Here is a 144,179-nt window from a genome sequence, read left to right as displayed (position 1 = left end):
GTCACGTGGCGCAAATTTGGCAAATCAAAAAGGAGGAAAAATGATTGAATTCAATGTTGCTGTCTGTAACGTATTTCGGTGATTAAAGGGCACATACGCCTGCAATTGTCTTTATGGATTTGTGGAAGTCTAAAGGGAAATACAAAAAAAGAGATTTTGTGATTTCTTTCTCATTATTGCTAATTTGAGAGAAGCCGATTTAAAAATCAATGACTAATTTTCCCAGATAGATTCATTTTACAGAACAATTGTAAGCTTGTTAAATCCTTTTGAGATGAATTTGATTTTCGTTGATGTTTTTATGAATGATTGATCTTGGTTTTTTATGGAATTACGACTGAGATTGGTTGTGATGACATGAATTTAAAGTTTTTGATTAATTAGTTAACTAGGATAGATTTTGAGTATTGTTATGGATGTGATTGAATAGATTGAAGTTCAGGAAAATTCAAAGTGGATAGCACAAGACTAGATTTGCCAACCATGCGGAAGTAATTTAGTTCGGATTTCATATGGATTTTGTCAAAATTTTGTTATAACGTTCATTTGAGATTTGAATAATATTTATTGAACATAGTTTGATACCCCTTTTCATACAAAAGATCAGACTGTATTTGTAGTTCTAATTTTGAACTCCGAAGAATAAACAATTCATTGTGAATTTATAAATAAGAAAATAAGACGTTTTAATTAAATTACATTTATATAAGACTTCCTAAGGCTTCATTCCGCTGTTTTTGTCTATTTAAAACTTCAAATTCACTATCAACACTTATTATTGTTCACTAAATGACCTTATTAAAGCATATGTTGCATTTTTATCGCCATTATTCAATCTCAAACAAGTCCATAACTCATTATACATAATTTCCTCATAATATTCAGCTATTAAATTAAATCTGTGATATTAAATTGTGAATGAAGTCAAATCAAGTTGAACAATTCGTGATGAATCCCGAAAATAAAAACTTCAAAGGTGACAGAAAAATTAATATCCAGCAATTTATTTATTCTAAGGCATGCATATAAAAGAGCAAAAGTATTTCTGTTGTCATAATAATTCATGACTATTGTTCAACAAAATAGAAATCATACCACCTACTGAGATTAAACCCTCGAAATAATTTTTATGGCATTAGCACTTATAAGTCATATAATGTATTTGAGGCTGAGGGTAGTTTTTATATTCAAGCAATTTTTGAAATTATCTCTTACTTATGATTATTATGAGTGCGACGCACCCCTATTTTTATTAACTTTCCTATCGTGTCTGGCATGAAATGAGCAATTTAGAACTTTAAATCTGCTCTTCTTCAAAAAAAGAAGTTTTTAATGTTTAATTTGGAAATTGAAATATTCTGTTTAATTTGTGAGGAGATATGGCCTAGTTTTTTAAGTGTGAAACATATTTTGAGTGAGGAGGATGACTGTGGAAGTTATTTGAAATTGTGGCTTGATTTGTAACTTTTGGTAAAATTGTCTGTCCTACTTTATGTAAGCAATTCCGTCAGTGCGAGAGCAAGGCCACGTTATAACGAAAAATGCTGTACTTCTGTAAATTGCTATTTTGTGTAGGAAGTGGGTTCAATTTCCAGTTTCCACTTCACATATTGCCAAGAGCCTATGGCTTATGAACTCATAGAGTCTGCCCATAAATATAATATGGCATTGTACCACCATTAGAGCCAGCACATAAGCCAGTTTAGATCGACATATACTGAAACGCTGGAACCACAGTAACTAGAAGGCAGTTTATTTAGAGTCAAATAGCAGTCAGTTGGCGTTAACAACCAATTAATTCTAAGTATACTGCCTTTTTGCCAACGTAAGTGCCAATCTTGGCAATATTTGTGTATTTGTCAATCGGTCTAGATTCTGGCAATATCTTTTGAATGTCATGGATCACAATTGATCTGTACGACATCTGAACTATCAAAATAAGCATGCAATTCAATCCAAAAAATTAAAATAAACATCCAGCAGAAACGAAAATTGATAAAATATGGCGTAAAAAATTAAACAAAAATTAAATATTTATTTAATAGTAATTTCACAGTGCAGCATAGAAATGAGCAATAATTATAACATGCGAATTAAATTAAATAAAATATAAAATCACCCTTTTTCACAAAAAACTCTTAGCACATGCACCATGAATATGAAAATAAAAGCCAGCAATCACACATATTGCGTTGAAATTAAGATTTTGAGGGCACTGAATGATGACGATGATGATGATGAGTGTGAATTGTAACAACCCCTATCATTTCACGCTTGCGTTCACTTTACATTCATTTTTCACTCAATTCCTTTATGTTTTTGCAATGTTATGTGACGAATTTGAACAAAATTAACAAATCTGAAGGATGTGTAGGAACAAATGATTTTTCGTATTATAACTTAATTATTTATTTATATTCAATTTCATAGCAGATGATTCTTTTTCCAAACCCAAAAAAACTAATTTTATCGAATGATCAAAACAGGTGCGGGGAACTTGACGCACTTTTTTAATGACAGATTTTTGTGTTTTTCTTTTCAGGAACTGAACAAACTCTTTGCAAGTTCTTAAAATAACAACAAAACGACAAAATGTTTTGTTTATTTTATCCGCTCTGCACCATTTACTTCACTTGTGCAATAATAACAATTAAAGTGAACGGAGGGGAAGGATCTTATTCTTGTTATGGATAATAATTTACTTACACATATAAATACAGGCTTACACTTTGCACTGGGAATTAAAAATCAATTGAAATTCAATTGAACTTTACTTTTTTTTCCTCTCCGATTACAGGCAGTCGTAGGGAATTTAGGGATGATGTTGAGGAAGATAGAATGGCAATGGCAAGAAGATAAATTTTATTCACTTGAGAATGAGGATTTTTTTAGGTTAGGGATTCTCAGGTTTCGGTTTTTTTTTGGATTGTTGTGGAGAATTGATGCTGTTCACGTCCACCAAAGTGAAATTCTAATCAAGGACGTAGTTTCTGGGATGTTTGAGGCTGTTATCCGAAACTTCAGAAAATTTAACCTCAAAATTCTCAATTGACTTCAATTTTATTCCAGAGCGACACTAAATTGAGTGGAACAGACTACGATAAGTCACAAGGTCCACAGATTTCATGTTTACAACTAAAAATTAGGTTGACTAATCAAATCCTGTTCCACTCGGGTAAAGTTGACTTGTCAGCCATTTGACGCGATAGTTACAGTCAATATGTTTGTGTTTCAATAGATCTAATGTTGATAACTTTGAGACAAATGCAATAAAATCAACCAATCCTCAAGAATATCATCTCCAGAACCCCTAATCCAAAAGCAATTCTCCGAGAATTCTCCCCAGATTCGCAAAATAAGAATCTTTCTAATAACTCCTCAGTCAACTAAAGACTGTGATGAAAAATTCATCGTACTTAATTAAATAATGACTAAGTCGGTATCAGTATTGAATATTTCAACACATATTTAGCAGTAGGAACAATTTAAGTTGATTTATTTTGACCAATTTACGTCCTCATGACTGTATTCACATTACCGATAATACACATATGTCGTTTGAAATAGCGTGCATGTATCCATTAAATGAAATAAAACATAATACAATGTATATGGAGATATAAAAAAAAGGAGAAAATTAAACCGAAAACTTTCTAAATTAACAACTAATTTTAATGCATTAATTTCCACTACAAATTCATTTTCGAGTCATTCATGTTGATAACTGCTCCGCTTGTTTTTTATATCCATACAGAAATAATTCTCGTTAAAATTGAAGCACAGTGATATTAAGTGTGAGGTTGACTGACACATGAGGCACATTATTTAAATGCAGTAATATTTTCGTGGAGTGAATTGCTAATGACTTTAGCGTCACATTTAATAAGGTTCATTTTCCATATAAATATCTCTCATGATTCCCTCAATTATAAATAAAATCTGGGTGTGCCCGTTAAAAAAGTGTATACTTTAATTGCTGTGGATATATAGACCTCGCTCTTTAATCTTTACTATATGCGCCTTCACTTCCATTTAGATAAGTAGGAAGTATTAATGTTTTGTTTTCTGTGTTTCTTTTTTTTTCGGAAATTTATGGTAATCGTGAAAGGAAGAAATCATAAAAACAAATAACAAGCACTCAAATTGTTAAGTAAATAAAAATAAAAAATCATACAGTACCTGTAGAGTTTTATACTAAAAGTTTCAGTCTTAAACGGGGAAAGTATTATGCAATCGACTTTATTGTGGTCGTTAAGGGTAAGGTTATTAGCTATTTAATTCGAGTTGTAAATAGGTTTGTTGTGCTACAAGTAGAAATTGTCTTCGAAGGAGTGGTTCGAATCTCACTGGAAGTTATAGGATTCAGATGTTGAGACTGAGATGTTTTTCGCATACCTTGTCTTGTATCCCTAGGATTAAAATGAGCTGAATCCAGAGAATATCCTAAACCTTGAGATAATGTGTTTGATCAGCTCTGAATTCTTGAACCATCCAACTTCTAGGATACTCCTTTTCAACCTGTAAGCGAACTCTAATCCAACATGTAGGGGACATCTATCCAACCTGTAGATCATTCTCATCCAACCTGAAGGATTCTCTCATCCAATTTAGATTGTCCTCTTATTCAACTTGTAGAGTACTCTCATCCAACTTGGAGGCGTACTTCCATCCATCTTAGAGGCTATTCTCATTGAACTTGGAAGGTATTCGCAGTCATCTTGGAGAATACTCCCATCCAACTTAAGGAAGACTCTGATCCAACTTGTAAGGGTACTCTCATCCAGCATAAAGTGTTCTCTCATCCAGCATAGAGGATACTCCCGTCCAACTAAAAGGATACTTCTATCCAGCTTGGTGGATACTCTCGTCCATATAGGGTACTCCAATTCAACTTGAAAGAGACTCTGATCCTATTTAGGTGAACTCCCAACCAACTTGAATGGTACTCCAATCTAGCTTGTTGGTTACTCCAATCTGGCTTGTATGGAGCTCCCGTCCAGAATGTAGGACACAGTCATTCATCTTGTAGGATACTCTAATCCTTTTAAGGTTCACTAATTTTAGAGGGTATAATTATATTCCATGAGTACAAGAAGTAACATGAGTTGATCCAATTACAAACAAGCATATCACTTATAAAGCATGTAAAAAAGCAGCAAAGATTGCAAACTAAAAGCCCTGAATCCCCCACGCCATCGAAAAAAGCTTATAAAACTAATTAACTCAAAACTACACATCGAATGTGCTTAAAACATAAAATTAGACACCTAACGATAATTGCTGTAAAAAAAAAAAAATAATACAAACTATATAAATAATCAACGACGAGATAAAGGTTTGCCTGTATCAAACCTAATTTTCAGATGATTTTAATTAATTTTAATATCATTAACCTTTATGTTGACTCGCTGTTCATCGCGTTGAGAATAAACAATTCCATTTTCAACAAATCCCCAACAAAATCTCCATAAAATACCGTATCATCATAGGTAAAATTACTCTCAAAATAATTTAATTTCAGCTATTTTGCCATTGAAGCTCTACGGACGTTGCAGAATAACAGTTTTATATTTTTATATAGAGCACATCACACAAAAAAAAAAGATATACACAGCTATATAAAATAAAATTTATAATTAATTTAACAATCCATTGAGAATTTTATCTGAATATATATATATAAATTTTATGTGTGAGTGTGTATGAGTCTGGATATATATCAACTCTAAACATAGTGCGCAAAGTAAAGCCAAAATTATATATTTTTTTATATGTTTTATGGAAAATGATTCCTCTGATACTGAAGTACTATTATTCTGATCACGAATGTGCATTTTTTTTGTGTGTGTATTTTTGGTTATTCTGAAAAAATTTAAATATTTAATTATCTTTACAATGGTTTTTTTTGTTTTTTCAACGTGGATAGAAGGTGAAAATTGAAATTTCATTTTATGTTGTTTTGTAATAATGATTCTATTTGTTAATTTTCTTTCTCTTATTCTGGTTGTTTTTTGTTTTTTTTTTTGTTCAAATTGTAATACATATACATACAAGATATGTTATCTATTTAATATTAATTAATTATTCAATTATTTTCTAGAATATATTTATATTTATATTAGATATAGATGTAGGTTCATATTGTAATTTAGTATTTAGTTTAATTGTAAATAATTTTCTAGCATTTATGTACACCAAATATGCAATTTTTTCTTACTTTCTTCCTTACTTTAGTTATTTATGCATGAAAGTTAAAAACATCTCTTTTATTTATTTTTAATGTGCATTTTTTTTTTGTTTTCAATTGGATGTATGGATCACATGAAATTTTGAACTGAGTGGTGATTTGAACATAATTTGGAAGATCTGTAGCAGTCTAAAATTTACCTAATTTTCTAGCAAGAGTTAGAAATATCGCAAATATTGCGATTTCTACGATTTATTTCAAATCAAAAATCATAAAATTCACAATTTTAACTGAAAAGTCTTCGAAATGTTTGATTTTTGATTTGAAAAATATTGCAAAAAATCTCAATCTAGTGAAAATCTGAATTTTGTGTTTGATAGCTTTAGTTTAACCGCAGAGTTCAAAATAGACTCAGATTTTGCATGGAAAGGTCGACTTAAGTTGACTCGACTTCTTGTGTAATTCGAGTCGAGTTAAGGGATTTGATTTACCAAAACCCAGTTTTTCGTTACATTTTCACTATTTTCAGTAGGAATTGAACCCATGCTTACTCAAGAATTGAGAATTAAATCTGATTGAACTCATTTTGTCAACTTATTAATTGTTCGGTCTATCTACGAATATTGACAAACTCATTTTTATTTGAATCAATACCCTAGAGTTCTTATTTGTCCAAATCTAAACTAAATTCTTAGCAATACATCAGCAATGTATCCAGTCAAAAACCCACCCCTCAGTCCATCACTTCAAGCAAACCCACCCATATGAAAACCATCGAAGCAATCGAAACATTTTTATTTATACTTTTTTTTTGCTTCAGTAGCATGCAATGAGTCCAATTCTAATTATATTGTATGAAAATTTATGTGTCTGATGATTTTCAATTGAACAAAGTTAACAATTAATCAAAAAAAGTTCTTTTTTTGCATGTTATAGTTTTAAACATTAATGATTTTCTATAGTTATGTACACAATTTATGGGCAATAAAATCTTCATTTATATGATTAAAATCTTTTTCAATTTAATAATTTGAGAATAGATCTTGATCATTACATGTCACTGAATATTTTATTGACAATTTTTATTGAAAACATTTATAATTTTTCAAAATGAAATCTTTAAGATTTCTTGAAATGAATTTTTTAAATTTCTATGATTGATTTTGCACTCAGCCGACATTTAAGCGAAATTAAGATTTTTTTGAAGGAAGATATGAAATATTTTGAGAGGGTTTGGGTGTGGAAAATTTGGAATTTTCTGATTTGTTCTTGAATTTGAGGTCAATTTAAAGATTTAGATGAGCTACTTAATACGGATTATCTAGTCCAGTGTAGGGCAACATTTTATCTTTCACGGCACAAGTTGCCTCTTGGTGAAGTTAAAAGACTCAACCGGAACTGTACACGGTATTTGCACGGTATTTACACGGTATACAGTCATTTGAATGGTTTTAACATTAAAACGTGAGGTTGCCCTAATAGCGCCGTGACTGTTGATTTTGACCCATTTCACGGTGGTTCTCACTTTGCCGCTCGATTTGCTTGACTTTTAGCAAGAACAAGTCACCAATTCCTAAATTTTTCACACCCATCCCCTCCCGTACAACAAAAATAATAATATTTATATCTATAAAAATAATAAATGGAATTGCACAATTTTATTTTTAACAAAAAATATCAAATTAAAAATTGATTCATAAATTTTTCCTATCTACATCAACGTGTCATTATTAAAACTTTTTCTCAAAAAAAAATGTTATTCCTAATTTTTCATGCATATTTTTCTGAGTATCATATTTACTATAGTTCATAGTGTAAAAGGAATTCCATTAAATTTTGGTTTACGAAACTAAAATTAAATCGTCATCATATTGTTCTGATTGTTCATTGGAATGACATAAAGCAGCAGCATCGAATATATTTATATGCAGAGAGATAGTGAGTGTGGAATTAGAATTGTATATAAATTGAAAAATTTCACATTCAATTAACAAGTGGCCTAAGTTCTGTGTGTTGTGTTTCCTTGTGTCGACGTAAATCAACTTTTCGTTGGAAGGACTTATGACATAAATCGCAGCTGAATGGCTTAAATCCTGAGGATGAAACAATTATGATACTATAATTAATATGTTGTTAGATCTTTGTAATCTTTCTTTAGAGTTTAATTAGTTTTAAATTTGAAAAAATGGCGTTTTGTGTTGTTTTAACTATATAAAGCTAGTATACAGGGTAGGAGAGGCTGAAGGACATTGAACAACACTATTGTGCTTCATTAATCATTGTAATCTCAACATAAGATCAATCAATGAAGATGATTCTAATTTAAAATGAGAATTTTATTGAGAATATGTCAACGGTTGCTTTTTATTCAAACTACAATTGGTTGGTTTCCCCTTATTTGGTTGTTAGTCCCCTTCCCAGTTTGTTTTCAAACAATAAAAATCATAATAAATTTGCATTTATTCGTCCAGCTATTATTTCCCGTTAAGAACATACAAGTTCCTGCATTTACAAGTTATAGAAGTGTTCCCAAATCAAGGATGTAAGTCACAAAATTAATCTTAAATCCAATTTATCCAGAAAATTAACAATTCGCTCATTCTTCAATTTAAAATTGCATAATGCATTTGAATATTCTATTTACCTGTATGTTTACGGCTGTGTGTAATCAAATTACTTGATTGGCTAAATGACTTTCCACAGACCTGGCATTTATGGGGCTTTTCACCTGTAAATAAAAGTAAGAAGCATGTTAGTTTAGGATGAATAAATTTACACATTTTCTATGTGATTTTCTATGTTTACATTAGTTGCGGTATTGATTGTTCAAGAACAGCAACACGAAAATCTCCACTTTCAACCCCAAAAATCAATTTTGAGGAAGTTTTGGATTTAAAAAAATAAATATAAATATATTTTGTGCAAACTCAGTGCGAGTAGGTTGGAATGCGAAATACGTAAGGAAATGCCGCTTTCATAATTACATACGGCGTCTAAATAGCGTGCAATATTGCTTTGAGCATTTCATTTAATCATGCAACTCTCATGGGGAAGTTATTATATCCCATAATATGCATAAACATTATTCAGAAAAAAAAAGTTTTTACACCCAGATTGTCGAGAAGATAAACATTTGTCAAAGTTCAATTATTATAAATTAAATTTTTTTTTCTTTCCCTTTTCAATGGAAAGTATTTAGCACAAATTATACAATTTACGTGTTGGATATGTGAGCTGAGTTATAGAAAATAATAATTATAGATGAAATTGTGTACGTAATAATTATTAGGAAGAGAGAGGAAAAATAAAGGCGACTCCGAATAAAAATCCGATCGCAACTATGTGTTGTTGGATATAAAATAAAATAAAAAAAACGTGATTGTGAATGAGACAAAATCATAATGTCATTTGAGTTAATATTATATGATGAACAAACATTTAAGAAGCAGTTACTGGAACATATGGTTTGATTTTCTCACTTTATTCGTTATTCATGGCGTCTGCTTGCTTTATTATCTATGACTTGCTCATGTTTTATACTTTTTCTAGAGAAATCTGATGAAATTTGCTTTAGTTTTGCAACTGTTTGCTTTAAGCATTGAAATTTTGCAGATTTCTTTTTGAAATTTGAAAACTTAACGGACAGTTGAGATTTAAATGGAATACTGAGTCAAAAATTTGTAAATTCATGCTAAATTATTAAATTTTTATTGAAAATTTTTGAAAAAGCATCGTTTTTTCTTGAGAGGGGCGTATAACCTAATTTAGAATATTTAACAAACTCTTTTGAATCTTTGAAAGGGGAGAGTAGCTACATTTTGAATTCTGAGAGGGTCATGTAACTAATTTTTGAATTTCTGAGAGGGGTGTGTTACTTAGTTTTATATATTTTATAGGGATATGTGATATAACTATGAATTTCTGAGAGGGGCTTGTAACTAAGTATTTAATTTTTGAGATGAGTGTGTAACTAGGTTTATATTTTTTTGAGAGGGGTGAGCAATTAATTTTTGAACATTTTTACAAATTTCCTAATTTTTGACTGAATAATTCGAACAAATTCCAAAAGTCCAAATGACTCAATAGCCTAAAATAATACCAAACATATTTCAAAATCCCTCTTCTAACCCAAAATGCTCACAAAACCTTTTTGCCTTAAAAACTTTCCCAACTCATAAAGAATATTTCATAAAAATATTTTATAGGTATGTCAACTCATATGTATAGCAACAACCAAGAGTGGATTTATAAACACATTTTTTAGCTTCTTTTTCAAGTTTGAATAATTAAATCAAACAAGCACATATGTTTTTCGAAAATTTAATGCTCCATTCAACTTTGTTATTTGCATTTCAAGTCAAAATAGCCTCGACATATTTCGTAAAGTCAAAAAAATAAAGAATTTTATTTTATTTATTATGTTTATCATCATACAATAATCAAGATATATTAATACACAATATTCTGGTAGCATTAATGTGTATGTGAGTCACATAAGTTGACATGTGTATGCTTCGCAATCTCAGGCAAGTCAGAGATATGTGTACTTATGTGTACACCCAGGCTTTTAATACCAAATCAAAGTACCTCCTTCTGTTTTATAGCAAATGCCATATTCTGAAGGCTAAGTAACGAAATAAGTGGATTAATTTTAACATCAAACGACTCTAAATCCACTTTAGAGAGCTCAAAATTAAATTAAAAATGCTGGCAAAAAGAATGATTTTCACGATTTTCATGAAAAAGTTTCTAATTGCTTAAAAGATCTTAAAAACTTAAAATATGCAGTTTTCCATGACGTAGACGAAAATTGCAACTAAATTGCTGTATTTTAAATAATTCAGCACATCCCGTTCAATCCATAACAAAACCCACATTCCCTTGTATCAAAAAACTATAGCACGGAACATCCAGCAAAATGAAATCTAATCTCCTAAAGAAGCAAGAAAATTTTCAAATTCAACAAAAATAATGGAAAGATATTTTCTCAATTAATAGTCATAAATCAAGTGAATCAGTTTTTATTCTCGACACATCTCACAAAAAAAGAGAGTCAGCTGTAGCTGTAGCGATAGTGAAAAGGAAGCAAGAATTCATTTTATTCGCATTTAATTTTCCGAAGAGAATTTCAAAAAATTTCAATATAGAAGGAGAAATTTTAAAGGGGTTGCTGGATGTTGGATGATGATGATGATGATAACAAGCAGCACAAGAAGGAGCAAAAATTTTCAAATTAGTGTTAAAAAAATTTTAAATCATGTAATTTATTTCTTCTCATTATAAATTAGAAAATTTTCCTCGACTCAACCCTTCTTCTTGACTCGACTGACTCTATATCATCATTTCATGCTTATAAAAGTCGAATAAATTTCCTTTAAAAAAAATCCTGGCAAAGTGAAGAATTTTTAACAAAACGATGATGTTTAGGAAGGGAAGTAAGAAAATGTTTAAATGAAAATAGGGGCGTAATAAATATTTACACGTCGACAAGATTGATTTTAATTGGTTTCTTGATTATTGCGAACAAAGGCGCTCATTGTGCTCTTATATGGAAGTATTTTGTAGATGAAATTTATATCGTATATAAGTTAGATTAAATAGCAATTTATTAAAATTGTAAATAAAATTTAATTACTACGAAACATACCCGTATGGATGTATGTGTGCTTCTTCATGTCTGATTTTTGATGAAAGCGTTTACCTGTAAAAGGGGTTAGAGGATGAGAAATATTTTAATTGATTTTCTTCATGCAATGTTTTTAAGGCAGTGTTGGGCAACCTGTGTGCCGCGGCACACTATTTTACTGGATCTTGAGTACCTAATTACTGTCTAATATTTAAGGTCCTCACTTTTTAATCAGTGTTTGTCTAACTTTTCATACTTTTGTGACACATCAGTGCAGTGCTTCTCAACCAATGCTACGCGACACACTAGTAAGTCGCTAAAATCTTCAGTTGTGTCGCGCACTAAAAACTTATGAATCACTGCACTAGTGTACCGCGGACCAAAGTTTCAGAAGCACTGGTCTAGAGTGCCGCGGATCAAAGCCTGAGAAGCACTGTTTTAGACTCAAACTCGAATTATTCCACCTTAATTCCCCATCATTTCATAACTCCCTCCAACCACCATCCCAAAGTTCAATACTTACCGCAAAATTGGCAGGGATATGGTCGTGTGTCACTATGTATTAGCAGATGCGTCGATAATGTACTTGATCTCTTGAATGCCTTTCCACACTGCTTACATTCGAAAACCTTCTCGACATTATGTACAGCTCTGTGAGATAGATAATTAAAAGATAGTCAGTATAATGGTTATTACATGCAGAAACATCCATTGAGGATTTAGCTGCAAAATAGCAATTGCTATACACACCTGTGCTGACTTAAGCTGATTTCATGACCAAAGGTTTTGTTGCAAAGCTCACAAGCGTAACTGAGGAATAAATAATGGAATAATTAAATTTCACATGCATCTAAAGACATGAATCCCGAGCAGCATAAGAAAGTAGCAAGGGCATCGATAAGTCGTCAAGTTAAGGACAAGACTAGAAAGTACCCAGTTGACTGACTTTGGATCGGCAAAATCATGCTGCTTGAGAACTGGCCAGAAAAAAACCAGTTCCTGATTTTCCCTGGCCAGTGCTTTACATTTTAAATTATTTCAATTTATTACTTACGGTCTGCTATCATGAAATGAAGTAAAGATCCACATGAAATGAGTGAGCATGAAAGAAATGAGAAGAAATAAAGTCAAAATAAGTAAAACATTGAATGAAGAAAGCTTGATTTATGCTGCAAATAAAAAATGTTCTCATCATCCCCATTTACCGTTTTCCATTGTGTGATCTCCTTGCATGCACCTCAAGTCCATGTGGTGTACTAAACATCTTTTCACATTTTATACACGAATAGACATCTCCTATTGATCCCATGATACCCGATCTCATAAATAAATGATGATGTGGATAGTGTGGATGTGAAAAACCCAAATGTGCATTCGTTGATTGTTGATTAGAATTGTTATTCTGTTGCATTAAGTGACGAAATCTTAAAATGTCTTCCGGCGATGGTGTATGATAACTAATGAGTCATTTGTTAAAGGATACAGATAGTTAGTGACTGACTTTTATGACATGAAAATTAAAATTCATCATTTATTTACCTTGGTAATGATGAATTTTGTTGTTGTTGCTGTCCTTGCTGTTGCAACATAGCAAATAATGGAAATGGATGAAACAAAGGCCTCGATAGTACGTTCTGTTCATAAATATGTGGATATGATGGTCTACATATGTGGAGATGGAAAATATTATGATTGATAATAAAGTCACTGTGCTGTATATACGTATATAAGAATTGTTTGATTGACAACAACTAACCTTATGTTTTCGAATGAATTGTTACTAGATGCTGGTGATTTTGATATTTTCGGTTGATCATCACGTAGTAATGCTGACATAGAAAATGATTCTGATTTTTTCGTCTGTTGCGTCAAGAGAAAGATTCGAAATTATTGATGGTAATCATTTGTTATTGGATTTTTATGACATTTATTGATAAGATTTAGGGAATAAGAAGGTGTGAGGAATCAAAAATCAATAAAAAAGGGGAATTTTGGAAGTCTTGTCGATTCTTGCGTTCTGTTTGTTTTATTAAAACATGGATTTCAAATGAGGTGTGAGTAATGCTCAAGATTCCACTCAAGAAACTCAAATTCAACCAAAGTCAAACTTTACAGATTAAAATTTGCTTCCTCTCCGTCTCCCAATCCAAAAAATATCAAAACACTTGTAATCCTCTTGTTAAAAAAGTATCAAAACCTCTTACATGCGGAATGTCGGTAAGCGGTGAATGTGTAATTCTAGGTGGAGGCGGTGAATCAACTTCTAATTCCGATGATGATGAATTTGATCTGCTACGTGAATGTGATTGACTTCTCGATCGACTTCTTGATCTTGATTTTGTTCTTGTAACACTTAAATTTGAAGGTGAATCACATGAAATGAGAGATTTTGCTCGATAAATTCCACCCATATCCTCATCCTCTGATTCTGGCTTCTCCATTAAACGATTTACACCGAATTTTATTTCATCTGTCGAAGGTAGGAATAAAAGAAAAAAAGTTTAAATATAGGATATACTTCTCATTTTGGTATTTTAGCATGTAGAATGGCAAACAAAGAAGGAAAGATGAAGGAGATGGAAGGAAAAACAAATTAAGGGTGAACCAAGTAATGTAGCATTTTTAAAACCAAAAGAATATAAATACAGCAAAAACTTTTTTACACTTGTCAAGCCTCGGGTGGATTAAGTCTCTGCTTTTTTCACACAATCCATAATATTCACGGAGATTTCATTCCAACCCCTATGTTATTATTATTATTGCAACAATTATTATTTTTTATTATCAAGGCACTTACACATGCATTTACTCCTTGTTCATTTTTCAGGGATAATATTCATTTTACAAAGTGGTACAAGGGAATGAAAAATAAATATTGAATGTTGTTTTTGATTGCAGTTGGGATAATCCAGGAGTTGAAACATTGTTCATTCTGATTATTTACGGTGTCTTATGGTTCATTATGTTTCACTTCTCTTGTACTGTACATTTTTATATTCAATCAACTGGGTGAAAATAATGATGAATAATTTTTGTGCCCTACAATTGCTGACTGCCGTGAAATTTTGGAAAAGTTGTTGCAGTTTGTTTTGATTATTTTTTTGTGAACATGTGCAGCACCTGTGTGCAATTTGGATTGTTTTATTTGAAAAGTGATTTCTAAAAGGTGTGATTTTTTGGGAAAATTGGTTAAAAGGCTCAAATTTCAAAGCTGGATGTCATTTTGGGAAGTTTTGTATTGATTTTATTATGAATATTGTTTAAAAATGCCTACTTTGATGATTAAATTCAAATATTTCTCATTTTACACTTTCAAGATCAAGAAAATGTATTTTCGCTACAAATTTACATTCTGGATCTACTAAATTAGTTCCAATTTGCAAATTTACTATAATAATCATCCAAAAATCCCAATTAAAACCTCAAATCACATTCAAAAAAGTCTAAAATCAATAAAAGATTTGACAAATTTCATCATTGTTTACTTTGTGTAAAATCGCGAATCTAAAATTCTCAGTACTTATTTGAAGCCAAAAATCAACGAAAATAAACTCAAAACCAACAAAACTAAGCACCAAAAATTCAACTAATCGCAATAAACCCGAAAATAAGTTGTTAAAAAATGAAAAAACATTTGTTGAACTATTAAAGCCGTTATGTAAGTCATACAATATTTTTTTGTGGATAATTTATGACATCTTAGATATGATTTCTGTATGCAAACAGTTTTTTTATGAAATAAAAAATTCGAATTAATACTGGAATATCTATCAGTAAGCTCATTATCGTAGTGGTAAAAAATATTTGGATAAGATATACAGCGCATATTATTTATATAATTTTATGGCTTCCATATGCTCTGATTTCTTTCCAATTCCAATATATCATAAAAAATCTACATCATGCTGATAAAATGTTTGAGTATTTTAGAGAGACAAACTTTACAGAGTGCCAAAAACCTCCAATCGCTCATGAAAATATTAAATATTAATTACTGAATGAGATCGGAAATCATCAATATATTGATTCAATTGATTACTTCCTCACTGAGCTCTTTAACCAACGATCTTATGAATGAAATGAAATACATTCTCCTTCACTAGATTTTTCTTTTACTATAATAAAAATTGAAATACGGAATTACATATGGTTCAATATAACAAGCAATAACGCACATTACAAATCACTAGTTATAATAATTTTTTACACTTCATAATGTGACGAAATGAACGGGAAAATGTTTACATTTATAATTAAATATAATTGCAATCAGATGCTCGAGTGTTATGCTGACTAGAAAATGTTATTTTATGGAAATGTACATATGATGATCAAATCAGTTAAAAAAATTGTTCGCGCGAGATGTTGTAGAGTTTCTTAAAGAATCGTGATTCTTCTTGGAGTCGAAAAATTGAGGGATTAGGGTGCTATTTTTAGTAGCGTAAGGAATTGACTTTATTGACTAAAGATGGACAACATTAGTTTAATTTTATGTGTTTTTCTAAACAATTTTTACCATAATTGTCAGCAAAGACTCAATAAATATATCAAAATCTTCCTAAAAGGTCTAATTCATCTGTCTAACTTTAAATCTCTTAAACTAGATTTGTAACACAAATGTTCACTTCTATTTTGCTTACATTTTCATGAAGTTCAAAATTTGAACCTTAGAATTTTGATCAGATAATTTCCAAATTTAGCTTTCTCTGTATTATTATTAAGAAATAACCAGAGAATATACGTAAATAAATCTTACTGTTTTGCAATTGAATAATTGTCATTTAATAAGAACAACGGATTTAATCTAAACGGATTTAATTATGCAGAATTATGTTTATTCTTCAGAGCTCAAAATCAAACTGGAATTTTATAAGAAAAGGGTTTTCAACTATGCAATATTTATATAATTTGAATTATAAACGACCGTTGTAACGAATTTAATCCAAATTCAATTCAAAATTGTTAACCTCAATCGGGATTGCTCCAACAAAGACCTCAAAAATCAGGAATTTAAGAAAAATAAATAAGCGTATGTGGTATGATTAATATGTCAATAATAACGACGAATAAAAAGAAGACGAAAAAAATTCAATCTTTACAATCAGAAATGATCGAATACACAATTTAATGTGTGAAATCGAAAAAAAAAAAAGTTTTAAATATATTGATAAGCAATGATTTTTATTGCACTTTAAGCTTGATTGATTTTATGGGTCATTGGGCTTGACTTTTAAAATATTAAATAATCAATAGAATTACTTGGAGCAGTACTTATAGAGGAAATGATTTTCTTTATTTACATTTTTTGTTATTTTTTCTCTCACCTTTACAAAATGATTTATTGAGTTCTGTGGATGTGCCATTTGTTACGAGCATTCGAGGATCTACGGGATTAAGATAACGACGATAATGACTAACTAAGCCAGCATTAAAAAGTAGCGGTGAAATCCCATTCACTGTGCCTGTAATTTTTGGACGAGAAAAGAAAAATTTAATGTTAAATGAGTGCAATTTATTATTCTAATTTACTCGAGTGATTCATGCTATGGATCTTGACAAAATTTCCTCTTATTATGCCTTCTCTTTTTTACTTTTGATGATAGATGTAGCAAGAAATTTTCGCTTTCATCCGATGTCGTTTTTCTCACGCATAAAATTAGAGAGAGAACGGAATGACGAAAGTTTACAGCTCAGATTTAAAAGGTTCAATAGTTCAATAGCAATTGCCAGAATCAAATTGATTAATCATACATTTGCTAACTAAAAATACATCAGAGATGTAGAATGAATCATCATACTCAATAAAAATGATAATTTTGTTTGATATTTTTAAAGATAAAAAAAAATTGAACTTTTGTTCTTCTCAATTAATTAACAAGTTCATTGCTAGTTGCGAACATCCGGTTGAAATATGATGTTGATCAATATAGATGTAAGTAGATGTGTATATAAACATATATATTATGGTGTCATAGCATCATTAAATGTTCCACGAGATCTGTGAACAAGTGTTAAATATGTTTCGGAAATAATTTCTTCGCTGCTCTCTTTCAATCTTCTCACTCACAAGCTTCATATTTTGCTAATTTTTATGATTCATGAAAATTTTTTTGGATTTTTTTCTTCATTTTCTTTAATTTTGCAAGGGATGGTGTCGTGGCGCTTGTGGGGAATACCTTAAATGTGACTTAATACTATAACGAAGCCTAAAAGCCTGTCTATGAGAAGTTAAGATGCCTTTCTCATTTACCAAAAACCACACGACGTAGAAATGGCTAAAACTCACCCCCTCTTGTCAACTTGGCTCTAAGCTGAAGCCAAAAATCCATCCCCAAGACAAATGGACTCTAATTTGAGGCCGGAAAACCTATCCTTAAGCGAACATAACTCTACTCAGAGGCCGAATACCCATCTCCAGACCAACTTGATTCAAATGTGACTCCAGAGTCATCCTGACCTACGAATGGTTTTTTGGTAATTTCTACTAAATGTGCCTGTCAGGTTTAGGTCACTCCTGCGTATTCCAATGCTTCCATATTATTAAGATTGATAACAAATTGTGTATGAAATATTCGACTCAGTTCCATATAAAAGTCAAATACACTAAATTAGAAATAATTCAGCAATAAGTCACTAATTTCCTCTAATCAAACCCCAAAAAACCGCAAAATCTCATTTCCCCAGGCGCCATACTATTTATCATTATCGCAGATAATTATTTGAAGTCAATCAATTTATTTTTTTTTATTGTCTGTGACTTGTCATAACTGTCGCTATGAAATGCCAAGCAATTGAGAGTAGCAAAAATAAACAAACTGATTTTTTGATGAAGAAATTTTATTTAATTTTATCTGATCTCAAGTAAGGAAGATAAAAAGTGATTATAAAGATGATGAAAATAACAAAATTTAGGCTGATGAATCAGAGAGTTGATATTCTTCATTCCGGAAACTGATTCAAGTATTTTGAATAAACTTTTTGTCAAGGATATTCTTGGAAAATTGAAAAAGGATTTTGGAATTGTTTGATCAATTTCTCATTTTTGAGCCTTTAAATGGGTAAAAAATCGCGCTGGAATTTAAAAATCCATGCTTTAGGCAACAAAGAGTAAATTAAGTAACTAAGCAAGGATGTGCAAATTGTGTGGATATGGAAATATTATCCTCAATCTTGAGGGTGCTGGATTTCAGGGTTTCAAATTTCTAATACAATTTTAGTTTCTTTTTCAATACTTAGCCATATAGAGACTTGAATCTAGAGTTCGAGATCGACTGGTATCTGACTAGAGTATAATCAAGGGTATCGAGCCATATAAGGGTGAATCGGCCAGTTCGAGGATTAAGGCCTTTAGGGCCGAGTGGTTAGACAACTGACTGGAAATTTGTATCATTCTTTTGTGAGTGTTCGTGGGTTTGATTCCCATTAGAAATCTAATTTTCAATCAATGTATTTGAATACTGTCGATATGACAAGGATTCGAACATCGCCCACGACATTAAATGGAGTCAATTCGACTTCAGTCGACTCGGATTCGGCATCAAACTCTACTTGATTCTATAATTAAGACAATCTTAAAACTCTTCTAAAACGTTAAAATCCCCAAGTACCCATCCCTTGAACAAATTCTTCATTAAACTTTTTGAATCCTTTTAAGATATTTATTTATTTATTTTTATACAAAAAACATTTTTCATTCACAAAAAAGAGAAAAAAAAAAATCATGATGATGATATTTATAAATTTTGTAAGCAAGCATGGTTTGCTTCACATATTGTATTTTAATTTGTTCATATTATCATCATAAAAAAGAAAAGTTTGAAGGAACGACAAACAGTGAATTGAGGAGGAGAAAAAAAAAATTTGTTCTATACCGATATAAAGCATAATTGAGAAAGACATCTGCGATGCTGTTGGCAGTGTATATTAATCTAAATTAAGTAAACATCGAATATGGCAATGTTGAAGTTATCAGTTTTTATTAGCAACATGATGACTCTCTCTTTCTTACACAAAAAAATGACATCATCGGGCTGTATAATGAAAACGACAAAAAATATTCAAACGGATTTAAATCAATTGAGAAACATCTACATATGCTTCATGCGTCTTTCCATTGCCATGTGAACATAACAACTTGAGTCGCAGATTTCTTGCGACGTCTTCAAAAGCACATTGCGCTTTTTTATTGTCTTTGCTTTATAAAATCTTCTAAAATCTTATCGTGACTCGACGCGTAACCTTATAAAAAACGATTTATTCATTAAATTTGCTTCTGAGAATCACTGAACTGGATATATACAGCTTTAAATTAAAACTCTCTTTTCATTCATTAAGCGAATCAAGAACTTGTCTTGTCTCTTTTCAGAAATTCATCTTTGATTAACTTAATTTGGGTAAGAAAATTTCCGTCAATTAGATATCATCAAAATAGGCTATGCTGATCACTATCACGAGGTGTTTCTTGGAAATTCTTTTGTAACAAACAATTCCGATCTAGTTTTCAACGAATTCATTAATCCAATCAATTAAAATTTTGTTGTAATCGCTCATATCCATAATTGATGCACATATCAAGTTTCTCTATTGGCTATGAAACTCTATATCCATAATATTTCTAATATGATCACTCGACGATAAATGGAAATGTTTTTTTTTTTCTGTGTTCACTTACCGTCGGATTTCCTCGGTGTAACAACTTTAAACGCACTTGAGGATTGATGACTATTTTGTTGAAAAATCATATTGACACTTGGATTATTATTGTTTAATTCGTTTTTTGTTAATTCACTCTTAATTTTAATATTATTCATCATTGTAACACTAAAATCTAATGGAAGTTGTGTCAAGGTTTCTGATGCTTCCATTACTTAATCCTTTAAATTCTTATTTATTTTATTTCTTTGCACTTATCACAAAATTTTCAATTTTAATTCCTTTTTATTTCATTTTTTCACTAGCAGTTCCACACACAACAAAAAATAAGAGAGTAGCACGGAAATGCGTCTTTACGATTTGAGATTCCGATTGATTCTGATGATTAAATCACAATACTACGCTAATATAATGTCACATGAAAAATGCTAATCCTCATGTTTCTCTGCCACTTGTTTTTTACACTGGAAGCCTATTTATTTTTTAAAAAAAGGATACCGAAAAACAGGGAATTTTTTTGGTGCCGAGAGTACAAAAACCCGTAACTATACGAAATGACAGTATATTGTGTTCTAAAAGCACAAACAAAAAATATTGAGAAAGTACTCCGAACGTCAAGTCAACGAGAAAATCGCCAGAAAATCTATAGAAAATCCAGCAAAACAGATTGCTTCTCGATTTGATGTGTATGTGAATGAGACTGAGTCGTGTATGGATTGCTTTGTGTACAGTTGTTAGATTTATTCATTCACTTCTGTCTACTGCTTATTTTTTTGGATTATTGTTGTATTGGTGAATCACTCTCAGCAATAGATTTTTACCCAATCTTTTTTTTCTGTTATTGTATTGGTGACGCAGATTCAAGGCGTGGTTTTGTTTCCAGATTTTTTTCCTACTTCCTTCTTTTTTTTCATTTTTTCATTTTGTGGATATGAAAATTGAGTGAGATTTTCCATAAGGATTTTTTTTTCTTCCATAATTTCCCTTCTGCGTTTGGCGCTTCGCTCTTGTCTGTATACATGACATTTTCAAAACATATCTTTTACACATTGCATGGATTCATACATTGCGGGATGGAAGGTAATGCAAAAAAATTCTCTTGTCGTGTCTACTTTTTAAATCTGATTCGACTATTTTCATCGATATTCATCAAAAGAATTAATTCTAGGCAATTTCTAGTGAGGTATGGATGACCATATTGATTGGAAAACATTGGGAATTTTCGAGGATAATATTCAATTTTGCTTATATTTCTTAGTAATTTTATGGAAATTTGGATCAAACATTCAATATTATTTCAGGTAGAATTAACTTAAAAATTAAAATTTAAAGTTAGAACTTTTCAATTTCTAGGTTAGAATTAAATAATTTTAGGGTTATAAATTATCAAATTTTTCATTGAATTTGATCAATTTTGAGGTTAAAATAAAGCAAATTTTAAATTTAAATCTATCAAATTTGAGGTTAATTCATTAAGTTTGAGGTTAGAATTCATCAATTTTGAGGTTAAAAATAAGAAAATTTGTATTTTCAATTTATCAATTTTCAAGTTATAATGCAATAATTTTGAAATTAGAACTTATTATTTTTGAGGTTAATTCTTCAATTTTAAGGTTAGAATTCAGAAATTTTGAGGTTAAAAATAGTAAAATTTGTCTTTGTATTCGTGAACTTTGAGAGTAAAATGCAAAAATTTTAGAATTCGAGTTTTTCAATTTTGAGGTTAGTTCCTCAACTTTGAGATTAGAATTCATCAATTTTGAAATTATAAATTTTCCAATTTGTCGTTGGATTTCATCAACTTCGAGTTTAGAATTCATTGAATTTATGCAAATTTGAGGTTAAGTCATCAATTTCGAGGTTAAAATCAACTAAATTTGAGGTTAAATATTCAAAACAAACTCGCGATTACAACAAAAATCATAAAATTATTGTAATACAAATTTTTATAAACACATGAGTCAACTCCAAAGTAAAGTACTCAAAAAGTCCCCCAAAATCCCGCTCAAAAAATACGAAAATATACAACATCCAATACAATAAAGCTCATATTAGTCTGTTATCAATAAAGACCCAATATATATTGTCTATATCACACAAAAATTCAATTAAATCTTTATTATTATTGCCATTAAGCCATTGCAAAGCTTTATTTTGGCAAATTAAGTTAATTGTTGGAACCTATAATAAATATTTGACTGAAAAAAAAAAATAAGGAGATAAGTGCGAGTCTTTACGAGCCACATTATTTGATTTCTAATTATAACTTCTTTTTCTAGCCTCGCGTATCTTATCGCACTTGAGCTATTTTATTTCATTACCAAAAAAAAAACTTAATTCCTTTTCGTTAAAGCGTTATTTTTTAAATCATAGCTGTTAATTGCTTTGATAGCAATTTGATTTGTTACGAATGCTTATCTTCTTCTTAGTTCCAAAAAGTTGTTCACTCGTTCCTTTGCGCAATAAAAAAAGTCATATCGCGTTCAATTTAAAAGAATTAAGAAATCCATAAAAAAATATTTTTGTGTTCATTAATTGAATAATCTTGAATCTTAATAGTGAAATTTATGGCTGCTCATTTATTATTTCTGCTTTTTTTTACTCATCTCTCAATATTTATTCAATTCCTCGTGAATTTATTTTTCCCTTGAGAAAAGCCAATTCCTCCTCATGTATTTATTTGAAAATATAGAAAAATGTAAATAATAATCATATTTATACCCTCCCCGCAGGTTCCGAACACCAGAAATGAAGATTGCTCACATGCTGCTTTGTGATCCGACCCTTATGCTGTGCACTTTTGAATGCGTGATGCACTACAATAAACACTGTAGAATGTCAACAAATATCCTTGATTGTAACAATATACTCACGAGAAAGTTGTGTTCCCATTTCTAGTGTCGGTTCAATGTCATAACATGTATTGGCGCCGTATTCTGATTGACTTTTTAGCTGAATTTGAGGGATTTGTTGTGGGACATTTTGGTACTTTTTAATTTGGATAGGCAAAAATTTTGGTTCCTTTAGATATAGGTATTTTAGGGAAAAAAAATAAATGGAGCTCGGAAAATTGATTTTTATTACTTTAGGAATCGAACCTTGGAATGTGTATTTCTAACTTTTTTTAGACAAGCGTTCTTACTATTGAACTACTAAACATTTTGGTTTGAATTGGAAAAATTACTAATATATAGGAACTAACTTTTAATTTTTGATTATCCTTTAACTATCTTGAACAGCTCAAATGCAGCAAATTTCATTTTTTGCTTCAGAAAATTCACTATAATTTCAAAAATATTCAATAATCAAATTGCGCTCGAAGGGGCTCGGTCGCTCAATAACTTCGTTCAGAACTAAATTCTGGTCAAACAATCATGGAATGGAGATTCGACATGAAAAATATTCTTCAATCTAATGATATGTCCTGAAAACGCAACTCACAGCAATCCCTTTAAAGGTCATGAGCTTTAGATTCATCCAAAATCTGCGGGTTTACAGACATTAAACGCATGACTGCAGCTTTGGATAAACAACGAGGAACATTCGAAAACTACAGGCCTCCCTAACAGGCAAAGAGACAGTTTTTAGGTATCCTAGTGGTTTTTCTGTCTCATATGACCATGATCTTTGCCTTTTAGAGCCTGTGCATCGAAAATGCAGAAAATTCAGGCCAGCTGTTCTTGTTCATAGCCTCCTTACCTTAAACACTCATACTGTGAATGTACTATTAACTCTTAAATCAACGCCTGAACCGAAAGAAATGACAATTTAACAGGAAAATCAAAAAATGCGCTCAATCCACCACATCTCAATCGCCCATCATTCAACTAACATTTTATTGCGAAAAAATCACATTTGTGAAACGTTCATAATCTTAATGATATATATGTCACATAAGCTAATTGACTCAATATCATCATTATTATTATTTTTAGTATTAATTCCTCTTGGTTCGTTAAAAAATTGTATTTTTGGGAAAATAAAAAAAAAAGAACTAGAGATAAGATACGGATTTATCCTATCGACATTCAATAAAAAAAATATAAATTTTCCAGTTGGCACTGATAACGGGGTAATGGGAATTGATGTCTAATTATAGTGGAATTACGTGTCATAAATGATAGCTTGATCCATAAAAGAAGCCTTTATCCAGCCACAATATCTAGGCAATTAACTTTAAGCTTTATTATGATTTAAGATTAAAAGCAATTGAAAGATTAATATTTTGCTTTAAAGACACGCCTAATGCGTGATCAGGTATTTTAAAAATAAAATTTACTTTTTGTGGTGAGTCCCATGACTATTTCGGAATTAGTAGGAATGATTTTGGGTTAATTGGCAATTCAATTGTTATCAGTTGCATCCAAAATTCCCCTCAAATGCTTACTAATATTCAATAATTAAAATAGGCAATATTGAAGGTTATTCTAGTGCAGTGTACCATACCCGAGTGGGATCAATGAATATGGCTTATTCATGGAACTTCAAAAGGTCCCCTCTTTATTTACACCAAATGGAAGCAGTCTAAATTTGGCAGCGATAGAGATGCCAAAAAATCAAGCAGCAAAAAAGTGGCAATGGTCTAGTTGATTAGGAAGTTGGGCAATCGACTCAAAGGTCATGGGTTCGATCCCAGGAAAAGTCAAGTTGAATCTCGGTTGCTTTTTCGCAGTTCTAGTCATACCAAGTCGGCTAGTGATACACAAATTGAAGCTAGGTATGTTGTATTAATATACCCTGGGTCATGCAGCATGCAGAGTTTGGGAAAAAGAAAAAGTTCCATTTGGACAGAAACCATTGGATTAAAAATAATGAATGGAATCGGAGTTATATTAAAAAATATTAAAAAAAAGGCATTCCATTGGTGAAATTCATTTATAAATTTAAGGATTCGAACCTTTGTTTTCTTTGAGAATTTAATTTTTTTCAATTATTCAATGAATGATTTGCTAACAAATTTTGACATTTCCCAAATATAAATCCTCACATTCATGATTATACAACGAATCAACTTCAACAAACAAAAAATGTCACTGCCATCAACAATCGGTGCCGAAATAAAATTTTATAGATTCATCTATCAGTCAATTTAAACTTTTAATTATACTTCAAACAAATAATAAAATTTTGCCTTAAATGACTTCAAAAAATCTCCAATTTAATTCCAATTCGTCCCCTACCCGATATTTGATTCTCTGTTGCAGCTCAATCTACGTTACTACATTGTTTAAGATTCTCATTTGTGGATAAAATTTCAATTTTTTTTAGTCGTTAATTCCGCTTTTTATATTTGCTTTAATTAATCAATTGGTCTTAATTAAGAAGCAAAAAAACAATCTTAGGAGAAGGCAACAAGCTGGCGGTGACAAAGCATAAAAAAATCATTCATTTATTCTATTAACAATCGCAGGCTATCACTCTCCAAAAAAACAACACAACACAATCTCACTGTGTGATTTCAATTAATTAAATAATTTCATTCCAAGTTTCTGTGTTGTTTCCATGAAAAATTCTCGATCATGTTGACTCATCTTTTGTTTTATTCCTCCTCTTCATTATTGCTCATGTTGCTATTTAATGTTTAAAAAAATAGTCAGTTGGATGGATGCGGGTCAAATGTTTATTATTGATGGATAAAAATGGGAAATATAATCATTGGAATTAACTAAAATTGTTCGTTATTCTTCCTATTTTTGGAGGAATTAACAGCTTTATGACCATCAGTTTTATCAGAATTCTATTTGACAGTTGTTCGGATGTTACGTGATGTTGGAGATTGCTGACTTTTCTTTCTCATACTTTTGATGATGAAACTTACCCAAGTAGACAAAAATAAGTTGAATCTAGTCCTCAGCTGAACATAAACTTGTCCTCAACTTACTTACTTACTTACTGGAACTATGCTCCGTTGTAGAGCCTAGTTTTCAAAAAAAGGACTTCCATCTGACTCTGTTGCTGGCCTTATCACAAAGTTTCTGCAAATTGTCCTCAACTAGTTATGATGTATTTCTGTCCGTTCGGAATAATTTTGGCACTTAATAACTATTCGTCTTGACTATACCAGAAACATGAACACTTTCCCAACAACTTGTTCTGAATGGGAATCGAACCCTCTTCTTTAGATTTCCGATCGTATGCTCTTACCATTAAGCTATCGCGGATGTTTCAAATGCTTTGCAGAATAACAATTCAAACTGTTTCCAGTGTGCAAGGTACCGCCGCATCGTCGTGACGAGAAGGCTTGATATCTATGCCCTGACGACACCCACTTCCACCTCCTTCCTGAATACACTTCAGATTCGTCGTAATATGTCACTAGATTTCCCAAAAAGAAGGTATTTTAGAGTTCAATAATCATCTGACATGATCTACTTGACTTGTCCTCCTATCTATATGGTACCTTAATTCTTAATAGACATCATTCATGTACAATTGAGCATGAATGCAAGTTATTTTAAAAAGGTTATTGATAAGCGATATCGCGATTGAAAATAGTAAGTTTTACTTATTTATATAAAAATTGTACAATTTGTTAATATACTCAATGGCTGATTAAATATCATAAATATATCATCGACTCCAATCACTGCTATTTGAGATATCTGGAAATTGTTGTTTCTCAACAACTAATGTGGAAGAAATTTTTATTTTTATCATCGACGTAAAATACGTCTTGAGATTGTTTTATTTTGATTTAAGTACAGGAGATATTTGCCTGTTAAAGCCGGTGTGGAGAGTCACAGCTATCTTATCTAATCCCTTATTTATTTATACTCCTCTAATTTTATATAATTTCAAGTGGAAAATCATTACAAAATTAATTATTTTAAAGATAACATGTGCTTTGTTTAAAATTGTGTATATGGGCAATCATTCTCAAGCACGTTGGATACGAAAATAATTGCTGATATTACGTGTTTGATTTTTTTTTTTCATAATTGAGCCATAAAGTTGAGGAATTTTTTAAGATTTGGGGATATTTATGGATTATTCACTAATTGGCTCACGAGGTGTCTAATTTTAATTATGATTGGTTCGGCATTTGAAGTTGATTTTGAGTTGTTTTCAATTTTGAAGGAAAATTCAATTAAATTTGTAACGTTTTTCAAAAATTTAAAGTCAATTTTTCAAGAATTTTTAAATTTTTGACATAATTTCAACGGTTTCTTAGATTGGTCGGTTTAGAAAAATCCAAAAAAATTAATTTTGATGATGATTTTTGTTTTTTTTACATAAATTCAACGGTTTAGATTTGTCGTTTTGCAAATGTCAAAATTTTAAATTTTTAACGGTTTTCATTTTGGTATTTTTTGACAAAAACTCAACGGTTTCTTAGATTTCGCGTTTTTCAAAAACTCAAAAATGCCATTAAAATTTAACGTTTTTTTAAAATTTAAATCATTTTTTCAAAATTTGGAAATTTTAAATTGTTCAATTTTCTTTAAAAATAGATATTCTTTAAATAATTACACTCTGGATTCTCATTTAGCAACTTGAGTCAGCAGCTATTGAGGATTTCTAACAAATGCTCATAAAATTCAATTCAAATCTTCAATAAAAGCATCAAATTTATCAAAAAACTTTCATCTCAAATAAATTGAAAGCAAAAAATCCTCAAATAATCAGTTCCAAAGTCAATCCCTTCCACAAATTCGCCCTAAAAACAAAATTTTAAACCATCATCCTCTCTCTTTCATCAACAATCAAATAATTTAACATACAAAAACATAAATTGGGCATCTCATTACAAATCACCAATAATCCAATTTACCCTCTCCTCTTATTTCCCATCTCGGAACTTCGATTTGTTACTAAATAGCAAGTGCCTGTGAGCATGATTCGGAACAAGACTAAAACACAATTGCGGTTGTAATACAACACCTTTATGTCACATTAGTGCAGTAGCAAAAAAAAAAGGAATTTACATCTGTACAGAAACAAGAAGAAACAAGATTAGATTAATTTTTAAGTAGATGAGCAAATGTAGGGAATGTCAATCAAAATGAAGCATTGAATTACGCAAATTATAAAGGAACAAAAATATCGAAAAAAATCTGTATCATCATGTAAGTACATAAAAGACGAACGAGAAGAAGCTATAAGAAAAGTATGTAGTTGTAGCTATTATTAATGATCACGACTCAAAATGAAATTCATTATATTCTAATCAAACACCGATTTCTGTGGTGAATGAAGAAAAGACAGAAGATTAAATTCACTTCTTTTTTTTTTATTCATTCTACATGCTTCATTCCAGTTTCTACAGAGAGGAAATCGTTCATGTATTTGTTATTACGGATTTGTAATGGACATGCTTGAAGCCACGCCTCTCTCTAAGCATGTATTAGTCTACTCCGATTTTCTTGCTGTATCTGTGTATATTTTTTTTACTGAGTAAATTCTCACTGCTTGCAGTCACAAGTATACACTCCAATCAATATGTCCTCATGTATTTGATTTGAGGAGGAATGAAATGCGAATATAAGAACGTAAAGATTTTTTTTAATTAGTTGCTTAGGGTCTGTATGGCAATGAAGTCCATTGAAAATTGAATTTTTAGGGCTTTTGGTTGGTTCCTTTATTTTTGTAACTTTTGTGCTTCTTAGATTTTAGTTAATGTCTAATTCTAACGTATTTTAGTTTATTCAAGATTATCTAAGTCTCTGACACAGTGCTTGGCAACCTGTGTGTCGCGCCACAGTAGTCTATGGACGTATTTTGGTATATTCAAAACTAAGATTTAAGGTTGCACTGCCTTACAGTGGTGGACAACCATGACATGCTAAACTGTCTATTTAGGAGTAGCTTATCTCCTCCCCAATAAGAACTCCGACGTCACTTACCAACATCCCCTAATTAATCTTCTAAATACAAAAAGTTTAAAGCACATCCAAGTTTTATTTTCCAATTTTTTGATTGCCTTAATGACAAAAAATCACGGAGAGTAAACATGTACGAGGATTGCTAATAAATCTGACGTAGCATGCGACAATTTTTTTTTATATCAAGCATGAAAATCTAATGTAAATATTTTATAACTCACCGTCTCGCATTTAATTTTTATTACCAAATTCTTTGCATTATTTTGAGAATCTCTCATTTAATAATGGAACAGAACCAAATCAGAATTTATACAATGGAAATGAAATTATGTCAAAAAATCCAACAATCTCTCGCAGGGAGCAGCAGCAAGCAGAAATAACAAAAAAGAAAATATCGTAAAACCTAAATTAAATTAATTAAGCTTATTCGTGGCTATTTAAAAGTGATACATATGTTCATATGGCACTGTGCATGGACTCCATATTCACTGTAAGATCGAGTAACAGTCCATTATTCAATTAAGATTGACTTCCCACTCACCCAAAAAAATGAATATTTTTTTTACGTAACTTCATCGCACAAAATCACTTTGTGTTGGATGGAAATTTAAAAATTTTGTATTCTCTCTCCTCGGTTGGTGCTTGCTGCTGCTTGTTAATTTATTTCGTCATTTTATTGCTATTTGCCTATTAAATTTTATGTCATGGATTAAGGTTATTGAACTTGTTTGTTGATGTTATCTAGTTATGATTTCTTTTTTGATGTGCTTTGATCGTGGACTTTGTGGAAGACCGAAAATGTTCTGGATTGGATGTGTTGCACTAGAGTTCTCAATATCCCGAATTGACAGAAGTTATCGAAAGATAGAGCTGTCTACAGACGTTCTAAAAACGCGGCAACGGGCCTCAGTGCACCCCAACCAAGGAAGTAAGAAGTGCTTTGATCGTGGTACTTAAAATGAGCAGCACAATGTGACGAACTGCATCTTTCTCCCTTAATATGGATCTAAATCAGCCTTAATGGTGACGTTAAGGCCTAATACTTGGTTTTTGTCATTAAACTGCTACACTTAAGAAGCAGATCACTTGGCTGATGGTGGGATTCGAACCTAAGAGTTCAAATTCGACACCGACTTTCGTGACCTGCACTTTGCTAATTGAGCTATCAAGGAACGTTTGCTTCTTTTACATTAACTTGCCATTATCTAGTTATTACCTTATTTGTGTCCAATCGGGAAACTACATAACCTCAAAATTATTTCCTCACACCTATTTCACAACCATCCAAGTCACTTCCATCGACATTCTCATTTATGACAGACCACTTAACCCAAAAAGTTCATTATACGCAATAAAAAAAATGAGTAAAATCTCGTTAATTATTTCCAAGCATTAATTATGACTAGAAAGATTATTGAGAGCTTTACTATCTTCTTATTTCCTCTCATTCTCTTTCTCTCATGCCACTGATTTCTCATCCTAGATCCAAACAGAAGAAGAAATGGGGAAAAAAATCAATCAAACAAAATACAAAAAGCAGAAATTATGCTGTGCTTTGATGAATAAAAAGAGGAAATGGACGGATAAAGAACTAATGGAATTTCAGCCATGATTTTTTTTTTTCTTCGGACGAGAACCATTGCTCTTCTTTCAATCCACATGGAGCATCAATAAATTTATATTTTTTTTAATTTCATTTTCCTCACTTAATGAAGAATTCTCATATCGGAACTGGATGATGCGATGCTCTACATTACGAATTAAATAAAGAACTGAGAATGAAGCAGAAAAATTTTTGTGAATGCCAGTTGAATTACAATAAAGGTAGCGGCAAGAAATCTCTTTCTGTCTGCTATTCTCATTGCATACAGCATTAATTAACAACCAACCCGAGATTTTTTTCACTTTCCTATTGCTGTATGTAGTGAAATCGGGTCTTTATATATCCGTAATTTATTCTATTTGAGTTTCTTTCCACTTGAAAATAGGATTTGCTTTTTATATGATACGTACTTGTTATAGCTATCCGTTGACCTTTCCTTTTTTTATTTTTGTTGCTTCTATTATCTTTTATTTCTTTTGATACCGTTGATTTGGAAGTGAGGAAATTCTGTGGATTTGAGATGTTGTGGGGGATGTACAGTATTGGTTTGTAGAGCAATTTAGAACAGATCTCACAGTCGACTTGAATTTTGTATGGAGTCGAGTCGACTTGAGTTTTTTTTTCATATAAAAGCTGAATCATATCGACTTGAGATGACTTCTTCATAAAAAGTCAGAATTGAATCCACTTTAGTTGATTTTTCCATACAAAATTCAAGTCGACTTCGAGCTTGAGTTGACTTTTTCATACAAAGTCTCTTTCGACTATGATCTCTGCTGTAGAGTTTGGCTGATTTTCAAGAGAATATGAATCTTTCAATCTCAAAATGTAATTTTCAAATTAGTTATAAATCCGTTATTTTCAAAGGATTTGAAATTCATTCAAAAAAAGATTTCCCGCCATTTTTATTTCTCCACCTCAAGTTTTTATTTGCAAATTTTAAGCTCAATTCAAATTGAAATCGAGTCTTAAAAATACAAATGGATAGTAAAACATGGCAAGAACTAAATAATCAACTTGAAAAGTCATAATTTTAAGGCTTAAAATTAGAAATTTTGAGCAAATAACTTTGTTTACTTTTATTGTTTACATTTTTTTTTTTTTTGATTTAAAATTTAAAAACTACGACTCAAATCGTAGTAAACTTGTAAAAATTACAGCATGATTCTGAAGAATGAGACAGCATTTGCTAAGGAGCAACAAAAAAAGACAAATTCCATTCCAAACCCCTATCCATTAAAAATAACAAATTTTTTAAGATAACTTGCCCTCGTAATACAACACTTAATTTTAAAATCAGCCATATGATATTTTCATTGAGTCTTTTTAGAAAATTCCTTTAAAAAATTCACCCCACATACAGTCGAGTATGTCTATACATAAATTAAAATACTTCAACACTATTATTGCGAAATAAATCAAATTCATTTATAATATTGTCTTGACAAGATTGCAATAAATTTTAATATGGTACATACATTTACGGTCAATCTTCTTATATTGCTTCCTCCTTCTATAACTTGAATGTAATGTTAATTGAAATTCTTGAAGCATATGAAGCAATTTGTCACTTCCATGTTCCAACTACATGTGTACATACATCCATATAATGATTTTTCAATGATGGTACCATAAAACGATAAACTTAAATCAGTCAATGAAGGGAGTTTAAAGCTTGCTCAATTAAATTTATTAAGAAGCAAGAATGAAAAAAGCAATTAAAGATACGCGTTTTTGGGATTTAGAGGAAGTAGAGCAAAAATTCACATAAATCTTCGAATGGAATTTCCTCTGCTTTTTTTCACATTAAATTTCTTTTTTCGCACTCAAAGAGTCAAAAAATTTATTTCCCATCTGCTGTCCAAAATGATTAATTTTTATTAATTTTCAAATATTAAATTTAATTTCATTCATAATCCCGCAACTGATTAAAATCCGATATTTAATAAACGTTTGATTTATGCTTTTTGGGATTTATTTTTATTGCATTTTATAATCACTACACTTATGCATTATGGAAAGTTATACATAGGACAACGACAAAATGTGAGTTGGAATTGAGTTTCGGATTGAGGGGACATGAAACGCATGTTAGAGGGAATTTTTGAAAATAACCTCAAAATTAGCTCTAGATTACTCTTAATACTAATTTCTAGCATCTGGATTAGTATAATGATGATAATGAAGGAGAACACCAGCAAACGAGACTCTATCGATAGTATATCGCTGTTGTGTTTATAACATAATTGAATCTGAGGTAACAACCCTTCTATAGGTGAATTTGCCAATGGTAGAGCTTGACTTCTGTAACCGAATTATAATACAACGGACCAGCATTCTGTTACTTTCCCTTTCACGAGAACGTGGGTTCGATTCTCATCACAAGCAGATAATTCAATCATTACTTTTAAGGCGTTGTCAAAATAACAAGGATTTTGTATCACGGTCGCGACATTCTAATGACATATCAAGATTGGTGATAAGTCTCGACCGGAACATCATACGTTATACGATTCACAGTACACAGTTTGTACATGATTGCTGGAAATCTTCAAAAATGTTGAAAATAATGAAAACTGATCAATATGTCAGTGATCAATATGGCATTCTAGTACCTTCTTTTGATCCACAAGTGTTTGATGATTCCTACTTACTAAAACATATTAAAACCTTTAAGTCACAGCACATAAAGTCTTAATGACAAACTGCAAGTCTCAACCAAACTTTTTCAACAATTTTCAGTTTGAATAAATTTAAAATTAATTTTTTTTGCACAAAAATGTGAAAAATCGGAAAATGAGGAGCCAGCCAAAAAAAAAAAAAGAAGTTTCAACCGCAAATCGATAAAAATTTCATTAACATTAATAGCATAATATGGTTCATTTTTCCGAACTCAAATTAAATAAAATGATATCGATTTCAAATTACGGTATCATCTTTCATTAAATGGATTTTGTTTTGTGTCATTTGGAATGAGCCTGAAAATTATTTTATAAAATGCTAAAATAATTTGTAAAATTTTCATTGGATATACATTTTTACGTCTCACATGAGATATGCATACTGTACGTGTTTGATTTAAGCACAACAATAACAATATTAAAATTGGCACTGATGATGAATTTTTTACTTTATTTTGACACCCGTGTCGATAATTCATCATCAATAATTTGAATTGCTATTCAATTTATCCATCATGATGACAATGAATATGAGCCGTTGAAAGCAATAAACTAAATTAAATTTTCATTTTTTTTTTTCATGTTATGGAAGAGATGAAATTTATGTTTAATGTCATTTTGTGTGATACACAGCTCTACTTTTGGTTGTGTACATGATGATTAACTTTGACAGTTTGACGAAAATTAAGGAATAACTTTTTAAAACAATACATGCGCAACCCTCCTTTTTTATCAACGACACATCATTATCGCTTAATCTTCTCATCCCTTTTTCATTGTGATTGGCATTAATTGATTTTTGATACCAACAATTAATCAACATACATACCCTATCACATTATATGACAATTAATATAAATCACTATGCGTTGTGGATATATATAAATTCTAATATAGTTCAAAATATAGGAGAATGAGTTGACAAGATATTTTATATGGGGGTCATGCATACAGTCATTGGTATTTGAAGAATTGCATTGCACTTTTCTGGTTGAGATATTAGCATTCATATAGAAATTGAAGTCCTTTTAATAATTTTGATCGTTATTTTTTGAAAATATTTGAATTTTCCCGCACTTTTTATTTTTTTTTTTTTTACTTACTTGTTAATTCCTTTGCTGGAACTTACGTGTGTAGTTGATTCTATACTTTGAATCATCTTGCTTCTTTACAAATCCGCAAAATATTTGTTTAAAAATATTTCAAATTTTTTGAAAAAATTCCGAAACCAAAGTTTGTCATTTTTGAACTATTTATGACATTTAAATGAATAAACATGACGAAGAAGGCTTTGCTCACTATTTTTAAATGCTTTAAAACTATTTAAGTGCTTCTTGAGCATCTATTTTAGCTTAAATTGATGAATAAAATCTTCAGGTGTAATTGTAAACAAAGGATTTTCAAACTCAAAACTAATTTTATTTATAAATCCTTACGAAGTCTTTATCGAGCAGCATATCATAGCTGTTAGCAAGTCATACAGCATTGCTATGATGTGCTGCTCATTTTTAAACTCCAAAAAAATTCATTTTTAAATTGCATCAAAGTAAACATTTTTTTTTGTCAAAATAGGTTAAAATTAAATTTATTGCTGCTGGTTTTATTTTGTTCCATCCACAAAACTGCACATAATAATAAATTAAAGATTTGAGAAAAAAAAAGAAATAAAAATCAAAATTAAATTTTGACTAGCTGTTAATCTTCATCTCCCAATTCCACAGCAAACATTCGGTCCGTCGAAAATTAATCATGTGTTTCAATTATAACAACAAAAAAATAAGTCCATAACATTTGATTGCATGGCTATTATCGTACAAAACATAATACAATATTTATACACTGAAATAAAAACACATGTTCATAAAAGTGTTCAAAGTCAGTGGATATTTACTTTTAAAATCAAGGGTACGAAGGGTGAATAAGTTGTGTATCGGTAGCACATCCAGCCCCTATCATTTCATGCTATTTGCTCATTGACAAAAAGTAGGAATTTGTCATGGAACATTATTAACAAAAATTATATTACAATACAATGACTCTTACATCTTACTTACATATCTACTGCTGTTGATGTTGTTTCCTTTTAATAAAAATATAATCTTAAGTTTTTATGGCTGAAATAAAGCGAAAAAAAATTATAAAATAACATCTTTTAATTCCGTTGAACAAAAGTACAATGAGTTTCCCCAAATCAGCAATTATATTCCATAACACAAAACAACTCAGTGTCGGCAACATTTAAACATTTAGCATCCTATCATCAGCCGATAAATGAAAAACTTTTTCCATAAACTTGTACGCAACAAGAACATGAAACGTTTTACTTCCCATACCCCAAATCCCCCTCCAGCATCATCTCATAAGACATGCAAACAGGCTAAGGTTGCTGTGCATTGTCATAATTTGAATATAAAAATTCAAAAAACCCAGATATCTCATAATTTTTAATACTCAACAAGCAGCGAGAGCAATAAGAAGGAAAAACTTTAAAAGAAATGAAGATTTTTTTGCTGTTGCTGCTTCTTCTGTGCTTTGCTATAAGAGTTTATTAACGAAATAGCAACAAGAACAAAAAAAAATACGAGAAAAGTTGTATACGAGTAGGAAAAATTTCCATCCTATTAAAAGATAAAGTTGTTTCCACTTCCTTTTCTCCTCAAATTGTACCTCAGAATTGAGAAATAAAAAAATTTTCTTTTCCGTATAATGGAGGCGAAAGTGAAAAATGAATTACAGGATAATTTAACGGTTCTGTTTTATTAATTCCACTTTTTTTTCTCTTCAACCCTTTTTTGCTTAACTCCCGCGCAATATAAGAAAAGTTTTTTTTAACAACATGATATAAAGAAGAATTAAGGTTGGTAATTTTTTGAGGTTATGTTGTTGAAGGAGGCGCTTTTAAGCCTTTGTCTTAAAGGTGATTGAACTTGTCGTTTTAATTTACAATTAGGCTGGTTATGGCATTGTTCTAGGGACATAGATATGTGGACTTAGGGATTATCAGGTCAACAGCATCCTTCCTCCACAACCCAGAGGGGCTATTATGGCTTGATCTCGTATTAGAATTGAATAGAATATATCCTCAACAACAGCAAAGTCGATTATCTGTTGTACCATCCCAAATTCTCTACAAAATCCTATGTCCTTGAGCCAACAATGTCCAAATATCTAAACTACCGAAAATGACAAATTTTGAATATGATTGGATTTGAACCCACGAGTTTTAGGTTATTATACCACTTTTTAGCCAAGCACCTCTTCTATTCGACTAGAAAGGCACTTAACTGCTTGAATGAGCTCTGATGAAATCGTGACAGTAAGAATCGAAACCTATTGCAACTTGCCATCCAAGATTAAGCATGTAATGCTGATCAAGTTCAAAGAACTTCAAACCAAACTGCCTAATCCATACCATCCTTATATCCACAATAAGTAAGTTCAAAAAAAAAATTCTGTTATAGACTTCAAGGTAGAAGAAAGGATGAAGAAACGGAAGAGAGTAAAAAAAATAATTTCAGTCAAATTTTAAACTATAAATTGTTGGAAGATGATGTTCCTTTTAAGATTCTTATTATTATATATACACGATGGCTGTGTATATATATTCGTGCTTTGTAACATTTATTTAAATATGAAGAGATGAAGTTAAATGAGTTTAGAAAATTTGTTACCCTTTTTTCCTCTCTAGCGAATAAAGAATATTATGATTATTATTACTATAATCGTTAATAGTTAACTTCTAACTTTATGTGCTTGATGCTGCTGCTGCTTCTTGTTTCAGAATTTCATTGTATGCAGTAGAAAGTATTTAAATTTAAATCAAAAATTCACTAGATTGATGTATAAAGCAGTATCTGTATCAGTAGCATATGAATAAGAGAGGACAATAATCCTGAATGTATGATACGTATGGCATATTCCCATCCCATTGTTTGTGGTGATTATCACATAAAATCATAATTTATCATCACACTCAATAAAATTTAATGTTGGATTTTATTAAATGAAATAAATAATCTTCGCAAAATGCACATTAATGTCGTCAGAGATGAACACAGAAATAAGTGAGTAGGAGAGACTTTTTTGGGAAGAAGGGAGTTTTGTGACAATGACGAAGGTTTGCTCTCGTACATACAAGTGTCTGTATAAATGGCAGAGGCATTTTTATAAAATGGGAAAATAATAGATGAAATATGTGGCACAGTATGAATTTTCTAAAAACCATACTCAAAATTTCCCACAATTTTCCTTTTCTGTACTATTTGTTCTATAATTAATTTTTGGTTTTTACGGCCTTAGTTAAGGAATACGGAGATGAGAGATGTTGAATAGAATAATAGTGGGATTTATGGTAACAATAGCTTTTTGATAGTAATGATGACATATTTTTCTACACTTTTGTGGGGATTTTCATTCATTCAAACTAAGTTCCTTTCACTTCTTCCTTGTTTTATTATTTTTTTTGTGTATGTACACAAAATTGTTCTATTTGTCGAGTCACTCTATATTATGTTTTATCAATTTCTCTTTTTATTCATACTGTGATAAATCCATACACAACTTATAGTCCGTAATGAATGATATATCATTGCTGTAGGACACACATATTGAATTCTCATGTGAAAATAAATATAATACAGGAAATTAAAATTTCAACAGGTTAAATTTTGGGTAAATAGAGCTTGGATCTTGATATTCGATATGTTTTTAATCAATTCCAGTCTTTTTGACTTTTTCCTGACTTATACTTGATCTATTATTGATGTTTGCTGCAAATGAAATTTGATGAATTTGGCGCCATTTTTGTCAAATAAGCACTGGATCTTTAATTCATCTTCAATCCATCCTTTTTCCATTTGAATCCTCAAGAAAATACTCATCACATACATTGCTTGAGTCCGTGTCACATAATGCTTTAGTGTGATTGAATGGGATGTTCAAGTTAATATTTTTAAAAGGTTTCATATCACCATAAACCACCAACCGTATGCAATATAAGTCAAATTTGTTTTATTTCAAAAAAAGTGAAGCATGTATGTCGCACATCAAAAGTCCATAAAGCATTCATAAATTATTTCTTATTTATGATTGTGCTACCCCTTTGAAATTGATGAAGTAAAGCGTTTTGACAAAATATTTTTTTTATTTTTCATATCTCTATGTCTATTTAACATCGGGTTGAGTTTCTTCATCATGTTTACCGTTTTCAAATCATCTTACCCAATGGTGGAAAAATTATGCATTGCCACTTTGGTACCTTCTAGTTTTTAGCATGATTTTATCGAAGTTGCCAATTTTTTAGATTAAGAGAAATGTCCGATGATCCATTGATAATTTAAGGTTCGTAACTAGTGTTAAAAATTTTAACGATTTTCAAAAATTTAAAAATAAACGGTTTTCTAAATTTTAAAATGTCTTTCTTTACCGAAATTTCGTCAAATTTAAAATTTTGAAAAACGTTATTTATTATCGAACAAAAACGCTTTATATCCATAATTCAGTCCAGTATGTGTGATTTTGTAACTAGCTTAAAAAAGGAGGAAAAAAAGAATATTTTCTCAGAATATTTCAACGGATTAACATCCATGTGAGACGAAGTAAACTTTTTTCCATTTTTATGACTCCCTCTTGACCTTTTTTACACCGAGCATCATCCGTACACATTCGAAGAAATTGTCTAAAATTGAAAATTGGTTTTATTATTATTATAATTTGAAGGCTGTCATAAAAGTAGCAAACATTCTCATGATATAGACATATGCCAGTGAATAAGAAAGAAATATTCAATATATTTGCAATATCATTTCAATATTCAGCACCAATGAAATTTCTCGAATTTTCATATTTTTTTATAATGTTCCACAAGAAGACGTGACGTTTTATGTCATTTATTTTCATGATTGCTATCAAATATTGATTGTTTTCGATACTTTTATTTTAGTATGGATGATCAATATTAAAGGAAAGGTTTCTTTTCTACCATAAAATTTAAATTTTTTATTTTATGAATGGGAAGTTGAAATGTCATCGAATTATATTCGATTATTATTTTTGTTCTGTGTATTCTTGCTATATTTTTCACTTAAACTAAGTTTTTTTCAATTTTTGATTCCCATTTTACAATTTTTAATATTTTACCAGATTTCAGTAGATAAATCACTCAAATTCAGTTCAGTGATGATTATTGTCTTTTAATCACTATTAAATCACACAATAAATAGACTTTAAACTTAGTTTTCCTTAATTAGTTTTAAATATTTTAAGAAGCTAATTTTTTTGCTAAGAAAACGTGAAAATTAAAATGATCGCAAAGCGACGCTTTAATTTTAACGAAAGTTTTTACCTAATTCAAAAAATTGTCGTTATAAATTTATTTACCTTTGATTCACCAACTCCCTTTGAATTTCCATTGCATTTTTAAAATGTTCCCTTTCATGTAGTGCCTACAATTACTGTATTTACATAAAAAAATGTATAAAGGACATGAAAAATCATCAAACATCCAGTTCCAATATACAAATAATATTGAGCATGAGACGAACAAAAAAAAATATTTGCAGGAATAAAATTTATCATCGAAAACGTTCGAATTCTATCCATCTCTTAAATTATGCAAAGCAGGTTTTGGTTTCGTTGACAAATTGAATTTTTTCTGCGTCAATACGATATATTAAATTTACACTCTTTTTTTTTCCACGTCATATCCATTGAAGCTGGATGAACAAAGACGAAAGGATTTCGCAATTTGAATACGTAATAATAGAAAGCAGTCACATCAGGAAAGTTAAAAGAATGAAAAATTAGTTTGGGTACTGAAAAAAAGAAGGAAAAGTGAGAATATTCGATGATGGACATAAAGCGCATTATTGATTCTAAGGATGTTTAACTTCCAGTAGCTGAGTCATAAAGGAACTGAAGCATTCCGAAACTTTACTGCCATATTGATCCTAGACACAGAACTTATTAATGTATCAACAACGGAACCAATGCATCCAATAGTAAAACAGACAGACAATACAGCCACTAGCAGCACTCTAGTCAAAGAACATGCTGCAAAATTCAATAAAAAGTGTAAAATTTTGTTTAAATCATATTTATTTCGTGTTCCTTGCCTTTACATAACTCAATTCTCAAATTAATTTAAAAATATTTCTGTAAAGATTCTCCAACAATAGTTTCCAATTCACGTACGGAATTCTCGCATGCCTGAACAACATTATAATCTTCATCTGCCAATAATTCCGATAAGAATGGAATTGTTTCAGGAATAAGTGTCTCATAATCCTCAGTTAATTTTCTTGCAATATCAACGCATGTCTTTACGCCCAAAATTCTTATTTCTGGATTTTCTGAGCGTGTCTTGAGCAGCACTTGATGATTCAATTGCTTCCATAAGATGTCATCTGAAGCAGCAACTGCCAATTGTCCAATAGTCATTCTCAATAATTGTAACAAGTTTTCGTTCTTCAATGCATCACCATTTTCCATATGATCTACAATTGGCTGCATAATGACCTCAAAACGTTGTGAATTGATGAAATTTTGATGATCATTGAGGAACATGTTGTGTAATGTCCTCAATATAAATTCAATAAGATACAATGTTTTGTCTGAGTCACCGTCAAAGAATAATTCATCAGTTTTGGATGTATTGCACTTGTCGAGAATGGAACCAGCACAGTCGACAAGATCTGACGCAAAAAGCAGGAACAATGACTTTAATGCGATCGAAATTTCAGTTGTCAATCTAAAGAATGTAATTAAACGATTATTGTCATTCTCTTCTGTATCTTTAATTGCCCAATTAGAAATATTCTCAAAAAGTGGTCGAAAACTGCCTTCCGATTGTTTTAAAATTAATGCAATTAATGCTCGAATGATGAACAGCTCAATGTCATTAATTTCATTGAAACTAATTTCATCATCTTTCTTAACATTGCATCGGAACTGTAAAGCCTTCATAAAGAAATCTGTTAGCTCTCCTTGATAATTTTTGATATCCTTAATGTCGGTCCGTTGGAAGATTTCATTCATTAGTTCCATTAATGGTTCAATTGATGTAAATTGACATTTTTGATTGATTTTTTCATAAATGTCGTGAATTGTTGGAATTAAAATTCTTGATGGAACTAATTCTGCAAATGTTTCCCAAATCTTACGAATCTTTCCAATAGTCAAAGTAATCTTTGAGTCATTAATAAGTTTAAGCACTGGATATACTCGAATAAGTTGTAAAATAATTTGTACGAGATATGGACTCAAGAACAAAGGCACAGTCTCGATGATTTTCAATAAAGACGATGTTGCTGAATGTAGCAGCAATAACGTTGATGGATTATCATCTTGAACTGTCAATAGCTTGACCAAATTAGGCATTATTTTTCCGAGCAATGAAATCGAATGAACTTTTAATTCTCCAACAAGTTCAGCGACACAATCGACTAAATTAATCATGACTGGAACCCTAACATTTTTATCGTCCATAACGTTTGTTAAATGATTCAAACAATCAATAAATGGCTCAGGCGTTTCCTCACACAATTTTCTTGCCAATAGCTTGATTGTTATTAACGTCATTTGTTGAACGACTTCTTCGGCTAGCTTCACATTCTGTTCACCAATCATCTCGTAGACATTTTTCAATGGAATCATTAATTTCAATAATTTTTGATTCTCGCAGTTCTTAAAGTAATCATCTTCAAGTTTTCTATTCAGCAGTTCAAGCACTTTCTTGCGTACGACCAAAAAGTCATGACAAATTAATTTCTCGACTACAACGAGCAGCATATCTGGTGCCAAAAGTGCAATTGATGCTTCCAAAATATCAAATGATGTTTGTAGAATAATTTGCCAAGACTTTTCATGCTGTTTAAGCTCAATAAACTTTGTTATGTCCGGAATCAATATGAGTGTATTCAAAATCAAGTCTTGGAACTGTGTTCTCATTTCTATGACCTTATCCTGACTCATTTGATGTGCCATGTTTGAAACTTCTGGTGATTCAAGGATGTACTTCAAGAATAATGACATGAGGTACTTGAAATGCCTAATTTGTCCACTTGTGTGAGTCTTCAAGCAAAATATTTCATTTTCGTTGCCTAATGAAAAATTAAATAGAAAATAACGGTTAAAAAATATTTGAAAAAAATTTAAGGGATTAGAATTAATCTTGAGATTAAAAATAAATCCTTGGATTAAATATTTACCTGAATCGAATTTCGACTTTGTGTGATCAATAGTCATTGGCAGTTCCTTCAAATAAACGATCAACGATGTAGCAGTGACAATGATAGTTTTTATATCGAATTCCTTAGCAATCGACAATGCAATTTGTAGACGAACTGGAAGTTCTTCTTGACTGCCTCCTTTTTGATGTTGTGAGACTTGAATCTCCAAAAGAGCACCAACAAACATCCACAAAAAGTTCTCAGCACCAAATGTATTCATCAGTTTTACATAAAGCATCATACGACGATGAACAGGAACATCCATAGCAATTGCTGCAAATGTCTTTAAAATTGGAATTACTTCCTGCTTTTGTGCTCCTTTCAAGAAATTTGGAATTATATTTTCAATAATTTTTGTAATGATTTGAAAACTGTATGAATCATCATGACGAACTAAGGTAGTTCCAACAAACGTGAATATTGTCATTATATCACGTAAAACTTGATCAGGAATCATTAGAGCGAGTTGTGCCAATAATAATAATGAATGATGATGAGTTTGCGGATTTTGAGTCTCTTTTATACATCTTATAATCAATTCTGTCTTAAAGACTGAATCATTGATACCCAAGGCACGATGATTTTTGCCATTTAATGAAATTTGCTTACAAATTGTCAACAGAAGTGATAAAATAATTTGCTTAATGTACTCAATATCAGAGTCTGATGAGCGTAAACAATTTTGAAGGATGTCAAAGAGAATTGCCAGTAATTCATGCTCGCCTACAATATCCTTTGTCTTATTTTGAAGTAGTTCCAACAATGCAATACCAAATTTCCAATCTTTAGACTGAAATAGTTCACTGGATTTAGCATTTTTAGCTTGAGTTGACTGTGTCAGCTTCAGAAGACAATTTTTGATAATCTTGCAGTCAGGATCGATGCCGTAAAAGACTTTCTGTGCATTTTGAATAATCCTTGGCTGTTCATTCATTGAGCATTCAATAATTGCATTAAATATATCCATTTTATGGTCTGGATGTAATTTAGCATAAAGTTCATTATCAATAGCTTGCAGTAGCAGTATCGATGGTGTTAAAATCTTTCCTTCCTCATCGTTCATAATGAAATGACATTTTAGTGACTTTAATGCCAGATTCCATAATCCACTAACTGTAATATGATTAAACTTCATAAGGACAAGCTTGATAATTGCTGCATGATTTTCATTGAAAAAGTAATTTTCCTTGTCATTAAATTCATCGATTATCTTTGTGGCAATTTGTGCTGATACATCCAAAACTTTTCTGTCTGTAAAATGCTTCAACAGCATAAGAAGTTCCGATTTAATGTAATCGAATGTAGCTTCATTGTTAATAGTTTTCAGCATGTTGTCTTTGATGTCCTGGATATACTTTGATGACTTCTTATTAGCCAGCAAGTAAATTATCATTTTGATCTGTTCATTATCCATCAATATTTCACTCTTCCTTGCTAGTATTTTACCATAAAAGAACTTCCAGCTGTCAGCAATGTTTTGATTCTCTAAGTCAGTAATAATGTCAACTCCAAGTTCACGAATCTTATTAGATTTTGAGCACAGCGACAATACAATATTTTGATGCATAACATTAGAGTAATGCTGAACATTGACAAGATTACTCTTAAGGACATGATGGAACAAGTTCATAACTCTAATCTGGAACTCGAGAATGTCTACACATGATTCATATTGAGCAGCATGAAGGACACAAAATTGCGATAAAAATTCAAGCTTCTTTAATTCATTGGAGTCGCAGGTTTTGTCCAAAAATTCAATCATGACTTCATTGACATCTCGGCGATAGACTTGCTGTACTTTGAAGTAAAAATCGACGATAAAATGGAAAATTTCAAGGATTAGTCTCATTTCCAAATTTGGACTTGCAAAGTTGATTTCATAGCTGGTAAACTTAATGCAGTTGATGAGCTGGATGAGAACTGTAGACACTAAGTTTGTGGACAATTCGTGGTTCTTGAGCTGTACATCAGTGATCTTCAAATTATTAAAAGTCGTATTCGGGAAATTATAGACTTTCTTGATATTCTGAAGAACTTTCAATGCCTGTTCATGTTCGATTGATGATTTTAAGGAACAAGCAAGTAAATAAAATGCAAAATTCTCCTTAATGCTGCCAAGTTGATGATTTTCGATGACAATGTTAATTATAGTCTGTAAAATTGATATATTTGATGGTAAATTTTTGTGACCAGTAAAATATCCGTTCATGACTTCACAGCACTTGGCATGATCTTTCGGGATAGCAGGTAGATTCTTAAGAACATCTTGCGTTGCTGCATAATTTGAGCTTTTAATAATTTGTGCAAATTCCAAAGCTTTTGAATCTTTCGGGAACAAGAATGGCACCACAGCAAACAGAACAATATTTGGTTCTGAACATCCTTTATAAACCTCTGAAGTCATGATTTTCAGTGCCAATTTTGCGATTTCATTCCATTTTTCAGGCTTTGTCCAATATTTCATCAAAATTTTTGATAATCTTGCAACTAGTTCATCACTTCCGACAGTTTCCTTAAGAAAGGCAAAATCCATTTTCAGCATTTCAAGCACAACAAGCTGATTATCATCATTAAGTCTCTCAGTTAATGTCATTTTTAATATATCGATATTTTCTGGAGTTCTTTCGATTGATTTTAGATTTTTGACGAGATATGAGACTGCTTCTGATCGAATGTGTGGATTATGATGATACAAGTTCTCAAAGATGTTTGTGTCATTGGTTGAGCATGAAACATTCAACAAAAATCCTAATACATTCTTCAACCCATTGCGTTTGCGGCCAGGAATTCTAGTCATTACATTCTTAACAACAAGATCAAATGACATCGGATATTGTCGTTCAAGTGTTTTCAACAAGTTTGAGAACCAAATTGTCACATCTTGAGACTTTAGTGGTATATTCTCATCATCAGAGTCCAATAGAACTATTTCATCATCAGATTGAGTTTCTGGTTTTTTAGTATCTTCTTGAACATAACTATCTAGAATTGTTCTGTAAAGAAAGAAGGAAATTATAAAGGTTAATGAGAATTTATAAAATAACGGTTTTAAAAATTTTGAATTCAGAAAGTTTCGTTAAAAATTCAAAATTTTAACGATAATTAGATTTAAATTATAAAAGTTCGTTAATTTACCTAATGATAATGCAGGCAAGATCATCTTCCATTTCCACTTCATTCAATAGATTCTCACAAAATTCCTTGTATTGTTGGAAATTTCCATCCTTTTCTTGGATTTTAATTAATAACTTGTAGATAAGTGCTTTGTAAAAATCAGACATTATCTTTCCTTCTCTCATGGCTTGCTTTAAAATCATCATGAATCCTTTCATTTGCATTAAATTATGAAGAGTGACATCGCTGACTTTAAGTTCATCAGTTTGAGTTTGGAACATAAGAGCAAGTAGTAAAATGGAATCTCTTGCTAATTTAAGGTTTACAGACTTAGAAATCCTATCCATAAATTCATAAAGAAGCTTTTCCTTCAAACTAGTTTTAGCTAACAATTGTGCTGTAATCATAAATCCGGCAGCATTATAATCCGTAATATTAGACTTGTATGTTTTTAATAGAAATCTAGACACAGTCACAATGTGATTATCATTGATTTTTGATGCATGCTCCAAAGATCCAACCATCGATGTAAAATAGAACGAAATCATAGTCTGCAATTTTCCTGCATTTCTATCAAGTTCCTTAACTGCATCATAAGTAAATTTTCCAACAAAATCAAGGAAATCAGGTTGAGAAGCTCCATGATTCCAAAGAGTAAGCTTAGACAATGGAGTTGATGTCTTTTTAACTTCACTTAGGAAGTTCCACTTGTCTGATGCATTGTCAAACTTCATGATTTGAATACATCGAACAAACATGTTGGTGTGATGATAAGGAAGAAGCAGCATAAGCATTTCTTCCTTATTATATAGATTTATGTTGAAACGACGAATAAGCCATTCGAGACATTTATGCGATGAAGGAATAAGGAAATAAGGTGATAAATGGAACATAAATCGTTTAATGTTCTTATTAAGCAGCTTATTGACATCGTCAGTTTCAACAGCTCTTTGGACATCCTTAACTGTGAAATCAAATAATGTGCTCTCAAATTCAGCAAAGGAATCATCAATTTCGATCAGTTCTCTTAATCCACTCAATCCAATTTCATAGATCGTCTCACGGCTCTTAGTTGCAGCATCCTTTTGTGTAAATAGAATCGAGTCACGACGTCTTGTGTCCACAAATTGCGAAGATTGCGGTGTTTGAAGTTTCAGCAATTGCTCGCGAAGTGATGTTGACATTTTTTGTACAATTCTGAAGATAAATAAAGATTGTTTAACTGTTATTTTACTAAATTAGGTCACAGACACTTACGATTGATTCCAATTAATGAATAACTATCTAATTACTCCAGATATAATTAATTATTTGAATATATTTTAAATTTCAACAGTACGCACGTGTTGTGTTTACTTTTTTGGAGTACGTTCTGTGCAAACATCAGACTTCGTTCAGTGAAAAAACTATTTGAATTTGGTGAATCCGTTAAATAATTTGTATAATTTTAAGGACTTCGTTTATTTAATAATACAAAACATGGTGTAAAACAATCAATAATTAATCAATTTTCACATTTGAATAGATTTTTCTTACAAAATAAGTAGTACCAATATATCCTACAGTTCCACATATCATGCCTAGAGCTCCACTAAACATTGCCATATATCCGAAATAAAAGACAGTTTGAAACAGCCCGTACATTCTGTGAATTAGACATAATTAGTGACATTCTCAGTATGAAGGTAGACACAATGACTTACTTGGTTTTGAAGAAGAAATAATAGAAGGCATAAATATATACATAAATGGACGTAGAAGCTCCAGACAAAAATGCAGTCCATTGCCACCTATAATCTTCGGCATTAAGAAGGAAGTATGTACACACGATTGTTACACAAACAGTAACGATGATTAGAATGAGGAACACGAGAAGCATGAAACCATACACGTAGTAAATTTTATAAGCCCAAAATGATGTGAAAATGAAGTACCTGAAATGATGGATTAGATTAAAAATTAAATCCTAGGATTAAAATTTAAATCCAACAGATTAACTTACATTTCAATGAAAATTGAGCCAAAGGGGAGAATTCCACCTAATAAAGTGATGACAACTGGTTCCATATACCATTTCTTCTCAGGAATTGGTCGTGGAACAGCATTAACTCGACATGGATGATCAGGTTGGCCACTTAAGTTTCTTCCAACAATCGTACCGACCATAGTCAATGGTAAAATCACAAAAAGACAAATGCATGTTACAGCAAGCATCGTTCCAAAAGGAATTGCACGTGTTGCATGATAATAGATTGCAATAAAATTGATAAGGAATGCAGTACCACAGATACACATTGGTATAAGGAATGCTGATAAGAGCATTTGACGAATCCAAACTTTTCCGCTCATTCTTGAATAAAGAGATCCGCCAAAATAGCCATTAATTGGTGATGTTGCTGCATAAACAAATATCGCTGTTGATAACAACGATCCACGTCTATAAATAGATAAATTATTTAATAACAATATTGATAACAAGAAAAGTCAACTTGACTTACTCAGTATATAATTCGCCCATAATAGCAAAGCAAATAACACAAAGAACGACACTGGTCAGTTGATATCCACAACCAATTAATGATGTGAATAGAATTGGATACGATGATGATCTAAAGACATCACCATGAATATTTTTCCATCCATATTCATCACCTAAGTCTCTTTCCATATCATCCATTTCTTCATCCTTACTGTATCGAGCATAATCTTTACGTAGTGTCCTAACTAAAATCATTGAGACAAGTCCAACAAGGAAAATGACCATCATAAAGCTATTAAATATGCTAAACCAATGGATGCGATGTTGAAAGAAATTTGGATCAAGATATTTATCAAATCGATCCTTAAACTCTACAGTTGATGGTCTCCAATTGACTTCATATGTAAATGAGATTTTAGCTCCAACATGCAGAAGCTGTTCATGCTCATTAGTTAAATTAACATCAATAATTTGTTTGCCATTATATCCAATATCAAATCGTTTATGTGTATGGATATAATATTTCTTCTCATGCTCCTTTCCAACTGCACCCCATATTGGCAAATCATCAATATACATCTGGAACCAATAATGATTCTTTACAGCATATACAAATGCCTTATATTTCTCTTCATCCAATTCAACCATACATGTGACAGTTCCTTTAGGCACACTGTCTTTAAAATCAATTGCATATCCACTAAACTCTAATTCTACACCTAAAAGAGCTTCAGACATCGTCTCATGATAATGTGAGATACTTTGTTTACTGCCAACGCAAAACGGCAATGAAAAATATCCATAAGTCTCTTGTCTATTGTGAAATGGACCAACTGTATTCATCCACAGAACTACTTCTTCATGATCTTCATACTGTAAGATAAATCATCAATTGTTATACTTAATATAATTAAGTACAGGTCATGTTTTTCATGAGTAATTACTACTTACAATATGATTATGCTCATCGGCATGAATAATATTTAAAATTGATAGGAGTACGGAGCAGAAAATGAATAGCTTATTGTGCATGATTATTTGTTGTTATCTTATCTTGACGTGTCCTTAATTGTAGTCTTCGGATTTATCCGGATTATACCTTAATTTCTTAAAATTTTACTCGATTTGTTGACATGTCACTTTTATTATTTTTCTCGGTGCTCACTTGGTTTTAGCAATTTTTCAAATTTTTAACGACCGTTATTTTAATTTTAGTTTGTACACGTTATTCATGTTTTTTGTGTTGATAAATAACACGCAATTTATTAGTCATCATTAAACTATTAATAAAACATTAGCTGCATAGTAATTATAGTGATATTCTGCAATTTACTGTAAGTATGGTCAAGAAGAGAATTGAGAGAATGTAAATCGCATGCGCATGCATTGATCTCTATTACATTATCAAAAGTAAGAGATGACTTTTAACATTTTCTCCAAACCGCAGTTCTTTCAGTTAGTCTCTCCTGTGTTTTGGACTGTAACTGATCGTATTATTCTTGCTGCTCGATAATTCCTCAATTATTAAGCAATCATGGGTAAGAAATAGCAGTTGTACAAAACATTAGAGTACATTAGATTTAGAATTACATCAATATGACGTAGAATTGCTTCTTATTAGCGAAATTCCCCATATTTTTGTATTATTTACCATTTTTTAAGTTCGTCGGCATTATTTGTAGGTCATTGCAATGTCAAAATATAATTTTAAGGATAAAACGAAGATTTATTTTTCTGATCTTTTACGTGAAGATCCAGTTGAAATTTTATCTTGTCTACTGAAGACTTTATTACCAACTGAATGCAAGAAACAGACATATTCACGAAATTGTATCTTAAAATTGATCAGTAATTACACATTCGATGGCAAAAGAGTTATAGTCATGCGCATAAATTCACAGTTGTATTAGTCAGTAAAGAAAACGTATGGAATGGAACGTACTCAGTTTCATAGTAACTTCTTTTGTTCATAGATAATTTCCTAATTTCTTCTCTGTTATAGACAGAGACAGAGCATACAATTTTGCGTTCTAATTCCCCTAAAAGATTCGCATACAGACATACAAGCCTCTCCATCCATATGTTTTCTATACTTTGTATCTCAACAAGGCTGGGGAAAAAAGGTCACCTTCAAAGAAAGCAAGGAAATTTTGCGTGTACAAGTAAAAAAATTTATCCATTAAGTCACTACTGCCGCAAAAGTGCAGACCGAACTGTGAATTTGTTGAGACTCTACACAGAAGTAGATTTTGTGTTAATTTATTTAATAATTAGATAAACGTAAGGAAATATTGTTATCACTATATACATTCCATTTGTGTGTACACATTTAAGTGCCAAAAAATATTTGCGTATCGTACCAAGAAAGTAATTTGAACTTGAACTTCAATCAGTGTCAATTGAGAACTTTTTCATCATATCAATTCTATTTGTGTTGTCCCACAACACGCCTTAATTTATGTCATAATAGTCGCACATCATCTGAATTATAGCCTTTTCCTAGTATGTCTCCATACTGTGATATTTTTAATATGCACGTTTTCCTTTCCATTTGATGATGTGTTTTTATCGATAAGTCCAATATATAAGTATGTAGTATCAGACATTTTCGCAATCAGTTGTATAAGACTTTTTGAATTAGTCAGAACCTAAGCTTTATGGATCTGTGTATTTAGATTTCTATATAAAAATAGATTTTCACATTTTCCAATTGACCTTGCCGGTTTTTGAAAGTCATACAGTCAAAAAAAGCATCAACGTAATACATAGAAAGTTCCTCGCATTTAAGAAGCAAATTGATGTAAAAAACAGCATAGCAGTGCTAACAAACAATTACAGATACTAATTAGATTATAATTTTGTTCCTTTATACAGACGATATTGAAGTAAAAATGGCTAATGTCCACGAAGAATTGTTCCACGAAGTCGCTGATGATGCTCAGCCAAGAACTCATCATAAAGTGACAGTTGTTGGAATTGGCGCAGTTGGTATGGCTGCAGCATTCAGTATTTTAACTCAGGTAATTTGCTTGATGGAACTTACGTAAATAATGGAAAGTAATAAGAAATTTTTTGGTCTACGTGACAGCATGTATCAAGCGATGTCGCTCTTATTGATTGCTTTGAGAATAAGTTGAAGGGTGAAATGATGGATTTACAACACGGATCTAACTTTTTGAGAAACGCTAAAATCTCAGCCAGCACAGATTTGTCTGTATCAGCTGGATCTCAATTGATTATTGTAACAGGTGGGCATATAAAGCTTCTTCTTCTTATTCTGACCAAAATTCACATTTTATTGCCACTTGTTTTCAGCTGGTGTACGTCAGAAGGAAGGAGAATCACGTTTAAATTTAGTCCAACGTAATGTTGACATTTTCAAGGGAATGATTCCAAAGCTTGTTGAATACAGTCCTGATACAACATTGTTGATTGTCTCAAATCCTTGCGATATTTTGACATGTAAGTTGATCTTTATGGAGTTGTGGGATGCATTTAATAATTGAATGACTTTTTGTATGCAGACGTGGCATGGAAATTATCTGGCTTGCCAAAAAATAAGGTCATTGGCTCTGGAACAAATTTAGATTCGTCACGATTCCGTTTCAATCTTGCTCAACGTTTGAAAGTAGCACCAACATCTATGCACGGTAAATATATGCTTTCCTTCTTATTCCTACCTGTTGACTTTCGACGTCACGTGACTAGTTTGAGATCTTTTGTGTAATAAAATCATAATTTCTCATCTAATACAGGATGGATTATCGGTGAACACGGTGATTCCAGTGTCCCAGTATGGTCAGGTGTCAACATTGCTGGAATTCGTCTTCGTGAAATCAATCCAAATGCTGGATTTGATGAAGCAGATCAAGAGAACTGGAATCAGTGCCATAAAGATGTAGTTAATGCCGCATATGAAGTTATTAAATTAAAGGGATATACATCATGGGCTATTGGCCTCAGCTGTGCTGATATTGCATCATCACTTCTCCGTAATACAAATTCAGTTAAAGCTGTCTCAACATTGGTTAAGGGTATTCATGGAATTGACAAGGATGTCTTCTTATCATTGCCATGTGTCTTGAATTCACATGGTGTTGTTTCTATTGTTAAGCAAAAGTTGAGCGACGATGAAGTTGCCAAGTTGCAAGCCTCAGCAAATTTGATGGATGAAGTTCAAAAGGGAATCGTTTTCTAAATTAACTAAGCAAATCTTCGAGTACTTTAAATGTGATGACAAGATGAAGCTATACCTACATTATTAAGCGCACGAAAAAATAATTTATTGAAAATTTTTGCACTGCACCCCCCAAACATGAATGTTGCAATTACATGTAAAATTCATCATTTAAGTATACAGGATGGTCCAAAAGGAACTTTATATTATTTTTAACTAGTTGAGGAAGACAGAAGTGAAGTGAGAATCTTTAAAAATTATTTATTTTAACTAAACAAAATTAGACCTTTTCAAAATTATCTCTTTCTTTAAGTTTAAGTAGTTAAATGATATCTGATTAAATGAAAATGACAAAAATAAATGTTTTAAACATAACAAGATGTTTGGTTTCGCATTGACTACCTCAAAACTATTTGCTGAAAATTGGCAATAAAAACTTTTAAACTAAATACTCAAAATTGAATAAAAAGTAAAATTGTTGCGACGATTAACTGTCTATGAAAATGTTTTGGTGATATTAATAGAACATTCCTTTACAGCCTCGTGTAACCCATTGTAAAGATTTCACAAACATATGATCAACTGACATCACTTAATGTCGGGCAAGAAGAAAAAAATTGTGTATCATGTGCCAGCTCACGTTTTCATATTTAGCGGAGTTTTCATGTGAAGAAATATTGAGTCATAAATTTACAGCTAAAACGCGTCATTTCCATGCCTGTATGTATGATCTACATGTGAGCACTAAGTGTAAATATTGAGAATTTTTGTAAACAAAAAATAATACTGTGGAGATTAATTTTTAAGTTTTTACTTAAGATAGTCTCTTATCATGATTACTAGACTGACTCATAGTCAATCACAACAATGGAATTAAATTCCAATGGACATTTAGGCGATTGTTTTGATTTTTGTTATCATATAGATTAGTTAAGAGGCACGTGAAATACTTATTAACAGATTACCAACAAAAAGTTAAGATAAACTGGCTATATGCTTAACTATTTGCAGAGCTGTATTCATTTGAAAAACAAAATTGTGCTAAAGAGCCATACAATTCCAAATTAAAAACTGTTGAGATGTTTCAAAATGCTAAAACTTGTTAAACTGAAACAATTCAACAGTTTTCAATGTGGAATTGTATGGTTCTACGTTTAGCTTTTAATTCAAATTTTAAAAAGCAGTTAAATTGTCAATTTTTAATTTCACGAGTTCAAGATCTTGAAATGGCCGAAAATTCGATCCAACGCCATCGTGACTCTAATCCCAGACCGGAATACTCGATAAAATCCATCCTCAGACGAGTCTAGTAGGTCATAGCCGGAATTTCAACCATTTCTCCGCAATGTGCTTTTCAGGTATATTATAAACGTAATCAGCGGATATCCCCTGAGTAATATCAATAGTTTTAAATCACCTAAAAGTAATCAAAATTCACGACAATCTGATAGCTTAAATTTATGAGAATTTAATGACGAACGACACTTGAAATAAATGTTTTTCTATGTATTATTTCAGCATTTCCTACAGCAACATGACGTCATACTGCATATGGCAACCGACTTTCATTAGAATGACGAAATATTGCATAGAAAATTAATCTGCATATATCCAGTTTATTTATAAGAATTTACATGATTATTATTTTAAGAATGTTATGTCTACTTGCGGCTAAGTCCATAAGCATTCTCAAATTCGCACTTAAACTATCGAATTCTGACGGAAGATAAGAAAGTTAAATTATATATAAGCAGTAATAATTCTCACATAACGCCAGTATTGCCGAAGACATTCGCATTGAATCATCGAAAGAGAATTAATAGTGAAATTTTTTAATAAGCAACAAGCACGTGCTTTTGTGAAATTTTAAATAAATTAAGTGAAAGTTAAATAAATTTGTTAATCCAATAATGCATCTTAAAAATGAAATGTTTCATGAAGTTCCCAAAACTGAAGAACAAAAATCACATCAGAAAGTGACAATTGTTGGGATTGGAGCTGTTGGAATGGCTGCTGCCTTCAGTGTGCTAGCTCAAGTATGTATTAGAACCTGTGGTGTAACCTAAGTGAGCTTCAGGTTGACTTCAGTTCCCAAAATTCCCTAGATGTACCCATGACCCAGCTCCTGACTCATTGATCATCTCCAACGCATTCAAATGATTTTAGGCAAATTCTACCTTAAGATTCCAGATCCTTTCCTTGTTTGAACTTCTCAGAATCCTTAATACCTGATTATTCAATTCTCCTAGCATTTAAGACACAAAAATCACCATTTCCATTGAATTTCAAGTGATCAAATGATTGGAAATCCCAAAAAGATTTTTAAAATTTTAAAGTTCCCATAAATATTCATTCCAGAATGTCTCAAGTGACATAGCATTAGTCGATGTATTTGAAAATAAGCTTAAAGGTGAAATGATGGATCTCCAGCATGGTTCAAGATTCTTGAAGAATGCAAAAATATCAGCAAGCACAGATTTGTCTGTTTCAGCCGGATCACGTCTGATTATTGTGACGGGTAAGAAGATTATTGGATATGCCATCATGAAATGCAGTATGAAGTAATAAAATTTATATGAAAATTTACAGCCGGCGCACGTCAAAAAGAAGGGGAATCACGATTGGATTTAGTGCAAAGAAATGTAGAGATCTACAAGGGATTGATTCCAAAACTTGTTGAGTACAGTCCGGAAACGACATTGCTGATTGTGTCAAATCCTGTTGACATTATGACCTGTAAGATTTATTGAGAATTTATATCCGAAACAAAACGCTAATTTTTAATTAAATTGAATAGATGTTGCATGGAAATTATCGGGTCTAGCAAAAAATAGAGTCATTGGATCTGGCACGAATTTGGATTCTTCACGCTTTAGCTTTTTGCTCTCTCAAAGACTGAATGTTGCTCCAACATCCATGCACGGTAAATATAATAATATTTGGGGTTGGAGTTCTCTCCCAACCTCCAAACAAAGAGGTTGTGGAATTTTCAAATCCTCAATTTTAAATTAAATACGTGTAGGAATAAGTGACAAACCGGATGAAAGTACACAATTAAGACCAAGGAACAACGAGACATAAGAGAACTATATTTAATGAGAAATTGAGGAAAAACTGGACTTGGGGTTTCCAAATTAACCTTGAAGTTTCAAGATCAATTTTAAGCTTAAAGTTCTTGAATTATTGTCAAATATTCAACTGTTGTGCTTATCAAAACCATACAAATGTCTTAAAAATAATTGTATGGTTTTAATTAAATTTAATAATTGTTAGCAGTAATTTCCGTTCAGCGATTCGACCGACTGATAGTTGATGGTGTTTTGACTTTTAATTGGCTTCCTATGGAAATAGACTTACGTACCAATTTATCTAATAATTTAATACCATACAGGATGGGTTATTGGTGAACACGGTGACTCCAGCGTTCCAGTATGGTCTGGTGTCAACATCGCTGGCATCCGTTTACGTGAAATCAATCCAAATGCCGGTCATGAAGAGAAAGATACAGAGAATTGGAATGATTGTCATAAAGAAGTTGTGGATGCTGCATACGAAATTATCAAGTTGAAGGGATATACATCATGGGCCATTGGCCTCAGTTGTGCTGATATTGCATCATCAATCTTTGACAATACAAATTCTGTTAAAGCTGTCTCGACTTTTGTCCAAGGTATTCATGGAATTGAAAAGGAAGTATTTTTGTCACTGCCGTGTGTTTTAAATGCTAATGGAATTGTTTCTGTTGTTAAACAGAAGTTGAGTGAAGATGAGTTGGCTAAATTACATGCATCTGCTAATTTGATGGATGAAGTTCAGAAAGGATTGCAATTTTAGATAGTTTTTGTACTTTAGTGGATGTAAGGATTATTTATTTTCATACTTTTAAATATTTAACGCCAAAAAATAAGCAACAAGCTTTAAGAATTTCACCATAAAGTCATAAACAAGAATCTGAACGTGTACATTATCCAAAAATAAACACGAGAGATGTCAATAAACTGATCTGTATGCGAAATGCCACGTTTTGTGCTTGGCAAGCTTCTTTTCGGAAGCAATTCAACCGTATCCCCACATTTCCTGGCACGAGAAACCAATTGGAAGTGACTGTATAGTTTAAATAATAATTTTCATAAAATATACAGGTCATAAATTAGTTAATGAATACTGCTTAGTAATAAATTCTGAATCTCTCTCTATTCTAAACTGCTGTCACGTGCTGTTGGAGAAACTTTTCAAGAGTTATGAAATTTAACAATTGTTTGGGATTTTTTGGCACATTAAATACCGGCTTTGGATAGTAGCAAGGTCATTTTATTTCATCAGTTCCTTACCATTCATAGACATTATGCTATAATCATAAACATTTAGAAATAAAGTTAAATTATTTAATTGGAAATGTGTTTCGAAACCTTACAAATGATTTGATATTTAAAGTTCAAAATTTGAACTCTTAAAGTTCAAAACTTGAACTTTAATCTTTCAAATTGAGAAAATACGTTAATTTTTTTTAAACCTCACAAATAATTTGAAGTTCAAAATTTGAACTTTATAGATAAATTTAAAATGAGAAAATTCGTTAAATGTTTTTTAGTCTATTTTTGATTTTTAGTTTAGTTTGATTATGCAATTGTTGAATCATTGCACTATAATGTAACAAACCAGCTTCAACCGATCAAACATCTATTATAATACTGAATTAACTTTATTAACTGCTTTTAGAAACTAAACATGCGAAATTATTCATCATAAATAATTAATATCCCCCATAAAAAAAAAAAATCCATTAAATAAGGCATCTATGGCTTAGGTACCCAATAAAATTTTACACTAGTCGTGAAAATCGTACATATTTGTTCATTCCAGTAATTTACTGTTAAATTGAATGTAGAATATATATCAATTATCGCCTTGTTAAAGAAAAACTTTTTTTTCTCTTCTTTATTCTTGTCTTCATATCTTCATATTTCTTGCGAATAGCGATAATTAAGCAACAAGTATTGATTGAATAATACTCAATTTTCTGCTATGAAGAAGAAGCACATACCACACTTAATACCATAGAGAGAGAAACAAACACATGATAATGAAGGTCAAGATGAGATAAATATGCAATATGCATACATAAGCAGGTCCTCTACGTCAGATTCGTCTACACTTTGGAATTCTTTTTAAAACTCAAGATTTTTTTTAGCATGTTGATGGTGTAAAGGAGACTTTGGATTAGTCATTTTGGATTTTTATTCCGTTTATCATGAATATTTCTGGGAATAAATGTCATTCAAGTTAATTACACGTTTGGTGTCTTATAAGTCATTTGTATGAAGCTTTAGAGAGGTGCTAATGAGTATTTTTGTAAAGATTTCGTTTGGACCTCTTGAAAAAAGTCACAAAATTCTATGAATAGTAAAAAGTTTATGATAGAAAATTTAATTGTGCTAATTGAGCTTTTTCTACGCGATTATTGATCTTAAAGACTTCATTCATTTCATATTTTGCGATATTTTTGCCTCCAGATTGCGATTAGTAACAATTTCTGACGTAAAACTGCGTTCAGGAATAGTTTTTGCTCAAAAGCAACAACTTCTGCCTCAAAAGTACGTTCAGTAACAATTTCTGCATCACAATTACGTTCAGTAACAATTTTCTGCCTCACAAGTGCATTCAGTAACAATTTCTGCCTCAAAAGTGCATTCAATTGCCAATTTCTGCTTCAAAAGTGCGTTCAGTAACAATTTCTGCCTCAAAAGTACGTTCAGTAACAATTTCTGCATCACAAGTACGTTCAGTAACCAATTTTCTGCCTTACAAGTGCATTCAGTAACAATTTCTGCCTCAAAAGTGCATTCAATTGCCAATTTCTGCTTCAAATGTGCGTTCAGTAACAATTTCTGCCTCGACAGGACGTTCAGTAATAATTTCTGCTTCAAAAGTGCTTTCAGTAACAATTTCTGCTTCAAAAGTGCGTTCAGTAACAATTTTCTGCCTCAAAAATGCGTTCAATACCAATTTTCGGCAATGTAGCACTTATAGAACATTTTGGTCACATGAGTCTTTGTATACAGCATAAACTATCAAATTTATCATTGGCACACCCCAAAAATCTTCTCATTAATTCACATAAAATCCCTGCCACAGAGAAGATTATTCAATAATTTACAATTTGACAAGTTCAAATGTTCATAAACTTTTGTGATTGGATCCTCCCAATATAATCATGAAAAATTCCTTTGTTACCAGACAATATAAACCGGTTAGCAAAAAATAAAAGTAAGAAACCACAAAAACCTTTCTCAACTCAATATTTTTTGTTTATATTTTAACATTTTTAAATAAATTATGGCTATTATGGATATACAAGTTATAAAGATTAACAGCCATTATGTTGGGAATACATGTTGATTGACATAATTTGCAAATCTCATTACATTTATTTTTATATATCCAACAATCTTCTCAATGATCATACAGGTGATTTTGTGTATATTGTCGTTATTGAGCAGCGACTCTCCCGAAAAAAAATCACAAACAACTTTTTTCCTCTCATTTCAACTTCTTCTTCTTCTTTTTTATGTACCGCATGCAGTTTTGAAGGTATAAAATGACTTAATTTCCCGCATAAATAAAATGTCATTTAATTAAATTCACAATTAAGTAACATGACAGTTAATAATTCACATTGAATCTAATAATTAATCTCAATATTACCAATTACGATAACTGCAATTACAGCAAAAGTAAACAAATTATTATCAATGTAAGTGACACAGCACAGTCGACTGTGTGTTGAGCATTGAATAAGCGACGACAATCAGAGAAAAAGTGTTGGATTCTCTGAGAAAAATTGAGAATGTGAAACAGGCAAAAATGTGTTTGTTATAAGGTATAGAGTGAGAATATTGAGAATCGATCGTTCATTACCAGTTCAGCATTCGTGGCAGCAAGAATAAAAAATCTTACATCTTTCCCTTACCAATATCCAGCACAAATGGAAATTTTTTAGTCATTTTTGTTTTAATTTTTAAGTCACAAAAGTTTGTTGCTGTTAAGAAAGTTTAATTATAGTTGTTAAGGAGTTGAAGTGAAGATATAATAAATGAAAGGAGAAGAAAAGAAGGAAATAGAAGAAATTTAAAAAATATAAAAAGTTTCATTCAAGTGTGCCAAATAATTCAATGGAATTTATAGTTCATGCAAAAATGTTTATTTCTTGTTTAAAACGTTAAGTGATTGAATAAGTGCCTTAGAAAGTGGAACCGAAATCGCGTCTAAAGTTTAACTTCGGTGGCTGTGATATTTAATAATATTAAAATATATATTGTCGCCATTCCCTTTATGATATATTTTGTACCGTACCTAACACAAAAGTTACATATGACAAAAAAAGTGAAATTTCTGGTTGAAATGAATTGAAGTCTGTGCCACAAATAATTGTATAAAAATTAGCATTGCTATTTATTATTTTTATGTGCGAAGTTTCCTCTATCTCATTGTAAATAAATGACCATCTCATATTCAGCAGAAGTCCCAAATGGCAGTGCATTTGGGTGCTTTTGGAAAATATTATGGAAGTGAGTTTTAATTACATTTTAATGACTAAATTTCTAATATTTTGTGAAATTTTTTCGTCGTTTTTAAACAAAGTCAACGAATGCAACGAGAAATTTAATTAATTAAATCAGCTTTTAGCTTAGTCGAATGCTAATGAGTCCGATACTCACAATATCTTCTATCATATTTACATGCCTTCCTTTTCAAATAAAAATCGTCGCCAATTTTGTATCATCATTATGGAATATATTATTATCAGATAGATTTGAGGCAATTAAAATATTTCCCGTGATTATCGCTCGGTTGACTTTCTTAATTAGCTCTATTTGACTTCTTTTACAACTGAACGCTTTTAAATTTTAACGTTTTACATAAATTTAAATATTTTTCGTCAAATTTTCGTTAAAAATTCAACGAAATTAATTTGTAAACAATAAAATTAATTGCAAAAATTGCAATTAATTGAGTTATTAAAGCTATTAACAAGCACTCAGATTTCTTCAAACAAAAGTTGTGTAGGAAAACAAATTGATTGTTATCAAAAGCTGTGATACAAGGCACGTGACTTGGCGTAATTAAAATGCAACAATTTTGTGAAATTTTCTTCATCGAGCAAGCTTATTTTCCTGTCATGAAATTCTGTGAGTTATAGACACATTCATAAGTAATAAGAATTTTATGAATCAACAGCTTAATAGCACCGAGTCAATCTGATCAGATGAATTGTTGATATCGTATACATAACTTAAAATAAAATGAAACTTGATACAAATCGAGAGTTCTGTTGAGCTTGAAAGAGCGATAAATCAACAAAGAATACAATGATAAAGCCAATGAATCAGATGACAACATCAACATACAAAAAAAGATCAAAAAAACATTATACAGACCTTGTTAATTACTCGATGCACAAGTGAATGTTTTACTATTTTATATGGCAGTAACTGCAAGTGTATAATGCCACCATCTCATGTATTTTAAATACTATAATGATTTTACATAATGATGCAATTTTTATTTGCCGTATAAATACGTATAACTTTTTCGGAAAGTAACTACACGCACAGCATGAGAGAAGAAAACAATAAAAGTGCAAAATAATATCTCTTCTTAATCTCTGGATTGTATAATGTTCAACAAAAATATAAATTAAGATTTGCGCATCATTCAATGTCTAATGGATTTCTAATTTAACATCATTGTTGTTCAACAGACGATTAAAAAATACTTTTATACAAGTTCAAATTGCACAATATAATTTCAATAATAATAATATTCGGAAGACGATTACACGAGGAGGGAAATTCCGATATCTGAGACCATTAATCAATCAAGCTTGCTGTTGTTCATGATCTTCGATCGGCACGTCTCGTTATTAGAATAATGAATTTAAACAAAAAATATTCAAGTTAGAAGGCTTTTTAAAAGTTGATAATAAATGCGCATTTTTTTGTGTTGAATTTAAGTAAATTTTTGTGGGAAAGGTTAACAGATCTGAAGAACAGCTTGAGATGTGAATAATTTACCGACTCATTTAAAGTTTAAAATTTATGATCTTGAATTGTATTATCAATGATATTGCGAATGATTTGAGACTTTATCTCATGTCCTTTAGAAATATGTAAACAAATTCAAGATTGTCTTAGCTAGGTGGGTCAAAAATGCTTGAATGTCAAGGGGTATTATTAGATTTGTTAGCAATTGGGTTGGGTGTGAGGTCTGTGTCATTTCTTGTGGGTTATCGAGGTGCCGGATTAATGCCAAATATTCATCATACCCAACTCCACATTGACTTGATGCCAAAACTGTTCCACTTGTATAATCCGCGGACATTTCAATTGTAAACAACTCCAAGCTCTAAATCCATAAATCCCAATAGGAAATTACGAGATTAGGAGTCAAATGAGAGAAAAGAAATGGCTTTGTTTTGCTCATATTTCCGCCAGTGAAGTCCGGATTTAAAAAATTAAACAAATGAGTCGATTGGAAAGCATGCCGTACAGCACAATATTGCATGCATTTAAAAACAATAATATACAAATTCGTAATTACCTTCACACTTAAAAAATAAATATACAGTAGGAACAAAAATTGTAGAAATTATAAATCATATGAGATTTGTTGATCTGATAAGAACTTAATGACAGTAAATTGCGAGCTTATTTTTTGACATAAAACTTATTTTTAAATGCTTATGAAAAATTGTTTAACAACAGAAATGATTCTTAATTATTCATAAATCTCGGTACACAATTTTCAATGTCAACGTAATACTACACATGCTGAATTGATGAAACAAGCAATGATTATGCGATAATACCGATGTTAATGTGAGAGACTCGACTATATTCACATGAAGTTAATTCTTAAGTTTCAATTTGTTTTCCCACGACAATTATATTCAGTGCTATTTTGCGTCATCTCACAGCTTTTGTACTCAAAAATTATATTCATCGATTGCATGTATCCGAAACTAATTGAATTTGTTTCTATATGTGTAGGAAATTGCTGATAACAAGTGTTGCATTAGTATTTAGACAGGAGAAAATAAGTTAATTTTAAGTCAATTTACTAACTAAAAACCGTAACACATAAAAAAATAGGATGAGTGCCAATAAAACTAATCAAGTAACTTTCATTTTTTAATGTCCAATACAGGTGGCGTGGTAGTGTATACAAATTAGTATGGCGTGAACTTCTCGCTTATTTGGGATTATATTATTCAATAAATTTTATATATCGATATGCTCTTGATCATGATCAAAAACGGTAGGTTTTCAACTTCGTACAATCAGTAAGTCTTATCTATTTTTGTATAGCGAGTGATTTAAATGCTCGAATAAAAGAGAAGGCGAAAGGAACATTCTGAATGGCAAATAAAAAAAGAAAAGCATGGACTTAGAAAAAAAAATTTAATTTACAAGAAACAAAGACAGTGATGTGGCCAGATTAAAGCTTTATTCACATATTACTCAGGGTTGAAAATCTGTTGATGAGTGTATTTATAGAGTATATCCAATTAATTAGCTAGATAATCCTAATTTATTTATATATCTAATGATGTTCAAGTAATTGCTGGATTTTGCAAATAATTTATTTGACGATTTTAATGAAGCTTCTGTAATGGTAATTTTATAGGATTGCTGTTGATTCTAGAAGATGTATTGAATTATTTAATGCTTGTTACTAAGAGAAGAAGCTTTACTTACAATAAAATACGTCTTAACTCTTTGAAATTTAAAATTAAACTAAATTCAGAATTAGAATGAAATTGAAAAGTGAACAAAAATTCTAAAAAGTGAGCGAAATTTTTTTAAAATTTACAAAACCGTTAAAATTTGAATTCTACAAAATCGTTACTTGTAATTTGAACATCAGCTCCACAGATTTAAAACCCTAGATATAAATTTGCTCTCTCTTTTTCGATTATTATTTCATCCAACTCACTCAAATTGATTGTTTAATTACAGCTATTTTCAAAAAGTATCGGGTTATGTCTATGATAATTTTAGGTAAAGATATTTCTTCAAAATTGCATGCAAACAAAATTATCAGCTTTTGGAACTTACAATTACACATTACCTATTAAAATTAATTTTTTAATTGCATTGCACGAATAATTTTAGTATTTTAAGAGGGTCTCTCTTGCTCAACTTTATTATAAGCATGCTCGTTTAACTCATGCTTCATCATACTATTGTGCTTGCACAAATTTGTGTTTGCTTACTTGGTTTACATTTAAATTGAATAAAAATGTGTGTATGTTTCTACTTTTTATTATATTTATAACATTTTGAATATGTTTATATAAAATATATTGAGTCATGAACAGTAAGAAGAGGACAGAACATGTATTGTATGCATTAAAATGTCAACACGAGTTCGTAGGTAAAAGAAGTTGTTGCTTATTGATGTTTTTGTAATTAATGACTGTCAATATACTCGTTCTACGTATAACTGTTGCGAAATAAGCTTCTGCCAGCTGCATACCTTGCAAGTTTATACGGTCATTTCTCTTTCGAAGTATAAATCAAACCGGAAAGATAATTCAAATTGAAATGGAAAGGCATAGTTCTGTAGAACACGTCACTTTAACAGAAACCTTGAAAGTGAGAAAAAGAATTGTAATTGGAACTGAAAATGATTTTCTAGACTAGACTCATTTTAACTGAGATTAAAATTCCTCCGGAAGTGATTTTGGCATTTAACGTAGTCATTTGCCCAGTCTAAATTACATGATTTGAAAAATTTTGCAGGGTTCTCGGTTCACCAAGTCTGAACTCAAAAGTATTCATTATCAAATGGACAAAATCACCCAAATTATCTATTTTTAGACCAGAACTGCGTATCCAAAAATTCTTCTCATTGAAAAAACTTCAAACATCTCTAATTGGGTGATTCACATGACAAAAAAAAGCAATCAAATATTCTTAGTTATGGCTAATTTAACCTCATAATCTGACCGTATCTCTTTCCACATCAACCAAAAAATTCTTTTCAATAAAATATTCAATCGACATGACTTGACTACTTAAACAGAATAGGACCGACAAAAAATATTTTAATTATTGCTTCTGGATGTCCAACTTATTATGATTATATAATAGTTCACAAAAAAACAAAAAATAAATGTTAAGCACACAAATTCACATGCAAAGTCATTTACTTTATGTCCACCAAGTGTATTCATGTGTGAAATGTGCATGAAATGTATTAAGCACATAGCGCAACAAACTCTATTTTTTTTTTGTGGGTCGCACTCGAATTTAATAAAATAACAGATATGTTTACATTATTGAATGTAGTTTTTGCGTTTTAAATAAAATTATCGGAAGTTTTTAGTTTTAAACACACTTTTATCACTCATAAAACATTTTATTTTTTTACTCATCTTTAAGGATTATTTAAGGCTTAACACGCGCCTGAAATCTTACCAATGAATCATCTTTTTTAATTTATTAAAGCTGAGTAGCGCCTTTGTAATCAATAAAAAAAAAATATTTCTGGTTTAATAGAAGAAGAAAAATTTCTTGAAAAGAATTCAAAACAAAACAAAAAACTAGCTTTTGGAATTTCCAAACAATAAGAGAATAGCTGTCAGAGTTAGAAGTGGCTTGAGGAACATTCAAAATAATAATGATTTTATCTGGGGAAGTTTATTTTTTTGGAAACTATTTTTTTGGAATTCAATTATTTGGAAAATAAAATTTTGGAATAGAATTATTTGGAAAATAATTTTTTGGATTTGTTATTTTTTGGAACGGATTTTTTGGCATTATTTTTTTGGAAAATAATTTTTTGGAAAAACCTTTTTTGGAAAATATTTTCTTGGAAATTTTTATTTGGAAAAACTTTTTTTGGAAGAGAAATTTTTGGAAAGTTCAAATCTAATAAATTTTAGCTTGTAATTTAATTTGTGGAATATTTGTTCGGCGCATTTTTTATGATTTATCAGTACTAAATTAATGTCTTTTATATGAAAAGTTCTCTAACTTTCAGTCATGATTCATTATGCATGAAAATTTTATAAAAATTGCAAAACTCGTCGACTTATTGATCGAAGGATTTAAGCTCATTTTTGATCCGTAAATGATTAATAGATAACAGTTTTCCTACCACAAAACCAAATCCAGTAAGATACCGATCACTTTTAGACCATAAAATTAACATCAAGTTAAATCCAAGTCATTCAAACTTAAAACACATGATCTACTAAGATCGTAGTCAGATACTCTGCCCAAATACAAAATCCAGCAATGTATAAGTCACTATTGTTCTCATGACTGAAAGTTAGAGAACTTTTCATATAAAAGACATTAATTTAGTACTGATAAATCATAAAAAATGCGCCGAACAAATATTCCACAAATTAAATTACAAGCTAAAATTTATTAGATTTGAACTTTCCAAAAATTTCTCTTCCAAAAAAAGTTTTTCCAAAAAAATATTTTCCAAATAAAAATTTCCAAGAAAATATTTTCCAAAAAACGTCTTTCCAAAAAATTATTTTCCAAAAAAATAATGCCAAAAAAATCCGTTCCAAAAAATAACAAATCCAAAAAATTATTTTCCAAATAATTAAATTCCAAAAAAATATGTTCCAAAAAATTCCGAGCCAAAAAAATATTTTCCAAAAAAATATAGTCCGCCATTTTATCTGACAAGATCTAATGATGTATCAGTTTTCTGATTAAAACAAAAACATTGAATGAATGTGTTTTGGCAAACCTTGATTGGCGGAGTTGATATCAGGGAGGGGAATTAGCTAGATAGACAAGTTTAAATGAAAATTTGGAATTGTTAAGCATTTAAATTTAAATAATTTTGAACAAGTTTTTGCTATAGAAGCTTAAACTCAGTGGTGGGCAACCTTATATTCTTTGAATCATACCTTGCTGGTAAGCCTCGACCGGAACCATACATGGTTTACGGCATTTACAAATTCACACTATTGGGCCACGGTAAACAGATTGCCCATAACTGCAAAAAACCAACTATTTTTAATATTTTAAAATTAAGATTGAAACTCCGAGTTGTTAATGCATTTTAGATGCGCAGGTCTGCCATTTTCAGATTTGCAATTTCGTTTGCTGTCCAAAGGTTTTGGATGAACTTCAAAAAGATCCAATCAAGTAAACACTTTCAAAAATTCAAACCAAAGAAATTATTTTTGTGTTATTATCAGCCTTTAGTTTAAGATCAATTCCAATCCCTGCATCTCCATTCATATCGATAGCTTTTAAGAAAACATCCTGGTTTCATCCATTTGAATTCTAATCTAAATTTTTGATAAATTCATCTAAATTTAAATTCTAATCTCGAATTCATTAAAATTCTAATATTTAAAACACTTCCATATCTATCCTTTACCTATCTCATGGACAAAATCTTAAAAAATTTGAAGTATTCTTTACGATTCTTTCAAGTTTTTTATTTGTTTTGTAAACATTCTAAACATCGAATAGTTTTAAGACATAAAACATATACTAACCGTTAATTCCAAAAATCTCTGCTTTATTATCATCATTTTGACAAATTGCCATTCATCCATTGTAGCCATTTCAAGGAATAATACTTAACAAATTCAAAATCCGACAAAAGAAATTCAAGAGGCTTTCAAGCCAGCTTCAAACTCTGACAAATGTCTCGCTTCTGCGAAATTGAAAAGGAAATTTCCAAAACAAAGAGTTGAAAGAAATTTTTCTTCTTAGTTTAGTTGCGAAATTCCCCCAGAAGAAGTTATAATAACATCTAAATGTGTGTCACAAGTTAATTTACGTGAATGGCGATTAGTTCATAATTTTTCATTAGATTTGTTTCATGTTTGCATGAAAATTATCAAAATGTACATGTCTATCCAATAGCTTTGTGACTGGAGATCATACTATTGTGATGTGTTTTGTATGTGACGTCAGTTACTCATGGATAAATGTTAGTTTAAGTGTTTTTTTATTTCTTGTCATGAGAATTCTTTATTGAATATTTTTTTTCTCAATAAAATAAATGTGAAAAAAAAAAAAACAAAACCAGAAATAATTCTGTGGGTAATGCCTTTCCACCTTGTGTTTGTTTCTTGTATAATTTTATATTTTTTTCAATAAAATTTGATTTGGGTGAATGTGGTTTATGTGTGTGATATCATAAATACCATAAATTGAGCGATTTCTGATGCTTTTAAATTATACCATCATGCTTTATTTTATTTATTATGCAAGGCAAAATTCATTTATCAGCATACTGCATAATTCATCATAAGTTTTTAATTTTCCAAATTGGATAATGAGACTTAATTGCACGAAATTATGTTTTAAATAAAATTAAGTTTATAAATTTGGGTCACTAGATCAAAATAAAAATTCTATTTTTTTCTACCTTTATCAATTTTTTTATCTATTGGGGTCTATCATGGCACAGAAATCATTCAATGCTATTTTCAGCTTCTATCAACAGTTAAATTTTTACACATTTTCTTACTCTTATGTCTGACCTAGTTTTCTTTTTCTTGAATTCTAAAATTTTTAATTACTATACGAACCAAAAACTTTAGCGTTTTCGAAAAAGTGCGGCTGTACTTTGGAGCACAAAGTGAATCAATTCCAATGTCCTTTGTACTGGGCTTTTATGTAAGCTTGGTCGTTAAACGATGGTGGGAGCAGTATAAATTATTACCATGGCCAGATACTCTCGCTCTGTTTATCAGTGCTGCGATTCCAGGGAATGTAAGCTTAACTATTGAACCAATTTATCTTTTCATACAAATGTTTTTGAAACTTACACAAAATTTACAAATTTTATGAAATTTTCGAGATTTTAGAACTTTTATTGAATATTTTGAGAAACATGTTCACTTCACTGTCTTAGACTATGTTTACTGTCTATTATCTTGCTTAATAAGTACTAAATCCATTTTAATATCAGTAAATTCTATTAAATATGAAATTTCTATGAAGTTTCAATGTAAACAATGAAAAAAGATTGACTTGAAGTTAGCTCCAAATCTAAATTATCTTTCAAAATTCAAAAAATAATTGTAACGGATAAAATCATTTGTATGAAAAGATAATCTACAAATCATTGGACACTCCATTAACTCAACAAACAAAAATATTGTAGCAGGAGCTTGGTAGATTAATGAGACGAAATATAATGAGATATATGGTCTTAGCATATGTGATAACCTTACAGCGAATTTCATTGCGTGTAAAGCGACGGTTTCCAGGACTTCAACATCTCGTTGATTCCGGTCTCATGCTTGAGAGTGAGAAGAAAATTTTTGAAATTATGGATTCAAAAAGTCCAATGTCCAAGTAAGCAGAACATACATATATTCTAATAGCCATAATGATAATTGTTAAATATTGACATTAAATATTAATAGATATTGGATGCCATTAGTCTGGTCAACAAATATTATTAACCGTGCCAGAAAAGATGGTCTTATAACGTCAGATCATATTGTACAGACGATATTGGTGAGTTGTTGATGATGAATAATGTTTTTGTTAAATGATTAAATCTATATGACATTGTGTCTCATCGGTAGATGGAATTATCTGATATAAGAAGAAGACTTGGTGCACTTATAGGTAATAATGATGATTGGTGTCAATTTACTGATTCATCTTGTTAACAATAAAATTTCTTTTTTTAATATTTAGGATATGACACAGTGTCAGTTCCACTTGTTTATACACAAGTCGTAACATTAGTTCTTTATACATATTTTATTGCTGCTTTAATGGGAAGACAAATGGTTCCTGCGCAAGATACCGCAGATGGTAAAAAATACGAGGATCCTGATTTATATTTCCCACTATTTACAGCTCTCCAGGTTTGTATACAGTCACATGATACAGACAAGTTCTTTAAAAATTAAAATAATCTTTTATTCATAAAGTTTTGTTTTTACGTCGGATGGCTTAAAGTTGCTGAGGTACTTATAAATCCATTCGGTGAAGACGATGATGATATTGAATTGAATTGGCTGATTGATCGTCATATAAAGGTGAAGAAAACAATAATTTGTAAATAAATGAAAAAAATTTCAAGGTCCAAGACATATTTTTTATTATCGTTCGAAAGGCTTCATACATGATTGTTGATGAGATGCATGAAGAACATCCAGAGTTGTTAAAGGATCAATATTGGGAAGAAGTTGTACCGAAAGAGCTTCCATATACAGTCGCATCAGAGCATTATCGACGACATGAGCCGAAAGGTTCAGCAGAGACTTACAAGGTCAAAGAAGCTGATGCTGTTTATGCAAATATTATGCCTCATAAGAGAAGTCTCAATGACGATGTATATGCTGATTACGAGAGTGTAGATACACCTATGGTTGAGCGCAGAAAGAATTGGTTTAGTCGACAAATGCATAGGATGGGATCACTAAGAAGTTCATCCACTGCTTATTCCTCTGGTGGAATTTTCAATCGAAATAGGCTGAACTCTGGTAAGTTGCTTATTATTATTGTCTGTAAATATGGGACGTCATTTATGAATGAACCCTAAAGTTCTTCGTACCTAAACAATTACATTAATTATTGAATATTTATCATGTCACAATTGAGAAGTCTACTCGAGCCCCGAAGCAGGCTTAACGCCGCATCATTTGCACCATCCAACAGGCAAGATAAGTCGAAAGTCTGGTCGAAACAGACAACTGTTCAAACAAAGTAAGTTACTTTTATTATTTCAAAAGACACAATGTAATTAAGAATTGCGTTTAAGGTTACTAATTGACACAATTTTAATATTTTATTGCCCTCAATTAACTGACAATGTTTTTGGATATTCTTTGCTTTTTAACAGATTCTAAGGGAAATATACTTAATGGGCAAATGGTACCAAGAGTTCGTGAACGTGTTCCGACGCCAGAAAATGACAGTCACAGAATGAACATTAATAGCACTTCCAATAATAATCCGTTTACATTACCATCAATCTCATCTAGTGTTGCATTAGCAACATCACAACTTGCAACAAATCCCACAATATTTCCTTCAAACAACAATTCAGTTCCGATATTGGGAACACTACTTCTGTCACCTATTAAAGAATCTGATTCTGTCAATAACACATTATCGTCCGGATCGTTAGCCACAATGACATCTAATAAATCAATATTACCACTTAATATTACATCTACAAATGCACAATTTGGATCACAATTTGTCATTCCGGCTAATTCTAATCAAGATCTTGAGAATTTTGTTATGATTCCAACAACCACAACAATAACACAAAATGAAAATGAATTAATTCCTGTTCATACAGTTCCATTAGCAATTACAACGACAGCAAGTCAGACGTCTGCAGTAATTACCGAATTTCCAGTTGATCATACTGATTCCGTTAGATCGAGGGGTACAACTCCAAGATTAGAAAATTTATTTGGTGACGTAACAGCATCACCAGCTCTAAAGAATAAAATCGAGAGACAACAGTCATTAGATTCTGAGAATGTAACCACAAATGTAGATAATAATAGCAATTCATCAAACTCTACACTTTCTAGGCGACCTGCTAAAGTCAATGGCAAGAATGGTGAAGTTTATGTATAATGAAGACATTGTAAATTATGAAAAATAATAAAATTTATTTTATTTTCAATGAACCTTGGCTTCTTTTTGTTATTTCTTCATGGACTTCATTATAATTAATTAAATTAAGTTTTTTCAGGTGAAATACGTTAAGGAAAAATTTAAAAAATTCAAATTTCTGCGAATCGCAAAGTATCAAAACTGAGCAACAATTCAAATTCATTTTGACCGTTGTATTATCTTATTAATAAACATAGCAAGCAGATCCTCAGGTAAGGAATCAATTTAGGATATTACACAAGACTATCTGGCTAAAGTAAACTATAGTTAATTAATCATTGGACAACAATTAATTGAATTTTCTAAATGATAGTAACGGTCGCTCAAAATTTGAAATAATTGCTTAAAAGTGAGCACCGAGAAAAATAATAAAAGTGACATGTCAACAAATAGAGTAAAATTTTAAGAAATTAAGGTATAATCCGGATAAATCCGAAGACTACAATTAAGGACACGTCAAGATAAGATAACAACAAATAATCATGCACAATAAGCTATTCATTTTCTGCTCCGTACTCCTATCAATTTTAAATATTATTCAAGCCGATGAGCATAATCATATTGTAAGTAGTAATTACTCATGAAAATCATGACCTGTACTTAATTATATTAAGTATAACAATTGTTGATTTATCTTACAGTATGAAGATCATGAAGAAGTAGTTCTGTGGATGAATACAGTTGGTCCATTTCACAATAGACAAGAGACTTATGGATATTTTTCATTGCCGTTTTGCGTTGGCAGTAAACAAAGTATCTCACATTATCATGAGACGATGTCTGAAGCTCTTTTAGGTGTAGAATTAGAGTTTAGTGGATATGCAATTGATTTTAAAGACAGTGTGCCTAAAGGAACTGTCACATGTATGGTTGAATTGGATGAAGAGAAATATAAGGCATTTGTATATGCTGTAAAGAATCATTATTGGTTCCAGATGTATATTGATGATTTGCCAATATGGGGAGCAGTTGGAAAGGAGCATGAGAAGAAATATTATATCCATACACATAAAAGATTTGATATCGGATATAATGGCAAACAAATTATTGATGTTAATTTAACTAATGAGCATGAACAGCTTCTGCATGTTGGAGCTAAAATCTCATTTACATATGAAGTCAATTGGAGACCATCAACTGTAGAGTTTAAGGATCGATTTGATAAATATCTTGATCCAAATTTCTTTCAACATCGCATCCATTGGTTTAGCATATTTAATAGCTTTATGATGGTCATTTTCCTTGTTGGACTTGTCTCAATGATTTTAGTTAGGACACTACGTAAAGATTATGCTCGATACAGTAAGGATGAAGAAATGGATGATATGGAAAGAGACTTAGGTGATGAATATGGATGGAAAAATATTCATGGTGATGTCTTCCGATCATCATCGTATCCAATTCTATTCACATCATTAATTGGTTGTGGATATCAACTGACCAGTGTCGTTCTTTGTGTTATTTGCTTTGCCATTATGGGCGAATTATATACTGAGTAAGTCAAGTTGACTTTTCTTGTTATCAATATTGTTATTAAATAATTTATCTATTTATAGACGTGGATCGTTGTTATCAACAGCGATATTTGTTTATGCAGCAACATCACCAATTAATGGCTATTTTGGCGGTTCTCTTTATTCAAGAATGAGCGGAAAAGTTTGGATTCGTCAAATGCTCTTATCAGCATTCCTTATACCAATGTGTATCTGTGGTACTGCATTCCTTATCAATTTTATTGCAATCTATTATCATGCAACACGTGCAATTCCTTTTGGAACGATGCTTGCTGTAACATGCATTTGTCTTTTTGTGATTTTACCATTGACAATGGTCGGTACGATTGTTGGAAGAAACTTAAGTGGCCAACCTGATCATCCATGTCGTGTAAATGCTGTTCCACGACCAATTCCTGAGAAGAAATGGTATATGGAACCAGTTGTCATCACTTTATTAGGTGGAATTCTCCCCTTTGGCTCAATTTTCATTGAAATGTAAGTTAATCTTCTGGATTTAAATCTTAATCGTGGGATTTAATTTTTAATCTAATCCATCATTTCAGGTACTTCATTTTCACATCATTTTGGGCTTATAAAATTTACTACGTGTATGGTTTCATGCTTCTCGTGTTCTTGATTCTAATCATCGTTACTGTTTGTGTAACAATCGTGTGTACATACTTCCTTCTTAATGCCGAAGATTATAGGTGGCAATGGACTGCATTTTTGTCTGGAGCTTCTACGTCCATTTATGTATATATTTATGCCTTCTATTATTTCTTCTTCAAAACCAAGTAAGTCATTGTATCTACCTTCATACTTATAATGTCACTAATTATGTCTAATTCACAGAATGTACGGGCTGTTTCAAACTGTCTTTTATTTCGGATATATGGCAATGTTTAGTGGAGCACTAGGCATGATATGTGGAACTGTAGGATATATTGGTACTACTTATTTTGTAAGAAAAATCTATTCAAATGTGAAAATTGATTAATTATTTAGATAATGTGCAATTAATAAATTAAATTCAATAAAGTTTGTGAGTGAAATCCAAAAGTAACAATTAATATACCTGAATGTTATCAATCTAGTACTGTAAAAATTCAAATAAGAATCATGACCTGTCTCAAAACAAAGATAAGTTTCCGAAGTTACAAACTTTTTGACGTATAAGTGTCAAAAATCATTCCCTAGAAACTCTTACTCAGACTCTTGATATTTTCTTATCACTCTTGTTGCGACTGTATTAACGGAACATTACATAGAAGCAATAGTATTTTACAGTACAACTCATCAGTTATTTGAGTTAAATTTGTGGTTCAGTTGTGTATATTTATTTACTCTGAGAGATTTTCGAGTATATTTTTTTTTTGGATCAAAATAGAAGAAAATTAACAAAAAATGGATACAGACTTGTTATTGTAAGTATTAATTAATGAAATAAACTAACAGTGATAAATGATTATGGATATACTTCACCTGACAATCAGTTTTATAAATATTTTGTTATCTCGTGCTCTTGAACTCTCTCTTAAACTTTATTTGTGAATCATATATTCAAACTATTAATTAATCTGTGTGATTAATCAGTAATTATGATTCAAAATCCAAAGATTTCACAGTGTGTTAAGCCTTTATCATCAACTCGAATATTTGTTATCATCATTGATCTCGATTCTAATATTTCTTGTTGCTTTGCATCTAGTTCTTCCTGAACATCTAGAGAGAATATTTCATTTTATTATCTGAATAATTAATAAATGCTGTTCAATGCTTACTGTCAACAATAAATTGTCGTGAACATACTTCAAATGATAGTTTATTGATGAAATATTCATTAGATATTGGAAGAATCTCATCCGTTAACAGAAGTTCCATATTTCCATAATCAATGAAAAATACAATGACACCTTTGGGATCGGAATCAAGTACAATAGCTCGATACCAAGATCCGTTGTATTGTCCTAATACAATTTCATTTGTCCTATAAAAAAAGTAAATACTTTTAACCTTAATCTTATCAAATTTAGAATTGCCACTTACTTTGGCAGGTATTCACGATAATCTTCAGATATACATGGTCGATACTTTTCAATCTCGCTTTCCATGAACTCATAGAAGTTGGCAATTAATTTCTTATCCTCAACAAATGCTATAATATTCGGTGGCTGAACAATAGTCTGTAATTTGACTTTAATATTCTTTGCTTTTGGCCATTCATGAGTCTTTAAGTTACTCATTGAGAAGAATTTTTCTGGTTTACTTGTGATAATATCATGACATGCCTTCTTTAGTGGAACTACCTCAAAACTTTCCGAAATTCGCAAATTCTTCAAGTTTTCAATAGCTTCGAATGAATGCTGTATTTGTTTAATCGTATCACCTAATCCATCATCAAAAGTGTCGTCATTAAAGGAACTTGTGATGGAAAGTGTTCCTACGACTGTATCATTTTGTGTAATATTGCTATTAACTTTAATCATGTCACTTTGTTGTTCCAATTCATCATTTTCCTTCTTTGGTTCACTTGTTTCCAATTGATTCTCCGTCCCGTCCAATTGAATCTCATTCTGTTCATCCAATTTTTCATTGTCAATGGAACTAGCTGATGTTTCTTGTGCGATTGGTATTAAATCACTAATAATTTGTGTAAACATACAAGATTGATAGACTTTTTCTAACATTTGTGTTCATAATAAGTAAGTACTTACGGCAATGGAAAGCAGATGTAGCGATGATTGGGAAAATCTTCGATTTGACATTTTTGTGAGCAATAGGATTCAATGCGACATCGAGCACAGCTTAATTTCGATGGATTATTGCATTGAGCGCAATACCATTCATTATCTTCTGGTTGGGACATAGTTTTGAATTGTTTTCGTTATTTAATGTGAATTAATTTAATTAATTTTATTTTGGTCAACATAACCTAACAAAGTTGTTTAAAAATATGTGTGATTGTATTAGTTAACGGCTTTGTAAAATTTGATCTTCCTGTTTTGAAGAACCGATTCATATTTTTTGAATTTTAAAATGTCGGTTTTTACAAAATTTAATTTAAGAAATTATTGAGAAAAAACTGGGTTACTAAACTTTAAAAAAAATCACAGTGAACTGTGTTTCTGAATAATTATTAAAAAAAAAATCAATATTTTTAAACAGAGACAATATAATGGAGGACAATGAATTTATGGACAGAAATTATGGTACAACAGCCGGATCAAGCAGCTATAAAGAAAGAAAGACAGCATCTGTTACATACTGCTTACACGGAAAACTCGCGGGTGATTGCTGCGAATCAGATTCATTGAAAATTAAAACAATTCAAGACGGTGAGTTCATTCATTCATTTTCATACTATTTATAGACATGCTGAAATTCCTCTCTTGATCATAATGATGTCAAGTTAATTTATGTTGATGTATTCTGAATAAGTACAAACAGAAAATAAGAAATAGAAAGAAGAAAAAATGCTTTTTAAATTTAAATTTCGATATCCTACAGAAAATGAAGCTTTTTTGCTTAAACAAAGAAGAAAATCTTGAAGGAAAATGTTTGGAAAAATCTTGCCTTTGACCTACAATAATATCCATATTTAAAAAGCTTGCCAAAATGAAAATACTTAGAGCAACGAAAATAAAATAAGTTTTATAATAAAGTGAGGCACAACAAGCTAACAAAGTCCGTAAAAATGCTTCTCAGGCAATAAAAGAAAATATGAAGGAAAATACGAAGAAAATAGCAATTTTCGTCGTGAAAAAAGAACTGAAAACAAATTCACCAATTTATTATTAACTTTATTTATTTTTATAGTATTTCCTTGCCATTGTTTCGAAAAATTGATTTCACATTGCCTCTTGAAGCTTTATTTTTCAATTTAAAGTCTTAGTCTCTTTTTCTTCTATCGCTTCATTTCTCTTTTGATGACTTTTATGCCTTTAAGCTTCGTAGGAAAAAATATAATGAGAAAGGCAAAAAAAAGCTCTTTTTTACTTGCTCGATATAGCATCAAACAATTCACTTCAACATTTATTATTTGTGGGTTAATATCTGAAATAAATTTATTACATTCCAAATGCCTAAATATCACGGATGAGAAGGAATAAAATAAAATTTAGAATTTCCTTTTTTTGATGAAAAATAATTTTCTTCTTTCCTCGGTACAAATGCGATATATAAAGCTTTTAACGGATTTTTAAAATGAACATGTGATATTACAGCTGTTATGGCTGGGTGGATGCGTGAACTTGTCATCAAGAGCGACTGATTGTTTGAATTTTATTTACATTTTCTGTGTATATCTAAATGTCTTTTATTTGGAGGTTGAATTTTAAATTAAATTTGAATTTTCTTAAATTCTTTCAAGATTTTTAAAGAATTGTCGTTAAGTAAAGATTTGAAACAGTTTCGTTCAGTTTGAAAAGAACTCAAAAGTTCGTTAAATTTTTTGAACCTAAGAATTTCAAATCTTCATAAACCGTTATTTTGAACTAAATTTTTGAATTTGAATTTTCAAGATGTTTTGAAACTTTGAAAAATCGTTATTTTGAACTAAATTTTTGATCTTGACAAAATCTGTTGGAATGCTATAAATTATGAATTTCAAAAATCCGTTAATGTTTTCAATTCTTTACTTAACCTCGAGCATATTAAGAGGATGATTTAAATTCCTAATAACCACTGTCACTTAAACAAATAAAACACCCAAACAAAATGACCACATTAACCTTAATCCGAAGCGCTTTAATCACTCATAAATCTGGTGACTGCTGGTGACTTTTCCCCAAGAATTTTTTTATTCATTTTTTTCTTTGTTTCCTCATAAGAAAGGTCTATGCCACTTTCCCTCTCATTATTTTTTGTGTCTTACAAGAGCAATAGCAAAAAAATATAAGTTGTGCCTTAAAAAAAAAGAAATGTGTATGAATAAACACACGAAAAAGTATGAAGGGAAAAGCTGAAATGCGGGAAAAAAGTTAATATGTTTATGTGGCGATAAGTCTTATTTCTCCGTGTATCATGTGCGCCTTTTATACCCAGCTAAATAGGTCTTGTTTCATAGTTAAATTTTTCTTTCATCAACATAATATCTTCGTACGCAATACGTTCATTGTTGCGATGAGCAGCACAACAGTTTATAAATGACAGGGGATCATTAGACAACGGAGAAGGAAGTAGAAGAAGTAGAAAAAAAAGAGATTGAAATGAGAAGGGAAAATGAAAAATTTAACTTGTGTGTTGTGTAATTTTCAGCTCATTGCCATCGTGCTCATCGTAGAAACCAACGAGTGGAAGGAATTGATAAAAAAGCTCGGTAAGACTTTGCTTTGTGCTATTATTATGTTTTTTTTTTTGTAAATGCAATCATATTTTACTCCTCCATGCCTTTATCATCTCCCTAATCCATTTTTTCCTGCTTTTCATTTTTTTCTCCTGATATGTGTAGGAAGAAATTAATTATAGCAAGCATCCTGTGTGTAGTATTCATGATTGTTGAAATAGTTGGTGAGTTTTGCCTCTCTTTTTTTTATGTGTTGTGTTTTGTTTGTTCTAATTATAAATTTTATCTATCTTAATTACATGCTTTATATTTTCCTGTATACTATTTCAGGTGGTTTATTATCAAATAGTTTAGCAATTGGTATGTACATTCATTTTCAATATACATGAGAATGAGAGCATTCTCAACGGAGATCTAATTTTTATGCAATTATAATCCCAGCAAACAAGTTGATTATTCACGGGATGTATTTTTGGTGGTTCGTGAGTTTTGTAGCTACGATTCGGACTTTTTTCTGGATGATTCTGGTTTTTCCGGTACCATACGGCTTTTTTCGGACATTCGGGAATATTCGCTTTTTTTCGGAATAGTTCGGAGTTTTTCGGAATAATTCGGAATTGTTCGGCTTTCTTCGGAATAATTCTAGCTTTTTTCGGGATACTTCGGTTTTTTTTGCGACTATTCGGGTTTCTTCGGGATTGCTCGGATTTCTTCGGGTGTTTTCGGGATGATTCGTGGGCTTCCTTCCGGTACAATAGTGTTTTCTTCGATATTTTTCGTAAATAGTTTGGGTAACACATTTCTATAATTCAACTCCTAGTCAACATACATATCATATTTCAATATATTCTAAACTAAATCAGTTGGAACCAAAAAAAAAAAAATCCAATCAGACGTAAACGTTGAAAATGAAATTCGTCACGAATATTATGAAAATGAGCGAAGCTTAATCGCAAAATTAGTATTGTGAAAAGTCCTTACCTTTACATAATCCACCGTACCAATGTGAAATAATTTGTTTGCTGGTAAAAATTGTGTGTGAAAATTAACATTTGAATTCTCTCATTTTGTTGTATATCCATTTCACTGCATCATGATTATAAATCGTTTATTACTACCAACCTACCTTATGTTCAAATGGGGAAAAATAGCCACGGATGCAGCGCACTTATTAGCCGATTTAGCAAGCTTTATGATATCTCTGCTGGCACTTTACATAGCAAATAGGAAGTCTACAAAGAGGTGGGTAAAAAAATATCATATCGAAGCTGTTTTTTGCATGCATTAAAAACATTAGTGTATCATGTACATTTTTCGAGTATGCTGTTACAGATTGGAATGTAATTTGCAAAATATATGTTGTGGTTTTTGCAAAGCGCACTAGTTGGAATATTTTTAAAATTTTCACATTCTTGGGATCATTATTATTAGTATTATTATTATCATTTTGCATTTTACCGAGAGAAAATCCTTTATGGAAATGTTTATTTTATTAAAGAGCAACAGAGGCTCTTTACAGCATAGCATTGACAATGGATTTTAAAGCTAAACATTTTTTTTGCTGATTTAAACAAAAGAAGAAAGTTGAATTAATGAGAAATGTACTTTTGAGAATTTCTGTTAGACTTTTCACGTACATATCTTTCATTTTGAGATTGATGGACAGAGTAATTTGAGTTTTGCGAGTGAAATGGCGTGGAATGATAGATAAAATATATAGTTTTGCTCATTTGTATGCTGCTTGGATTAAATGATTAATTTCTATAAGATTGAATTCGGATGGAATTAAAATAAATCTTAGGATTATAGACAATCTTTGAAAAATTGCATTGGATCTTCCAACAATTTGGATATGCCATTGAATCCAACAATTTGGCTGGTCATCCGGCTGGTCGTCAAAAGTCTGTGAAGAATAAATTGGTTACTCCAATTGATCCAATAACATGAAATTTCTAGCAACAATCGTACTTCGAAATACTAAAAATTCAAGTGTAAATTCTCAAAAATAAGAAGCTTATGCCAAAATTCTCACAATTTCCTGACCATCCTATTATTATTTAATAGATTTGTCATCATTTCTTCATAATTTTTTTATATACATCTGGTTGTAAGGATGATAATGCAAAAGTTTTATTCATGAAACAAAACAAGGGGCCATAATCATATTATGATGAAACATTATGAGGAGGGATGGATGGTAGCTTCAGATGATTTCAATTATTATTATTTTTTTGAGTACGAATCATGTCTACATTTCATAAATTTCCTTAACTTCTTTCTATCTTCCATATTACATAATTGCTTTAATCATCATTTAATTTAAAGCTTTCTCGTATTGTTGCCCTAAGTAACTCACAAGCCCGGGGGTGGGCAGTAGAAGTTTAATATAATAAGGAATTTCCGTCTTATAATAAGCATTTTCCTTCTTAATTCGTCAGTAATTCTGTTTGTTTCACAAATTTAAGAAATGAGTTGATGCATACATACATAGATTATTTTTTGGTACGGCACACGCTTGTAGATTTGTAGACGTCTTGTTAACAAATACTTTATCTTCATTTGGATTATATTCTTCTATGAATAACGCTAACAAGGAATAAAATAATAATGATAAAAGAAATTAATCCTAGAATTTTCTCTTTATTCTTTCTTTCTTTTCTCTTTTATATCTCATACTGGACTGCGCGTATCTGCTTCCGCTTTTACATACATATGTATACAATTTTATCCATGGAATGGATATAGAATGTCCTTTGGCTTTCATCGAGCGGAAGTAATTGGAGCTCTTACATCTGTACTAATGATATGGATAGTTACAGCTGTACTTGTATATATGGCTGTATTAAGGACAATTCATCACGACTTTGAGATAAATAGTGTAATAATGTTAATCAGCTCTGGCTTTGGTATTTTAGTAAATATTATGTAAGTATACAAAAATGAAATTATATCAACATTTAACTTGAATTAATCTTCAATGCTTATATCCCTTATTCCCATATCAAATTAAAATTAAAGCATTTTCCTTTTCTTTGTCTGCTTGCCTCATTTTCGTATCGACTGACGGAAACTATTTATATTACTTATAACTTTGCAAACAGGGGAAAATCAACTATTAATGAATGATTTTTGAAGGTTTGCGGGTCTTGGGCAGAGTTGTTCATTCTTTTTTGCGCCACGGCACTCATTGGTGGTAAGCCATGACTGCATTTGGTTTATGGCACTTCCAAAGAGTTTCCGCGGCACACAGTTTAGATTAATTGACAAAAAATATTACAAAATTATCAAAATAGGCTTTTTCCAAAAAGTTGATTGTCCCCTACAATGTAAACATTCAAAATTGAAAGGATAAATATTATCATATTTTTTTTTCTTATTCCTCTTTCAGTATGGGATGTACATTACATGATCACGGACATGGACATGGAAATCACAATCACAGTCATAGTCATAGCCATAATAAATCTGATGATTTTGATTCCGAAATGGGTCACTTACCACAAAATCTCAATGTTCGAGCAGCATTTATTCATGTTGTTAGTGACTTTGTTCAATCGTGTGGCGTTTTCATAGCATCCTTGGTTATATTTTTTAAACCAGAATGGAGCATTATTGATCCAATTTGTACATTTTTGTTTTCGGTTCTTGTTCTGTTTACAACATTGAATATCATGAAGGATGCCTTATTGGTAAGTAGCACAGCAGATTCATATCACTACCCTCAATTTTTCTTCCACTGAACTCTTCTTCCTCCTTTTACCTTGAAAAAATATACAATTTTTTTCTTTTCATTTTTACTTCTCGTGCTTGCTTACTGTTACCGAGAAGAAGAGCTCCCAAAAGTTTTCAATTGATATAATTTGAAAAGCATTTTTCCATTAAGTATTTTTTTTTGCCTCTGATTTTTGGATGAAACGAAGTTCAATGTTGTTATGCTCTACGGTCTCAGTAACGTTTTTGTAACGAAGTAAAGTGATTTTTCATGGAAGGGATGAAGCTCAGCAATAACCAAAAAAAAAAGGAACATAATAATAATGTATTCTTAATTCTAAACATTTCTTTCCTCAATTAGGTTTTAATGGAAGGCATACCCGAATATTTGGATTATACAGAAATAATGAGAACATTCTTGAATATTAATGGCGTTGTACGTGTACATAACCTCAGAATTTGGGTAAGAAATAATGCAATTATTACTGATTAATAAATTTTATTTTAAAAAATTTAATCTTTTCTTCTGATATCTCAAGGCATTAAGTGTTAATAAGGTTGCTCTCGCAGCTCATCTTGCAGTTCGTAAGTATTTCAGTTTTTATTTCTTGACTTTTTGCCCTTTTTCTTCTCTCTTTCTTACTCACTCCCCGCTCAAAAGTTTATCTTACGATAATAACATAAAAAGAAGCCAATCTGTATTGTTTAAAACAAAGTCGAAAGGAAATTATTATGCAAAAATATCAAGGCTGATGCACTTGGCAGCTAGTCTATAAATAAATAAGAGACTGTGGCTGCTCAGACTTATAAGATTCATTGATTCCAGTAATATGTGCTTATAGGCTATTAATAGTTTAATAAATGAAACTAATAATGAAACTGATAATGATCTAACATATAGTTATGGGTATAAAGTGGGACCCGAAACACTTCTTTGATGAATTAACTGTCTGTAGACTACAAAGAAACGCCTGTGAGTCGAGTTTCCATTTCATATGATTCGAAAAAGGACAAGAAATAAATTTCTCCTGCCGAGTCTCAAACTCGCGATCGCAGAGTCAGTTTTGTAATAATTAAGTACCGAAAGACTAAATCATTACTCCACCGAGCCACTTTGACTTTATGTCACTTAATTTGAATATGTGTAAATTAACTGACTTCTTAAAGGCTGCAAGCAGTGAAAATGAACTATAAACCGCTCATATACAGATAAACAAACTAAATTCTTGAGAACTGGATTTGAGGTTATCAAAGCAAAAATTATTCCTCGAGACGTTTTGATAACATGTCTGACTATACTAATTGCAGATACTTAATTGTCTGATTCATACTTTAAAGCGTCAAAACAACTCTTAATTTCTTTCTTATCTGTGCTATAAATACAAAACCCTGATAGTGATACTGAAATCAATTGAGGGTCGTTTAAATAATCCTTTCCTTTCTAACTGCTTATCACTGGAATTAAGAGAGTCTAAAATTATTATTTTCACCTTGGTGCTAAGCCTCGATCAAAACCGCACGCGGAATACGGTTCATGATAATTCCAAGAAGTGTGCCGCGGAATACAGATTGCCAACCACTGAACTAACTTAAAAATCTTTAATTCTGCGAATTGACTTATAAATAATTCAAATTATTGTACACAAGTGCATCAGCCTTGCACAAAAAAAGAGCTGTGAATTCAGAGAAGAGAACTACAGTCAGATAATCCTACAGTTTGACTATAATCTTAAATCGAACAATAGAACGTGCATACAATATAGTTTATATATATATTTTTTTGTGCATTCACAATTCATTCTCAGCATTGTTTTGACATCTCCTTTTATCGCAATACTTGTATGTCATGTGCTTGCTATTTCTCTTCTCATTCAAAGCGTTTTGGGGATTTCATGCTAATATTGTTATCATACTTCCAATTTGATTTCGTGAAATTTTTGTTAAAAAAAAATTATCTCGTCTATTTTTCATACACAAAAGACATAAGTGCTTTCGGCAAGAAGGAGAGGGTGCTATACATTTCTTTTCAGTGGAGAGATAGAATGAATACACACAAAAAAAAACTATTTCCACTCCTTTCGATTCACAAGAGGAATTTTTTTCTTCTCTTCGCTTACATTCTTGGCCAAATCCTTATGTAAATTTTGTTGAAACTTATAAGTGGAAAAAATAAAGTATGGAAAAAAGAGTGGAGTGAGTTCAGTGTTGTAATGAGGATGTAAAATGTCCTTGAAAATTTTAAAGGGTTTTAGAAATGAGTTGAATTAGAGACTCAAGTAGAATTGCAAGTTAATTGTGTGTTTCATAGACTAGATCGCTCGATGGTTCAATGACGATTAAACAGCATTAGAATCAAACGTTTAATTGCTAGAAAAGTCGAGAGGAACAGGCTGTGATTATTCATCCGTTTGCCTGATTATTTGAAGTTGATATTGAAAGGCAATTGTCAAGTTATTAATTAATCCGATCAGTTAATCGATCCAATATCCATCACCAGGTCGACGTAACTCTGACTTTAAGTCGGATTCAGTTTGAATTCGGCACCAGAAATCAGAGTCTGATTCGATTTAAGCCTGACACAGTGACTTGATGTCAGATTCGATTTAAATTCGGTTCCAAGACTCGATGCAAGATCTAATTTAAATCCCATTTCAGCATCATGATTTGGTGTTGGACTCGGTGTTAATCCGGTTCCAAGCCAGAGTCATGCCGGTCTGGTATCAGATTTTTGATCAATTAATCGTTTTCTGCTATTCGGGTAGATACTGTCGACTAATCACAGCCGGTTCTGCTCAGAATGACAGTACTCTATCTGAATACTTCTAAATTGTTATAAATTCAATTAAAAACAACACAATACTCCACACAAGCCGACATCAACATTTTAAATTTTGCTCCGAGCATCTTGAATCTTATCCACAAAACTGCTGAGTTATGATACTACTTAACTTACTTACTTACTTACGATTTGCCTGAAATACTACTTCATCTTACCCCAATTACACTACTGATCCGAATGAAAACGAGAACTGGTAATACATAAAATGTAAGAGAGATGAAAAATAGAATGAAATAGGGTGGATGAGTGGCAAGAACTTTGGCATATACGCTAACTTATATATCATTGATTGATACTAGATATGTTGCCATAAAAAAAGGATTTCTATTCATTCATTCTTACATAAACATATTCAGACTCATCATGATTATGGGCATGGGGAGGAGGAGGAGATTGAAAAGAAAGACGAAAAAAAAATAAGCATCCTTAAAAACATTTCATTTTCAGATGAAGGAACAAATACCGAGACGGTTCTACGAGAGGCCACGATGAAAATTCATGCGAAATATGATTTCTTTGAAACAACTTTGCAAATTGAAGTGTATGAGAAGGAAATGGAAGATTGTATAAAGTGTACCAATCCAGAATAAAAAATTGCAAATTATCTTTTTTCTCTTTTTTACTTCTTGTGTATTCATATATGAATTTATGCAGATAAACTTGTGTATACTTATGAGGATAACAGAATATATATATAAATATATCGAAAGGGTCTTTTCCTTAAAAGAAATGTTGATTCTCTTCTTGCTCCGCAATTTGCATATATGTGAGAAGGATTTTATAAATTCCCTTTTTAAAAATTTAATTTTCTGTAGATTGAATAAAAAGGTAAAATGTATTGGGTTACTTTACTACTCGACCTGATGATCACCTGATAATTGTTAACGATTTCATGGACGTTTTACGACTTCTTTGTTATTTTTAGACAGCTTTAAAATGTTTTCAATTATTTCGATTATATCGATATTGGAATTGGGAATTTAAAAATTTTGATTTCAGCTGGAATTGATAATTGAAAGGAATCCTCACAGGTGCTTGTGGATTAAAGTTTAATTAACTAATTAGAGTTACTGAAGGGTTGAAAAAGTTCAATACATAATAATTTGATCCGATTAATCTATTTCAGAGGTATAAATTTATTGGGACTCGAACCCACGTCCTACGATTTCTAATCGCATGGTTCTATATCATTGAGCTATAGAGGTTTATTCAACTGTAAGGCAAAATGCTGATAATTGTTTTAACGAATGAAGGTGCGCCAGACATCTGGCGAATTCAGAAGACCTTTATAATTTGAAGGGAATCAGAACAACTTCTTTTATGAGATTACTGCTTAAAAGCCTACAAAGGAAGACTGTGGGCTGCGTTTTCACTACATATGATTCGAAAAAGGATAAGTGAAGGATTTCTCCAGCCGCGTCTCGAACCCTTGTCCGCAGGATCGGTGATAGATATTGAAGTACTAAACCATTCCGCCACCGTGCCACTTTGATTTTCAGTAGCTAAAATTGGACTATAATGTATCTTTTGATATTTGAGTTGAAAGTTGAATTGCAAATTTACAAATTTTAATGTAAATATTGGTATACAATATTTCGTAAGGACGAGTGAGCTTTGCAAATGTATATTGGTGAGTTTATTGATCAGTGCTTCTATTTCATTTTAATTAGCCAAAAACTAACATCAATTAACTAATAGGATTTCGCGCCAAAAAATAATTCACACATTTCCATTAATCCTCTTAAAAACTAAAATTTTCCAACTAAACATAACCTAAAAATCTATTCATATTTGATTTGTGCATTAAAATCAACATTTATATCATGAATAGTAAATCCTTTTACAACAATTGTACTTCAAAATAATGCATAGAAGCTTAATTCAACAACATTCAACGATTTGTATTCTAAAATTCATGATAATTTTAATCATCACGATATTTATCGAAAACTTGCAGTTTCTGGTGGGGTAAAACTTTTCATGAGGTTTATTAGTTCTGTGAATATGAATACTCTATAATACCTACATTTGATTGCAAAACTTTATCTATAGCATTATGTTTATTATTTCAATCCCAATGAGCTTTTGAACTTTATTTATTAAGCAACGAGAAATCATTGAAAACTTTTCAAATTAACTTCTATTTTGAGTAGACTAGGAAGGAGGAAAAATGATACATCCATTTTATAAAACCCATTTTATATACAATGAAGATGTATAATTTTTCAAATATTTAATTAATAAATGAAACGAGATAATTTAATATCTTATCGGAATCAAGGGGTTGTTAAGATTAAATTTGAAATTTAATGGCAACATGAGTGGAAGGAAGGCAAAACTAATTTCTCACCCATGTCTCATATACATTAGCACATTTTTTACATTGGAGAGATGGAAACTTTTGTCCGAATATTGACTGTGGGTCTATACACCTGTTATCCTGTTTGTATGATTATCACTAGATAGAACTAGATGCTTATGAATTGCATGCAAACTAAAGTGTGTTTAGAGCTTGATTATAATTCAGATCATGCATGGAAAGGTCGAGTCTTGAGTAGACTTGAATCCATAGTTCGAGTTAACTTCGAGCTTTGAGTTTGTTGCAATAAACAGTAATTTTTGGAAGTATATCCGATTCTGGGGTGTAGCCAAAAATGTTTAGAAGGAGGGGAGTTAACCTCCAAACCCCTTGGATATGTCCTTTATCAGATCTTTAAATATTAGATGAAAAGCTCATGGAAGTAAGTTGTTGATTGAGAATATGTAAAAGTTAGTAATAATCTTACAGTCGCTAGTGATTTAGACAATCTTAAGCCTCATTCTTCGAAGTAAGCTGTTGATAAAGACAGTGTTGTTCTTGGTATTGGAAATTGTCAATGGATAGCAAGCGTTTGAGCCTGTTTAAGACGCCAATTGATAGAAGCAATGAATCACAGATGATCTGCACGACCAGCGAAGTAGGTAAGTAAGTAGGCATCATATATGCAACATGGATAACTAAGGCATCAACTATGAAACACCATATACAGATCAATCTATGTAGTCATCATAATAACCAACAAAATGCGCGATCTTCAGCCACAAACAACCAAATTCAACACCATCTCAATTTTGTTTCCTTCTTGATGCCTTCCTTCTGATGAAATTTGATCTCTCGAAGAAAATGTGAAATTATACATTATGTGTTTCCATGTTGTAGCATTTAAGAAATTCATCACCCATGTCCAACAATATTGAGCCACTCGACAATACTCATAAATCTAACAAGCCTTGTTCCAATTTCAGACAGGTGTTTCAGTTTCTTTTTTTATTGCTTAACATCTATCTGAAGCAGAACAACTATGAACCTTTTTCGCATCGCTTCTCGTTAGATGCTTCTCAATGAACATGACTAAAGTGGGTTTTCGTTTTCAATTTGCCAAAAAAATATGTGTAGCATAAAGCATTCATATAATATATCAATCTAAAATCATTCTCACATACATCCATGGATATATATCCATATCCAAAAAAAGGAAAAATTATCGGAAGGACATGCGAAAAAGGGAGAGTAAACGTCATATTATGAAATGAAGGAAATATTTAGATCAATTAACAGCAAGTCATGTGAAGAGGATTAATTGAAATGAAATATTAAGATTTATGGTTGCTAAATGGTATTTAATATACACATATTCGTTTGCTGAAGCGAGAAAATTTTCTGTCATGTTCAAGCACTAGAAAGAATAACAGATCCAATAACTATACGGATAGACCAAATCTCATATTTTTACATTTAATTTGTGTTTGTATTGGTAGCATATACAATGTTTAGGGATGATATGAATGCTTAGGTAATAGTCATAGAACAGGCAATTGTACCTTGATATACATTTCAGATTTCTGGAAATTTTATTTATAAAAGGCAGGAAGTTTTGTAGCTGAATGTGAAAAATTGTCTATTGTGATGCAACAGAATGAAGGAATCATTTAAAAATGACATACTTCTATGGATTAATCATACAGCTACCTTACGTTATGTGAAAATCACCAAAAAAATCCCAGACTAGACTAGAAATCCAAGCATTCACAGGAAGAGTCCTCAGGCGTCTTTTTACTATCAAATGGATAACAATTGATTTTTAGATCCAGACAGCATTAAAATGGAAGGAAAAATTGACATTTAACATTTGAGATTAAAATGTTGCATGCAGAGAGCAACAGATAAATTTAGAAATAAGGTATATGAATTCACATAGAGCTTCATAAAAGTGTCCAAATATGAGAATGTGTTTGAGTAAGGACTTAAAATACTAAAACTTCCTTAATGCTACAAATCTACTTCCGTAGATTATGTACTCGTGAAAGGTCATGAGTAAGAAGTTTGACCTTTTCAGACATGATTTTTAAAATCTTTTTACTCATCAGCTTTTAACCTTAGAACTTCTTTCATTTCAATTTTTATTAACTAATGAGGAAACATCTCATGCATGTCTCGGCACAGTATATGAAGGCTCACAAAGGATGTTTTGCTCAATTGTTTAATTGCGGACATTCAATAATGTTCATTAATATGTCAAGTAAAGGATGCTGTAAGAGGGTTGAGGCAGGCTATGGATCACAGTTTATCTGTACGGCGAGCGAAATAAGTAAGTATAAGGTACTGTAAAGGGGTTCAGAGAGAAAAAGTCAGGCTATTTTTTAATCAAATCTATATTCCTGAATGGATCAGACTGTGATTAATTGACCGATAAAGTAGAAGTTCCTTCATGACATTTGTGGAAATTGTCATGAAATAGCATTAAGTTTTAGACATACGCTCGACATACGCTTCCAGCATGCTTCTATCAGGATTAAATCAATTTTCTATTGAAGACTCATTGTCCTGAATAAACTATCGAGAACTAGTTAACATGTGAATGATTCAATAAAATTGTCATCATTAATGTAAAAAGTATATCCTTATAACGGGCATCTACATTCTATTTTTAACAAAACTGACCAAAGCGGTCAAAGAACTAGAGGAACTATGATAGAGGCTATTGATAGATACAAGCATTTGGAATTGGCAAAGGGCATCCAGCGATACAGTTAGCTTTATTTATTTATTTACTTACTGGAACCATGCTCCGACTTGGAGCCTACGTAGCTACAAAGTGCTTACGAACCAGATTTAGACGCCAACTAAAAAATGCTACGGATCACGGTTAAATATGTATGGTCAGCGAAGTAAGTCAGTAAGTACACTATATGAAGAGACTTGTCGAGAACTTGAATACATCTAAGGATCGAACTAACATCCTCCCATAATGTGCTGTTTCTGATTATTGACTAATGGATGAACGTTTTTACCACAAACACCTAACTCTGAATCAAGAGTATATACCAATATATACCAATATTTACCTCGATATCCAGAAATCCACCTGACACCAACATTCACAGCATTCAATCGATTAAGTCATCACAACCTCCCCAACAATTGCATCCAAGAAGTAAAAAAGCTAACAAAAAAATCATACGCTTAAAAATTTTACAACATCATTACAGACACGATTATAGAGACGTGCAAATTAAAGGCAGTTCTGAAGTTTGGGGGAAAAAAAAACTCGAGATCAATTTAATCTCGAACAATAATAACAGACAAGGTTCCCGCCAAGATTACATATTATAAGTACATACATATATTCTTGTTCAAATATTTATATTCCAACCCTCCTTTATTCATATGTTGTTTCGCGCTTATTTGTTGCTATTTTTTTTATTCCTCAGCATCATCTCCCCTCCTTTATATGTAGCTTGAAAGGCTTTTTGTATGAACCAAAACGGAATACTTTTTAACAGCTTTAAGGGTTTTACTCATGTTGATTATTTGAAGCTTTTCAATAAAGTTTTTCATCTTCTTACCCACCCATCCTCATCCTCATTCCATTTTAACCCCTTTAAATTTGCAAGTGGTTCAGCTTTTGTTTTTGTGCTCTTTTTTTTATTGTGGAAAAGAACATAAGTGAATAAATAGGATGAAAAATTGTTTTTAAATACTTTTTCTCTCCTTTTCACATTATTATTTTTGCTGTATATCCGTAAAAATATGCGCTCATGAGGAAAAATTTTTTTTTCATATGAACAATGTATGTATCAGTGAGTGGATATAGAATAAATATTGTTTTTTGCTTGTAGGAATTTTCTTTCATATTTTTTTGCACAACTCGAGTAGATATGCTGTTAGACAGGCTTGCAGGCTTATACCTGGGTTAAATGTAATGTGATGTTGCTGCTGCTGCTGCTTCAGCTTCATATTTCTTTAAGAATTTTCATTTCAATGTGAAAGTTTTTCAATCTTTTACAATTTTAATTAAAGTTTTTAATTGACTGATTGATTAGGGCTGTGGTGGACAACCTGTGTGATGTGGCACATTAGTCTGCAGTCAAAATTGTCAAAAATACCATGAACCGTATGCCGTTTGCGGTTTCAATCGAGTATTATCATCAAAGTGTGCCGTGAAGTAGAAAAGTTTATCCAGAACTGGATTTAGTCAGTGATGAGTAACCTGTATGCCGCGACAGACTACTGTGCAGCGACTAATTCCGGCTTCGAACGAGACTTACCAACAAAGTGTGTCATGAAGTAAAAAAGGTTGTCCAGCACTGCATTGAGTCAGTAGTGGGCAACCTGTGTGCTGTGACAAACTGATGTGGAGCTAAAAATATCACGAACCGTGAGATTTCGGTCATAGCTTACCACCAAGATGTGCCTTGAAAAACAAACGGTCGCCCACAACTGAATTAAGTCGATTTAATTAGTTGCTATAAATCATCAGAAGTGGAAGCAAAGTGTTCAATTATGAAAATTTTTCGATTAATCTAGACTTGAACTAAATGCTGCTGGCACACATAATCAATATCTCTAACAGTTTCGACATTTTCCTCCCTAATATTCTTAACAGCTAAATGTCATTGATGTCTATTATGCTCTATAGAAAATAACAAACTAAAGGTTTCATAGACAAATTTTGTGTTTTAACAATTCAAGGCGATAAAATGACGGAAATATGCGATTTTATTGTTGCCTTGATGCTGTCATTCATTTATTTCGTGTGTTATTGACCGAAATGATATGAAAATAAATTGAAAATCCCAACTTGATTTAATTGTATATATGCAATGCAATCTGTTCTACTTATCTCCCTCACATCATGATTAGATTACATTATGGTGTCATTCGGGTTAGTAGTAATAACTATAAACGGTTCATTCACTTTGACGGAAATTACTTTTGGCTTACCATATTGATTGAGTTAGTGATCTGATCATTGAGGAAGATGGGGAAGCTTTGTATGATGTTTTTGCTTCATGTTGGAATAGATGCGGACTGCATACGATGAAAAGTTCAAGATAAAATCAGAAAAATGATTAAAACCGAGCTAAAACTGTGAAGAATCAGTTAACGACTTTTAAATTTTCAAATTAATTCAAACAAAACTAAGTTGATATTCCCTTTGAAGTTGTTTTTCGCTTGTTTTGTTTATTTTAGTCTCTAACCTAAATTTCAAAAGTTAACATCAATTGACAGGAAAATTGTCAGTTTATTCGGTAAGTAAAGACATTTTATAGCCTATTAAGTTAAATTGAGTTCCAATATACTGACAATATTTCTGTCTATAAAATGAAACGTGTCAAAACTTTATTTAAACAAGATAAAATCTTGAAATTTAATTTTAATTTCAACATAAATGTCTGAAACAAGATACATATTTTATCACTTTACAAACCACATTAATTCTCACAAGAAAATACACCCACAATATCTGATTTTCTTCCTTCAATGAATGAATGAATCAGTACAGAATCACGTGAGATTTGTTTCAAGTTACTTATGGGAATTTCCAATGCAGCCATTTTTTTGTTGTGATTTAAAGGTGTTACTGTGTAGCTTCACAAGTAATAAATACTCACAAGCATATTAAGTATCGCAATATAATTCAATATTCACCTTTGAACCTCAAATCCCACACTTTTAAACCGTTCAACTCTCAAACTTCCGCTTAAAGTCAAAACATTAAAGAACAGCCTCTGATGTCGAACTTTAAAGTATTCATTGAATCATTACCAACAACTCCCCGTGCGTCTCACGAAATTTTGCGGAAGTAAACTTCACTTATCTGTCCAAGACATTCTCATTTTGCTTACAAGGACTTTTTAAACTTGTTCACATTTTCCGCTTCTTTTTCTACCTTTTTATCACTCAAACGTATTCACTTTTTATATGTTTTTATACTTTACATGCCTACTCATATCAAGATTCCTCCCGTACATTGAAATGATACCGTATAGGGAGCTAATATACCAAACCGAAACTCACAAATATTTTACTTCTTTTATTTCCCTTATATGTATTTTTTTTGAAACTCATCTTCGATTTATGTCTTGATCAAGCTTTTTTTCTGTTGGTTGCAGAGAGTAGAATGAGAAAACACCTTAATCCTTTATAATAGATATATAGTAAGGATATGAAAAGAGTGAGATTTGGATTTCATGAAAGCTAAATGGAAAAAATCTCAATATGTTCTTCATGTTATATGTACATGTGTAGTCTATAGATTAGTTCATTCATTCCGTTCAAATGCAGTGGTTTATGCACAGTAATATGTTTTCATTCTTCTGTATTCTCTGTTTTTTTTTTTGCTTTCTCATACGAATGACTTTCAATTCTTAGTACTTTCTCGTTCTTAATCTTCTTTACAAAAAAATAAGGCAAAATAATTCATTTGCTACTTTCGAGTTTACATCGACAATTGATATAGAAATGTTGTCAAAAATGTCAATAGTTTCATTAATTTTCCTTTAGATACAGCATAACATACTTTAATTTTATAACAATATACATCATAAATTATTATTTTTTTTCCATTCCACTTCAGGTTGAAGGAATATTTTTAGCTTGATATTGGAAAGGATCTCAGCTTAATAATACACTTTGTTCAGCTTATAGCTCAAAGTCAATTCAATATTATATAGAATACATTTACAAAATCTAAGTAAACTTCGAGATTTTCCGAACTTCGACTGCTGGCTAACTGGGTAAGTGACGAAATCTTGGCAACCAGACCTTTAAGAAATCTCTAGATGGAAGCATTAGCTCTGTACCATTGAGTTATTATAGTTTCAATTAGTCTGGAAGTGCAAATCCATCTCTATGTACATTAATTTATGATTTCTCATTTCATAAACAAAAGAGAATCATTTTTAAAGCGTTGCTTTCAAATAATTTGAATTTTAATAATCCGTTAAATCATAAAATTCGTTTAAATCGAATTTAACTTGAATTTTACTGGATCTTGTTTTCTGAGATCTTGTTTTCTGAGTTCAAAAGTGACTAAAATCTTACTGGATCATGGTTTATAGTAAAAAAAAGTGACTTGGAGTAGCTTCAACTTAAATATACTAGATGAGCATGTTCGAAAGCGTTGCTCTCAGCTTACTTTTCTTTTTTAGCAATTTAGAATTAATTTCTAGTAATTTGGCAATTAAATTCTGATCACTGCAACAAAAATGCGCTGAAGTCACTCAATAAGGTCGAGTACATTTTTAATATTTCTTTTATTTATCCTTTTTCGTATGTTAGGAAGTTTCATAAAGCACACAAAATTGATGATAGGAAGAAAAAAGCCAGTGGGAAGGAAAGAGCATAAAAACATATGTACAGGCTGGTAGACTTTATGGTATAAATGAGGAAAAAAAGGGAAAATTTTTTTCATGTGTAAGGTAGCAATTGTGTGATTTATTTAAACCCATTCAAATTCGCTGTGCACTTTATTTGCCTTTATTCCTTCACTTTCTTCAAATTTATATTCTATGCACTTTAATTTTTCTTCTTTTGCCCGGAGTTGTTGCCAACACACAAAAAAAATAGGAAGGAAAGTTTTATTTATTTCACAGTAAGTGAATTCATTTTATTATTCTATTATACATGCTTTCCTATCCTTTTTTTTGAAGTAACTATTAAGTTTTTTTTTTTTATTTTGATTGAGTCATGAATAATGAATAAAGAGGATATCAGCTATGATATCGGTCAAATAATTTCATGATTTCAGAAAATGATAATTTTATACAAGGAAAAGGGTCTATGAGGATACTTAACGTCTACACAATCAAGGCCAGCAAATTTTAAAAGGAATCACTGATAAGGAAAATATTAAAAAAAAGAAGGAAAAACTTTTTCTCAAAGGAGGATCTTTTTGTGCTGATTTGGCGTTGACTTTAAGAAATTTAAATGACGCAATTTGTCAATCAATTTTCATTAATGTAGAGTAGGAGTTGCATTTATGGAGAATATTCGACTGTTGCTCTGGGATATACTCAACTCTTATATTTAATGCGACTCACATTGTTGACATTTTTCAATCTCGAATGAAAATGTTACTTTCTTTACTTTTTTGTCGTCGTCGTCGTCTAGCGTGTAGCTCTTGTTACCAATTTTACTTTTGAAATTCGGAACATTTCCTGGTATGGCATTGACAATGAAAAAGTTGTTTTACATCATAAATTGAAAATTTTAAAGAGATTGGAATGGGATATTTGAGAATGATTTGTAAGATGATGTAAGATTGGATCTTTTGAAAGGATTCTTGATATTGAAAATTTGTAAATTGGAAATTTGAACTTTTTTTAATTTTGAAATTTGAACTTTTTTTAATCTGATTTTAAAATTTTTCCTGGAAATCCAATGATTCCAATGACCCAACCAACTCTCCATCTTCCTCACTCATCCCTTTTGTTCTGTTTTTGGACAAAATCTTGATTTTTTGAGTTTTTCGAGACTAAAAATTCAAACTTTTCCTAACTCTTCAAGGTTTATTTTTGATACAAAAACTCTTACTAAAACTTTTCTACCCCTTGTCGCAGGCAGGGCTATCCCTGCTCTTGATACAAAATTCTTCAAACTGCAACGTCCTTGAATTTATTGATAAAGATTGAAATTTAGAAGAAAATTGAAATTCAAAAGTTTCAAATTTTTAAAATCGAAAAATCAAACTTTTATCAGAACTTCCTGAGAACTCCCACCTTGATTCCTAACATAAATATCATTTTTATTTCACAAAAGCAAAGCAAACTTCGTCAAACGTTTCCAAAAAAAGAAAAGAAAAAATCAACATATAAAAAAATTTCAATTTTTCACCGTTGAATAAATCCACGTTTTTGAAGTGAGAATAACAGGAAAATTGCCAGTCAACAGACAAGCACAAAAGTGTGGTCGATAAACAGACAAAGAATGCGAAATAGCTTTTGAGAAAAAAACAAACAACACACACGAAAATTGTTCCTTTTTATCACGAATCATGAAGAAGAAAAATCAATTTTTTTATTTGAATATTGGCCCTGAAATTGTTTTTTTGACAACTCTATATTCAGCACAAGACATTTAAAGAAATTTTTTTTTGTACATCTATTGTTTACGTTTTCACATTGCCTGTATTATGCCGGGAAACTTTATCTCATTCTCATATGTCAATTCTCTCAAAAAGTCACAGCGCATGCTCACCAAATTTGTTGCAATTTTACCATTCACAAACAGAAAAGTTGTGATATTTTTTTGGAGGAAGCAATTGAAATTATCGAAATGCTTTCAGTTTCTGTTGTAAATCGCATCGGTGTAGTCGCAAAGGATGAAAAGCTCCGTTCGTGATCAAGACTTACTTTAGTGATTGAGAAAATATATAATAAAAAAGGAACAATAATAATAATAATTATTTTATTGAAAGGGAATCACTATTACGTGTGTGTCGATCCGGACATATGCAGGAACACACAATTATTTGCTTTAAATAATAATAAGATTATAGATACAATCTATTAAAAGCACATCGTATTGTGGGATATAAGTGCGAGTGTGTCCAATGTAATTATATTAAAATTGAAAAAATATTTGTGAATTTATGTATGCGATGTATGATATATGACTATTGGATATACATTTATGCATATGAGGAATAAAAATAAATAAATAATAAATAATAATTCAGACCCCAAAAAAGGAATGTTGGAATCAACAACGAAAAAAAAAATTATGTTAAATATGTTATATATGTAGACGGAATGTGAAATATTCATAAGTAGTGTATTTAATACTAAAAACGAATATACACAAATTTATGCACGACAAGCTTTTTTCAAAAAAAAGGCACTAAAAGGGGCACACAAAAAATTATTTTTTTTTCGTTCCTTTTGTGTGTATTGGAAATAAAAAAAAAGAAATCATAACGTTATAATAGGAAAATAAAGTAACAGAAGTATATATATATAAATATAATGTTTGTGGTAAAAAGAGGATGTTAAATTTAACGACATCGTGTTGTGTGCTCTGTTTAGCGAAAGAATGATGAAGGAAAGAAAAAAAAGTAAACTTTTTTGTGTAAATTAAGCCGAATATAAATCAAGAATATTCAAATTATGGCCTTCGTGGTGGTGATTTTAGGCACTCTAAATTTAAAAGTAGAAAAACAATTCTCTTGAGAAAATTGAAGAGAATCGCAATACATTTATTAGTGTCAGACCTAAAGCAAGACAATAGAAGAAGAGTGCGAATATTAGAAAAAAAAGGTAAAAAAACAGCACAAAAGAAAATGTGGAAGGCAAACTGTGAATACCAAATTTACTGACGATGCCATCACGCGAAATAAAATGGATAAAATTAAAGTGAGAAATAGAATCGAAAAAAAAACAAGATTCTTATATTTTTTTGTATATATACATAAGCTATGGCAACAAGGATTATTCTCTTGTCAACTAAGAAAAAAAAGTTTGAACCTTTGATGTTGGAGGCAGCAAAAAAGGGAAAATCGATTTCCTTTTTGAATTTTTTATGCAATATTCATTTGACTTCTTTTTTTCTTCTTGCCTCTCATAGTTGAGACTAGTTGGAAAAAGCTTTCGGAAGTGGAAGATTTAAGGTCATTTTTGTCGCATAAATCTGTGCAGAATTGAATTTTAAATTTGGTTTGATTTCATTATTGAGTGACTTAAGATTCCGGCAGGAAATGCAATTCAATTGTAACGACTTTTTGGGAATTGAATTTATTGAAATTTTTTTTTGTTTGTTTGAAGTTTTGTGGAATTTTTAAATTTAATTTTTTTTTTCGTGAAAGTTTAATTTTTAATTTGAAAATTTGAAAAACATTTAACATTTACCAACTTAAATCAAAGATTTTACGATTTTTCAACCTGTTTTTTCATAGAAAAGTAAAAAAAAATATAAAAATCTATTTGAAATAAATTTTAATGATGTTCAAAATTTTCTGAAAGTTTTTAAAAAATCTCAATTTTTGAACTTTCAATTTTGAACTTCTTAATAGTCAAAAAACTTCAATTCTGAACTTTTAATATTCCAAAAAGTTTAATTTATAAAATTTCAAATGTTCGAAAAACTTGAATTTTTGAACTCTCTTAGATTCAAAAAATTAGAATTTTTAAGCAAATTCAAAAAAGTAAGATTTCATAAAATGCGATAAATAGAATCGAAAATTTTAAATTAAATAAACTGAAGATTTAATTTAATTTTTTTGAACTTCTCAAATTTCACCAAGAAACCAAAAACTTAAATTTCTAAGAAAACAATTTCAATTTTATCGAAAAGCAAACTTTCATTCTTTGTAATTTAAGAGTTGAAACTTGAATTTTCTTTCAAAAATAAGGAAGTTAATTTGTAATAAGATAACTTACAAACCAACCTTAAACAATATTCTTCAGCAAAAATTTTAATCTGTTTATGACAGCAAGACAAAAAGGAACAGACAGCCGCATTTTCCTCCCGAAAAACTTGATACAAAACTTTTAGTTTTAGTTTTCCAAGAGCAACAAAAAAAAAAGAAGGAAAATCTTTCACGAAATAATTTTTTCCTCTTCATTTTCATGATTAATTTAAAATTCAAAATCAATTGATTGCTCACGAGCTGATGAAAAAGTTTTAAATTTCTTTTTTGAAGAATGTTTTGATTTTCAATGAAATGAATTAAGTTTCAGTGATGTTAATTGAATTATTATCGAGTAAGATTTTGTTGGGAAAATTCCATTGATGCTTGAAAAAAGGAATGAAAGGAGAATGCTGCTTGAGCTGAACACAATACAATGGAATGAAGGAAGAAAAAGTTTTGTTGAATTGTAAATTTAACGATGAAATAAAAAATAAGTTTTAGTCTCATTAATATCAACTGCCAACTGGTTATGATACTTGGGAAAATGCTCAGGGATATATACTTTTCACTCCCTTTGTGCTCTCAATGCAGCTTCGAGTTTCAGTCGTCATTTAATATGTAATTAAATAAACATATTATAAATAATTATGTTTTAAAAATTTTCACTGCTTTACGTGGTTAAAAACTTGATCAATTTCAAGTGTAATTTTCATTTTTATGGAATGGCAATTTAATTAAGTGGAAATGATAATTTTATGTATAATGTGCACACAATCTCACACAACATTTTTTGTGATATTTAATGTGCTATTTCCTGTATTAAATCCTCTGATTTTCATACTAAATTATTTTAATCCTTATTTAATTAACGATTGAAATTTTAATTAATATTGAGATTTGCATGAAAATTGAATAATGAACAGAGATTAAAAATGTCATAAATGAGATGTATGTAGGATATGATTGTATTTGAACAAATGTTGACTCAATAATAATAAGTTATTAGTGAGCAATCCGAAAAACAATTCAATTTGACAAAGCAGCTGTCAAAATGCCGTCAGGGCATATACGTCTGGTCCACCATGCAGCAACATAGCGGTATCCTAGCTTATCGGTAGCGGGATCCTTGAAAATTGAACTTTAACTACAAAAAGCTTTTTTTAACTTAAAAAGCTCATCAAATCACGACTTTCAAATCTTTAAAAATAATAATTTTGAAAGATCTCTTCAAATGAAATTTGATAATTGTTAAGACAGCCATGAAAGTACAGAAAGGATCCGTATCTATGTCTACTAAATAGGGGTATTACAAGGGTATCATCAAATTTCTCGGAAAATTATTAAAATTGCCTTAAAATAAAAGAATTTAATCATGCAAAAGTTCACATTTCAAATTTACTTTACATCAAAGAATTGACAAAACTTTTGAATTGATAAAATTAATATTGATTTTTTTGAAAAATTTTAAATTAATTTTTTTAATAAATATTCGATTAATGTTTACTTTCATGAAGCTTTTTTGAAGCTTTTCATTTTATTTAAAAAATGTTTTCAAGGAAAAAAATCTTTGATAAAAGTTTATTGCTAAGCATTTCCTTAATTATATTTGACTTTTGTTAAATTTATCTACATGTATGCTTTTGAATTTTATTACATATTGTTCTGTCGTTATTTGGAGATAAATTTAAAATATTTTTTAAATTGAAATATTCTTGTGAATTTTATATTTGTGTTGTCAATACAAGAAACTTGGAAGGCATGTTGGGTAAAAAAGTTCGGAAAATAATGTCCTTAGACAGACATGACTCTGGTTCCTATTCAAATTCGGTAAAATTTGGTACCATGCCAGTGTCACCTTGGCAAAGTCTTGGGATTGAAAACTCTAGTAACAGCTATTTTAAGACTAGTTTTTTAATCGCCAGGGGCATTTTAAGTGTAGCCATGGATGGAAAAAAGTATAATAACTTAGTTAATCCTCCGTTTGCTCTGCAAAAGTCTTCAATTTCCCACGGTTTTTCGTTACATAAATCCCAAACCTGCCCTTCACCTCTCTCCCACTCCTCCACATTTTTACACTCGACACAAAGAAATTTCTGGCTATACCTTTGGGCCATCACCTTTTACAATTGTATATACTCAAATTTTGTGCTTATCGTGTTGTGTAATAAGGCTATTGTCTTTAGGGCATTAGCACAAATTTTGCATCTTTATTTAATATACCGTGAAATTTATTCTGATTCAACTCACCCAGTTTTAAATGTTATTAAAGGTGTAAAAAACCGGTGGACAACCCACCGGTGCTGCACACATGTCCCTAACAAGCAGAGATACCGTTTTTCGATATCGTAGTGAACTTGCTGTATCATAAAAGGAAGCTTTTTGTCTGTTAAGAATTGTGGCACGAAATTATTTTGGAAAAACCAGGAACTGTATGCCGTATTCAGTTTAGGTCCCGGGATTAGACCAGCTTGGCACTACCATGGAACCAGATTTTATCTAATCAGACTCAAAACCAGAGTCACACCAGCCAAGGGACATTATTTCCCGCGAAAAATAAAAGGTTGCCCACTAATGTTCTAAAATATTCAATCAATCATAATTCACGTCTGTTAATAATCCTTCCAAACCATATAAAATAACGTCAATTTGACACAGTAAATGAAACCTCTCATTAATTGAAAAAAAATCCCATTCATTAAAGCAACACAAAGGTAATCATTTAGAATGGACTAATTGCACTCCCAAGCTATTCATTTTATTATTTCATGTATCGTAAAATTTATTCTTATTGAGATCGTAAATAAATCTCTTCAATGTTTTTCTAGTAAATATTCCATACACAAGTCGAGTATGTTAAAAAAATAACATTTATATGTGCATCAATTGAATTTCAATACGAGCAAAATAATTGAACTCGATTGAAAAGTTCAAAACATTTTTATTTTTGTATATATTTCTGAATGTTAAATGAAATGCGAGATTTTTGAGCTTCACAAGCACTTAACTTTTACAAAAAAAAGGCTCTTGTAGCGAAAAACTTGTTTGAAGTACTTTTGCAACAAACCAGAATTCTGTAAATAAAGTGTACTATAGCAAGCAGTTTAAATTGAGTGTTGATTCTACATCTATTGTTATGGAAATGTGCTTTTAATTCTGGAACATTGAAAATTAAAAACTTTTATGCTTTTTATGTTAATATGTTTGTGGTATTTGCTGTAGATACACAGACAAAAAAATTGAACAAAGTTCTCGGTTGCTTTATACCCCAAAAGATTGAAAATATGAAGTACAAAAAATTGAATTTTTTATAAATGACGTCGTATTGGAGTTGAATTCAGAATGTCAGAGCTTAGACAGGAATGTTTGATGAGGTTAACTCCTTTGAAAATGAAATTTAGATACATAATTGATAGAGGCGTATTCAGGGAAAGAGTCAACCTTCTCTTTTATGGTCCAGTAGATTGAAAACTCTTGCATCTTCGTTATTGATATAAGATAAAGGTTCAAGTTTTAGTTATTATAAAGTATCCGTTTCATAACCGACTCTAAGATGAATTTGCGGTTCTCATTTCTATTCTCATTCTAACTGCATCACTTACTGACTTGTTCTAACATTTTATATTGCCTAGTTCTCAGTTTTCGTCATTTAACTGCTGTCATTAAAATGCTACACTTATTAATTCAAATTATCTGCACTTCCAAAAATCATTGAGTCGTTGACGGGTTTTGAACCCGGGAGTTCAAATTCTACACCATATTTTATGCATCTATATTTAACGCACCTTAATAAGTGAGCTATCAAAGTGAATTTGCATCTAAGATTCAAGTGAGCAATCCAGCATTAAGTACTTGAGATACTAGTTTGAACCCAACTAAAGTATAAATCTATCTCTAATACTCTACGGTTAGATTTGTCTTCTTGATGAATCTATTAAGTCTATAAATCCAATTTTCCAAATGACATGACTTATAAACAACCCCAAAATGGAAAGAAAAATAGATTAACTTAATTAATAAATTCAAGAATTCAATATTTTTTCTCTCATTTTTATCGATCCGAAATGTCTTCGAGATTGAATTCATCTTGTCGAATTATGTTGAAAAAAACAAAATTTCAATATTTCAGAATAAAAAAAAATGTTTTTTTCATTAAAATACAAAATAAAAAGTATATACAGGCATTTGAGAAGATTTAGCTACAGGGAAAAAATAAATAAAAATTCTTTTCATTCAAAATGGGATAGCAAAAAAATTAAAATTATGAAGGAATAAAAAAAAGAAGAATTTATTCATAAAATTTAAAAACTTTCATTTCTACGGAACGTGTATATACGGTAGAGATATGCTCATAAAAATTATCTCCAATTAAAAATACAAGTGAGATTTATACAATAAAAATTAAAATAGAGGATAAAACTTCATTGTCGCTTCAAACTAAAAACTCACTTGCTGCTGTACCTTAATACATAATGTGAACGTACAAAAAAAAGTTTTTGATTATTTAAAATTGTCACTGCTCTGCCAACGTTGAGTCCTCCCACTTTTTTAGCGTGTTTTAATGATTGGTGGGAGTTATTGTGAATTGTTTGAATGGATGTTTGTCCAATGTCGACTAAACAGGCAAAAAGAGTGATTTTAGGTACTGTAGTAGGCTTTCTGTAGCGTGAAAGTATGTTCTTTGCCTGTAGGAGGTCTGATTTTCATTAGGCTTAGATCACAGGATGAGTAGAGCTTTGAATTCTTTTGTTTTATTTCCATATAGACTTATCAATTTTGAGGTAGATTTGGAAGTCTGTTAGAAACTAGTATAGATTCATCCATTACATTTAGCAAGCATAGCTACTCGGTAAACATTTAACGAACATGTTTTTCTAAAGCTGTGATTTCTAATCGAACTATCTACTTGGCAGCTGTTCCAGAAGGCTTATCACGTATCTCAGTCAAAGTTTTCAGCCAAAAATGCTGCAAATTTGACTATTGACCAGAGTAATTCTTGTCTCAGGCTAGTTTTGATCAAATTCGGTCTCAGACCATAGTTAAGTTGGACTAGGATCAGATTTTCGGCCTGTGCTACTCCTAAATGTCTCTAAAGACTCTAATGTCTTCAAAAATGGATCGACCATCCTCAAAAAATGCTCAAAAATTCTCAAAATACCTAAAATTCACTCATGAATGCGCTCCAGCACTCAATCAAATCTAAAAATCATTCCATCCAAACTTCATCCAGCTGTATGCACAGCAACGTTGAATCATAAAAAAAATTATGCATTTTAATTATTTTACACAAGAAAAATTTATTTTATTATTCATTGTCGATTGTCACATAAAATATATTAATAAAAAACTAATGAATTTTCATTAATAATAGTCAATTATGTGCAAATGCATTTAATTTTCATTCATTGAATATTGTGTGTAAATGGATATAAAAAAATAAATTAATTAAAAATGAAATGAATGCGACAGCAGATCGACAGCCTATTTGAAGACATAGAAGTGGAGACAAATTCCACCCCGTTCATGACTCGTCCTCAATTGCTTTTTTTTTTCGTTCAAAAAGGATTAAAATTAGAGTTTCAAGCAGCAAGCAATATAATTAAGTTATGCTAAGTCAATTCATTTGTAATCCAATTAGAACAATGATAGTTTTGTAAACAATTGGCTGGTGTAGCATAAAATTAGATTTCTTGTATATGTCTTGTTGGAATTTTAAATGAATGTACTTTAGATATTCATATGCTATTGCCTTATTCTCAACATAATTCCGGAAATGAAGGGAAATTTTCTATGAGATCAATAATAACCTAATCAATTTTACCATTCCCTTATAAAATATCGATACAGAATGTAATATTTATGACAATAGCAATGACACAAATTTGATTTGACACATTTTCATGTGAATGGAGAAATTGGATTGTGACCGAACATAAATCAGATCAGAATACACAGTTCAATATGCTTCTTTTTTTTTGCTTCACAAGTTTTTTTGCTCATTCTTATTTATTTGGGGGATGTCCAGTTATTGTGTAGCTTTGTTGATGTGACTGATAATAACGGATTCCTAATAAGACTCGAGCCCACGTCCTACGATCTCTAGTCGCATGCTCCTATCACTGGGCTATCGAGAGTTATTCGACTTTATGGAAAAATGCTCTATTTTAGTCATTTTGCTGAAATTCATACAAACATAACCTCAAAAATTGGCTGCAAAATACAAAATACTTCAAAAACGAAGTAGTGTTATGGCTGGGAGAGAGATTCAAGCTTCTTATACCGTCTTTGGTTGGAATCCACAAGGAAAAAGGCGTCCTGGTGCTCCAGATACAACATGGTCTAGGATGGTAATGAAGGAATGCCAGTTAGGCGTTAAAACTGAGAATTTGGACAAGCTTTGTACTTCGGCCAGCAATAAAGTTAGATGGAAAGCATTTTGTAGCAATCTAGACTCCAAGTTAGAGCATTGTTCGCTAACAGGCAAAGAATGTGCTTTAATCATACAGAACTACTAATACGGTACCTAAAAGCGGTCTCGTTGCCTACTAGGGATTTCAGTAATAAACCTCAAAAATAACCATCAACGACTCTCCCCTAAAATACAGACGTAATAAACGAACGACCACTTTTTGTCACCCATTGCGTCATAGCAATAACAATAACAATAATGATGATAGCAATGATAATGGCGACCGACCATAATAAAAATAATAATGAAAGTCTCAAATTATCGTTTGACTGAAAGCACATTTCATCAATTTAATAGAATATGAAATTAGATTCCAAAGGATATCTATCACATGACTTTCGGAGAAAAACTGTCAATTTTGTTCGATGATGAGATCTATCTCAAAAGATTTTCAACGTCTTTTCTATATGCCGTAGCTGTTTTATGTTGGGCAATTATAAAGATATATTGAAACTCAATTCTGCTTCTGATAAACAATAATTTATCAGTACAAATTAATTCAACTGAGATATTTTTCATCAAATTACCAAAAGACAATGCTTTGAGTGCCACTTGAAAATGTAATTGATTTTTATCGATTTTTTATGCTTTATTTTATTTTATTTCTCTTCCTTTTCCTTTTTTTGTCATTTCCTAAAATTGCTTTAAATTGAAAATTAAATTAAGAAACATTTTTGAGGTGATAGGAATTAGAAAATTGTCTTTTGATGAAGTTTTTGTGGATATATTTTTGAGGATGTAGCCATAGGAATCTTTAGAAATTGGGTTTGATTCCTTTCGTTCTTTAGGTATTCAAGCGTAAAATACAATTTCAATTCTTTTTAATTTTGAAATTTATTGGAAATTCAAAATTATTAATCCAGTGTTGTCGGTCGTAGCTTACTCCCAAGCTGTGCTGTGGCTTACTCCCAAACCTTACTGTGGCTTACTTCCAAGTTGTGCTGTGGCTTACCAAGCAAGCTGAGTCGTGTTTACTCCAAAGCTGCACCGTGACTTACTCCCAAGCTGTGCCATCACACAAAAAAGTTTCGACAACACAGTTCCAATCTGTTCAAAATTGTCCACAAAATGAACAGCTGAACAACCTTTAAGAGATACATAAATCTTAATTTAAAGAAATAATAGACTTGACAATATGACGTACCTGATTTCACTGCCCAACGGGATTTAAAGATCAGATTATTATTTCATGACTGTAGGTGTATGCAACTTTGCTCTTTTGATTTCTTCTAAAAATATATAAAAAAATCTCAAGGAGATTCACAAAAAAAGCCAATCATACATCCATACAGAGTGGGCGAGTATCGAGTAATAACTTTTCTTAGAACTGCTACCGAATTCGATAATATGATTTATGTGTTGTTGAATTGTTAATATTCAATATCAGACTTGTTATTGTTGGATTATCAGATGAATTTCCAGGTAATTCCAACTTGTTAATGCATTACAAAGGCTATCCTTTCGTAAATTTACTTTTCATGTAGATGTCATTAGTGAATAACCACAGAATTTGGTGCTGACATACGAAAGTTGCCATTGATGGTTGTCTTAATAGTTTTCCGAGAACCGAGAACAAGGCTTAATACCTAGAAGAAGCCTCGAAACTGAGAACAGGCAACGAGATCGAAAACAAGATTCAGGACCAAGAACAAGACTCGAAACCAAGAACAAATCTTGAGACCGAAAACAAGTCTAGAGACCAAAAACTAGTCTCGAGCCGGATAACAAGCCTCGAGACCAAGAACAAGCCTCGAGACAGAGAACAACCAAGACTTCCAAGTTCTTGAGAATTGTCGAGACCGTGACTTCGAAAAACTCAGTTTGAGTCTAAACCTGAATCTGATCGAGATTCAGACTAAGTTCTTGGAAGCCTCAATAATTCGACAAAACCAAGATCTCACAGATTTGTAATAATCTACTCAATCAAACTTCTTATTCCAATTCCTTTGCTTCAGGCTCTGTACAAATCCATTCAATTAAAGAAATGCCTCTTTGTTGAGTAGATCAGTACTTGAAGTCAATTCTAAAACTTCACATGAAGTCAAGTTGACTTTGAGCCAACTTTGAGCTTTGATCAATTCTAAAAAGCTCATTAGTGAATGTAGAGCACAGCTTTTTTCCACAAACTGCCTACATCTGCCTCAAGTTGAGTCTCATCTGTTGTGAACCGCCATTCACAATACAAAAGAGCTCCAGCACAGAGAGAGAGAGAGATAAAGCAATTATAAGTAAATATGGCAAAAATGTAAATGTGTATAAGTAATGTGCAATATAGAGTAGCTAATAGCCGTGCTCATTTTGTGTTCTTAAGTGCTATTGCGAGTAAAGGAAGAAAAGGAAAATGTGCGAACGGAGAACAGAATAAAAATTGTTGAAAAAAAAGGAGAAGCTTAATCTTTTTAAAATGATGATGTTTATGTCAGCAAATGGCAGGCGAAAAACGTGTTGCGCCATCGACAAAAGTTATTACACACATTAAAAAAGAAAGTATCTTGAATAATATTCTTGCTAATGTGTGTATCATATTGTGTTCAAGACATCATAATTTACACTCTTTTAGGACTAAAAAAAAGGAGACTCTGAGAATAATATTATGAACTTTTTTTTTCACTTCCTTTTTACTTCTTCATTCTATTCGTCTTTTGCCATGCCTTCTGCATGTCTCCTTCTTTTATTTATTTTCCTTTTATCCATCCATTGTACATACTGTGAAAAGGAACTTTTCCTTTCTCCCCAAGAACATTTAAATTAATTTTTAATTTTTATCATCTGTAAAGTATGTATAGTAAGTATATTGCTCGAAAGGTGTCTTTTGTTGTAGCTCTCATTGTTCCGCTGTTATTTATCATCTTTCTCTCAGCTTTCCTCCTTTTTTTGTAGCTACCTCGTCTCTATTCTATTCCTTCTACTTCGCCTTCTTCTTTTTTTTATGTCATGTTTTATTCTTGCCTCATTTTTACCGACAGACATGAAAAAACTATATGAAATATGATTTCGTGCAAAGGTATTCACCATATTTCTTTTTAAATTTGAGCGCAAAAAATTATTCATACTGCTTCTGTGCCTTGTCTCGCTCTCGTTCACACTGACATTACTTTTGACATTATCATCAACAATCTTCATGCATATAAAAATAATAATTTTCAGCTCAACTTTTTAGCTTCTTTTTTTTCAATAAATTTCGATTAATTTTCATTTTGTACGGTCGTGTGGTTTAAATTTTGTTGCTATTCGCCTTTGGGTTAATGAAAGGTTAATTTTTATGCATTTAGAATCTAATTATTTGCGTATAATCGATTGAATACATTTGATCAATTATGAACTGTTCAATTATCTTCTTTTAATACAAAAAAATATGTTATGGAGATTTTCAATTTCATTTTATTCTGATGATGCAGCTATAGATCAGATTCATGGCAGTTCCAAAAAATACACTAGAGTGCCGCGACACACAGAAATTGTTATATTTAAGAGATCTAAAATCATAATCTACTACAGTAGTGGATAAACTTTTTTCTTGTCGCGGCACAGATGTTGCCTTTCATTGGTCTTCAATTAAGTAGGCTTTGCGATACACTAGTGTGCAACCAAAAGTTTCAGATATTTCTCGAAAAGGATTGCGATACTCTAAATAAATAGTTAATTGTGTCACGTTCTGAAGTTTGAGAACTGAACAGCACAACTTGTTTGTTAGGGTATCGCTACTTTGCTGTATTTCTGATAAGACGTGAAGTAACTCGCACGACACCGTGATGGTTGATTGTTCTTGACCCATTTTTGTAGCGAAAAATATGGTTTGTCGCTTTGTGTCTCTCGGGACTCGGGACTTGACTTTAGTCAGAAAAATGAGATTCAAACCTTTTCTTTAAGCCTCGATCAGAATCATTTCATTTATATATCTCGAATAGTAGTCGACATAAGATAGAATAAACCAGTCATTAGTGTATGAAACACATGTTCTTTGCTATCTCGAGCAGCATTATACAAACTGCAGTTTTCCATAAAAATTTTGAAACCAGGTTGAAATCAGCCGTCACGATGTCGTTATGAGAACATCGCATATTGCAGTTATCAAGGCTACATACCATTACCCTACCGAATACATTGTTTTGTTTGGATATTAAGCAGTCATAACATAGCCACGTCTCAGAAACGTTTTGCCTTAAACAAAAACGGTGCACCTTAAGAAGAAAGCTACATCCTTGATTACAAAACTGTTAATATTTTATCACAACTTCCAAGAAAAATGCGCTAAAGGCTCTCTTTCTTTAGCTCCCTCAAAAAAACAGCATCCTCAATTTTTCATGCCTTCTCTTTCCTTCTTTTTAAGCCTTGTTTAACATTTATTAAAATTTATGAAAATCTCTGTTTGTAGACACATAAAAATGGACATCCAATTTAAATAATTAATAATAAAAACAAATCCTCTGACTGACTTTCAGTCCAGGACTCTCTCTCTCTCTGTTGCGATGAAGAGTCAATTAAATAAATTAAATGAAAATGTAAAATCAATATTGCAATAATAATATAAATATAAAAAGCAAGTAAAATAAACAAGTAGTATGACACTTTTATCAACTCCCTCGACATCTTTTCCTGTCAAGTCTGTCTAACGTATGAAACACATTTTATATCGTATATGTACAATTTTATACATTCATAAACTAAGGAAAAAGTTTTGTGTTTACTGTACAGCTAGTCATAATTGTTTTACATCATGCTTTTTATATGGATTTGTCTTTTGTTTTTTAAAATATGGGAATGAGATGGGGAATAGACTTCTTTATTTCCTTTCTCTCTTCATAAGCTAGGCATTGGGATTTTTTTCCGAAAATTGAATGAAAACAATTGTTTGTACAGACACTTTTGTTCCTATGTGCTGTGCACTTTTATTTATTCATTTGTCTGCAGCAAAGATAGATATCCGAATACAAACATGACACAAACAGCATCAAAAGTAGCTCTTTTTTATGGATATATGGGGAATAACATGAAGCTTACTACAAAATGCTGTTTAAGGATATCCCAAAAAGTTTTGAGAATCAAATAATTGCAAATTAACTTTACATCTAATGAAATCAGAGTAAATTGCCACTTGGTTTTTAGTCTAAAACAATTCCTAATTGTCATGAAGTCATGTTGATCTTTGTGAATCCAATTCGATTATAATGGAAATGTTTGTAAAGTTAGAATATTTTTATATCCAGCATAATAAAATGAATTCTATTTCTGCATTTGATGGCTCTGCCTTTCTCACAAACAATTGAATAATCTCAGTAACCACTCTTTTCTATCCGTTTATGTTAGTGCCTTGCTTCTGCTGTTGCTGCCTTATATATTTTAGTATCGATTTATTTATTTAACAATCAAGAAATTTCAGCTTTCGATATTTTCATCTCTATTGTTCAATTTATTTGTTCAAGGGTTTTTTTTTTTTGGATATAGAACATAAAATGCAAAATTTTATTTCCCGTTAAACTTCCCTTCCATGATAGTTTTGCAGTTCTTTACTAGTCAATGTTATCAACATTTACTGTTTAATTTATAAACATAGCATCAAAGTTGCTCGTTTATGACAAAAACTTTCGGTGAATGTAAAAGATGCAGTCATAAGCTGATACTGCTTGATGATTCAAAAGATTGTTGTTTGATGTTAACATTGATGATATCAAATGAGTTAGAATGTTTGTGGGAAAATGTTACTTGTTAATGGAATAAAGCGCATTTTTGGATAATTAGACAATATCATGGTTTAGTGTCTTTAAGGTTGATTAACTAATTAATTGTGTCTATCAATTGGTTTGGATATACTGAGCCAGAAATCAGATTCAACTTGAGTTCCCTCATCTTAGCTAAAAGCCCAACTCAAACTTTCGAATTAATTGCTTTTGTTTCCACATGATCTTGTGAAGTATATGATTTCCTACAAATTCGATTCCTACCGAAACTTGATCAGAAATCAGAATTTAGAAGAGCTTGAAGACTTCAATATAAATTTCAATTGAGCCATGATAGAATTTGGACAATATGAAGGAGATTCGCGCATTGTTGACAACATCCACAACTATACTTACTAGAAAATTTAATGCTTAATCTATTTCTATTGATCTCATACAAAAGCAAGGTTTTTGTGATTTAACAGCTTTCCATTCTTCGAAAATACAAAAGTCTCATAATGAATTCTATACCTCGATACCAGTGTCCAATGAGTTTGGCAATCATCTACCTCCCTTCCATTTCTGCACTGCTAAATTGAAGTTTTCACCAAAATTCATATTCAAGTTATTGGATTTTCTGAAACAGTAAACATTAATCGATGTACTGTATGCAATTGGAAACATTGAAATATTTTGTATAGCTAATAACTGCCCAATACTTAGAATGAGTCTGTAAAAGATCCATTCATCTACATGCGTGATGTAGTCTGGCTAATAATTCTAAGAAATCCAAAACAAGCAAAATTTTACATGCATTTATGAGATTTCAAACGAATTTTGAATCATAAAGAGTTGTAAAGGACCTAAATTACAAGAAAGTACATAAAACTAAATAGCAAAAAGTCAAACACAGAAGCACAGCATCATCATCATCCTCCCAATCTCCTTCTCTAGGAACATGCTGTAATCTACTCAACTGAACAATTGCATTCTTGGAAATACACTGACCGTAATATTCTGGTGAACAGAAACAACACAACATAGTCCACAAGCCATTTTCTCACTGACTGAACAAATTATCAAAGCTAATTATCAACTTAACAAGTACAAATTTCTATGTCAATTACGTTGAATGAACTAAATAAATTTTTCTGTTCCAATGACTGCCTTTTTTTTCGATAGCCATACACACAACATTTTTTGACAGTACAGGCAGTGATTGAGCATATAATTAAAATTTTATAAAAAAAATTCTTCTTCATCTATTTTTTGATCGAAGTAAACATTATTTGATTCCAATGTGTACAAATGGAACCATGTTAAAAAGCGTAACACTGTGAACATACACACAGTATGCAACAGTAAGTATATATATAAAAAAAAGTTCGTCATAAACACATTTCTGGCTTTTTATTTTTTCGTGAATAAATCGATATTTTTTAACTTTGAGTACGGAATGAGAACGTTCAGCTTTTTTTTATGCTTACCAAGCTCGCTTGTGAAAATAATTTTCTAAATTTTGTTTTTATTGCTGACTCTTAATTATTCATGATCATGTATTACAATGGAAGGCTGCCTTTTTTTTCGAAAAAAACAAAACAGAATAAAAATGGAAATGAATAAGAATAAAGCAAATATTGCCACAACTACAAGAATAACAAAGAACTGAATGTTTATATGATTTCTTTCCCATCCATAAACGTACGAATATGTATTTAGAGGGACAATGTCTGCGCTTTGTATAAAAGCTTTATTATTTGAGCAAGGCACAGTGCGAGACAGAGACGGTATATTAATCTTAATGTATAATTAAAATAATTTATTATCATTTTTTTTATATCTTCCTTCCTTCATGTCTGCTTTTCATGAATTCCCGACCGACATATGGTTGGATGTTGTCCATTGTGTGGTTATGCGGATTGTATTTGTTCGGAAACCTTACTTATTCTAAGGTTCTAAAGAAAATTTTCATTTTGAACAACATAGCGCGGAGATGGATTCGAACTCACGTCCTACAGATTGTAAGCACATGTCTCTACCACTGAGCTATCGGGGACTGTTAGGGAGTGTGGTACAATGCACATTTAAACCTCTACTCTGTGCTCATTATACACTATTTTCGTTGTATTGGATCTCAACACCAGTCTACAGCTGCCCAAATCCATCAAGTTCTCATTATAACCTCAATCTAGAGAAGCAAACCATCTTGAACCCTTCCCTTTGTCTACTAAGTATCATATGCTAACCAACAGTTCTACACTCATTAGATAATCTGCTTGTCCAATCGATATAACAGCATTTAATCATGTTCCGTTCGGGCATTGTTTGCTAATGCTTGAGAACGGCACAGCACTCAATATGAAGTATTCATTTCTAATATTGAAATATAAGAAAAAAATGAAAAGGAAAAGATTACATATTATGGGAAAGCAACAGGCCTTTAATACCGCTTTGTATTAATAGGAAGTAAGGAAAGCTTTTGGATTTATGCATGATTAAACTAATTCTGCTCATTAAATTTAATGCTGTACATTCTAAATCCTCTGCTTTATTGTTCCTTCACATGTGCATATTAAATTGTTATTTTTTTCTCTCCATTTTTAATTTCTAAAGTCTCGAAAAAAGCCAAAACGTAGAGAGGTTGAAAAATATAATTAAAATCAAATTATTACGAAGCACAACAACAAATAATGAGGAGTGAAACAATGCATGTATGAAGTATGTCGGAGGTGAAGCATTTCATTGTTTGAAAGATTTGGGCGCATTTTTATGAAAGAATTTCCATTTGTTTGATGAAGAATTTCCTTAATTTGTTTTGGATGTATGTCGAGAGAATGTTTACCAATTTTTTTTTTGTTCTGTTTTATGAATGTTATGCATGAATGAAAATTTCGGAGAATTTAAAGGAACAATGTATTGTTGAGGAATTTATTTGACTTAAATTTCTGCATTTTGCATCAATTTTTAATTTTGTTTGCATCATTTTAGAGTTTAAAGAGGCAGATTTGATGCGAAAGTTTCGTTTTTAAAATAATTTAAACTAAAATAGATGCAAAAAGTACAAAATTAACGTTTTTGATACAAAAATTGATGCGAAAACATTTGTGTCTGAATATTTTAAACTTTAATTGATGCGAAAAGCATTTTTGATACAAAAATTGATGCGAAAAGCATTTTTGATACAAAAATTGATGCGAAAACATTTGAGTCAGAATAATTTAAACAAAAATTGATGCGAAAACATTTGCGTCAGAATAATTTAAATTAAGATTGATGCGAAAAGCATTTTTGATACGAAAATTGATGCAAAAATATTCGGATCTGATGCGAAAACATTTAAATCAGAATAATTCAAATTAAAATTGATGCAAAATGATCTGCATTGAAATATCAAAGCCAATATTGATGAGTAAAAGCGGATACAATAAGTTTGAGGTTAAACCTAACATTGAAGTGAGATAAATCCGCATCAAAAAAAATCCCCATTAGCCGATATTAAACCATAAACGAAAAATCTCCCCTCAAAAACATCGCTATCAACTCCGTTTTCAAAATGCAATAAAAATCAATAAAATTTGCCGCAAACTACCCATTCAAACATTCCATAATACTGCATTTAATCTACCAATCAGACTATACTTTAGGTCTGCAATCTATGTTCGATTATGTATATTATTTTTATTTGAAATGCTTGCCTTTTTTTATGCCTCCCACTGGGTAAATAACCATCAACAGTCTAAATGTCTTGAACTTATGATTGACATGGAATTTTTTTAGTTATCGACATGGGAACTAATATACTTATTAATATCAATCAATAGACATATACAATACATAAAATTGCTGCTAATAACTGCCTGATTTCCTTGACATTAAACAAACATTTACCCAACATTGATGTTTATGAAAAGCAATAAAATTTTCTTTCCATTGGCACGTAATCATATTAAAAGAAATTAAAGTCGTTACAATGTTTCCAATCACGAGACTTCAAAGCATCTTTTGCATTATGCCTGTTACTGTGGGGTGTATTAGATTAATATAATCTTAAAATGCGCCCATAAGGCATTTCCGATCAATTGAGTGGAAGGTTGTGTATTAAAGTCTTATGATTGAGTATTTAATGGGCGTATAGAACTAGGTGTGGATACTTTGGGATTTAATTGTGTGAATTTTATGGATATTTTTGAACAATTCAAGTTTAAGGATCAAGATGACGATATTGTAAATGTCATAGGCTATAGAACAGTGGTGGACAACTTATGTGTCGCGACACACTTGTGTTTGTCGTATGCCGTGTGTCGTGTCAGTCCAGATTTACTATCTAGATGTCCCATGACAAAATAAAGGTTGTACAGCACTGCCATAGATAAAATAAGAAACAATTTCTTAACAAGCGTTCATGCCTTACACAAAAAGGTCGTCTTTTGTGTGACTGAGAATAGCAGTCACCACACTATAATGAGATATATTCCTTAATGATTTCACAAACTTGTCACAGCGATAATCATCCTCAGGATGAAACATTTATTGCTCTTGGGAAAGTAAAAATATCCTCCTATTATGTTGATTTTATGCCTTAACAATGTAGACAAAGCGAGTCAAATGAATGACATTGTATGTGGAATAAAAAAGCGCTAAGGAATTTAATGTTATGTCTAATCACATTATGTTTATTTCAGAAAATTTTCATGTTCTCATAAATAAGAGCTTGAAATTATTTTCCTTCTTATTTTTTATTATTTTTTTTGTAAGAGCTTTTCATCCAACATAATGCTATTTGTATAAAGATTAAATTTTCTTCATATACAATACAATTTTTAGCTCATTTTTGAGAAACAAGGTTAGATTTATAATGCTGTTATGTTCTGCTAGGTGGTTGAGTGAGCTGTGATAGAGTTACAGTCATCAATAAGCATAGGAACTGATTGAAAATGTAGAAAAGTCGTTAATATTTGAATTGCAAGCCTGATTTCAAGAATCAATGAAATTTGAATCGTAAAAACCGTTAAAATATTTAAAAACTTAAATTTGAATTCTAAAAATCTGTTAAATGGAAAATTCCCTCAATATTCAAAATTTAAATTTTGAACTTTACAAAGTAACTTAAATTTGAATTTTAAAAATCCGTTAAATGCAAATTCCTCAATATTCGAAATTTGCATCTCTTCCTTATTTTGAACCCAATAAATTGCCAAATATTTATCGATTATTGTTCCAAAAATGCGCCCAAGTCCATCTCCCATTACACAATGACTTTCTATCCTGTATGAGGGTGAATGAATATGAGAAAGTGAATGCGAAGTTCATACATATATACATGCTGTATATTGAGAAGATTTTACTGCCAAAGGCATTCAATATTCTTCTTCAACAATTTTCATTTCCTTTTTTGCCATGCCTTTCTTTCAAATATGATGATATCAATTATTATGGAGAAAATATCATTAAAAAATTTCCTATGCTTAAACACTTTTTGTTATTTACTTGTTTTGTTTATTTAAAATATTTCTTGTTTGCGTAAACATAACAAAAGAAGTTAATTTAACAGCGAGATTATTATTAAATGGAATTTCATTGCTTTAATGGAAGCAAGCACAATGAGTTGATGAAATAAAGTCATCAAAGTTATTTAAACAATAACAAAATTTTCTTTAAAATCACGTCAAGACTTCGATAATGACTAAAGTTCGACAACAGTGTCTGTTGATGATGTGTTAGGTTAACTTTTCATTATTAAGATTGTTCAGTACGATAACCTTATTTCCAATACTTTCGGTCAATAACTTGAATTATTTGTCTCCAATATAAATTTTGGTCAGAGTGAAAAATTGCTCTTGTTGCTTAATACATGAGCCATAAATTTTATCACAATTATATCTCGAATCTAAGCTGTTCGAAATTCCAATTTATTATGCTGATACTTGCTTCCATTAGTTCTATCATTTGCTAGCTTAATGAGACTCAATGTTTGCTGGAATTTTTCATTTATCATATTCAATTATCTAAGAGTCATTAAATGTGCGCTGGACTAATTTTTTTGATTCTTATTAGATGTCATTCATTTTGACAGGATTGTGAGTGTGGTTGATATGAGTAGCTGTGTGAGACAAGCTGGGATTAGAATTTTGGAATTGAATATTGACTGTTAATGTTTGAATTTTATGGTAGATTAAAGTAAGGATATTGAGGTACAATCCAAGTGATCCGAGTGGCACAAGTCGAGAAGGCTCCGCGACGCATTCTCTATGGCTCCATCACAGACACTTCCGCTATAGTTTTCATTAACACCTAACGGAGAGGCCAAATGCTAATAAAAGCGAACACACGCCTGCATATACATGCCTCAGAGCAAGAAGCTCCGTGTTAGTGTCTCCTTTATTTGAGTCGCTCGAGACGATCTAAAGGTCGGGCGATAGGATTTCCCAGGTGCGTTATCAAACAAAAAGTAGAATATGTAAATCAGAGAAGAGAATAAGTCAACACGCGTGTCAATATTAATTCACCTATGCCAGCCCAACCTACACCTAGTCTAGACCTGCCTCACCATAAATTCCAAATATGTCATATCATTACATTTAATACTCATTTCAATAAGTATGTAGGACAAACCTTACTGAAAGAATCTCAAAAAAATAATAAAAATTCTGACAGTGCTCACAATGAAGGACATGATTTGTTAAATTTTAATGCCCACATACCGCATTACACAGAATTGCTCGAAATGTCAAAGCATTGAAAAAATGAAAAAATGAAAAAAAAAATCCTGTGCACATGTGGTGTAGAAAATTAATTTCCAGCTTTTTTCTGAATGATCGCCCTCAGTCAATGAACATATGGACATACTGCTCATGCCACATACCTTATGTTGCTCATTCAAGTCACTCAAATGAAATATAGATTTTATTTTTGTTGATAAATAGTAAATCATTTTCAAAAATATAGAATTAAATACTAGAAATCAAATAAATACATTTACTTTCGAAAGTAATGAGTGCAATTACTCAATTTAATGAGAAGTCATTCACAAAAAAAATCAGAAATTCTATTATGGTCAATAATAAAAAAGTAGTAATTTTGTTTATTTTCATTCATTGCTAGCAACGCCAACGCAATTGAATTCAGAAGGGAATAATAAAAATTGAATTATTAATGACGTCTGTATTGATAAAATACGGACTATCTTATTGCTGACTATATTGCTGATTTCAAAAAGTTCATTCAACTTTTTTTTATCTAAAGTCTTTAAATTATTTATATTCTAAAGCTTTTTATGCAATAGTTTAGCCATTTTTCTTTGTCACGAATTATGAAGGCAGCATGCTGTGCTTCTCCAAAAATATATATTCTACAACGTCCACTTAAATTTCGTCTAATGATGAAAATACATGGCGGATCTTATGACAAAGCTTTTAAAGCCGCATTTGATGTCATATCCTTTTTAAGTCCGTTTCATTTGTATGATTTTTCCTTTTGCTGACCCTTTTTTATTTTGAGAGATTTAAAAGCTGATTTGGTTTTGTGAGACAAAAGGCTATTCCCGGGCTGTTTACATGTTTTTATGGTATCTTACTGCGATTGTGTAGCGGGAATTATTATCAAGTGGCAAACTTAGTCAGATCCAAGTCAATTGGATGAAACACAAACGTAGATTATATATAATAATGTCGGTCGAGGATTTTGGAGTCAATTTTTCACCACTTTTTGGGTTTAATTCTTCAATTTGTTAGGGTTTATGAAGACAAAAGTCCGAATTTTCAAAACATTTTGTGACTTAATCTAAACTGACTTCACACAAGAGTCGTATCGACCTCAAGACACTTTTTTCGACTTTTCTACAGCGTGTTCTATTCGGGCAAATACTCAAATGCTGGAAATTCGATTAAGTATCATTATCTGTCTTTAAGGAACATTATTTCATCAAGAAGATGACCAATACAATTTAGCGCAGACTTTCTATTGAATTTGCATCATTCTCGGATTATGACGATTCCACGCTTACTAAATTTCGCTGTGTCACGGTGCCTCAGCGACCAAAATATGCCACTAAGGAATCTAACTATGAATCTGACTTGAACTTGCCATTTAGTTACAAGAGGCTTTTATCAAAGTTCTACTTGACTTCCACCCTTATCACTCGGGACTGATTATGTTTCGTAGTAAAAAGAAAGAGAAGAGAACTAATGTAGTATTGTTGCCATAGCTTACCGACTAATAATGATGATAAAGGAAAATCAATAAAGCGCATAGTTCTCGTGGTATTGATTTTAACATGTACGGTCTAAAATTGTGCATAATTTGCAATATATTTATGCCGAGGTAGAAACATGTTATTTAAAATATTGTTATACATTGCATACCTAAAGCCTTTATCATCATCATCATCATATTTGCATACCTTTGTTGCTAGTTAGCAAAATCGGTTCATTCATAATTTTTTTAACTAATTTTCTTTCTCATTTTTCATCCTCTAAAAACATTTAGGTTCGCATAAAATAGAGACAGCAGAAACAACATTTTTAAAAAGCACATTAAAAGTGTCATCAATAATGGATAAATGTAATTTACATTTTCACAAAATTATCGTCGTTCTCCTCCTAATAATGATATATTGGCTAAAGTTATCCATTTGTTGGAAATTGGATAATGACAACGTTATGTATATGAATCAGGATATTTTGTATAACTGTCCACTGAACACAATGTGTCGATGCTTTCCAAATGAGACCAAATTACTGGAGATTAGTTGTAATGAAGTGTCTTTATTTAAGTTCCCTGGTAAGTAATAATCTTTTTTTTACTTTACCTCCTTAGTCATCATGATGAATCATAAGCAATACCATCAGTGATTACTATGTTTATGTGACCATACGTGGCCGATATAAGCATACTTTATATTTATTGTTATTATGTGTGTACAAATTTCATGACGAGTGTCCGTAAATAAATTTATAGTTACATCCTTTCCGTTCGGAAATGTCATTACGCTCATAAATAAGCATAAACACCTGTATCGTATTTATAATTCATGAAGAATTCTTCAATATTACTTGATAAAAAATTTAAAATCTTATTGATAATTTCAACTCCTGTTGTTGAAGCACTTTTTAGACATAGACATGGGTAAAACTTGAACGATAATTCTTCGAGTTGATTTGAATGAATTTAGAGGTTGAGAAATGTCTGTTCTGGGAATTTAAATGTATATTTATTTGGATATTCTTTGAAAAAGTGATCAATTTTCATTGTTAGTCTGAATTTAGAAATTCAACTGTCATTTGAAATTCAAACGTTTACTGACATTTAAGAGCTTTTTGAAATTTGAAAAATTTAACGACTTTTTCAAATTTGAAAATTCTTTAACTATTCGAATTTTAAAATTTTAACGGAATTTAAATGTTTTGAAAAGTTTAAATTTCTTACAGATTATTAACAATCTATTAAATTTTGAAAATTTAACGCTTTTTAAAAATTCAAATTTCAAAGATTCCTTTAATCTAATATCATCGATTATTTGCATTCCCTAAAAGCTTTCAGTTTTTGTTATCATTTGCTCACAAATATTGAAATTATTATTATGTTTCTGTGTTTACATTCCATTATTCTCAAATTCAATGAACGAAATAAAATATATATTCTTCGAGTAAGGAATCAGCCAGAGTGAAAGAAAACTTTCATCACGAATATTAAATGAAATTTAAATGGTTATTAAAATGTAAATAATAGTAATGGGAATGAATATTCCATGCGATTTAAGTATATTTGGTCATACATTAAGACTATATATGGTAGTTACAGTAACTTTATTCTAAGTAGCTCTCAACATAGTGCATATATAGCTTTATATGCTGTATAAAAAAGTGAATGGTTCTTATGGAAAGTAATTCATTAATCCCCATGCTGGAAGGAACGATCGTTAAAAATAAAAAAAATAAAGTTTTCTACTAGCTGTGTGTTTTGTAAATTTATTCCAATTCCAATGGCCATCTTGTGTCTGGGGAATAATTTCGACAAACAAATAAATTTTATAATTCATTGACACAGCATTGCTGTTGATTATTTTTCGACATGCTGTAGTTTTTCTTTTGCTTTCATGAAAAACATGACTGGCGAGAAAATTGCTTATTGTTTCAAGTGTCTGGGAATGAAAAGTTCAATTGAGTTAACATGGAATGTATTTAGAAATTAAAAATAAGTTTCTTTGCGCTAATTTGAACTGAATGACATCTGGTTTGGTAAATACATTTATACGATACAGTAAGGTGCTTACTTTGACTTGAGTTTGAAAGTAATTAGTCTTAAAAGATTTACTTTTCAAAATTCAAAATTTCGATCGAATTTATTAAAATTGGTAATTTAGCTTAATTAAAAAAAGTTAGATACCAATGACAATAAATTAGATTACGCATTAATGATGATTCCAGGGTTCAAATCCCAATAGTATAAATTATGATAATCACTAACATATGTAATATGAATTTTGTTTTTTGCAATTTTTTCGAAAGATCAAAATTTTTTTATCCGAATCCATATTTCATGTCTGACCATTAACTCGCACATTCCATAGAAAACAAACTAAAGATTAACAACAATTTTCAAGTCCTAAAAAATTCGCTCATGTACAAGATTCAAATCGTAAATGCAATAAATCATGTAATTCTTCCTCACTTTGAGACTTTCTTTACTTCTTAAATCGCGAATTCTCACATTATTTTAATACACACCATCCATAAAATCGAAACATTAATCATTTCGAGAACTGTGACCTTTACATCATATTTTTTGATTAAATTATTTGAAATGGTCGCATACCTCAATTTAGATTCTGCTGTAAACTCGTGGAAATAATTGAGTTTATTATAAATTCAATGAAATTTTTAAAGGAATTCCAAAAGCATGAAAAGCTTACTGAGTTAAAAAAGGATTTCATTATTATTATGCAAAAAACGAGTATTTTGGAAGTTCCTCAATTACACAGCATAATATATGAACTGTGTATATAAAGCATAAACAAGCTAACAAGCCAGAGCATTGTATTTCCTCAAGTCAAGACTCAAAAATAAGAAAATGAAGAAGAAGAACCAAAAAAATTTAAAAGTCAATTTCCCACGCATTTTCCATGTTCAGACATTCTTAAAATTATCAGCAATTCTCGTTAAATGGTGCAATTTATTCCATGTAATAATTTTTGGGTTCATTTACAACCAAAGATATTCTCGGCAATGTTTTTTTTTTGTTGCCTCCTCCCAAAACTTATTAACATTTAGAAAAGAAAATTGTTTGAATTTTTCAAGCTTCAGCACCCTAACAAATGTAAAAGGAGACACACAGCAGAAAAAAATGTGAATTTTGACAGTTGTTACATGGGTTACTGACTGTGGAATTGGTATAAAGCTTGTCTTAACACACCTACCGTACTAATATATGGATATAGACCGAAAGTTAAAAAGCACCAGAAGGCGATAAAGCATACACAATGTACACCTACGTATCAAGACACTTGTTCAGGCATATTTCTCAAAATAATGTTTGGCATTTCTTGACAGAGTTGGTGAACAAGTTGGTTACTGGATCTTGTACACTGAACACTTATAAACTTTACTGGATCTTGGTTAGTTTCTCACGGATTATTCATCGTTTGTTCAATAAACACATAAATACTCAAAAATACAGTTAATTACATATAAATAGACACTAAGGACCTTAACTATCAAGCTATAAGCAGAATATGAATTTCAATCTCAAAGTCAATTCTTTTCGACTCAAAATAAATCAATTTCAAGGACTAAATTTTGAGTTCATTGATTTCATTCTAAATTCACTTGTTTTTATAACTTACCTCAGTTTCCTTGGCACTGATTATGGATATTGTAAATGCTCCTGAAGCGAAATATTGTTTATTCAATTATTTTGTTGATAAATACTTGGAAAATTTAATATTTTTGGAATTTTGGCAAAGCCTTCTGAGTTAAGTTTATATAATGTTTCAGAATACACAATTGTGATGAATATAAGTTCACCAATGTCTTTTAACAGTTGCAAAACTTGCTTAATTCTTTAAAAATTGCAAAAATTAATTAAATCACACATTTCTCAAAAACACTCTTTGTAAACAAACAAAAAGAAAAGTGCAAGAAAATTCAAATTTTTGAAAAATAACGAACAAAACTAAGCGAAGCCAACCCTGATATCATGTTTAGAAAATTGATAGGTGACTTTACTGCTCAAATATTGTCAATTTTCATTGTCAATTCAGTTTAAAAGTTATGGGGTAAATTTATGTCCATAAAAAGTAATTACATTTACTTCATTTTCATACTCATCAAGATGCCATTTTTCAAAAAAAAGGAGTAAAGAGATATTCTCATTTTATTCATGTCATAAAGTAAATTTAATCCATTCATATATTCATTTATGAAAGCTTGATAAAAGCCCAATTTATGATTTTCCTTACAAAAAAAAGTTTTAAAAATATATATAATTTAAAAATGACTATGGTTATGGACAGGGTTGTTACAACATATTCTGTTTTACAGAATGTGTACACATATGTCACATATTTCATGTGTGACAGGGAAGAATGTGTGGATATGTGTGGAAATGTGTGGATATATGTGGATATTCACACATTTTTCACACATATCCACACATTTTTACCTGTGACATATTTTCAAAACACACCAGATTCTGCTTTTAACAACCCTGGTTATGGATAGGAAGACAGGATAAGTAAAGTAGAAAATTGTTTTGTAACATGTTCTAGATTTAAGTAAGCATAATACTTTTTATAGCAATGGTAATTTCTTGTGAAGAAAACTTTTCTTCTGTCTCGTCCTTCTCATTCCAGTCATATAATAAGTAATGTATGCAAGATTAAATAAAATACGATTACATAAAGGAAAGTTATGCGTAGGCTTTACATTAAATTTGTTGCTGGTAAATACTTCCTTCTTCCTTCATCTTCCTCTTCTTCACTTTTCCCACATTATCATAACTTTAAAAAGGTCCAAAATTTACCTACAAATAAAGACGATGGAGGAAATAGACGAAGAGACTGAAATGACGGCTATGGGTGGGATGAGTTATGAAATTAGATTTATGAAAAAAAAAATTTCTCTTTCGAGATTTTTTTTGTAAGGAAGAAGGCTGTGATGGAGGCGAGAAAAATAATTTATGAGGCTGGCGTTAGACGTTTACAAAGTTTTTGCGTTCTTCTCATTTCATTTAATAATCTACCTGTCTCTTTATGTTATCTTCAAACCTATACAATTTACTTCGATGCCTCAATATGATGTCTAGTAGGATTCGAGTGATTTTTGTTGATTTAGTGCGATGTATTTGATTTTCTGGATTTCAACGGTTTTGTAAGATTTGAATTGTTGACCGTTTTTTTAGGATTGACTATTTTAACAGTTTTGTAAAATTTGAATTTGAAACTGTTTTGTAAAATTTGAAATTTTCTACGATTTTGTAAAATTTGAAATTTTAACGATTTTGTAAGATTTAAGTTTTTCAACGGTTTTGTAAAATTTGAATTTAGAACAGTTTTATGAGATTTCAATTTTTAACTGCCTTGTAAGATTTGAATTTTTTAGCGATTTTGTAAAATTTGAATCTATATCAATTCTGTAAAATTTGAACTCGCAACTTTTTTGTAAAATTTTAACGGTTTTGTAAGATTTAAATTATGAACTTTTTCTACAGTTCGTGAATTAAAATTTTTATCGTTTTTATAATAAATTATAATAATTACCAAAGTGCTTTTGAAAACTTTATATCAAATTATTATTTTAAAAAATGCAAACTTTTCACTCAATCCGCTTGATATTCATGCCAATCACTCGTCATGCAGTGACACAATCAACTCCTCAAAAAGTTCTTGAGCTCCAAAAACCACAACACACCATGAGAAAGTTTTAAAAAAATTACTATTGTTGCATATCATGGCAAGTAAGTTCAAAAAGTTGTTGTAGCTACACATGCATGCCACATAACACAGCATGTCAGACACAAAAAACGCTAGATCCATTTTATTTACATGTTGAAATGTCTTCGACAAAAAATCTGCTACCAAGTCAGCCTGCTGAAGACAGCATTAAAAAAAAAAAGTAAAAAACTTTCCTATTTTCGCCAATTTCTGATGTTGTTAAAGGGGGTGTTGGAAGTGCATAATATGTAGTTACTAATTCTCTCAGTTTAACTTTATTAAAAGCTTTCTGTCGAGTCATAGAGTAAAGTTGTTGAACATGCAAATTGCTTGTAAAATTCTTTTAGATTATTAAAAGCTTATTCTATGCTACATACAGCTAGCTGTTGACCTCTAACTCATTCATTTGCACGACCTACCCGGCGAATAATTGCGTATGCAAAACTGGGATCGTATCCAGTCCTTTTGTTTATATATTTATATTTATTTAAATATTTTTTTTTGTTTTGTTCTCCTCTCAATTCCGACAGCAGCAAAAAACTGACATTTCATTCAATTTCTCTTGCTCCTTTTATTTTATTCTGTTTTTATTTCATTTTATATCCATTGTATTCCTTCACCGACATTCATATTTTGTATGTTTGTTCAAAGGATTTCTGCTTTTGGCAAGAAAAACAAATTTAAATCAATAAAGACTTTGATAAAATGATATGTTTATTGTGAGAAAATGTTCTACTACTGAGCATCAACATGACCCCAAAATAAAAAAGTATTATTTTTGTTCGAAAAGAAACGGAGACCTTTTATCTCGTTATGTGCTGTGTGCCAGGGGTGTAGTCAGGGAGGTCCCCTCTCCGAGAATTAGAAAATAATATATTTTGTAACGTATTTTTTATTTTCAAATTTTTTGTTTCCATTTTTTTTTGAAAAAATTCAAAAATTTAAATTGAATTTCTGGCTGCACCCCTGCTGTGTGCTATGGGAAAGACAACGTCTTTTGGCTTATAGTGTTTATGGCACTTGTCCCTATCAAAAAAGAAAGGAATGAGTAAAATAAAATAAAAAAGAATTTTTTTGAGGACATGAATGAAGAAAAAGGAAGAAAAATTTATGCAACACTTCGTCTCTCCCCAACTTTTAAACATTATATTAAAAACCATGAATATCCCGGAGTTGGTTTATAAGTTTCTTTGTTATGGCCGGATGCAATGACTTTATTGGAATTTTTTAAATTTTTCTCATATTTAAAAAAAAGTCGTTTAGATTAAAACGGAAAGAAGTGATAAATTTAATGGGCTTTCATGACATTGCTGTTTTTTTTTGCATTCGGATGAGGATATTTGAATATAGTTTCGGAACAATAAAGAGGAGTTATTGAACTGTACCATTAAATTTGTCAAGTTGAGTCTATTCAACAAATGTTTATAGCAGTTCATAGAGTATAGAGGGATTTTAGGATATTTTACGCAGTTAATGCAGGAAGATTGAAGGTTTTTGGTGTCAACTGAACTAGGAATTTGTCGAAAATATTCAAATTGATTGAAATAAAGACAAATTTTCTTATTTTTTCACCATTAAAGATCCAAAACTCTGAAAAAGTTCCAAAAATTCAGTTGAAGTTCAAAAATTTTCAAATGAAAGCCTTTAAAGTTCAAAAAACTTTAAATTAAATTCAAACAATTTTCAAAAATTCTTTGAAGTTCAAAAAATTCAAATTGCAAGTTGAAGTTCAAAAATTGGTAAACTTTTAAATTTCAAACCCTCAAAATGTCAGTTGAAGTTCAAAAATTTGAAAAGTTCGTTAAAATATAAATGAAATGTCACTTTAAAGTTCAAAAGAGTTCAAAAATTCAAAAAATAAAAAGTTACAATTCCTTTGAGCCTCAACATTTCCATCCGTAACCTCAACATTACATCCATCAGATTAGAAGAATTTCCCTTTAATCATTCCATTACTCCCAATTCAAAAAAAGGTCAGACAAAAAATAAAATACAGCAAAACAATTGATTTTTTTTCCAAAAAGTAAAGCTTCATCAATATCATCTAAATACCTGATTCCGAATCCACCTCATATTATTTCAGGATAAATCGTATCAAATTCCAAAGGCTGTTGAATGAACAAAAACCCTTTCCGATTGAATTGAAATTGGCCAATTTGAAATCTCAACAAGCTATGCTTTTCAAATCAAGACAACAATTTGATCGAATCCGAAAATTATGTTCCACAACTTAGGTGCCATGACTGTTGTATGTATTAGTTGAACCGCAAAAACCAGTACAAAGCTAGTGAATTTTTCGGAGGGGTGAAAAACAACAAAAATTTTTTCCATTTTCATGTTCGAAAAATAAAAACGAACACACAAATTGTTGGTAATAGCGAATTTCCTTTATGAAAGCACAAACAATTTTCAGAATTCCGAGGGCAACCCTTAAACCCGACAAAATGCGAAAAGTAAAGGCAGAAAGAAAAAAAAAAGTTTATTACATATCGTATAATTGCATAATGAGGAATTAAAGGGCAACAGAAAGCGAAAATAAACAACAGAGCCATATATTTAATTATACAATAGTAACTTTACGAGATCAATTAGTACTTTTTTCTTTTTTTTCATTATACACACACAATAACTGACCCATTCATGAAAGAAATTATTATCTATTTACCCTTTTTAACATATTTGTCATGAGATAAAGGACAATGCTGTCTACGCTTTGTCAGATTGTATGTTAGGATGTCGTCTAACTAGTTTCTTGTTCTAAATTTGATGGAATTTTGTACACTTGACTTGTGATTTATGGGATTTTAAGGGGGTACTTATCAGTGCTAGAAGTGTGTACAGTTAGAAGGAAGATTAGAGTCGAGGAGGAAAAATAGACTGTAGAATGGATAAATGAGAATCAGAAGATTATGAAATTTTCAAAATTCATTTGACCGTTATTCTTCAAATATTCAAAAATATATTGAAATTTGAATGAAATTACATACTTCACAAGAGCAAGCAGAAATTTTTTGTTGTAAATTTTGAATCGGTTTTTGAATTGAATCTGAGTAGGTTTTGGCGATTTGAATCGAATTAAAGTTGGCCTTGACCTTTATTAATTACTCAAACAATTGATGACCGTTATTTTTCAAATATTACTTTACCGTTAAATCCATCCTTAACTTGAAAATGCGCTAACGACAATCCTTAACGACCAGCAATATTGTTGATTTTTATGTGCCCAAAATGTTTACACATAAAAATATTTCCGAAACGAAAATTTTTTTTTATTAATTGCATTCTTTCGTTCATTAAACCATGTTATTGACCATTTATTACTGGAGCTACACAAGACAAATAACACAAAATTATCTTTTATTGTACATTAAATTTATGTCCGATTGAATCCAATTTATAGCATTGTGGATTTGTTGACAGATTTAACCATTGTTATTTTATTGATTTTATTTTGTGTGTGTCTGAAATTTTAGGAGGAACGAGTGGGCTACAAAGGGAATGGACAAAAATGTTCATTAATTGTACATAAAAATTTATATGTTTATATATATAGGTATATATAGTCAGTAAAGTATGTTTGAATATCATGGGATGATAAGAAGTTGTTATTTGCTGTTATAAAAAAATTTCAACTTTACCCAAAATATCAAGGGTGCAATTTGCTCAGCACCAAAATTACTTGGGCTTGGCTATTGTTTAATATGTTTTTTTTGTGCCTTCTGTGAATGTAAATTCATAAACATTTTAATTAAAAAAACAATTTTTTTAGCTTCAGACCACACGATAGTGACACAAAATGGATATTGTCATAAAAATTCATGACTCTAAGCTTCAAAAATAGTTTTTTTTACTGCTTCTGCTGCTGTTGACAAAAATATTTGAAAACCATCAAGATCATTTCCACTGACATTATCGAAAATATATTATTACACCATTTCAGGCACAAAAAAATAAAGTTTTTAATTAAATGGAACCTCATCACAACTTATTTTCTGATAGAGTGTGGCTGTTAACATAATATCCTTCATTTGTTTGAATTTTATTAAATTTTTCTTTTTTGATAATTGAAAAATTTATTTTGATCGCTCAGCATTTTTGGAATTTTTAGTTGGAATTCCTTAGTTTTGGGGTGAAGAATTTTTAAAATATTTTTTGTTAATAGCTATAAACTATCAATAAACTAGAAGTCGGCTATAGATACTTATTTATAGAAAAATACATATTTTTAGAAATTTAGAGTTTGTTAATCGACAGTTAATTGTTTTAGTTTGGAGTAGTCCTCGAATGACGTTCATTGGGAATTATAATTTATACAGTTGAGCTTTTGATCGAATTGTCACTTTCGGACATAATCTATTGTACTATATTTAAAGAAGGCTTACCCTGGATTGGAACCTTCCCCTCTAACCTTCTCCTTCTTTCTCTATACTATCCACTCTGTAGAAACGCCCTTTTATGTGTTCCTAGATATTTTCAAGGGATTTAACTTCCAATTCAGCTTCATTTACATCATGTACATGAGAGTATGCACTTTGCCTTTTGGAGTCAAACAGTACTAATACATACAAATTAACAGAATAAGATGATTCTAGGGAAGGGCTGATCATTTTTGGACCCAATTTCTCTAATTAAGCAATTCAGTTCTTTTTGTGTGAATTACGATCACACAAACTGTAGCTAATTTGATTAAGGAGGTTGAATTTATAATTCTTAATCTTAACATCCTTATTAAGTGGAAGAAAACGTTATTAAATTGTGAATTTTGTCTTCTTAAACCTTCTTAGAGGGCCTTATTCAGGAAAAGGGAGGTGTTTGGGAGTCAACCCTGTCCCCCATTTTTGATCAAACTCTACAATTTGCCCTCACTAGCTACGCTCCTGCATACGCCCTTAGAACCAAGTACCTTGGAACATTTTGTACCATTCAGGCTTGAGAATTTCAAACTTACATATTTTATTGCTTCAAATGGCTTGAAATATTTTCAAAATCATGTAAATTATCTCTGCCATTCCTCATCCCATCCTCAGCTTGATTGAAAACTTTTTCACAACAATTTAAAAGAAGAAATTAGAAAACTTGCTTTTGAGCAAACTTTTTGTCAATAAATTTTTGATATCTTTAAAAATTATGACCCCAAAATTATCTCCAAAATGTTCGTGTGTGTGTGTGCCTCCACGAGTAAAGTTCCTTCAGAAATTTATGAATATAAAAAAATTTAATAGAAAAGTTTTTAGAAACTTTATTAATTTTTCTTCATTTTTCGCTTCTTATAATTGTTAAATGACAAACTTTTTTTTAATTATTTTAATTCATTTACTAAACATCTTTAATAGGACTTTAGTGAGTAATATTCGAATGGCTGGTTAATGAACGTTTTCGAAACAAAATAAATAAATAAATAATTAAAAATGTGGTTTTTGGTTAATTGACCAGGTCGCGGGTAATTAAACTCCATTTTTCGGTGGTGATTGAATGACATTTAATGAGATATTCGTGGATTCATCAAATTGAAAATGACTAAAATTTTGAAAATTAATAAAAAAGAATTTGTAAGCAACAAAAATCTTCAGTTACAGCAAATTGCGAGTGTAATAAAGGATAAACGACACTTTAGAGGCATTTTATGCAGAACAAAATTGTGTTCATATATGAGAACGATAAAGCTAGAATTATGCAAATCAACATGAACGCGATTTGAATGTAAAAAAGCTTAAAATATCAAATGCGACCTTGAGGGTCGTTTCTTGAAAGGAATTAGTTGAATATTTGATGCTTGAAAATAAAGTAATTAAAGTTAAAATTTCCATAGAATAAATTTCCCTTTTTTTCTAATAATAAATTTTATTATTATTAAGCATGACATGAATTTTGCTTGAAGACGGATGGAAATAGAAGGCATTGACTTAACGGTAAAATTTTGAAAATTTGACGAAATTTTTTGAGTTTTGAAATGTAAACAATGAACGATTTTCTTCTAAATTGACAAAATTAGAACTAATTTCAAGTACAGGACATGATTAGGTGGTTTATGAAGCTATAAAGATGCAAACAAAAACATTAAACTATGCTTATCATCGCTATTTAAGAAATAAATAACAAAAATCTAAAAATTTTGAGTTTTTGGTTCATGCATTGAACTAATCTAAATTACTTATTTAGTATTAAACTAATTAAATGTAAAGTTAATGGCAAAATATATAAGAACTGATTTCTAACGGTTTTTCTGCATTTGAAAAACCTATGCTTTGCTAACGTATTATAGTAAGTTTTGCATAAAGTGCGAAATTCAAGTTGTAACGACAAAATTCGTAAGTTATTATTCAATTTACAATTATTAATTATATTATTATAGATCAAAATCCTCCTCACCTAACAACCAGCAACACCACAATCTAAAGAAACATTTCCTCCGCAATATTTATAAAATATGAAATTTACATTTGAAAGAATCCAAAATGTTTAATGTCGTCATTTGAAAGCTATGATCAAAAACTTGAACATGGCTTATTTTTTTGGATCACGTACTAAACCCCATGCCTTATTCAATGTTTCCTCATTGCTGTTCCTCATTCGTAGCAGAAAACTTTCCATCCTAAATCCCCAAAAATCAATTATGATCTTGAAAATACAGCAGTCAGTGGTGAATTTTCTAATAGTTGTGGTGAAAAATTTCACTCCATAAGCCAAACCAGAAGATTCTTTATCGGAAAATATTTGAACATAATTTAATTTTATGGATTTTTTTTTTGGTTAATGTTTATGTGCGGAGCTGAGAGGATGGAAATTTTAATGGCATGGAATAACCACTCGTTTTTAACAATTTTTCTATTAGCAAAGCAAATCATTTATTTTCATTCAAGAAAGTCATCACCATTAATCTTATCACAATTTCTCTTTTTTTGTTTCTTCTCTTTACAGAATACTTACTTGGTAGCATTAAACACATAGATATGACCTACACATTCATTCAAAATGTGGATGATGAAACATTTCAAGGACTGCGATTAGAGTCACTTAAATTAGTTAATAACAAATTATTCGATTTGTCAGAAAGAAGTCTAAGGTAATTGTGAAATTTCTCTTTATTTTTTCATGTTACCGGAAGTTCCGTTAAATGCCAAAATGCTTCCACATCCAAGACGAGGCGAGTAAAGTGTTTGACACTCAAGGACACAAATCACACAGGTTTCTTATCGAGAGGTCAAATCGTAATTAGAACCTGTAGACGAAAAATATAAGTCATGATGAGCCTCTAGAAGTCATAGGCTAGCCATCAATCATCAGCAAGTGTTCGTGAAAGACTTGACTTGGAGATTTTTTTGTTGTTTTTTTGAAGTGAAAATTGATTTTTTGCTTTTGTTGGTGCTGGGATTGTGTAGGACATTGTTGCTATTTAAGCTTGTTTTGGATGTAAACAGGTGGCCTTCTGGCTTCTTCTTTTAATTCTTAGTAAATGATGAAGATTCAGAAGAATGAAACTGTGCAACCTTCCTTTAAGTCGCGATATTTCACAAAATTTCAGATCCACATCTTACCTTAACAACTACGTCAGTTACAAATGATTCGAGAACTCTCATTTCGAATTGCAGGCTTCTCAGAATGAAGCGTCCAATCCTTTGGTGCAACTTAGCACGACTGGGATTCGAACCCATGTCCTTCGATTTCCGGTCGCATGCTCTTGCCACTGAGCTACCGAGGATTGTTAGATAGCGTGACACAAAGCACACTTGAATCTTCTTTCTTTATCCAGTGCTCATTACACAGCTCTTATTCTTGAATTAGACTACAGCACAGCCTAGAGCATACAAAATTAGAACCGACTTCGAGCTCAGCTTCTATCGTCCAGATGATCTAATGCAATCCTTAAAGTTAGACTTTAAATTCTCAATTTATGAAGCTTCCACAAATCTCCTAACAAAATCCAACACCAACAAATCCAATTAGTTCCAAAAAAAAAGCCCTTAACTCACTTTTTTCGAGTACTCTCCATCATTTCACACAAGAATAAAGACAAACTGATTGTAATAAGTGAAAAGTTTACATTTTTAATAGAAAAAATACAAAACTGTCAGTATAAAACAAACTTCCTCCATGCAGCACAACTTTTTTCATCTCCAAACAGAGTAAATTGTATGAAATTCTCTCTTATCATGTCAACGAATTCAATTCCCAGTTTCCATAACTTTATGATGATACCTGTGTAAAAATTAATAAAATAAGAATTTCCAGTGAGGAAGGACGAGTACATGTCATAAAAAAATATTTCTACATTATCACGCTTCAGCTATTACAAATCTTTCTCCATTCAACTTTCTCTAACATGATCTATGTTGTATGGGACATAAAGCAAATGAAAAGAAGAAACTTACCTGTGAATGTGTGCCTGCCTGATTTTTATTAAAAAAAGCCTTCTCTCTCCCCACTCACAACCTATAAAATATTTCATTGATAACAACATTTCGTTAACGCGAACGTAGATATACAATTGTATATTTCTATGTCAAGCACAATATGTGATTCTCGAGAAAATAGCTAGTTAGGATTGAAAGAGGAAAAGAAGGCAAAAAAACCGAGATGAGTGTTTAAACATTAAACATCATCACATACAATCTGTTTAGCTGAGTTATCTTGCTGACAATCTCCGTAGAAATACGTTTAAATATTTACTTAAGCAATCCTATGTAGCCCAATAGTCACATTCAGTCGCATTGTCGCATGTAGAAATATATGTTTGAAGATAAAAACACGTACGAGTCTAGAAAAAAAAAGTAAAAAGGCACATAGAGAATCAGAAAAAAGGATTCCAAAAAAGAATATCTGCTGATTTAGGAGAATTCTCTTTCTATATTGACTTTTCGATAGAAATATTTTGATTGCTAGATGCTAAGTCTTGATAAATCCATGAACACATATACACATTCCAAGAAGATGCTTGCTCGTTAGTCTTAATCCATTCCTTTTCCCTTTCCTTCCTTTTTTGCTCTTTCATATTCAAAAAAATTATGAATGATATTAATTAATTAATTAACATTTCTTTTTGACATTCTCATTTGCAGCTTTATGGCTCATTCACTAATTTCATTAGATATATCAGGAAATCTTTTTCAATCAGTTCCATTAGAATCAATAAAGTCAATTCACACTCTAAGTAGACTGATAGCACAAAGGTAAGTTAGCAAACAATTTTTTATACAAAGTAAGTCATAACTTCCTTCATATGTGTACTTATAGTAATTTAATTAAGTTTATTTTTAAACTTATACCTCAAAAATTTCTTCTCATCATCTTCCTTTTTAGCGTGTTTATTGAAATTGGGTTTTAAAGGGATTGTGGATGTTATTTAGTCTGTTTGTCTGTATTGTTGATTGATCCTGCAGTTTGTTTAATTGATTAACTAAGAAATCAATGTTGATTTGATATTTTGAAGCCATAAAACAAAACTAAGATGTATTCAGGTTTACAAAAATGTTATATAACTGCTAAAGTTGCTAAGAAATTATAATTGCGACTTTTTTGCATTAATTAAGCTCACGAAAACTGAATTTTAAACAAATTTATGAAAATTTCGACTTTTACTCGCGACAAATTGAAATGAACTGAATGAAAATTGTTTTACTGAACGAATTTAGATTTGAGAACCTTTAACAATTGTATGGTTTTGAAGTATTTGAATTTGAAATGGCCGTTAAAAATCTTTTCAATTTTTTTGCAGTTCAATTGTTTTAAAAGTGTAATTTAGTGCTGATTGGAAGTTTTATTACTTTTAGATTTGCATTATTTGTGAGATATACCTGAAGAGTTTGTGATGAGGTACTGAATTTAGTCAAATTTAAATATTGAAGCTACACAGTTTTGAATTTAACGGACACTCAACTACGACGAAAACTCTCTATTAACAACAATTGCGCTTTACTTCCTGAAGCATCTGCAAACTTATTTTTTGATTGTTACAGAAATGATAAGTAAAATAATTTTTTTTCCTCTCTACTTATGCTCCTCTCTATACATATTATATGTATATGTGCATGAAAAGTTTTTTAAGGAAAGAAGGAAAAGTTTTTCCTTTACAATCTTATATCTTTTTTTTGTGTAAAAGAGAATCTTCATGTAAAAATGAAACTATAAAGAGAAACTAGCGTGAAGTGCTCTTGAATTAAGTTTCGATAGCGCATCTTCTTTTGATAGGTACTTGACTGAATAATAGATATTGAACTTCTGACTAAACAAAGAGAATTATCTCACAAAAAAAATTTATGCAATGGGGTTCTTCTGGTATTTATTTACTCTTTCTTGTTATTTGATGCTTATGAGGAAAAAGGAAAATGTCCATCTGTAAATCTACACACAAAAAAACTATGTAACGAAAGTGTAGAATCATTGTTGATTCGGAGAACAAGATGTACAATTATTTACTATTCCTCACACTAAATGGTTGACCAAAATTACGGTCGAAAATTGTTGTTTAGCAAATATTGGACAGAATTGGTGATGATTTACAACTAAATGATATGTTCGGAATGAGACGGAAGGTGATGCTGTAATTACATCCTTGTTATTGTCTTGTTTAGGAGTTAAAGATTTATCCGAGTTTGAAAGTTGCTCAATAATCTTAGATTTACATTGATTTAGCTTACTTCGATTAGATTTCTTTAAAATTATGTTGAAAAATGTAAACAAAACACAACTTTTTCTGTTATTTGTGTTTTTAACTGTAAAGCACACAATTCTTTGTAATAGAGCCATTTTTGCCAACTTTTTTAATCAATTTGAGTAGTTTTTACAAGATTTTAGTTTAAATTGGACTTTAAAAAGCAAAAACAAAATTTCAAGTTGAGTTCAATTCTTAAATGGCGGAATTTTCATTACAAAATTCAATTTTTTTCGTAAATTAACGAATTTTTTGATTGACAACAGATTTAGATCTGAAATTAGACTGACCATTCAAAAATCATGCAGTTAGCCAGCTTACTCATCCATCATACCTGAATCTGATAAATCTAATACGACAATCTCAAAATAGCAACATTGTTGATGTCAAAAGTTGCTCAAAATTGTAAGCCTCTAACTGATTCTGACAGTGTGGCAGATCTCTTAATGCCAAAAGCCATCCTCGTTTCAAAAAAACCGAGTTCATGGTCATAAATCGCATTTAAAAAACTCATTTTACTGAAAAGTTCATCGTCCTAAGCTTCACAATCATGAAATTTTCATAATTTTTTTTGTTTCAAAAAATATATATAAAATTTTAGATTTTCATTAGACTACAATCCTCTAATTAAAATATTAATGAGCGTACGTTGATAATATTCATGAGACATGCCAGCCTAAAATAAGCTTTATTATTCCACGCTATCTAAATATCCCCCTTTACCTTAATGCCTGTTATGAATCGATTCATCGATTTTTGTTTAAAATATTCCTCATTCCGAGAAAAACAAAAAATTGTGTTCCTAATTTGTAAAACAAACAGGCAGTCAACAAAAACAGAGCTAAAGTGTAGATAATTGAACATACTTTTCTCGAAAAAAATGTTGGGAATGAGGGAAATGAGATCAGAACTCTATATAGCTTTAAATGTATGTTTTTATATAAGAAAATGATAAATCAACAATCAAGATAAATAATAAGTTACGTCTCATTCTTCATAATATTTTTTACTGTTTCTTTAGGGCATAGATTCCTCGAGTCGAAACTTTCCTTATTTATTCCCATAAAGCTTTTATATTCACACACATTCATCATTATAGAGTGGAATTAGTGATAAAAAAATTGCTTACTTCTTCATCTTTTAATTAATTTTTCATTGTGAAAGTTGTGCCTGAAAGAAAGTTCGAAGTGCAGCACAGAAAAAGAATTTCGAAACTTTCAATGAACTTTCTTTTTTTTCTTCCTTATTTATGAGTTTTTGTTATAGTTTCGCAATTTTCTCATTGTTTATGATTCACATTAATTATATATTCGAGTAAACTATGAGTAGGAGAGTAATTTATTTGTATAAATTTTCTTGCTCTCGCCTTGAATCTTTCCATAAAATCGAGTTTGCATGAAAAATCTTTGCAAAATTTAAATAATTTAATAATTTTCTGCTGTCTGTTGTTTAGTTTGGGCTTTCGAAATTGTATTGTCGAATTTTCGAATCTAATTTCGAAATTATACCTTTTGTTCGAATTTTCGAATTTCATTTCGAATCTGATTTCAAAATCATATTGTTCGAATTTTCGAATTTGAATTTCGAGGCAAATGTAAACAAAGAAAATTAACTAAGAAATTTATCAATTTAAGCTTTAAAATCTCAAACTTAATTCACATTGTCTGAATTTTGCCAACTTTTTCCACCAATTACTGTCTTTAAACTGAACATTACACTTAAATTCAGTTTAAAAATCACTAACAAAACTTTCAAGTGGAAATTCGAAAAAAGCGCGAAGACTTTTCAAGTTTACAAATTAACAGCTTTTCTCTGCCTTGGCAAACAACAGCTAATTATGACACAATGAAAAAAACGCTGTTAAATTATTAATATAAATAAATTAAGGGCGGATGAAGGAAATGTGTAGGAGAAAAGCATCCATGCCTGCAAAACTTTGTAATTTCTCCGTCATGTTCTGTTTATATCGAGTAAACATTTTATCACAACATAAGATGAATGCATAACGATATTTACCATCATTACGTGTCATAGATGTGTCATGCATTTCTCCTTTTTCCTTTTTACATTATTTGTGCAGTCACACATTTTTCGCATAAAAGAATGTTTATTAGTAATGTTTAGACACTTATTTCCATGTTTGTGTTTCCATTATTAGATGACCCCAAAATAGATGGAAGAATATGATGAATGAAGTAAAAAATTTTTTGAGGTTATGTAATTTTTGGGGTTGTTTTATGGTGGTAAATATTATGCACAACTATTTATGGAATAGAACATTTCATAAAGAAGTAATGGAATCTGGGCACATAACCTAGAAATTTTTTTTTGAGGTTAGAATTTTAAAGTGATTAAAAATTAATTAAAAATATGATTTAATTCCAAAAATAGTTTTAGGAATTGCCAAATAATTGAGGTTATGAAGTTTTTACATAAAAATTAGTTTGAGGTTATGTTTTTAAAAACTTACTCAAACTCCATTTAAAAGGCATAGAATCCACAAATAACTCCAACCATATGAAGGAAGTCACACAATTTACCATTCTTTATTACATCCCCTACAAAACTAATCTTCTCTTTTCATATTTCACATGTCATTTCAAACAGAAACCATATACAGCATCTTGACGGAAATTGGGGCAATTTAGCTGATTCCTTAAGAAGTTTACACCTCGCAGAGAATTCAATAAGTGATATAAGCTTCAATCACGATGACAGACGACATAATATATCAACATCAGCTTTATCATCAACACCATTACTAATACAAGCACATCATTCAATAAATGAGCAGTCATTAAATAAACAGCAATCAATTAAGACTTTCTCAAAATTACGTAAACTAGTGTGGCTAGATTTAAGTTCAAATCGTATTCAGCATATCGGTCCGAGTACACTTCCGAAGAGTATTGTGACATTAGATTTATCAAAAAACTTAATAACATCAATATCGACAGCTCTACAAGAGCATCTACATGATTTAAGGATATTATATTTACGTGATAATTTACTACAAAAAATCAATGACGTGAGATTTCAAGGATTGCGATCGCATTTAGAAAAAGTGGATTTAAGTCAAAACTGTATAGATGAACTACCACGTCATTTATTCAATCGTTCGACACATGTTAAAGCGATAAACTTTGATCGTAACATCATAACATATGTGCCAGATAATGCGTTTAGTGATATGAACATATTGCATCTAGTATTATCATTCAACTATATAACAGATATTCATGCAAATGCATTCATGACACTCGAAAATAGTCTCGAATATCTTGATTTAGAGAGAAATTTCCTCAAGACCATACCAACAGCTATTTATAGTCTGAATAAATTACGTTACCTGTATCTTACTTCCAATATGATAAGTTCAATTGAAACATTACCAGCATCATTAAAAGTTTTATCATTAAGTAGTAATAATTTTTTCCATATACCAAATGAAGTTCTTATTAATTGTACAGAATTATCATATTTAAATATGGGATATAATCGTATAACGTCCATAAAACCCTCAACATTCGAAGGATGGGGTGGTGAAGTGCAGACGCTTCTATTACGTAATAATAAAATAGGAGATTTAAAATATGGAGCATTTTCAGGACTGGATTCGATAAAGGAAATAAGTATGAGCTTTAACGACATTCATTATGTTCATCCACTAGTATTTGAGAATGTATCAAGGACATTGAAGATATTGGAGCTATCATTTAGTATTTACAGTGAGGATTATCCACAGGAAGCCATAAGTTTATGTACTGAACTTATGTGGTTGGGTTTGGACAACAACAATCTAAAAATAATACCCGACAATTCATTATCGACTCTATATGAGCTGACATACATCAACCTATCATTTAATCGTCTAACATTGATCCCTGTACATCTTTTTATGGCCGACATTCATCGGAATTTATTGGAAATCGACTTATCGTACAATGCGATTGAGAAAATAACATCACATACATTTAGTGGCCTCGAGTTGTTACAATTAATCAATTTATCGTCAAATAAGATCAAATGTATTGAACGATTTTCATTCCATAATCTACCATATCTTACATATATCGACATGACACACAATCAATTGAGGAATTTGAGTGAAAGTATTTTCGAATTTTTGCCAAATTTACTAAGTATCGATTTAATGTTTAATAATCTCATCACGTTCTCATTAAAATGCTTCAAACATGTTTCAAATTCTACAACACCGATGTCTATCAACATCAGCAACAATGTTATCAATCATTTTGATGGCGAATTAAGTACATATCTTTACATTTATTCGCTTGATGCGAGTAACAATCAATTATCAGACTCGCAGGCATTTAAGAATATTGGATATTCCTTGCGCATACTATATCTTAATGGTAATAATTTGAGTACATTGGGCAATCACGCTTTTGGAGATTTACCATTATTGGAAGTACTTAATGTCGCACATAATAATATAACATCGCTAAGACGTCGAAGTTTTCAAGGATTATCGAATCTACAGGAGCTTGATTTAAGTTATAATCATATTGAATTGCTACAAGTTGAACAATTTTCCAATCTTTTACGCTTAAGATACTTGAGACTGAATGGTAATCGCCTTAAAGGATTACCACGTGATGTTTTTCAAAATACCCGAATTGAATTTCTTGATTTGTCGCACAATTTCCTATCCGTATGGCCAGTCCTATCATTCTCCGATATTGGATTTACACTTAGATGTGTACACATTAATTTTAATTTAATAGAATATCTTGACTCGACAATGTACATGAATACACAATATATGACTGAATTGCACTTATCTAATAATCAGCTCAAGGTGCTACCTGATAACACATTCTCAATTCTACATAATTTAACATCATTAGATTTAAGTTATAATCCACTAATTACAACAAATTTTAAGGAATTACTGCTAAACATTCCACAACTTAGATTCCTCAATCTTAAATCAACTGGATTGTTTACAGTTCCAATGCTGTATTTAAATCATCTTATAGAATTAGATATAAGTAAAAATCAAATACATGACATTGATTCATTAGTTGATATGAAATATTTAAGTAAATTAATCATATCCGATAATAAAATTTACAACATGACAACCCTCACAAGAAACTTGCCACCAACGCTACGCTATCTCGACATCTCGAGAAATCCAATTAGGAAAATATCATCTCACGACTTTACATCAATTAGACGTCTTGAACATTTAGTAATTGAGGATATAAAAATCTCAAATTCAGATGCTTTCATCAAATTACATAACCTGAAAACATTAAGGATCAGCTCACAACATAATTTTAGTGAAATTATATCAAAATTGAAGGGATTGCGTGAAATTTATTTAACAATTTATGAGCATCGATTTGATGATAAATATTTTGGTAAATTATTGCCAAATACCAAACTTAATGTGATCGAAATTAGTGGACATAAACTGAAATCGATATCACCTAATGCATTTCATGGACTCGTGCGCAATGTCAATTTAAAAATTCGCATACACAAAACGATGATTAGTGATTTGCCAGCAAATTTATTCTATGCTTTACGCCACATACCAAAATTGTCAATTGATCTAATTGATAATAAATTGTCGCGGTTCATGGGCGATGTATTCTATCCGAATGCAAGTGCATGGGATGCTGTGGGTACGAAGAGTATTATTGGTGGAATAAATACTGGCAATAGAAATGCGCTTATTTGTGATTGTGATCATGTATGGTATGGTCATTGGTTACGACGATGGCTTCGAGAATCTGCACAGGTCAATGTTGTATCAAAGGATGAGCAAAAAAAGATGTTGAAGGTAAGAGAAACTTGTTTGTATTTTTTTTACTCATTCTATTGTTAGAGATGTAGCCTAGAGATATGGCTAATTCTCTTCACTTTTCAACTTTAATTTTTTTCTGGCTTGAGACAAGGGTTGTGAATTGAGCTTCGACTTAAAAGTTTTAATTCAATTTTTGATGTCGGTAATATTCCTTAACAGACAAAGAGCATGCTTTCATGACACAGTAATACCATTACATCACCTAAAAGCATTGCCTGTGTCTGTTAGGGATTCTGATAGGGATTTGGGTTAAATCTGGTCATTCATAGGGTTGATGAGAGAATCTGAATATTCTTTGGTCTGGTTCTTGTTTAGGAATTTAAGTCGAGTTTGTTAAAAATTGAATTTCATTTAAATGACCAGTGTATTTTAGTATTTTGAGTATCAAAAATGGAATTTTAGATTAACCCTGAATGTAACAAGTTGATGGCCCTTTAGCAACTTAATCAGAATTGGTTATAAAGTCAAATTGCCCTTAATAAATAAAGAAGCTAAATTGTCTAAATAGCTCAGTTGACAAGATTAGGGTCACATAAATTGGTATTGAATTTGAACTCTTTGGTTCAAATCCCATCAAAGATCCTAGTAATTTTTCAAAAGTTCATAATATTGACGTGTTTTTCAAGTTCAAATCCATACTTGGGATTTTCCAAGATTATTCATTATTATACAATTTGTGAAAAATTGTCATTTTCATAGTTTTTAAAGTTCTGCACTTGGATGCTAAAGCATATTAATCAACCCTATGGGTCACATTTGAATAATTGATAGCTCAGTTAAAGATGAACTGAGTTTGGTACTGATACTCTCTGGTTTCCTACCATCTAAAAGTTGTCACAAAAGTTAATAATATTCTAGTAAGTTCTTCTGGTGATTATTCGGGGTTATAAAATTTATTGACAGTTTGTAAAGGATCTATATCTAGGGATGGCTGGAGATATATGATCAAATGGGTCAGATTTGAATAATTGATAATTAAGAAACTGAGTTTGCATACTCCTGTCTTTAACATCTTTGTAACTTCTAATAATCGGTCTATACAGAGTTCACATCATGTTTAATGCAGTTCTAAGTTGACTCTTGCCTATGGCTGGATTCAGTGTATTATTCTAGGCTAGAGACACCATCGTAAGTCTTCCAGGCTAGTTGATGAATAACTTCCTAAAATCCATAATTAATGCCAATTCACCACCCTTGGATCTCGAGCCAAAAGCCAAAAAATATTAAACTAACCAAATCCTCTTTTTTTACTCTCTTCCTTTCTCTCACCGTATGCATTTATTATGCCTCTTCCTCTACCGCCTGGATTATATGGTCACACAAAAAAAATATAAACAGCGAGCCAGAGAGAGCACATGTATAGAAGCAACGAGCGGAAAGCGAATGCCATTTTTAGAAGTATTTCCGGAAGATCTCCTATGTCATGCATCAGCACTAAGTAGTTTAGCTATAACATTAAGATTAAAATATTTCATTTTGCATTTCAGTGCAATCACAATATTGATTTGCAAAACATTTTTTGTGCACTTGTAAAATATGAAAAAAAAAAGGAATTAAAATTTATGATGACAACCTTTTTTATTATTTGGTATATTTTTTGTTGTTCTAGTGAATTATTAGTGTAACATTTTTAGGCAAGGGACATAGTAAATAATAATAAAAACGAAATAATAATTATGATAATTTCTCTGTGATAAAAAATGAAATATTTTACGTTTTTTTCTCTTCTCCCTTCATTCCTTTGCAAAAATTATAAATTACAACCGACAAGGGACGTCAACTCCACAAAAAAAAGTATATATGCTGACGAAAAATGTGTAAAATATGTACAATCTAAATTGAAAAAAAAAGAGAAATATTCAAAATTGATTTATGGGAAATTTTGTCGATGGAAACAACTTTTTTTTTATATTCCCGACTCGCGGATATCTGATAATTTGAATGTGAAAATGAATTGTTGACCTGCTGACACTGGTGTTTTTTTATTGTTTAATTTTTATGCCGCGATCAAGGTTAGAAAATGAAATTTGTTAGATTATTTTTTATGGGATTTTCCTGGTGTGAGCTTCTCAACAGGGATTTTCTGGGACTATAGTTTTATGATGATTTGGATTACATTGAGGTTGAGCGTGGTGTGATGTTGGGAGTTGCACTTTAGTATCTTGTATAGTCTAGAGTCAAGTCATATGTAGGTGAATCTGCCAATGTGAGAGTTGGGGTTCTGTGGTCAAGTGGATTGGATATTTGAAATTATTACCTTTTGAGAGGACGTGGGTTCGACTCCCACAAGACACCGATATGACAAGGATTCTATGCTCCAATAGCTATTCAGATCATTGAGATCCAGAGCTTAGATTCGCGGCTAATAATTGTTCAACGAGTGAGGGTGTGTGCCAGGTCTTTGCATTTAGTAGTTCTAAAGTATAAAGTGGGATTCGAGCCACTCCTTTGTTGATATTACAGGGATTCGCTGCAATGCTTTCAAAATTACACATTACAACCTAAAAGTCATAAATTTTCCAATTTTTAGGTAGCAAAAATTTACATTCTAGCTAAAATTTACACAAAAATTACCTTAAGTTACACAATTCCCGTTGATGATGAGTATAAACATTTCCTCGACAAAACTTCCCCAACCACAAAAGACATCCCTTGATAACGAAATGGGTAAATTACTCTTTAGTGAATTGATAATCTTCTCTCCTTTTAATTCACTCTCAAAGAAGTTATTCAAATTAAGCTTGGTTCATTGCACATAACATAATGTATTCACATTTATCATATTAAAATACCAGCAAACCAAAAAAAAAGTAACGAATGAACAGTAAATTATCATAAATTCCGGCAGACATCATAAATAATTCATTTCGTAAGATAATGATAGTAAAAAAATTACAAATTGTTGATAGTGTTATTAAGTCCTTTTAGCATCCACAAAAAAGAAGGTTTAAGATAGCAAAAAAAAAGTTTAAATTTGTAGCATAAAAAAGTAAAAAAATTTTTATTCATTAGAGACACAAAAGGGGAAGTGCTTAAAAGACATGAATGCAAAGGAATTAGAAGAACTAACGACAAACTTATTTTTTTAATGGTGAACATTTTGGTATGGTTGTTAAATTTTAATTTATATACTAATTGGATTCGTTTAAAACTTTAATCATTTTTGAATTGTTAATCATTAATGAAATGGATTCGATTTTTCAAAGAACATAAAAGTTTAGATTTTGAAAATTTAAAAAAGCAAATCAAATTTCAAAAAAATGTTTAAATTTTTTAAAATTTTAACTTTTTGAAATTTTAAATATTAAAGAATTCAAAATTTAAGAGAAATTCAATTTTGAAAACTTTGAATTATGAAAACTGTAAAAATTTTAAAAGTTTTAAGTTTTAAATTTTAAAAAATCGAAATTTTTATTTTCTTCTA

The 144,179-nt window shown here is 30.9% G+C and overlaps 10 protein-coding genes and 1 long non-coding RNA gene across 18 annotated transcripts; 6 read left to right on the top strand and 5 right to left on the bottom strand.

The window, feature by feature from the left end:
* Window positions 1–6,484: 6,484 nt before the first annotated feature.
* Window positions 6,485–21,359, bottom strand: sens-2 (zinc finger transcription factor senseless-2). Its single transcript, XM_070641318.1, has 12 exons — window positions 20,485–21,359; window positions 17,138–17,275; window positions 14,018–14,283; window positions 13,570–13,673; window positions 13,353–13,475; window positions 13,019–13,270; window positions 12,868–12,870; window positions 12,564–12,623; window positions 12,337–12,464; window positions 11,835–11,888; window positions 8,832–8,915; window positions 6,485–8,280 (listed from the first exon to the last, which is right to left on the bottom strand). Exons 1-12 carry the CDS (start codon window positions 20,675–20,677, stop codon window positions 8,171–8,173), a joined length of 1,515 nt encoding a protein of 504 aa, XP_070497419.1. The 5' UTR covers window positions 20,678–21,359; the 3' UTR covers window positions 6,485–8,170.
* A 19,289-nt stretch (window positions 21,360–40,648) lies between these two features.
* Window positions 40,649–47,298, bottom strand: l(2)k09022 (HEAT repeat containing 1 homolog l(2)k09022). Its single transcript, XM_070641317.1, has 4 exons — window positions 47,170–47,298; window positions 45,934–47,109; window positions 42,778–45,791; window positions 40,649–42,669 (listed from the first exon to the last, which is right to left on the bottom strand). The coding sequence occupies exons 2-4, from the start codon at window positions 47,094–47,096 to the stop codon at window positions 40,712–40,714; spliced, it is 6,135 nt and encodes a 2,044-aa protein (XP_070497418.1). The 5' UTR covers window positions 47,097–47,109; window positions 47,170–47,298; the 3' UTR covers window positions 40,649–40,711.
* A 29-nt stretch (window positions 47,299–47,327) lies between these two features.
* Window positions 47,328–50,202, bottom strand: LOC139091286 (transmembrane 9 superfamily member 3-like). The gene is made up of 5 exons (XM_070641295.1): window positions 49,343–50,202; window positions 48,411–49,264; window positions 47,915–48,349; window positions 47,616–47,846; window positions 47,328–47,557 (listed from the first exon to the last, which is right to left on the bottom strand). Exons 1-5 carry the CDS (start codon window positions 49,421–49,423, stop codon window positions 47,413–47,415), a joined length of 1,746 nt encoding a protein of 581 aa, XP_070497396.1. The 5' UTR covers window positions 49,424–50,202; the 3' UTR covers window positions 47,328–47,412.
* Window positions 49,707–53,072, top strand: LOC139091293 (L-lactate dehydrogenase-like). 3 transcript variants are annotated; one of them, XM_070641301.1, is made up of 7 exons: window positions 49,707–49,725; window positions 49,839–49,929; window positions 51,266–51,411; window positions 51,480–51,639; window positions 51,707–51,853; window positions 51,916–52,041; window positions 52,147–53,072. In XM_070641301.1, exons 2-7 carry the CDS (start codon window positions 49,926–49,928, stop codon window positions 52,587–52,589), a joined length of 1,026 nt encoding a protein of 341 aa, XP_070497402.1. In that variant the 5' UTR covers window positions 49,707–49,725; window positions 49,839–49,925; the 3' UTR covers window positions 52,590–53,072. The 3 variants fall into 3 exon arrangements, with proteins under 3 accessions (XP_070497402.1, XP_070497403.1, XP_070497404.1); XM_070641302.1 differs by lacking the exons at window positions 49,707–49,725; window positions 49,839–49,929 and adding an exon at window positions 50,512–50,671; XM_070641303.1 differs by lacking the exons at window positions 49,707–49,725; window positions 49,839–49,929 and adding an exon at window positions 51,046–51,191.
* Window positions 53,073–54,355: 1,283 nt separating this feature from the next.
* Window positions 54,356–56,964, top strand: LOC139091294 (L-lactate dehydrogenase-like). Its single transcript, XM_070641305.1, has 5 exons — window positions 54,356–54,604; window positions 54,927–55,086; window positions 55,158–55,304; window positions 55,366–55,491; window positions 55,960–56,964. The coding sequence occupies exons 1-5, from the start codon at window positions 54,479–54,481 to the stop codon at window positions 56,400–56,402; spliced, it is 1,002 nt and encodes a 333-aa protein (XP_070497406.1). The 5' UTR covers window positions 54,356–54,478; the 3' UTR covers window positions 56,403–56,964.
* Window positions 56,965–59,472: 2,508 nt separating this feature from the next.
* On the top strand, window positions 59,473–71,232 carry Best2 (bestrophin 2). 6 transcript variants are annotated; one of them, XM_070641287.1, is made up of 12 exons: window positions 59,474–60,136; window positions 62,775–62,885; window positions 63,587–63,628; window positions 68,164–68,335; window positions 68,733–68,923; window positions 68,995–69,088; window positions 69,160–69,202; window positions 69,275–69,447; window positions 69,514–69,621; window positions 69,699–70,068; window positions 70,187–70,291; window positions 70,428–71,232. In XM_070641287.1, exons 1-12 carry the CDS (start codon window positions 60,066–60,068, stop codon window positions 71,177–71,179), a joined length of 2,232 nt encoding a protein of 743 aa, XP_070497388.1. In that variant the 5' UTR covers window positions 59,474–60,065; the 3' UTR covers window positions 71,180–71,232. The 6 variants fall into 6 exon arrangements, with proteins under 6 accessions (XP_070497392.1, XP_070497388.1, XP_070497389.1 ...); XM_070641288.1 differs by having other exon boundaries at window positions 68,730–68,923; window positions 70,190–70,291; XM_070641286.1 differs by having other exon boundaries at window positions 68,730–68,923.
* Window positions 71,233–71,571: 339 nt separating this feature from the next.
* LOC139091287 (transmembrane 9 superfamily member 3-like) lies at window positions 71,572–73,784 on the top strand. Its single transcript, XM_070641296.1, has 5 exons — window positions 71,572–71,781; window positions 71,860–72,713; window positions 72,775–73,209; window positions 73,278–73,508; window positions 73,567–73,784. The coding sequence occupies exons 1-5, from the start codon at window positions 71,701–71,703 to the stop codon at window positions 73,709–73,711; spliced, it is 1,746 nt and encodes a 581-aa protein (XP_070497397.1). The 5' UTR covers window positions 71,572–71,700; the 3' UTR covers window positions 73,712–73,784.
* A 229-nt stretch (window positions 73,785–74,013) lies between these two features.
* LOC139091292 (proton-coupled zinc antiporter SLC30A2-like) lies at window positions 74,014–85,152 on the top strand. The gene is made up of 11 exons (XM_070641300.1): window positions 74,014–74,138; window positions 75,880–76,049; window positions 77,971–78,031; window positions 78,164–78,222; window positions 78,329–78,358; window positions 79,150–79,240; window positions 80,744–80,923; window positions 81,387–81,687; window positions 82,071–82,172; window positions 82,249–82,294; window positions 84,996–85,152. Exons 1-11 carry the CDS (start codon window positions 74,119–74,121, stop codon window positions 85,136–85,138), a joined length of 1,203 nt encoding a protein of 400 aa, XP_070497401.1. The 5' UTR covers window positions 74,014–74,118; the 3' UTR covers window positions 85,139–85,152.
* LOC139091298 (tudor domain-containing protein 1-like) lies at window positions 74,015–79,017 on the bottom strand. Its single transcript, XM_070641316.1, has 5 exons — window positions 78,980–79,017; window positions 75,429–75,567; window positions 74,761–75,354; window positions 74,496–74,701; window positions 74,015–74,436 (listed from the first exon to the last, which is right to left on the bottom strand). Exons 3-5 carry the CDS (start codon window positions 75,198–75,200, stop codon window positions 74,318–74,320), a joined length of 765 nt encoding a protein of 254 aa, XP_070497417.1. The 5' UTR covers window positions 75,201–75,354; window positions 75,429–75,567; window positions 78,980–79,017; the 3' UTR covers window positions 74,015–74,317.
* On the bottom strand, window positions 80,619–83,007 carry LOC139091301 (uncharacterized). The gene is made up of 2 exons (XR_011544498.1): window positions 81,814–83,007; window positions 80,619–81,758 (listed from the first exon to the last, which is right to left on the bottom strand). It is a non-coding gene; the product is annotated as an uncharacterized lncRNA (long non-coding RNA).
* Window positions 85,153–96,809: 11,657 nt separating the features above from the next.
* LOC139091281 (chaoptin) lies at window positions 96,810–143,955 on the top strand. Its single transcript, XM_070641281.1, has 6 exons — window positions 96,810–97,223; window positions 118,826–119,119; window positions 131,187–131,331; window positions 133,325–133,435; window positions 137,524–140,731; window positions 142,094–143,955. Exons 2-6 carry the CDS (start codon window positions 118,891–118,893, stop codon window positions 142,286–142,288), a joined length of 3,888 nt encoding a protein of 1,295 aa, XP_070497382.1. The 5' UTR covers window positions 96,810–97,223; window positions 118,826–118,890; the 3' UTR covers window positions 142,289–143,955.
* Window positions 143,956–144,179: the final 224 nt, after the last annotated feature.

The sequence above is a fragment of the Chironomus tepperi genome, unplaced genomic scaffold, assembly GCF_022539635.2.
Source record: "Chironomus tepperi strain 1889 unplaced genomic scaffold, CSIRO-AGI_Ctep_v1 contig_244, whole genome shotgun sequence".
Classification (NCBI taxonomy): domain Eukaryota; kingdom Metazoa; phylum Arthropoda; class Insecta; order Diptera; family Chironomidae; genus Chironomus; species Chironomus tepperi.
The sequence above is the reverse complement of the archived record's forward strand: the minus strand, read 5'-3'. Positions and strand labels throughout refer to the sequence as shown.

Bases quoted from the DNA above. Each gene is read 5' to 3' on its own strand.
- Best2 (XM_070641286.1), top strand. From the start codon at position 60,066: ATGACCATCTCATATTCAGCAGAAGTCCCAAATGGCAGTGCATTTGGG. The intron at 62,886-63,586 runs GTAGGTTTTCAA...GTTTAATTACAG, and splicing joins CTTGATCATGATCAAAAACG to CTATTTTCAAAAAGTATCGG. The intron at 68,924-68,994 runs GTAAGCAGAACA...AAATATTAATAG, and splicing joins TCAAAAAGTCCAATGTCCAA to ATATTGGATGCCATTAGTCT.
- LOC139091294 (XM_070641305.1), top strand. From the start codon at position 54,479: ATGCATCTTAAAAATGAAATGTTTCATGAAGTTCCCAAAACTGAAGAA. The intron at 55,305-55,365 runs GTAAGATTTATT...TAAATTGAATAG, and splicing joins TCCTGTTGACATTATGACCT to ATGTTGCATGGAAATTATCG. The intron at 55,492-55,959 runs GTAAATATAATA...AATACCATACAG, and splicing joins TGCTCCAACATCCATGCACG to GATGGGTTATTGGTGAACAC.
- LOC139091281 (XM_070641281.1), top strand. From the start codon at position 118,891: ATGGATAAATGTAATTTACATTTTCACAAAATTATCGTCGTTCTCCTC. The intron at 119,120-131,186 runs GTAAGTAATAAT...TTCTCTTTACAG, and splicing joins GTCTTTATTTAAGTTCCCTG to AATACTTACTTGGTAGCATT. The intron at 131,332-133,324 runs GTAATTGTGAAA...TCTCATTTGCAG, and splicing joins TTGTCAGAAAGAAGTCTAAG to CTTTATGGCTCATTCACTAA.
- LOC139091293 (XM_070641301.1), top strand. The intron at 51,412-51,479 runs GTAATTTGCTTG...TCTACGTGACAG, and splicing joins CATTCAGTATTTTAACTCAG to CATGTATCAAGCGATGTCGC. The intron at 51,640-51,706 runs GTGGGCATATAA...ACTTGTTTTCAG, and splicing joins TCAATTGATTATTGTAACAG to CTGGTGTACGTCAGAAGGAA.
- LOC139091287 (XM_070641296.1), top strand. From the start codon at position 71,701: ATGCACAATAAGCTATTCATTTTCTGCTCCGTACTCCTATCAATTTTA. The intron at 71,782-71,859 runs GTAAGTAGTAAT...TTTATCTTACAG, and splicing joins CCGATGAGCATAATCATATT to TATGAAGATCATGAAGAAGT. The intron at 72,714-72,774 runs GTAAGTCAAGTT...ATCTATTTATAG, and splicing joins ATGGGCGAATTATATACTGA to ACGTGGATCGTTGTTATCAA.
- LOC139091286 (XM_070641295.1), bottom strand. From the start codon at position 49,423: ATGCACAATAAGCTATTCATTTTCTGCTCCGTACTCCTATCAATTTTA. The intron at 47,847-47,914 runs GTAAGTTAATCT...CCATCATTTCAG, and splicing joins GGCTCAATTTTCATTGAAAT to GTACTTCATTTTCACATCAT. The intron at 47,558-47,615 runs GTAAGTCATTGT...TCTAATTCACAG, and splicing joins TATTTCTTCTTCAAAACCAA to AATGTACGGGCTGTTTCAAA.
- LOC139091292 (XM_070641300.1), top strand. From the start codon at position 74,119: ATGGATACAGACTTGTTATT. The intron at 78,223-78,328 runs GTGAGTTTTGCC...ATACTATTTCAG, and splicing joins CATGATTGTTGAAATAGTTG to GTGGTTTATTATCAAATAGT. The intron at 82,295-84,995 runs GTAAGTATTTCA...TTTCATTTTCAG, and splicing joins CGCAGCTCATCTTGCAGTTC to ATGAAGGAACAAATACCGAG.
- LOC139091298 (XM_070641316.1), bottom strand. From the start codon at position 75,200: ATGATTAAAGTTAATAGCAATATTACACAAAATGATACAGTCGTAGGA. The intron at 74,702-74,760 runs GTAAGTGGCAAT...CTTTTTTTATAG, and splicing joins TATCGTGAATACCTGCCAAA to GACAAATGAAATTGTATTAG. The intron at 74,437-74,495 runs GTAAGCATTGAA...TATTCTCTCTAG, and splicing joins ACGACAATTTATTGTTGACA to ATGTTCAGGAAGAACTAGAT.
- sens-2 (XM_070641318.1), bottom strand. From the start codon at position 20,677: ATGGAAGCATCAGAAACCTTGACACAACTTCCATTAGATTTTAGTGTT. The intron at 14,284-17,137 runs GTGAGAGAAAAA...TACCTTCGACAG, and splicing joins CAATAAATCATTTTGTAAAG to ATGAAATAAAATTCGGTGTA. The intron at 8,916-11,834 runs GTATGTTTCGTA...TTTTATTTACAG, and splicing joins GCACACATACATCCATACGG to GTGAAAAGCCCCATAAATGC.